At 37.0% G+C, this 144,179-nt stretch overlaps 1 long non-coding RNA gene across 1 annotated transcript; it reads right to left on the bottom strand.

Moving 5' to 3' along the window:
* Positions 1 to 55,373: 55,373 nt before the first annotated feature.
* LOC139080720 (uncharacterized) lies at positions 55,374 to 120,796 on the bottom strand. Its single transcript, XR_011535442.1, has 4 exons — positions 120,486 to 120,796; positions 74,458 to 74,576; positions 73,628 to 73,676; positions 55,374 to 55,616 (listed from the first exon to the last, which is right to left on the bottom strand). It is a non-coding gene; the product is annotated as an uncharacterized lncRNA (long non-coding RNA).
* Positions 120,797 to 144,179: the final 23,383 nt, after the last annotated feature.

The raw sequence follows: 144,179 nt of genomic DNA, 5'->3' as shown, positions 1-144,179 counted from the left end.
AAGATTAGCCCTGAGCTAACATCTGTGCCAGTCTTCCTCCGCTTTATATGCGGGATGCCACCACAGCATGGCTGATGAGTGGTGTAGATCTGCGTCCAGGATCCAAACCCGGGAACCTGGACCACTAAGCAGAGCATGTGAACTTAACCACTACACCACAAGGCCAGTCTCTAGCCAATCTAACGTCTTGATTACAGCCTTCTGAGACCATGAGTCAAGGACCCAGTCAAGCTTTCACTGGATTTTTCTCCTGCAGAAACTGTGAGATAATAATCGGGGGTTGTTTTAAGCTACCAAGACTGTGCTAATTTATTTTGCATCCACAGAAAACCAGTACACTTTCTACATGTTACCCTTTTATTTGTCTTTTTGAGCATTCTAAACAAACTTTTTTTCATCTTTGTGAAACTGTTCTGTTATTTTAATTTCATCTTGACTAAGCTTATCATAAAATCCTTGATCTTACTGGCTGTCCTTGTTAGCATTTATATTTATCACTTCTTTTACATTTGGCTTGCAGATTCCTTTTGATTTATAGTCTCTCTCTCCTCCACCCTACAAGCAGCCAGCTGTTTCGTTCTTCTCTTCAGCCAGTTACTCAAACCTCAGTTCAGATCCTAGACTTTAATTGGCGTTTACAAGCTCCTGAAACACCAACAAGAACATGGGTAAATCGCCAAATCAAACCCTGAGATGGTGAGGAGATTTATTTCATTTCTGGTCACTGTTCTGTGTATACCTCCCTCCCTAAGTTTGCAATTTTATAACGTTTTGAATCCCTAGACAGGGTTCACCTCTATCTCATTGTATGATTTGCAGCAGTGGGTTTAGCTGCAGTCTTTCACCTTCTGTGGAGCAGATTTGCATCCCTTTCGTTCATTAGAACACATCCTCAGACTGCCTCTGACCGCTTCCAGCCCAACAGCCCAACAGCCTGAGAACACATCTCTCTCACTACTTCACATTTCTCTTCCTTTATGGCCAACTCAATTCTATATATTTGGAACAAGGAAATGAAATAAAGAATTAATACTTCACCTTCTTTAGAGTAGAATTGTATAATTTGAATCTTTTAGCTACGATTTTTTAGTTTATTCTTTGAACTGCTATTAGTAAAGAAGCACAAATAGGTAGACAGGGAAGAATGAAGGGAGAAAGAGAGTTGAGAGACAGAAACCAAATTTGCAGTGTTTAAGGAATTATGTCTGAATGGAATAATGGAATAGAGAGAAAACTGATTTTTATACCTCCTAACTACTCCAGAGAAGAACTAGCACACAAATTAATCACTTGTTAGGGTTTTCAACATGTGTACTCTAAGCTTCCTTGTTTAAGAAAAGGTATTAAACAATTTCAGCATTTTAATTTTCTATCATCTTGGAAATTTAACCTCAAGAGATAGATGGAGAGATGGATGGAGGGATAGATAGATAGAGAACTAGATGGTAAGTAGGTGACAGATGATAGATAGATAGACAGATAGACAGATAGATAGATAGATAGACTGATAGGTAGATAGACTGATAGAGGTATAGACATATAGTGTCTTTGCTTCTCCCAAAGTTCTTTTCACTTCTCCAACACATCTGTAGGTAATGTCTATTAACCAAAATTCTAGATATGAGTCTATCACACTTTTTAGAAGTTATTACCTGTGGCATACAGCTCACGTTGTGCCCCATCTCATCTAATGGCACCCAGTGTTTTAACCTCCCACTTACCAGTGGCCCCAGGAGATTGCAGTGGGAACAGTATGGAGATTACCAAATGAGATCATAGACCAATTCCACTTTCTTCTCATGTGTCGCTTTATTCTTTTTTATATTGCTAATTATTACTTACACTTATGTTGCATCAACTGGCTCAGCCAAAACCACCAAGACTTTGGTTTTCTTGTCCTGAAAAGAAGTATAACATATAAAAAGATATTCAGCATCACATGTCACATAGCAACAATAAGAAAACAAACAACCTGATTAAAATAAGGGCCAAAGACCTTAACAGACACCTCACCAAAGACTATATACAGATGGCAAATAAGCATATGAAAAGATACTCTACATCATATGTTCTCAGAGAAATGCAAATTAAAACAAAATGACATACCAGTACGTGCCTATTAGAATGGCCTCAACTGACAACATCAAATTCTGACGAGGGTATGGAGCAACAAGAGCTCTCATGTACTGCTGATGAGAATGCAAAATGGTTCAGCCACTTTGGAAGACAGTTCAATTGTCTCTTTTAAACTAACCGTACTCTTACCATACTATTCAGCGATTGTGTCCCTTGGTATTCACTCAAAGGAGTTGAAAACTTGTCCACACAAAAACCTGCACGTGGATGTTTACAGCAGCTTTTTCATAGTTGCCAAAACTGGGGAGCAACCAGGATGTCCTTCAGTATCTGAATGGGTAAACTGTGGTCCATCCAAACATTGGAATATTATTCAGTGCTAAATAGAAGTGAGCTGTCAAGCCAGGGAAACAAATGGGTGAAACTTACATGTATACTGATATGTCGATTGCTAAGCGAAAGAAGGAAATCTGAAAAGGATACATACACTGCGATTCCAGCTATAGGACATTCTGGAAAAGGCAAAACTACAGAGACAGTAAAAAGATCACTGGCTGCCAAGGGTTGGGGAAAGTGGGAGATGAACAGGCAGAACACTGGGGATTTTCCGGCAGTGAAACTAGTCTGCATGATACTATAAAGATGGATACGTCATTATTCATTTATCAAAACCCGTAGAATGTACAACACCAAAACTAAATTCTAAAGTAAACTATGGAATTGGGGCAATGATGTGTCAGTGTAGGGTCATCAAATGTTCCACTCTGGCAGAGGATGTTGACAATGGGGGAGACCCTGCATGTGCGTGGGCAGGGAGCATATGGGAACTCAATTTTGCACTTTCCACCAAATTTTGCTATGAGCCTAAAATTGCTCTAAAGAATAAAGTCTACGTTAAAAATATAGGGAACTTATCATTTTTATCTTTTGTCTGTTTCAGAATAGTATTGCTGAATGTATGAAGGTTTTCAGCCAAGTCTTCACAGTGTTCTTGAAAGTCATCATCTTCTGCTGACCTGTACTCATTCTCAAAGGAAAAGTAAATGCCTGTTTACGGGAAGAGGGAGAGGCTTATTGGAAAAGACTCATTTAGGTTTTGGGGAATGGAGAGAAATATGTCAAGCTTTATGTCTTGAAAGACGTGAAAGATGAATTGGATTAAACTGGGGAGAACTGTGGAGGAGAAGAGCCTGCCAATGTCGCAGATACCGGAAAGATGTAGTATTTTCCAGAATTTGCCTGCGTTAATTTGAGAGAAGTGAATATCATGATCCACCATAAGGACGTAATAAAATTTAGCAGAAAAGCTCAAGAGGAAGGATTAGTCCCAATTCTGCTTGATTGATAAGCTCCTAAGGTAAGAAGTGCCATTGTATTTTGGTCCACGCAAGGACAACATGCATCTAATGGAGCCTGGGTCATCAGCAGTTGCCCTGCAAATATCTATGAAACAAAGAGACTTGAAATGTTGGATTGCCTGGAATGACCAATCGGGGTCGGGGTCAGACAGATGGACCAGGGCTGTCACATACGTGCGTTTCAAGGAAGATGTGGTTTGGAATAAAGATTGAGTGTGCCCATGAGATTGACAGCTTGAGGATGACACACAGGAGGAGAAAGCCACAGTCAGAAGCTCTGAGGAGGAAGCAAGGTAGCAACTATAAGTGCAAAATGCGAGGAAGACAATGACAGTCGTTGCTATTGTAGCATTCCCTAAGGTTCTTGTTTGTCCCATACAAGTTCTTGTTTCTCTCTCTCTGTCCCCTGTTACCATCTAAATATTTCAGTGTAATGCACTATGAGACACTAAAATACCTTTTAATTTACTTCTCCATCCCCTCTCTTACTTTTCCTTCCCACCATCCTCATTTTCCCTACCCTCAGGTTTTACTTCTTCAAGACTTGGTGAAGTGTGTGGTTAGCATATCCTTACTTTATCTAATTCGCATAGAAATTTAAAGTGCTGATGTAAGTATTTGACTTGTCTATAGGGAAAATCTATCCAGAACAGAGACTGGTTAAATATCTAGCTCTGCACAAAAGGCTATTCTTTCTCCCTGTCGGTACTCTGCAGTGTCTTTTCCTGCTCTCCTTTGAAATTCTCTTCTATTTGGATTCCTATTTACTTTCCACGATTTCCCACCAGTTTTGTAAGGCATTTACTCTTCTGGGTGGAGTTCTCACCCAGTTTTGATAGTGGGAATATATTTGAATTTTTCTGCAGATCTTTGTAATTCCACTTATGGATCCTATTCCTTTGTCTGATTTTTGGAGTTCTTAGTAAATTTGAGTTATTATCACGGTCTATGAAGAGTAAGAGTGTTATCTCTGATGGCCACACCTTAAGACAGCAGAGGGGAAAGGACATCAGCACTGTCGCCTGGTGGGTGGGCAGTTCTTAGAGTGTTGGCCCAGATCCCAGACACCACTGCTTACTCTCCCTGTTTAAATTTAAATTTAAAAAGAGATTTTACTGCACAGAAAGTAGATTTAATTACCATAGTCTTTTAGGAAATATTGTGCTTTCTGGGCAGAGGCACAGGTAAATTTATATCACAATCAGCATTCAACATTGATCCAGAAGAAGATATATGGTCTTAGATAGTCACTACCATTTGCTTTTTACTTTCAATAATTTTTTTTTACTTTCAGAATTTTGACTGAGGTAGCAGTGAATAGAATATCTTATAACACCCAGTTTTAAGGAGAAAAGGGCTGATGTCCTGCAGAAAAAAATGAACCCTGTCTGAAATTCAGCAATGCCAGAGAGTTTTATATTTTTACTTAAGACTACTGCTGCCCACCTATAACTACCAGAAGATTTCTGTCCTCTCCCTCCACTCTTTTTCCTTGCCATTATTGGCTAACATATTTTCAGAGATTATCTTGTAATTTGGCTGTTAGTTTCAACTAAACTGATTTATGGTCAAATAGATTTATATTCCCACCTTAAGAAACAGACTAACGACAACAATAATAGAAAATATATTTATTTGTCTACTCTACATCCTCACTACCCTAGGTCTACAGATGGGCGAGTGCTGCCCTGTCCAGCATGATAGCCACTGGCCACATGTGGCAATTAAAGTTTAAATTAATATCTATACTAATCAAAATAAAGTGAAAATTCAGCTCCTCAGACACACTAGCCACATTTTAAATGCTCAATAGCCACCTGTGGCGAGTGGCTACTGTAGAAGAATGCAGGCACAGAATATTGTCATCATCACAGACTTTTATTGGGTCGCCTAGGAGAGTGCTGGTGGCATTATTCCCCCTTTGTAGTGGGAAAGTGGGTTATGGAATATGACCCATTTTGAAGGTTGCCTCACTAATGAAGGGCAGCTCAGAAACTTGGACCGAATTTGATCTGCTTCCAGTGGCTCTTCTTCCTTACGGGTCAGTGAGACACCTGCTGCTCTAAACGAGGTGTGAAACTGCACATTCTCCCAGAGACTAGACAGGTGAAATGATGGGAAGCAGATGGGGAAGCCTGTGGTCAGTTGGACTGTGTCTGTTCAGCTAAAAGCATTTAAAAGTGATTTTAAAGATAATATCACTCTCCTGACCAGGCAAAACTCATCTACTAGCCTGAATTTAGGTCTCTGGTTTGCAACAACTACTTTATATGTTTATATATTAATTCAATTTCATGAGATTTTTTAAGGGAAATTGGCAAAGAGAGTAGGTTACTGTCAGGTGGTAGACGAGTTACAGGGGTGAGAAAGTCAGATCACGTTATTCAATTTACGGGTGAGATTAATCCCAAATGACAACAGTAACCCCCTAAGTAGAATTGTATTTTTTTAAAGTTAAACTAAAATATGCAAAAGAGATTATATAGATGAAACATTTTTTTTTTAAATGAAGAAAAATTGTTTTCTGGGAATTAGATACAAGGAGATTCGGGGTGGAGGGAACTGAGAGGACAATCAAAGAATTCAACTTCTATTGGCTAAAACACAAATACAGAACAAAAACTCAGATGGTTTTCCGATATTCCAGTGGCTTTCACTCACAAACAAGAGTAACTACTGGTAAACCATTCTCTGTTTAAGGAAAGACATCACCTTTTATACTGAATGAAAACACATAAATTAATGTTTGAAAGTGTAATTTAAAGTAATAATCATAGTATCTGGTGCTATATTATTTTTCCACCTTTACATCCTGTATCACTTGATAAGAATACACGTCCTCACTGTCCTTGCCTGATTCAGGACAAACCATTTGAAAGAATTTGGAGATAGAAAAGAACACTGCACCTGTAAAGAAAATAACTTCAAGTCTAAGCAGAAAATTGGGAATGAGGTGCTAACAAGAAGAAAATGAAAAGAAAAGAAAAGAAATATGAGGTCAGACAAGGAAAAGATGTTTCATGACTCAAACTCCAATTTGCAATTAGCTCCATGTGGGAATAAATTATTTTGTAATTTTCCCAAGTCTCCTTTTTGACCTGTATTAATATTTTTAAGTACTTTTTTCGTTTCCTGAGAATCGCATCGTGGGAATTGTAGAAATGATTTTTCCAAGGAGTATCAAAGGAAAACCAAGGACTGAGCAGCAATATTTCACCTTGTTTATCTATATCTACCATAATTACCTGTTTTTGCCTCAAAGCATATTCTCAAAATTCTTGAACTCATTCCTCCTCTTTTGGATTACTGATGTTCTGAGGAATTTCCCTAATCCACTCTTTTCCTTTTTACCAGTACCTCTGAAATGTATACAAAATAGAGAGATGGAAAAATGGCTGCGCACATTCTATGTACCAAGCCCCTTCACCACAAATACAGTGTGAGTTATTCTGGATCATTCACTCTCAGAAGCTAGCAGGCATTTTCCTTCCAGCACAGGTCAAGGGGGACAGTTAAATGGAGCCCTTAGTGGTGAGAATTATCTGAACTCCTGTTGCCAAAAGCCTGGGTGGCAAAGCCTCAAGAACCAAGGTTCCTCTTGCATGCAGGTCAGCATGCCGCCTTCACTCCGTTGCCTCAAGCTGCTGTGTGTCGGGGTGAGGGTAGGGTCATCACTCACCCTGCAGCTTCTTATTCCAGTTCCTTTGCCTCTGTCCACGTTGGAACCGGCGTTAGATCCCTGATTCTCTTATTTGCTGATTATGGGTAGGTATGGATTTGAAGTCATCGGTCAAAGATGAGAAGAAAACATATAGGAAGCCAGAGTGCAAATCTCTCTCTTCTAGCATTGTGCTCATTAGCTTTTTTATTGCTATTATTCTTGTCTTACACTCTTGTTGTGTCTAACTTGTCATTATAAATCTATTTGATTTCAAGGATACTACTGTTCACTCTTGTCAGCACAGAATACCTTAAAAACCTTCAAAATTAGTGTTTTCTATGTGTCTCAGCTGTGTCCCTGGATTCTGATAACTTTAGCTAGCTTTGAACAATGAAACTGGCAAAATTTCCAGTTGTTGTTCAGGCTCTCTGCTCTTCACAATCCAGACTTTGTTGGTCATCTGTGGAGTCAAATTGTTAAAGGTAACTATAAAGGAAATTGAGGACACTAGTCTTGAGTCTGTACAAGCTTCAGAGAATAAAGTCAGATCTTCTGCTACTTTTTATTCCTTTCTTTTAAGTAAACAAGTAAAAGGTAATTCCCGTTCTTCATTTCCTTATGAATATAATGAAAAAATCATGAGGGCATGAATACCAACAGGCATGGAGGCCACATTACCAAATAAAAGAGTCTACCACAGCCACTTTCAGAAAAGATATCTGGAGTTCTTGGAAGATCTTTATGCTGACACAACATAGTTCCAATAGAATTAACAAATGATAGAAATTAATCTTTTCAATAACTAAGCAAAAGATTTTGAAAACCAATTCCCTATTTCAGTTCAGCTCAACATTATTCTTCATCTACATATAGCCAGCTCTATACATTAAATCTTTCTCTTATCCATCCTACATTTTTAACGTAAGCTTTGGGGTAATGTTTTCTTAGATAATTTACTTTTTAAATATGTTGGTAACTATTTTCATATTTTTATTTGCTAAAATTGATAAATAGTGATGCAATATCCTAGCTTATGTTGGAAAAGGTAGAAGTATGACTATGTCTGTGTCTGTTTCTTCTCAAAGAAAATATAACTGATATATTTGCACCTTAATTTTCCAGGCTTTTCTACTACAACCTGTTGGATTTTAATTTCTTATGAAACTTTCCTTGATACTAAAACACATGCAATTTTATGCCTATAACTTAGAAGCTCCTTTGAGCGGAGCAATGATTTATTTGAATGTCAAAATTGCTGTGCACAAATTGCTCATCATTCTAAATTAATGCCACAGCTAGCTGCATGATAAAAAATTTAAAAAGACATTGCAAGTTTGACATACATTTTAAGTGAGGCGTGATAATAGTGTCAAGAAGCAATGCAATTTCATGTTTGAGTCAAATAACTTTCCATAGCACACAGACGTAAGGACAAATTCCAACATAAGCTCACAAGGAAGTAAAAGAATTCCAAATGTTTTAAAAATGTGACCTGACTTTCTAATCATGATTGCAACAGTTTTTTGCCAGAAAACAGAAGTCTATTTTTTATTTCAAAGAAATAACTGAAAGTCCATTTTTTAAAAAATCAAAGTTTTATATTGTTAAAAGCTTACTAACTTATTAGAGATACTATAACATATTGTGGAAAACTCTAATGGATAATCAGTAAATCAACTATAAAATAAATTTGTCATTGATTGAATTAATTGAATGGCTCTTCTCTCTATTATTTGAAGTGTTAAATTACCCTATGAGGTTTTTTTTTCTCTTTTTTTAAGGTAAACTCTTAGAATGAAGAAGACAGAAAAGAATATCATAAGTGTACTTCTTTGATGAATTTATACAGGTGAATATATTCTTGTAAAACCCACATACAACAAGAAATAGAATATTTCCAGAAACAGGGATTTTCTAATTTCCCCACTCATTCATCAATGTACCTTGATAAATTTAAGCACTTTTCTAACTTTTATCATAATAGGTTTGGTTTTGCCTATTGCATAAAATTACATAAATACAGTATATACTCTATCGTGACTGACTTCTTTCACTGTAAATTATGTTTGTGATATTTATTCATGTTGTTGTATGTACTCGTGGTTCTTCTGCTTTCATTTCTACGTAGTATTCCATTGCATAAAGATACCATATTTTATTTATCCATCACACTGTTAACGGGCATTTGAGTTGTTTCTAATTTGAGGGTCTTATGAATAGTGGTGCTAACAAGCTTATCATTAATGTCATTTGCTACAAATAACACAAATAAGACAAAAAGATGGAAGTGAATTTAAAAATGTGGGAAAAGTCTTGAATAGACAAAATGTAACGTTTCCAAATGGTCAATAAATATGTGAAAAGGTATTTAAAATGATTAATCATTAGTAAAGTATAAATTACAACCACAGCTAGATACCCTAACACATTCTACACAATGACAGAAAATAGAAAGTAATGCCAAATACTGATAAGAATGGTGAGCAGCCAGAATTTTCATGTATTTGCTGGTGATTGTGTAATTTGCTCTAACAGCTAACTTGGGGGAAATTGTTTAACAGTGTCTAATAAAACTCAACAAATGCACAATTGATTTCTCAACAATTTCACTCCAAATTCCAAAAAGAAATATGTTCAACAACAGACCTGTAGAAGTGTGTTTATAGTAACACTCTTCATAATAGTCATATTCATTTTGTAAGGTATTTCAGTTGGTTATAGAACCCTAGGTTGATATATTTTCTCTCAGCATGTCACATATGCCATGAATTATCTTCTTTTTTCATAATTTATATTGAAAGGTCAATAGTTGTTCACATTATTGTTTCTTTGAAGGTAATTCACCTTTTTCTTCCTCTGTAATTTGTTAATTTAGTTTTTAATGATATTATTATCACTACCTATGCAGACTTTTCTTCCCAGGCAGTGTCTCTTCAAATACTGTTTCATTCTTTCTCCCCTCTCTATCTGGTACTCCAAATACATGAATGGAGAAAACTTCCTATGCCCCATATGTCCCTTACTTTCTTTATTCAACGATGCATGCTTTCCTCTGCTCCTCATTTGAGATATTCAAATATCCTTACATTGTTTACTAAACTCTCCATTGTTTTTTCCCTTTCTGAGCCTCAGTTTGGCTATTTTAACTATCCTATCTTTAGTTTACTAAGCCTATCTTCTGCTGGGTCTAATCTACTTTGGTAAACACATTTACTGAGGAATTATTTACATAAAATAAATTCACCCCTTGCATGATTTGGAGGAAATTTACAATATTGTGTAATTATCAAAACAATCCACTTTTAGAACATGTCCATCACCCCAAAAAGTTCCTTCATACCTCTTTTCAGTTAAGCCACATCTCTTCCAGTCATGGCAACAACTGGTTTGCTTTGTATATCTGCACATTTGCCCTTTCTGGGCATTGCGTATGAATGTAAATCATACAATATGCAGTCTTTTGTAATTGTCTTCTTTCACTTAGCATAAAGTTTTTGAGCTTCATACATGTTGTGCCAAGTAACAGTAGTTTGTTCCTTTTTATTGCTGAATAGTATTCCACTGTATTGATATAAACACTTCATGTATCCATTCACCAATTAATGAAAATTTGGATTATTTCCATTTTTTTGCTACTACAAAGGCTGCTGCTATGAATATTCACATGCAATTCTTTGTGCGGAATTTTTTTTTTTCATTTTTCCTGTGAAATACCTAGGGATGGAATTTCTGAGGTTTATGGTAAATTCATGTTTAACTTTTTAAGAAAGTATCAAACTTTTTTCCAAAATGCTTGTACCATTTTACATTTACACCAGAGAGGCATGAGAGTTCCAGTTTTGTCCATCCTTGTCAACACTTGTTCTTGTCTATCATTTTGATTGTAGCCATTCTAGTAGCACAGAGTAAGCAATCAGTAAATATTGAATGGATAAACAAATATATGTGTTAATAAATTCTGTGAGGCAAGTGTAAACTTGATAAGAAAATTTTACAAGAAAGATTACTTTTATTTAAGACTCTACGTATAAAAACCCAAAATATAATACGACAAATTAGAGGTGTATAAAAAGCATAACATTTATGGTCAAGCAAAATTACTCCAATGCTTCCAGAGTAACCCAACACTTACTAATATTCCTTAGCTAACCTGAGGAGTACATGAATAATATTTTAAAGTGTCCAACACCACCCCTTTTAAAAAATTCATAGTAAGCTAGGCAAAAACTCCATTAAAATATTTGTTAACTTTTCATAGGCAGTGTCAAGAAAATGAGACACAAGTTTTATCAAATAAAAAAGAAACTACAGTATTATGTATGTTCCTTAATCTTAAATAAATCCCCACAGTTCTCTTTCACTCTGAACTCTGATAAACCTAAATTCCAACCTTAAAGTGGACTTCCCACACAAAAAATATTTAATTTTGTCTTACATCCAGCAAATAGTAAACAGCTATAGTTTAGGCAACAAAAGATGTTAGACTATATTCACTTACTTGAACCACAGCTTTACCATGACAATACTTTTCACAACTACATTTTGAAATGTGTATGTGAATATACTATAATAGAGATTTTAACAAAACCTGGGAATGTTATATACAAACATGTTGGGCGTCCACAAAACCACCTGTAGACTCAATGATGTATTAGAAGGACTCATGGGACACAGACATACTATTATACTCATGGCTACGGTTTATTTACAGTGAAAGGATACAGATTAAAACAGGAAAGGGAAAAGATGGATGGAGGGAAGTCCGGGAGAAGCCAGGCACAAGCTCCAGGTCTCCCCTCCTGGTGGAGTCACGCAGTGACACACAATTTCCCCCACAATGTTGTGTGATTACACTTGTAAACTCTTGCTAACCAGGGAAGCCTTGATGGACAGGGCCTTGCTGGGGGTTAGTCCTGTAGGTATGCAGCACCCACTTAACTGACCTCAACTACTCAGACTCCAGGCCTCCTACCTCAGAGAAAATACAGGCATTTACACAAATCACATTGCTGAGATAGTCTACTCTAGTCAAACTCATACAGCATGGCCCAAGGCTTCCAGTATGCAAAAACACTCTTACCAGGCAAAATATCCCAAGGGGTCAGAGGTTATCTCCAAGAAGCTGGCTAAGGGACAGTCCAGAGGACAGATTTTTCTTTGGAATGCACAGGATTTTAACAATCCAAGCCTGCTTAGTTAACCCTTTCCTGCCCACTAAACTACATGGATGTTTGGTTTTGTGACTATAAAATATCTTTAATTTTGATGTTGCTACAAAATACATTACAATCTTTCTTCCCTTTAAATTATTCAATTTTCATTGAAACCATCAAATTTTGTGTAACATATCACTATATATTACACGTTACTTAGTAAAACATCAAAACAAAGACTTTAGCAATATTTAACACTAAGTGCATGCTATTTTTGTTAGAGATTCTACTGAGTTCAAATAATCTAAAAATGTCAAATTATAGAACAAGCAAACCTTCCCTTTTGTCTGAGATTCTTCAAAATTTTATGATATGAAAAAGCAGTAAAAATGACAGGTGCTATGAGAAAGTACTTAGCTGTCTACTAGAAACTAAAAACAAACATCATGAACATTATTCTTTCACAGAAACATTCCAAATAGAGTCTAGAAAAAGTCAAATCTCTTTGTCATCATTACTAAAATGTTATGGTTTTTTTAATGGACTTTATTTTTTACAGCAGCTTCAGGTTCATAGTAAAATTGGGCAGAAGGTACATAGATTTCCCATACACCCCCTACCCCACACACGCAAAACTTCTCCTTAAACATCTCCCACTGGAGTGATAGGTTTGTTACATTTATGAGCCTACAGTGACACATCATAATCACTCAAGGTCCATTGTTTAATTAGGATTCACTACTAGTGTTGTACATAATGTGGGTTCAAATGTACAATGACATGTCTCCACCATTATAGCCTCATACAGAATAGATTCACTGCCCTAAGAACCCCCTGTGCTCCACTCAGTCACCCTCCCTCTCCCCTGACTCCTGGCAATCCCTGATCTTTTTGCTGTCTCCACAGTTTTGCCTTTCCCAGAATGTCATGTAACTGTAATCACACAGTACGTCGTCTTTTCAGATTGGCTTCTTTCTCTCAGAAATATGCTTTGACGTTTCCTCCAAGTCTTTTCATGGCTTGATAGCTCATTTCTTTTTAGTACTGAATAATATTCCATTGTCCAAATATACCACAGTTTGTCTATTCACCTGTTGAAAGACATCTTGATTACTTCCCAGTTTTGACAACTATCAATAAAGCTGTTATAAGCCCCTCTGTGCAGGTTTTTGGGTGAACACAGATCTTCAACCCTTTTGGGTAAATACCAATGGAGGTGCTTGCTGGATTGTATGGTAAGAGTATGTTTACTTTTATAAGGAACTGCCCAACTTTCTTTGAAAGAGGCTGTGCCATTTTTCATTCCCACTAGCAGTGAATGAGAGTTCCTTTTGCTCCACATCCTCACCAGCATTTGATGCTGTCAATGTTTTGGATTTTTGGCCATTCTAACAGGTATGTAGTAGTATTTCATTGTTGCTTTACTTTGCACTTCCTAATGACATACAATTATTTGCCTTCTTTTCATATGCTTATTTGCCTTCTGCATATCTTCTTTGGTGAGGTGTTCATCTTCTTATTGTTAAGGTTTAACAGGTTTTTGTATATTTTGGATAACAGTCCTTCATCAGATATATCTTCTGCAAATATTTTTCCCCAATCTGTGGAATCTCTTTGTTTGCCATCATTACTTTTAAATATAGGAAAGGAATAATCACTATAATTTGTAACTTATACAACAGTCTACGGAAAAACACAAGAGACTAGTTGAAAAATTCTTAGAAGTTATAAGATATTTCAACTTATAAAACCCACTAGTTTTCTTATTCATCAGTACTCATGAAAAACGCAAAAAGAAGAAGATGAAGGCGGAGGTCGTTCACGAAGGCAATAAAAGCCTGTAAAAGACCTGGTAATAAATCTTTTCTGCAACGTCCAAGCTCAGAGTGAAGAATAATCCATAATGGAGAACACATTAGAAAGCAGAATAAGGAAAACATCTGCCAGATTAATGTATTGAAGTATTTAATGTAATAAGTCTGTTTCTGTTTCACATTTAAAGCATTTTTTCAAATATTTCAAACAAAGTATTTGAAATAAACTTCTCACTCTAGAAGAGTGATTATTTATCTGGAAGAGAAAATGTATAAAGCAGAGTAAGTAAACATTTTTAAAAGACTAGTGACATTCCTAATTTACCAAGTAATCAAGGCTAATGAAAAGCACAAGTCTTCAGAAGGAAAGAGCCTGCAAAGTGCTAAACCAATAAAAGAAAAACACTTTTATTTGTCAAATGCCAAACTATGCTCATAGCAATGCTAAATGAAACCATATGATGTTGGTGCTTGAACATATATACAGAAAAGTGTACCAGAATAAAGCCACCATACTGAAAGTAAGATATATGTATGTATGCCCACATGCACACCACATACACACACCTTAACATGTGTGTGTATATATACATGAGAGAGAGAGATTCAGTACAGGATAAATGTAGTATTTAAAACAACATAGAAGTGATGGACTATTCAAAAACTGGCCTTGGGAAAATCATTATATAAATGGAGAATAATTGAGTTAAATCCCTAGTTCATATCACATACAAAAATACATTTCAGTTGGTTAAGGATCAAAACATAAAACTCAAAATTGTAAAGCACAAAAAAGCATAAAAGGAAGAAAATACAGGATAAAAATGTAATAATCTAGAGCTAGATGAAATGTTCTAAAAATATGAAATTTTAGAAGTGAAACCTAAAAATTACAAAAAAGAGATGTGCTTAATCATATAGAAAAAATTTATTTGGCAAAAGACACAATAGAAGGATTAAAAGATAAACAAATAAAAAAATATAAAACTACTCTAAAATCAATAACAAAATTAAATACGAGACCCTTTAGCAAAGGAAATTAATAGGTAATTAAAAGAAGAAAAATACAAATAGCCAAATTAACATGCATGAACACATTTGGCCTCACTAGTAACAAGGAAATGCAAATTAAAGCCACAATAAGGTAATATCTTATTCTTATTACATTGGTGATAATTATAAAATACCGTAAGATCCCGTTGACAAGGATATGCTGAAATTATTATTCTTTATACAGTAATGTTGAGAGATAAATTAATACAGTTATTTGGAGGGGAAATCAGCAATTCTCAACAATTAAAAAAATATATACATAGCCAGTTCTAGTTCCAGATGACAAATAGCCTTCAAGTTTCCCTTTCTTGCTTGCTAAAAAATCATTGGTATTAAAAGAGGGATATATCTTAAAAGGAATAAATTCACTAAGGCACCAAAAATAATGAAAAGTATTTCAGAAAATCAAATATTATGAACTTTAGGTAGAAAAAAAGGTTAGTGGAACAAAGTTCCTCATGGACTCTGAGCTCAGGGGGATGGCGCCCTGAGCATGTCAAGGAAAAGCTGAAACAGGGGAGCTCCCTCCTGGAGAACCAGCTCCCTGACTGCCGGAGTGACTGACTGGTGAACTGGCTGTGGAATTGATGTGGGATCTACTCCACAATGGCCCCCAACACACACACCTACTGCTCGCAGTCCTGCACTTCCACTGTTAGCAGTCACTCTCCAGTAGAAATCGGAGAAATAACTTCTAAAGAAGTGAAGCCAACTGTCAGCGGCGAGGGATGGAGGCTGGGACTCCCGCAGCCATAATTGACGTCTCATCCAAGCTTGACATTTGGGGCTGAAAGCGCATCCTCTCTGATTCCTTGCATTTTGCTCAAAGTATAACTCGTCAGAAGGTAAGCAAGCACACATAGAGAATGTTCCTCATTCAAAAATGAACCTGGTAATCGTGTAGGAAATCAATTCCTAATGCTTTAGTTAATTAAGCAAGTCTATCACTCCTAAATATGATTCAGGGATCACTGGGAAATTGAGAGAAACCGATAATGAAAGTGTAAAGGATCAACATAAACAAAAGAAAAATTGTCCCAGGAATAATCATAAAAAATTTTACTGAAGAGAAGGAAATGAGAGCAACAACAAAAATCTAATTAGAATTCTCAGGAAGATTTTAAAATATTCCAATCAGAATCAAAATCAGAATAATATGAAAAGGAGGCAACCAGAAGAAAAGAAAGAAGACAAAGATGGGTGGTAGCCGTGTTACAGGCTCAAAATATTTCTGTAATTCTCCTCTGGGCATTTAGGGTCTTTCTTTTTTTTTTTTTTTTTAAAGATTGGCACCTGGGCTAACAACTCTTGTCAATCTTTTTTTTTTTTTCCTGCTTTATCTCCCCAAATCCCCCCTGGTACACAGTTGTATATCTTAGTTGCAGGTCCTTCTAGTTGTGGGATGTGGGACGCCACCTCAACGTGGCCTGACGAGCGGTGCCATGTCTGCGCCCAGGATCTGAACCCTGGGCCACTGCATCGGAGCACGGGAACTTAACCACTCGGCCATGGAGCCAGGCCCCATTTAGGGTCTTTTGGGTCTGTTTCCCATCCCACTAATGTCAAGCTTGGCCTTCTTTTATGAATTGCTTTGGGCAATAGAATGTGAGTAGAAATGACATATACCACATCTAAGAAGAAACTTTAATAGATATTGCATGAATCCACCATTATTCTTCTCATACTGCCATGAAAACAGCAGGTCCCAGAAAACTGGTTGTATCTTCATCCTGGGTCCCCAAGGGAGCAAGACACGTGGCGCAGAGCCACAGCCAGCATGTAACATTGGCCAAAACCAAACTGCTGTTGTGGTAAACTGCCAAAATTTTAGAGATATTTGTTACTACAGTATTATGTAGAGAAAATTTGCCAACATAAACATTTAAATAAAGACTGAGAGAAAAAGCCAAGCAAGTCACCAGAAAATAGGGCCAAAAGATGAAGAGATAAAATGCATGAGTAAAAAAGCTAGAAGCCAACGGAAGATCCGTTCAGAAAGCCCCTATCTCCTGACAGGGCACCAGAGCGAGGCATCAAAGGAAAGGGGCAGGGGCAGGGTTCACATGAAGAACATTTGCTACGGCTGGAGAACGATACAAGTTTTCATATAAAATCACAAAGCAGCAAGTAGCATTTTCTAAAAGTACTCATCTTCATAAAATTTCAAGGAAAAATTTAGGAGCATAAAATCTTACAGAAAAGAAAAAAACAGAATAATTACCAAGAGCAAAAATAAGATGGAAAACAGCTGCTTAAAACTGGATGCTGGAAGGTAATGAGCTAAGTCTGCAAGTTTTTAGAGAAAACTATTTTTAACACAGAATTCCACCCCAAAGCAAACAGCAACAAAACTTGGGGAAATAGTACAGAAAAAAAAAAAAAGGAATGAGACACGGACTCCCAGATCTAACAGACTTAGGGTCTAGATCCAGACTCCAATCCGGGAGTGTAATAAAAAGAATTTGGGGAACACCACCTGCGAAGCAGGCCCAGAAATCGTTCAGTATGTGCTAAACCATTTAACAAATAAGGTGACTAAATACCTGAAATCTATTAACGATATCGGGAAAATGCATTTTTTTCACTTGCCTTTCTTTCAACAAGAAAAAACAATTTTAAGTTATAGAGAAAAACAATTGTGCAAGAAAAACATGCTCTAAATACAAATATTAAAATTGTATGGTTTGAAAAAAGTTTTGGAATATGAGAAAAATAGTTCATTCATTTTGATACTTAAAACAGCTGTGGCACGAGATTAGTTACCCGATTATATTTTATTCTCTGTGAAGCTGTTCAAAGTACCTTGTTCCAAAGTGAATATTTATTAAAACTTATAATTGCTCCTTGCCTTTAAATATTTTCATTTTTAAAATAACTATAAAATAATTTAGACAAACCAAAATTTTAAAAAATTATATAAAACTTCTATACCCAATATTTACCTTAAAAACTTTTCTGACAGAATTTAGGCTTCCTGTGCACAAGCCTTTCCAAGCTCCTTCCTCTTTTTATTTATTTATTTATTTCTGTTTTTAGGAAGATTAGCCCTGAGCTAACATCTGCCACCAATCCTACTCTTTTTGCTGAGGAAGAATGGCCCTGAGCTAACATCCATGCCCGTCTTCCTCTACTTTATATGTGGGACGCCTACCACAGCATGGCTTGCCAAGCGGTGCCATGTCTGCACCTGGGATCCGAACTGGCGAACCCTGGGGCTGCCGAAGCAGAACGTGCGAACTTAGCCACCACTGGGCCGGCCCCTAAGCTCCTTTCTCTTTGCTATATTCTCAGGAGGAACCAATACCATTATTTAGTGTTCATCATTTTTGCATGCTTTTATAGTGCATCACATTTATATTATTCTACAAACAATACATCATAAGGTTAATCACTTTTTAAACTTCATGTAAATAATTCCATACTGTAATATAAATGTGTAAGTTGTTTGCATTCCATATAGTTTTGAGAAATATATGTGTTGATATTTGTAGATTATATTCATTCCTTTTAATATCTTCATAATGTTTCTGGTAATAAAAGACCACAAATTATCCATTTTCCTGTTGAGAGGTATTACGATATTTCCAAATTTTATTCACACTAGAATGAAAATTCACGATTATGACTCCTTGTGCGCTTGGGTGAAAATTCCTGCATGACAGTTGTTTTCAATCCAGTGAAATGCAACACCCTCTTTTTATAGCAACTATTTTGTAGCATAACGTTTACTGTCTCAAAAATATTCATGGATAACACAATAAAGCTCTATACATATCTGGATAAGGTAAATAACCATATAAAAGAAAAAATAAAAGTAAAGTAAGTTAAAATAAATAATATGTATTTTAATATGTAAATACTCAGGCACGACCACACTTGAAGATATAATGCAGTAGGGAGATCCTTGCTCCTCTATATAGAATCATCCTGAAAGCATCACGTTGTTGGAAATAAACTGACGTTGTAAATATACATTGATACAGGAAGGTAAGTATAGATTATAATTATGTTGTAAATATACATTGATACAGGAAGATTGTATTGGTGATTTAAATGCCATGAGCTGTTTTTACTATTGGTGGTAGTTTCAAAATGATGAACAACAGCATGGTAAATTTCCAAACCACAGAAAATTTACTCCTAGAAAATTCAGGGTATATTAAGTCGTACAAAAATTATGCTTTATTTTTTAATGTAAAATGGAGTTATATTCTAAGCTCAGGTCACTTAACACAGATGTTTCACCTAGGTAAGTGCCCAGAAGGACATTTGAAAGAAAATATAATTGTGGACAAAACAATTCTTTGTTGTATAGGGTTGTTCTGTGTATCTCCGGATGTTTAGCTTTCTTCATCTTGCCCATTACACACAAGTAGCATCTGCCAATCATTGCAGCAACTACCAGTACCCCATACATTTCCAAAACACCTACTAGGTTGAGAATTACTCAGAAATATTCTTAGGAGAACTTCTAAGGATACCCAGGAATTGCTATGTATCTGGGAAAAGATTTGCTACATCATAGGTGACACACAGCTTCACTTTTACCAGGTAACAACATTTCTGCAGAGAAGTTATCCTAATTTAGACACCAACCATGAGGACACGTGAGTCTCCATTTCTCCACATCTTCACCCATATTTAATGTGGGTATAATTTTTAACTTTTGCCAATATGATGTGTATGAAACAATATGCATTTTTAAAATTAATATTTCCATGATTATTTGTCATACTGAGCATTTATCATATTTATCAGCCACTGAATTTTCCTTCTTTGAATATTAAAACATGGTTTAAAGTAGAAAAAATTTGTTAATAATGTAGACACTTACCAATAGAGAGGTAACCAAATACATTATAGAAAGTATAAAATACTAGACAATTGTTAAAAAGAATGAGATAGAACTACAACTACTGGCATGAACAAATTGGCTAGACACAATGAAGCTAGAAAACAAAGGCCCAGTATTTTATGAAAAATATGAACTCAATTAGGTATGGATACAAATACATATGTAAATGTTAGAAAAAGTCTTGGAGAGACATACTCCAAATGGAAGTAGCGCTGTCCCTTGGCAAGAGATATCTGATTAAGGAGAGTAAAATGACCTTTCAATCTTTTCCCTATATTATTTTAAATTTTCTATGGATGAGGTAATTGAGCGTCACATTTAAAATTGAAGATAATGAGCAATTAGAATAAAGGGAAATAAGCATTTTGTTAAGGATAACAACAGGGTAAGAGAGGGGAAAACTTAAGTTTTTCTTTTTAGTTGCTATATATTCACATTCTTATATACATATATGTTGGACGTTAACTGCAAGAGTGACCGTACAGCTGCATGTCAGACCACAGGATAAGGAGCAGATGTGAAAAACCCCTCCCCGGTGTGTGTTAGTGCAAGTCACAACTACTCAGTGTCTCAGATTCAAATACAGAAACATAATGTTATAAGACAAACACCCAGAGAAGCTTTTGCATACAGCTGTAATATAATAAAATTATTTTCGAATTTCCCTGTTCAAATCTCTCTCATTTATCCAAGTAAAGTTATTAGCTGTTCAATGTTCTCGGATGCTGCTACTTTTATATTTGTTTCCCTTAAGTCTTCCAAATCCCAGATGATATTTCTGCATACTAAATATGTATTTTTAATGTTAGAGACATATTCCCTTATAGAAGAAAAAAACAAAAATGAGCATAGTTTCATTATTTATTTCCACAATTATTACTATTGTGTTCTTGGCATCTGTCTTAATTGGACCACTTCTTACATGATCCTTTTGCTCAAGATTGTGTGCTTAGTGAGATGATGCAACATATTTAAAGCCAATTAGTTGGGCTGCAAAATCTCATTCCGGTTTCTTTCGCATCATGCACATGTGGCACATTCCGCCTCTCTGTGGCCAACAGTTCGTGAAACTAAAAGCAGGTGGTACAAGTGGTAAACATTTCCTTTTCTAAGAAATTTCAGGAGACATGTAACATTTAATAATGCTACACATTTAATAATGCTATAATATGAAATATACTTCTATTTGTTTGTCGCTAGAACTATCATACTGTCTGTGGGTGGGAAGGGATGTATCTCTTTTCCTTGATCTTGAGGAAAAACTAAAGAAATTATTTTCTCTCCAGTTCTCCCCGTGATGGGCATATCATTTGCAATGATCTGTCAGAAGCTCAATGACAGCAACACTAATAACAATTATAATAATATTTACAAGGCACCTCTTATCTGTCAGGCACAGTTCTAAGCATGTTGTATGTGTTGACTCCTTTAAACCTCCCCACAAACATCATGATCACTGAAGTATAATGCTCATAACTGAGACAAGTCAGTGCAGCCGTATGCTACATGAATGCATCATCAAGAGTGCTATTTACTCTCTGTGAGGCTGCTCTTTATTTTTCTTTCCCTGATGGATTGTCCAGAGGCTGATTACCTCTGCCTCCAAGACTTTTTTGAACAAGGCGCAGCTAGGGATTTACCCACCCAACAGGTGGAATGCTATTTTGTGAGATTCCTGAACAGCTTAAGTAGAAGAGACAGTATGTAATTTGTATCTTTGAATGGGAGTTTGTGAAATTCTTAGCTGAGACAATTGTGAAAATAAAACATTGTAGCTCTTCTTACCGCTCAAAAGGAAACTTGCTCTATTTCCCTCTGGCGCTCCCTGCTCCCTGGAAAGTAAGCATGATCTAAAAGCTGACCCTTTTCTAACATAAAACTTGGCTAAACACTCTAGCCAGTCCTGTGTCAACATTACCCTCATAACATTTTCAGGAAGAATTTCACTTAAATCCCTACCCGTGTCCTCTAACATTATTATGTAGGAGTCCGGGGATGGCTACACCCCCACGCTTCAGCCAACACTCATATGGTACAAATATTATTATTTTAGAATTTATAGTCTACCCTGTCCACTCATAATTTCAAGCAGAATGATTTCTGTGGAAAGAAGAGAAATTGAGTACATATGGTAATCTTAGATTTTTTAGCCCTCACTAATATTGGCCGAAGTTATATTTATACTTTATCAGAAAATAATTTTATTTCATCACAGTGGGAAAGCTGAGAATAAAAATATTTTTCTTCATGACAAACCCCATTATTACAGAGAAACAAACTGCACTATAGGGAATTATTAGAAAGCAGATGTGAATGTGCACCTCCATTTATTTCTTCTTTGTCAATAAGACTATCATTTTCTGCTCCAACTGAGCTGTCAAATAGAAAATATTTTCATTAAAACAGAGTGAGTCTTGTAGACATTTCTCTCCTAATAGGATCTGCTACCTTATTTATTTTATAATTTTCCTAATGAACCCATCCTTCTTAACCAGGAATCTTAGACAAATAAGTTGATTCAAACTCAAGATAAACAGCAGCTGATAATTGATTTGCTGCGCTGGGAATTACTTTGCATTCCATCACAGATATCTCACTGGTTCAGAGAGATGCAGACCGTTGCCAACGCCAGGTATGAGCAGTTTCTCTTCTTGTGGCCAGGGGTGGAACATGGGTACATAAAGTCCCACTAACTTTTAAATTTAATTTCAATAATGAGAGAATAAGGGGAATATTCTGTTGGGTTGTTTAGCAATACTGTTTTTGGTCCATGGAGTTCACTTCTTGAAACAATTTGAGTTCAGCTGACACAGAGTAACTATTGCAGTGTCCGATATCCTGAATAAGTTGTTTGAACTACTGTAGATTGCTGGAATATCATTTAGGGCAACGTGCCATTTACTTAGATGGGAAACAAATAATAATCCTACATTCATCAATTTATTCGATAGCAGTAATCCACCGATTTCTGAGGCCTGACCAAAAGGCAGCAGCGGAAATGTTCAATGGGGTTTCTCACCTTACCAGTGGCACAAAAACATTCATGCTTCAGGCTGTTGATCAGCTTCCATATTAGCCAAAAATAAATGAAGAATGGAGCAATACTCTAAACATGTGAAGAGTCGTATTTATGCAATATTCTTCATCTCAATAAAAATGGGGTGTGGAAGATGGTTCAGACTTCATCTTATCACACTGAAAAACTCGTTATTTTCTCAACTAATCTCCATTTTACAATTCTAAACCTGACGTTATCACACTTTGCCAAAGATAACTATGCATGGAGATGATTTCCAGATTACAACTTGTAAAACCTCTATCCTGGATTCCACTGCATCTTCCAAAGGAGGCGTATCCATTCCCGAGTTCAGCTCTTACCTCTGAGTTAGGTCTCTCCTCCTCTGCCCCTAAAACAGCTCTGTTCCAGTCTTCCCCGTATCAGTTAGGATTAGCATCTTCTAGTTGCTTGTAACTTACCTCTTTTCCCTTATCCTGAGATACAGTTAGCCAGCATACCTTTCTGAGCCACTGTTTCCAATATGTATTGAATGTATTTCTTCCTCTCATTCCTCTTTCTGCCTCTTTTGTCTTTAATTCTGAAAGAAAAAAACGCTAAAATTCCAACTGTGTTTCTGTAATATAACTCTGAAGGTAGAATGACGGAACTAGAGTTAGAGAATAAAATGGCTTTTGCAGTAATCTGAGCAAAATGTAATAAGATATTAGCATGTGAAATCGAAAAAGAATAGAGGATAGTTCAGAAGAATAAGCAGATTTGGGTAGCTTGATTAGCGAATGGCAAGGAGAAGTATCATTTATTAATGACATCTAGGCAGAAGCTATCACGTCATAATCAGCCCAAAGAATGTTGTGTTGTGCATGCAGCATCAGACTTGTTTTAAATAACTGTTGGAATTGCTAGGAAAGTCCCCGACTTTAAATCACAATGGAAACAGACAAGGCATCTGAGTACGATGACTTGTTTTGTCCTCAAATCATTCAGTCTTCACTAGAGCAGGTGTGTGATTTTTCTGTATTTGGAGCAGTAGAAAGGCATTTCACTGTGATATCTTCGTAACTCATCTTCTGAACTTTAATCTAATGGCCTTCGAGATTGTTTTATAAGATAAAGGTCTTTGTTTTAAAAGTCCATTTTGAAATGAAATACTAAAAGCTTGACATCTTAAAAGTGACTTGCCAGTATTGATTACAGAACCGGATCTGTAGATTTTGGAAGACAATTCATAATTTGACAATGCCTAAATAAGTACTGTCCAATAAATCTTCAAGCCTGTGTTTTCTCCCTTCGATCCTTTTATAATAAAGGATAAAAATCAAGTAATCTCTATTAAAAAATACATTTGAAAATATTCAACACCCATTTGTGATGCAAAGTGTCAGAAAACTAGGAATGAGCGGGACATTTTGATAAAAGACATTTACGAAAAACACACAAATCTTATATGTTAGTTTTCACTATACGTAATGGGAGAAGATTGAATGTTTTCCATCTAAATTCAGGAAGAAGGCGAGGAAGTCCCATTTCACCATGTTCTGTCAAGAGAAGCTGAAAGTCCAAAATGCAATAAAGCAATTAAAAAAAATAAAAGGCATGAATATCAAAAACAGAAGTAAAACTCTATTTGTAGATGACTAATTATTTACATAGAAAATTCTAAATAATACATGACAAAAAACTAAATCTAAAAATGAATTTACCATGGACGCAGGGTAAAAAATCAACATACGAAGTCAAATGTATCTCTCTTTTCTAACGCCAAGCAATTGGAAACAAAATGTGAAAAATTAATGTAAAATAATATTAAAAATAAAATATTTAATAACAATTTTAACAAAAGATATATAGAAAGCTCTAACTTAAAACTAAAAAGCATTGCTGGGAGAAGTTAAAGACAAATAAATAGAGAGATATTCCATGTTTATTGATTAGAAGACAATATTATTAGGACGTCAAATCAATCTATATGTTTAATGTAGATCCATTCCAAGTCTGTTTTTTCATTGACATATTTATTCCAAAAGTTACATAGAGGGGCTGGCCCCGTGGCCGAGTGGTTAAGTTCGCGCGCTCCGCTGCAGGCGGCCCAGTGTTTCGTTGGTTCGAATCCTGGGCGCGGACATGGCACTGCTCATCAAACCACGCTGAGGCAGCGTCCCACATGCCACAACTAGAAGGACCCACAACTAAGAATATGCAACTATGTACTGGGGGCTTTGGGGAGAAAAAGGAAAAAAATAAAATCTTAAAAAAAAAAGTTACATAGAAATGCTAAAAACCGAGAATGATTGAAACAATTTTTATGATCCAGGAATGCAATTGAAGCTTACTTCTCACAGACCTACAGTAATCAAGACAGTGTCGTATCAAATACAAAGAGACAAATAGATCAATGGAACAGAATAGAGTCCACAAGTAGATTCATACAAATAAAGTCAATGGGTTTCAACAAAAGCCCTAAGACAATTTAACAGGGGAAAGAATGCTATTTTAACAAATGATGCTGTAATAACTGAATCGCTGTACGGAAAAAAATGATCCTTGAACACTACCACTAAAATAGAAAAACTATAAAGTTTTGTAAGAAAACGTGGGAGAAAATCTTCAAGAACTTGGTTGTAGGCAAAGATTTCTTAGAGAGGATACAGAAAACATTAACCATAAAAGAAAAAGATGATAAATTGGATTCATTAAAATTTAAATCATCTACTTACCATTAAGAAAAGAAATTATTCACAATACATATAGACATGACAAAGGATTTGTTTCCAAAATTTCTAACACAACAATAATAAAAAAGAGAAATCAACAATACCAAAGGCACATTTCATGAAAGAAATAATTGATAAGCTGGACTTCATTAAAATTAAAATCTCTTTTCTCTGGAAAACATTATTTAAACCATAGACAGTGAGAAAATATTTGCAAAAGATACAGCTGATAAAGGACTATTATCCAAAATATATAAAGAACTCTTAAAACTCAAACCATCAAGAAACAAACAATCCTATTAAAACATTGATTGAGCACCTTCACAGACACCTCACCAAAGAAGATGTACAGATGGCAAATAAACATTTGAAAGCAAGATCGGCATCATATGTCATCAGGGAAACGCAAATTAAAATAACAATGAGATAGCACTAGACACCCATTAGAACGACCAAAATCCAAAACACTGACATCAAATTCTGGCTGGGAACTGGAACAGCAGGAACTCTTGCTGATGGGAATGCAAAACGGTACAGCCAGTTTGGAAGACAGTCCAGTAGTTTCTTACAACACTAAACACGCTCTTACCGTTTGATCCAGCAATCACACTCCTTGGTATTTACCCAAAAGAACTGAAAACTTATGTCCACACAAAAACCTATACATGGATGTTTGTAGCAGTGTCATTCATAATTGCCAAAACTTGGAAGCAAACAAGATCTCCTTCACTAGTTGAATGGATAATTAAACTACTGCACATCCAGACAATGAAATATCGTTCAGCACCAAAAGAAATGAGTTACTAAGCCATGAAAACACATGGAAGAACCTTCAAAATATATTACTAAACAAAAGAAGCCAATCTGAAAAGGCTCCATACTATTCGATTCCAACTATATGACATTCTGGAAAAGGCAAAACTATGGAGACAGTAAATGACAAGGGGTTGCCAGGGGTCAGGGGGAGGGATGAATAGCTGGCGCACAGAGGACTTTTAAGACACTGAAAATGCTCTGTGTGATATTATAATGATGGATCATGTCATGATACGTTTTTGAAACCCACAGAAGGTACAAAACCAAGAGTGAACCATAAATGTAAACCATGGACTTTGGTGAGTATGACGTGTCACTGTAGGTCCATCAATTATAACAAGTGCCCCACTCTGGTGAGTGACGTAGATAATGAGGAAGGCTATGCATGTATGCAGAGGGGGTGTACGGGAAATCCATGTACCTCCCTTTCAATTTTGCTGTAAACCTAAAAGTGCTCTAAAAAATTATAAGTATGGGAATCAACTGGAAAGAGTCATGAAGAAACTTTCTGAAAGATGGAAAATGTCTATATCTTCATGATCATTTAATTGCACATTTAAGATCTATGTATTTATCTACATGTAACTTTAAACTCAAATGAATTATTGAAATAAGAAAGTACACTAGAAGCAGAAAAAATATTTCCAATCCTCATAAGTGACATATAAGTGGATATAATCTTATACACAATCTCTTTGTCATTTAGGTTTTGTTGGTTTAATATAAGTGGTGGAGTTCATCTTTGGGACAGAGCCTTGTGGGGTGTAAACCAGTGAAAACATTTGAACCTGATAGCATAACAGGAGAGAGGTCAGGAAGGAGTCACAGGAAAGTCTCCAATGATGTCTCTCATATTTTGGCCACTAGCCTTCTCTTGCACAAATGAGGAAACTTTTTGAGTTCAAACTCCAAACAGTCATAGGTGATTTGAGCCAATAGCGCTCTGGAATTCTTCCATCACCAGAGAAAACAGTGAACTCAGCTGCCTTCATGAAAGAATGTTAATTTTCACCAAGATAATGTAAGTGGAATCTATGAGGGCACTCACTTGAGAATGATCTTTAGCGGTGCGCATCAATCCTGGATAAGGAGAAACGGTGCCAAGAGCGTGTCTTGAGCAAGTGTAAATGCAGAGACAAAGATTAAAACAGGAGGAGGAAATAAGAACGACCACAGCAGAAGAGAACCTGGGGCTGAGCTTTTCTTCCTGGAATCCCGGCTGTTGGTGGTGCAAAAGTAGCTCCTCTTACACTGAGCCTACTGCACACTGCACCTGAAAATCATATGCTGAAGATTTCATAATGTCCCTCAATCTAGGCCCCTGAAAGAATGCAGACAAGGCCTTCCCACTGACATTTTCATGCTTCCATTGTTGTGGGGGCAAGAAATACACTTGTAATATGCTTGAGCCAGAATTCTCTTTGGCGTTTCTTTTTTATAGCATTTATCCGACCAAGAAAGAGGAAGTCATGGGATGCAAAAAAAAAAAAAAAAGAAAAAAACGAAAGAAAGAAAAAGAGAAAAGCAGCCAAGGGGCTGGCCCGGTGGCGCAGCAGTTAAGTGCACACGTTCCACTTCAGAGGCCTGGGGTTCGCCAGTTCTGATCCCAGGTGAGGACATGGCACTGTGTGGCAAGCCATGCTGTGGTAGGTGTCGCACATATAAAGTAGAGGAAGATAGGCACAGATGCTAGCTCAGGGCCAGTCTTCCTCAGCAAAAAACAGAGGAGGATTGGAAGCAGATGTTAGTTCAGGACTTATCTTCCTCAAAAAAAGAAAAATCTCTCCCATTCTCGAAAAATATTTACTGCCCATGGTCTACAGAAAGCCCAGAAACTGTAAATCTGAGCATTTCATAGGTCATATGCTGCCATTAAGCCTGGGCTCGTTAAATGAAATGCCTCAGTCCTGCTTAAGTATTGGCCTGGGATTGTGGTCAGAGAGATACACTTTTTTCTATGATAAAGAATGGGAGCCCAAAGGTGACATGTACCTGTGGACAGATCTCAGCTCAATTTTACGACAATGTTTCAGGGAAGTAGAACTGTTTAATACCAGAAGAGATTGTCTCCTGATATAAGAAAATTTAAATACAATTGAATGACACTGTGCATGGAATAATGAAAAATGTCGTCTTGCTTTATGAGAGAAATTGAATTAGATTAACTGGATTTATTTCTAATTAAAAGCCTCTGAAACTGTTGGTAAAACCTCAAAAATTCAAACTTCCTCTTTGAGAGTTTAAGAAAATAATAAACTAGTCTCTTCATAATACTTCCAATATGAAGTGTTCTCATTTTCAACACCCTATTCTGAGATTATTTAATTCAAACACAAAGAAAAGAAAAGAAAGCATCAGAATTCGCAAGACGCTGTGATGTGTGTGATAATATGTTATCTGCAGGATTTGAGCTCTTTGAAGATAAGCTTCTGAATAATGTCACGACATTATTATTATAGTTAGAATATAAATACAGGTTTAGCATCTTGTCAAGATGATACAACTTTGAAAAGAGTACAAAGTGAGAAATTCACATGTGTAATTTTAAAGGAAGCAAGCAAGATTCAAAAGATTCCATCCAACAAAAGATACTGTATTTTATCAATATATAGCGTTTTCATGGAAATAAATTATACATAATTACATAAGTTAATTTAAAATTTAGGTTTATTTGCCCTTTATTTTATGTGAGGGAGTGTTTTAAGTGCTTCTGATGACCTTAATTGGAATGAATTGCATAATTGACTTATCTACATTTAGATCAATATTAGTATTTAAACTGAACATTTTGGTAACATTTACTTTTAAGGTAAAAATTGGTGATAATTTATAAATCCCTAATTACTTAGTTAGTTAAACATCATCTTAAAATAAAAGCACAATAAAATTTTAGCATTATTGTCTTTAAAGCAAAGTTATATTTTCCCAGAGCGTAGTGCTCTAATGTAAGTCATTTGGTTGAACCCTCAAAAATAAACAGTTGCTTAATTACCCAAGGCACAGAATCCACACTACAATTTTAAAACATCAAAATGAGAAAGGTAATTAGTCTCTTGGATATAATTAGTCTGTCTACTAAGAATTGGGCCAAATTGTCATTTAGTCCTTTCTACAATTCAGAAGCCAATTTTAATTATACAAAAACATATGGTTCTAGCTTGTGGACATAGCATCTAAAAATAAGTTAAATCTTCATATTTACTCTGGACTTTGGAAAACACAAGACAAATGGAAAGGAAGTCTGTACTCCAAATTAGACACCCATGGCAAAACTTCAGAGTTGTTTACACTTCTTTTACAAAATAGATGGGGCTCAGGAGCCATAGAGTGCTTCAGAAAGCAGGTATAGTTTATTTATATGTCCTTTCACTTAAAAATATCAAGCACAGGGCTGGCCCAGTGGCGCAGCGGTTAAGTTCGCATGTTCTGCTTCTCAGTGGCCCGGGTTTCGCCGGTTCGGATCTCGGGTGCGGACATGGCACCGCTTGGCACGCCATCCTGTGGTAGGCGTCCCACATATAAAGTAGAGGAAGATGGGCATGATGTTAGCTCAGGGCCAGCCTTCCTCAGCAAAAAGAGGAGGACTGGCAGTAGTTAGCTCAGGGCTAATCTTCCTCAAAACAAAAAGAAAAAGGGGAAAAAAATATCAAGCACAGAGTTACTGAAAATGAATATAGAGCAAAAGACAGAAACATTAAGAATTTTCACAGTAAGCTTTAGAGCAAAGAGAATGTTTTTAGCAGCAGAAATGGATCATTTCACCAAATATCTGCTCATCAAATAAATGTATCACCAAATGATCAACTCAACAAAAGATTTGTTCATTACCTTTACTTAATTTAGTAAGTAATTTAGTTTCTTTTTTTTTTTTTAAAGATTTTATTTTTCCTTTTTCTCCCCAAAGCCCCCCAGTACATAGTTGTATATTTCTCGTTGTGGGTTCCTCTAGTTGTGGTATGTGGGACGCTGCCTCAGCGTGGTTTGATGAGCAGTGCCATGTCCGCGCCCAGGATTCGAACCAACGAAACACTGGGCCGCCTGCAGCGGAGTGCGCGAACTTAACCACTCGGCCACGGGGCCAGCCCCTAATTTAGTTTCTTTTAAGAATTTTTTTTTTGTCTTTTGAGGAAGATTAGCCCTGAGCTAACACCTGCCAATCCTCCTCTTTTTGCTGAGGAAGACTGGCCCTGAGCTAACATCCATGCCCATCTTCCTCTGCTTTATTTGTGGGACGCCTACCACAGCATGGCTTGACAAGTGGTACCATGTCCGCACCCGGGATCTGAACCAGCGAACCCCAAGCCTCAGAAATGGAACATGCGCACTTAATCGCTACACCACCGGTCTGGCCCTCTTTTAAGAATTTATAAATTTCACACTAATTCATATTTTTTAATAGCTTTTAAAGGTCTCTGCAAAGTTTTCAATGTTTTCACAGCAGCAGTTTAAGAAATGTTCCATTTGTAAAATGCCAAGAGCTAAAGGTAAGTTTCCTGTCAATTTATTTGGTATTCATAAAAGCCTGTTTTTCCCTTGTAGGTGAAATTTAAGCATCACCTTGTAGAAGTTCCAATTTTCGCTAATCTATTTTGAGTGCTTTGCTGTTTTGTGAGCCATGTATCATGATCAGGGTACTTTCTCCAATCTTTCAAATAATCTGTCCATCTGCTTTTTATCATTTTATATCATTCAAAAGTAAAAATTTACAGCACTTAGTTTATTTCTTATATATAACTATACCTTTAACTTTTTAAAGAATTCCTAAGCAATGGTTTCCTTCACCTTTTTGCGTACATGACTCACGTATATAAAACTTGGCGTACAAATTATTTTGTCAATTTAGTCAATCTAGGAATCCTTTCTAGGAGAACCCTAAGGAAAAAACACAGTAAAAATGGCAGGAGATGCATAACAAAACAAACTTTATCGAGCCTGAAGAGAAGATGTAAACAAATGCAGGTCATATTCCTTTCCTGACTGGGAAAAAGAAATACAAAAATTACTTCTCCTTGTGTTAATCAGGACATAATGTGAAAAGTAACATAACATGAAATCAAACTGGCATTACAGATGAAGTATTTATCAGCTCATATAACTGGAAGTCCAGAAGAAAATTGAAATTCAAGGTTGGTTTATCTTGACTTAAGTCCAAAATCTCAGTGTACTTTTCCATCTTTTTGTTCTGCCCTGCATGTTGTTAACTTCGTTCTGAGGTTAGTTTTTCCCACAGTGCAAGTTACAGAAGCTCGCTGAGCTACAGGCTTCCTTGTCCACAGTGGGCTGGAGGAGGAGAGGCATGCCTTTCACAAACTTCACACAAAAATCTTGAAATACGTTCTAATGGGTCAAGCTTATGTGCTCAACTCCTACCTAATCAATATGGTGAAGAAAATGCCAGATGCTGATTAACTTCAGCCAATAAAGAGCTACCTTTGGAATCTAAACCAAACGTCATGGCTACTATCCAAGGATGATAAAAGAAGTGACATTGGGAATGGAAACAAACTATCCTCCATACTTTCCAAATCACTTATAATTCAGTGTATATCCATTGAAAACCACAAGTGGACTTGAGGGACTGGACAAACTTATTCTAATGTTCATCTAAAGAAAAATCCCTAAATTCAAATGCTTGTAAGGTCCAAGTAGTTAACCTGAACAACAAAACCAAGTCAAATGAAAGGGCGTTCACCATATGCAATGATTAGGGTAAACCTATAATTTGCTTTCTTATCCAGAACACTTATAAGAGTAAAAGGAGGCACCGTTAATTATTATTCCAGGCAAGAGTTATAACCCAGACTATTCCAGACAAACTAGGACATACATGATATCATTCTCTCCCAAGAGCTCTCCCTCCCAGTTTCTCGCAATTATTGAAATATAGAAAATAGTCTCTGTATCATTGGATCTTCTGATATTTCAGGAGAAATAAGTAATCCAGTTTTTATGTAAAATATCCTGATTTTTAATTTAAAAATGTATTTAATTTAAAATATCTAGAAAAATATTTTTGTCTTGTATCCTCTGTTCTAGGAAGTAAATGGGTAAAAATAGCTTTTTTATTCAAAGAAAAAGGCCCAAAATCTTTTTTTTGGTATATTGTCACATATTCAAACACACAGAGAAACTGCAGTAACTAAAGCAGTATGGTACTGATGTAAGAATCAGGTGATAAATCAACAAATTAGAATACCCAAATCAGAAACAGAGCCAACGATATGTAAGCATTCAGTACCTGCAGTATATAAAAGTCATTCCTCAAATACATTTCTTTCTCATCTCCATCTCCGAGCTGCACTTTTAGTCTGCTCACGCTCCTCTTCAATCTGTTCTACACACTAAGGCTAGAGTTTTAAAAGTGGCGAATCTGAACTCATTATTTCTTTCTTAAAGTGTATCAACAACTTCTTATCATTTTTAGAAGAAAGGCAAAATTTCATAATGCCTGTAATGAAATTTACAGCCTGGTTCTTACCTGCCGTTGCACTTCAACTTGCCCATGCTCCAGCTCACCAGTCCTTGGAATTTGTTTTCCAAGTTGGTAAGTGTGAGATCCTTAACATATATATATAAAATTGGAGAAATTGAATAAATAGTATTACATGCAAGTCTCACGTTCAAGAAAGAGTATTAACCTAGATGTACAAACTTGGAAGTCACCAGCGTTTTATGTGCCTAAATCAATGAGATGAAATGAGTTTACTTAGGGACATAGATAGAGGAAAATAAATCAAAGGTCTGATCACTGGGGCATCTAGCGTTTAAGATTGGAAAAATAAAAGAGAAGCAGCAGAAGAACATGAGATGAATTTGCCAGTGAAGCAGAGAAGAAACCAGGAGAATGTGCCATTTCCAGGAAAGAGGTAAAAAGGTGAGGAGTTCCAGCCAGTGTAGACATCAAGAGAAAGAGGTAAAGCTATAGAGATTATAAATGAAGAAGCAGAACTGTCATGTGCACAAAGCATATTACAGTCTAAATAGAAAGCCCAATGGAATCTAAAATCTTTATAATTTACAAGAGAATTTAGCAACTTTGATAATTAAACAAACAATATTTTTCTATCTGCAACAAGAAAATTAGAAAGCGTAATTTTTAAAAGAATTTCGTTTTCCATAGCAACTCTTTTTCTCTCTCAATCACAATTCAACCGACTCTCTCAACCCAGTCTCTCTCTCTCTTCACGTGCATGTTTGTGTATGTATGCGTGTGTGATGAATGGCTCACAGACATATCTCTACTATAAGGCGAGCATGATCCTCATGGAAAAAATTACAGAATTTTATTGAAATTACTACATACATAGAAATATATGTCTATTATCATATTGATGTAGTAGAAACTTTAATATCTTATAGATAGCTTAACATTTGTAACACCAGCTTTGTGAAAGTATTAAACAAATATGCTTTAAGAATAGATATAGATCATAGAAATGTGAATACGGAATTTTAATATATGACAGGAGTGGCATTTCATATGAGAAAAGGATACAGGATTTAATAAATTTTACTGTGATAATATCAATGGTGGGATTGGTTCCTACTGGCTCTTATATGAAACAAAACCAAAAATCAGTTCCATATGTTAAGCACAAATATGTAAAAATAAACATTTTAGAACTCTTATTTTATTCTCTCACAATGGTTTAAAATACATTAAAAGTTTTTAAAAAGTACATAAAAGATTGCTAAATTTGTGTGCATTCATATTGTCATTAGCTACCTGCCCCATTTGCTTAAAGAGTGACTTTGGCTTAAAGAGTTGCTTGTTGCTTACCTGCTTAGAAAAGAATAGCCCTGGGGCCGGTCCGGTGGTGCAGCGGTTAAGGGCGCACACTTCGCTTTGGTAGCCTGGGGTTCGCTGGCCCAGGTCCCGGGTGCAGACATGGCACCGCTTGGCAAGCCATGCTGTGGTAGGTGTCCCACATGTACAGTAGGGGAATATGGGCACAGATGTTAGCTCAGGGCCAGTCTTCCTCAGCAAAAAGAGGAGGATTGGCAGCAGATGTCAGCTCAGGTCTAATTTTCCTTAAAAAAAAAAAAAAAAAAGTCCCGTCAGCAGTTAGCAGTTCCTTAAAGCAGTTGGGAAGTCCTTAAAACAACTTTCTATAACTAGCACTTCGTTTTGAAGTTACGCTTGCTTATAGAAACTAAGGCAGCACATTGAGACACAACATTGCCAGATGGAAAAACCACAGAACTGGCCCAAACCAGAAAGATCCAAGATGGCAATGGGGTGCTGGGCGCAGAAGGTGCCTCTTGCAAGAAAGGAGATCTGCGCATGCCCCAAGATAAAGCTTCCTCTATCCCTATTCACCCCTACCCCAAATAAAAGGCAGCTGCTTCCCCTGCTCAGGGAGCCACAGCTTGGTGTAGCTATTCCCTGCTGTCTCTCTTTTCTTCGCTGCGTGCAGCAAAGAAAATCTGTGCTTTGTGTGAAAACTACTTCTGGTGTAGTTTGGTTTAAATCACCAAGAAGGGGACGCACGTTTGGTTTAGGGACAATATTTAGACTACTATTCTATAAAACATATTAGAGAAAAAAAAAGATCACAAACTAGGAAACAATATAGAGAGGGCATGTAAGCAATAAAGTGTTAGTATGCTAAGTACATAAAGAAAAAGACAAAAAACTTCGTGGGGTAAAATGACAAAAGGTATAAACGGGTCATTCATAAAGGAGGACAGGCTAGTGATCAATAAATACATGAGAAGGTATCAAAGCTCACTAGTAACACCTGAATAAGAGTCCATTTCACTCCCATTAGTTTAGCAGAAATTGAAAAGATTATCAGTATCAGGTGTCATGAACTGTGTCAAGTAATGGAAACCACCAACTAATGCCACTAGGGATATTAATTACATAAAACCAATCTGGAGAATAATTTGGCCCTATTTTGTATAGTTAAAGCATATTTACCCTAAGACTCAATAATTTTACACTTAGTATAAATTTTAGAGAAACTCTTGTGCAGATAACACAAGGAAACATAAAGAAGATTGTTATCAGAAGTTCTGGTAGTAAAAACAAAAAAAATGGAAGTAGCCTAAACGTCCATTGACACAAATGTATATAATACTATATTCATGCGATGGAATCTTGCACAGGAGATGAACCAAAGATAATTTGCCAACATACATAAATCTCAAAACTATAAAGTTGAATTTTTAATAAAGCAAATTGCAGAATAAAGCCACATAAATTAAAATGTCATCCAAATAACATATTCGCAAGGCATGGGAATAATAAAAATCAAAAGCAGAGTTGCACTTGGGAAGAAATGTATGAGACATTGCAACTCTGTTTTAGATCATATGCATGGGATGGGTACAGAGAGCTTTTGCTATTATTCACACATTTATATAGATTGAATATTTTGTAGTAAATTTTAAAAGAGACTTTAGATTAAAAAGTAACCTTGAGGAGGAGACTCCAGTTGGGAGTGCCTGAGGTACTAGATAGGTCAGCAAGATGATGCTTCAGACGGAAGGAACAGGAGACTCAAGACCAAAGACAGGGTGACATGAGCATCCTGGTGGGAAATCATTAGATTAAATCATAAGCGCAGGGAGCTGAGAAAAGCAGGCAGAATGGAACTGTTTCTATTTAGTGACACAGGAGACTCAGAGAAGTGACAACATGGAGGGACTTGTTGGCAGGTAGCCCTCTTGTTCTGTATACGTCCAAAATTGGGATCAAGTTTTGTAAGGCTCTTCTGCTACCACAGTGGAGAACGGTCACAGGATGGAGAGCGTTAAGAAATTCTACCTGGATCTACCCTTTGGAAATAACTTCAGTGCGCTTTCTAAAACTGAAATGCATTCATTTGCAAGGTAGATTGTTTCACAGCTATTCCTTTTCACAGATTTTTATATACTTCAGAGAAGAATCTGTGTGTATACGTGTGTTTTAATATTATTTCATAACCCAGTAGTCTTATTCCTGGGTATTTATTCCAGCAAAATGAAAATTTATGTCTGCACAAAAACCTGTATATTAATGTTCATAGTCAGTTTATTTGTAATAGCCAATAGTTAGAAACAACTCAAATGTCCTTCAAAAAAGATCTTCATGGATTAAAAACAAAGAAACAAATATGAATATCCATACCATGGAATACTAGTCAGCAATTAAAGAAAGGAACTAGGGATGTGCTTAACTACTTGGGTGGATCTCAAGAGCATTGTGCTGAGTGGGAAAAGCCAACCGTAAAAGATTACATGCTACATGATTCCATTTATATAGGCTTCCTGAAATGACAGAATTGTAGTGATGGAGCCAAGGATTAAGGATTTTTCTCTGTGGTGACGGACTGGTTCTGTGTCTTGATTTTAGCAGTGGGTATATGCATCTCTACATACGATAAAACTTTTATCATGTTACATTCCAGAAAACAGACCAAAACAAGTACATATAAAAACTGGTGAAATTTGAATTAAGTCTGTAGTTCGGTTAATAGTACTGTATGACTTTCTGGCGTTGGCAGTGTACTATGATCACGTTAGATGTTGTTACTGGGCAGAGCTGAGTGGAGCATGCACAGGTAAGCCCTGGACTACTATTGTAACTTATTATGAGTCTTAAACTATTTCAAAATAAAAAGTTATGCAAAAAATTTAACACACTTCTACGTATTTGTTTCATCGTGCAAAAGAGGCCTAAGTATCCCACAAACCATTTTTTCCTCCTAAAGAAGCCTGAGCACCTTTTCACGAAAACACATGTAAGTACTAGCTACATCATAAATCATACTTAGCATAGTCATGAAGCAGTCTTTAGCAACATAAGGCTTTTTTGAATTGCCACTAACAGGAAGTTATCATCAATGTGACTTTGCCTCTGGAAGGAACTTGCACTCCCACACGCACTCTCAGCAGGAGTGGACTCCTGCCTGCAGAGCCGTCAGGCACGTAGTGTAGTCCAGCAAGAGAACAGCGGCAGGCAAGAAACAGAGACGATGTAGCAGGAGCCTCACTCAAATACTGGTTGGGCTCTGTTCTCCCGTTATGGCACAACTGGCCTGGCATAAATTTTAGAGATTTTTAATAATGGTAAATCTACGCACACCAAGATGCATCTGTATCTGAGAAAGCCCTAAGGAAACATATAAACTCCCTGCATATATAGATTTGCATTCACTGAAAACTCTGAACCCCCTTCCATTCATTAGCTGTTTTGTTGTCGTCAGAAAGATCATGAAGAGAAAACACGTAATTAGTATTTCACCTTAAGTGAATAGATTGAATAAGAAACCAATTAGTATTTAGATAATAGAAAGTCTAATTAACCACCAAGCACCCAACAGAAAAGCTTCATTATCTTCCTTTTCGTAACTGAAGCAGGAGATACAGAGCCGATCGGCGTCTCAGGAGCATCTGTTCTAATCCCTCTCCTGTCATTAATTTATTGCTAAAGGCACAAACAAGTAACTTAATCAGGAAATTAAGGCATTTGGCAAATATCCGTGAGGCTGGTTCTGCCTTGGATGAGCGGGATGTCTTTGGGAATACTCTAGAAAACAAAATAACTTCCACATAAGCTAATATACATTTATTTTGAGAAGAAGAGTAAGAGAAGAAGCAAACACTGAAAGTATTCCCCTAACCCTGAAAGTGTGTGTTCAACCAGGCGGAATCAGCCTTAAGGGTAGAAATAGTAAACATGACTATTCACTAAACTTTGAACAGTTTTTTTCTAAACAATTGTTTTTTTTGAGGAAGATTAGCCCTGAGCTAACATCTACTGCCAATCTTCCTCTTTTTGCTGAGGAAGACTGGCCCTGAGCTAACATCCATGCCCATCTTCCTCTACTTTATATGTGGGACGCCTACCACAGCATGGCTTGCCAAGCGGTGCCACGTCTGCACCAGGGATCTGAACCCAAGAACCCCGGCCGCTGAAGTGGAACATGAGAACTTAACCGCCGTGCCACCAGGCTGGCCCCAAACTTTGAACATTTTAAAAGTGAAATTTAAAACACGTAGCATGGAGACTTCCAGTTAGATATGTGAAACATAGGAGCTTTTACTCCATCCACCCTCCTCCCCAATTCTGGATGATTGTGACTGATTTGCCCACTATGTTGCACAGATAGTAGATCAGTGCTACTCTAGTGAGCTTCCACGTGGCAGTAGAAGCAAAAGGAGAATCCTCAAGCCCATTGGCAGGTGACCCTAAATGTGGGAGTACCGTGAAAATAAGGCTATTCTCATTCTACACAATGAGATAAAGTACTCCTCTGAGGATGGAGAGCACCATTTAGGAAGCAGTAAGATCATAAACTGAATCCCGTCTTAGGAGATTTAACCTCTTTGAACATCAATTCTTTATCAGTAAAACAGGAATAACAATGGCACCTTGTAAAATTAGATGTGATGTGTCTATGTTTTATGAGAAATAATATCCTCATCTTTAGCAGCCATGATCGTTAAACGAGGCTGCAGCCATCCAGTTTGCCGAATAATAGAGCTTCCATTGATCTTCTGGGGTCCAACACATCAAAAGCGTGTGAGATATCCAAGTCTGGCTTAATTTGAGAGTGTTCACAAGCACTTAATATGAGTCCCCGGTCTACATTCCGTATTTTTAATGGCTTTGCAATTCTTCTTTCTCCTCCTACCATAACAACTGAAATCCTCTAAATGGAAATAAAGAGGAAAGAAGGAAAGTCTGGAGTGTTTGTCTCCATAAACCATCCTTGGCTCTCAAGATCACTGACTGAAGCTTCCTGTGGCTCTATGTCCTGGGTAAGTGCTAGGGGGGAGCGTGATGTGTTCCTCTCCTTTCTTCCATGCAGCCTTATGATCACAATCACAAGTCCCAAAGAAAAACCCTTTCTGACTCTCCAACCATCAGTTGAATAGATGAGAATTGTTGTTGATAAGAAGAGCTTTGAGGCAGCAAAACAAAATGTAGGAAGAGAATAAGAGGAGAATCAAACCTTCTCGGCCCTGACTTCACCCACTTTCTGTTGAATAACAGCCAATGCATGGCATTAGATTCCTGATATTAATATATAAAACATAATGTGTCATCCTGGTGCAGAGCCAGGGATAGCAGTGTTCAAGAAATGCCATGAATTTTAGTGCGTGTGTGTGTGTGAATGTGTGTATCTATATACCCAGACCCATACAGATATAAAAAAAATCATTAAAGTTGAAACTAAATTTTCAATGTCACTTTGGGATAAACACCCAAGGATCATGAAGTTGTCAAATGTGGGTCTCATGATAATATTCAGAGCTCTCCACTTAGTGTTGCATTTTCCATATTACAATTCAACAACACCAAATTTCACAACCTCCCAATTTTACCAGGAGGTAGACAATCTAGGATTTCCTCAATCATATTCAGAAAAATTTGTTTCTAACATTATGTCACATAGACAAGTCTTCTGACGTGAGAAAGTAATCATGTTTTTAGTTTTTTCTACAGATGGAACAAAATTTCAAGAGTTATTTACCTATTCTTACTTTTCCTTGAGCACATTTCAGATTCCCTGGAATCATATCCTAAACCACTTGGAGGCAGCCTCTGGTCCACAGGAGGTCTTCCCTTCTCAGCTCCAGCAGCTAAACTCATCAGTGCGATTATCATCACTTACTTAAGAAAAATAACCTGTGGTATCACATTCAAATTTCCGTAAAATTTTTACGTATATATTGCAGGCAAAAGAAGGCTATTCATATTTTTAAAAATTAAATTGTGTCTTTATGAAATATATACACTTTAATCTATATAATTAGAAAAGTGTAAAGACATATTTTGAATTAAATTATTAAAAACATGAAAACTTGCCAAACTTGTATTTACTAAATCATGGATAATGCTAATCTATTTCATCTAGAAAATGATGAACTTTTAGTAGTTTCTTAAATGGGATTACCCAATTTACCTGTTTACTGTGCTGAGTCGTTTAATTCTCTGTGGAATATGAGAAATTCCCAGAGACAGGTATATAAAACTAGCTGCACAAAAATTTTCTTCTTCTAAAAGTATTTCCTCTTGTCTCTTTCAAAATCGCTCAATCCTTTCTTTTTTAAAACACAAAACTAATTTCTTTTTTTTGACTGCTAATATAGCAATGTCAAATTTTAATTTAATTTCTCTGGAAAACAAAAGATGAGGCAAGAATTCAAATGTTAACACTTTACTTGGGAGCTGAAAACCCAAAGGTTCTAAGAGGGTGGTAAAAAAGAGAAACGAGGTAAAAAAAAAAAAAAAAAATGGTACCAAGCAATTGGACATGATGTGTTAGAGCACAGGCAATTGCTTCACGAAGTATCAAGAAAAAGACGAGATACTTCAGATTCTTCAGCAGGTTCATTCACTGGGCACAAAGCCATCTGTGGATAGACGGAAAAGAAGAAACTCACCTCTGAGCAGCCCATGGCAGGGAGAATCACAATATTGTGATATTTACCTTCAGTTGACCAAATTCCTGCAGTAAATATTGGAGGAAAATCCCCTCAGATTTACTGCAGGAGGAGGAGAAAAGGAATCATTTTGAAATATGCCAGAACACCCTGTTCTTTACAAGCCCTGCCCTCAGGGGAAACTATAGACCTGCCTCAACTTACAGTGGGGTTACATCCTGATAAACCCACCATAAATTGAAAATGTTGTAAGTCAAAAAGGCATTTAATACACCTAAACTAAATGTGCTCAGAACTCTTACATTAGCCTACAGCTAGGCAAAATTGTCTAACACAAAGCTTGTTCTATAATAAAATGTTGAATATCTCATGTTTTATTGAATACTGTTCTGAAAGTGGAAATCAGAGTGGTTGTCTGGGTACAGAGCGGTTGAAGTGTGTCGGTCACTCACCCTCACGATTGGGTGGCTGACTAGGAGCTGCCACTGCCCAGCAGTGCAAGAGAGGATCCCACTGCATATCACTGCCCAGGAGTACAAAAGAGGATCCCACTGCATATCACTGCCCAGGAGTACAAGAGAGGATCCCACCGCATATCACTGCCCAGGAGTACAAGAGAGGATCACACTGCATATCACTGCCCAGCAGTGCAAGAGAAGATCCCACTGCATATCACTGCCCAGCAGTGCAAGAGAGGATCACATCGCATATCACTGCCCAGCAGTGCAAGAGAGGATCCCACAGCATATCACTGCCCAGCAGTGCAAGAGAGGATCTCACTGCATATCACTGCCCAGCAGTGCAAGAGAGGATCTCACTGCATATCACTGCCCAGGAGTACAAGAGAGGATCGCACTGCATATCACTGCCCAGCAGTGCAAGAGAGGATCCCACTGCATATCACTGCCCAGCAGTGCAAGAGAAGATCCCACTGCATATCACTGCCCAGCAGTGCAAGAGAGGATCGCACTGCATATCACTGCCCAGGAGTACAAGAGAGGATCCCACAGCATATCACTGCCCAGCAGTGCAAGAGAGGATCACACCGCATATCACTGCCCAGCAGTGCAAGAGAGGATTGCACTGCATATCACTAGCCTGGGAAAAGAGCAAACTTCAAAATACAAAGCATAGTTTCTACTGAATGTGTATCACTTTCCCACCATTGTAAAGTCAAAAAATCATAAGCCCAACCGTCATAAATTGGGCACTATCTGTAGTGAACCACAGCCTAACCTGCCATGGAGTGTTATCAGAGCCTAACTGACCTGGGGCATACCCACTCCAGTCTCCTCCAGCCTTCCATGTTGGGGAAGGGAAGTACCGAGCTCCAGCCCACTCTAGTCATCCCATCCCACAGGAAGGGGTAGAAAAAACTGAGAAACGCTTGTGAAGGTCACAGTCCAAGGCAGAGAGTCACCGAAAGACTGAGACCTAGTCGTAGGACCATGTACAGCTTCCTCTGCCCCACGCCTAACCGCCACATCACTGAAGTCCTGTTTACAGCAGTTCCTTTTACCTGGAACATCATGTCTGGCTATCAGAAAAAATTACAAGGCATACTAAAAGGCAAAAAAAACAACTCGAAGAGACAGAGCAAGCATCAGAATCAGACATGGAAGAGATGTTGGAATTATGGCACCAAGAATTTCAAACAACTATGATTGCTATGCTAAGGGCTCTAATGGACAAAGTAGACAGCATGTAAGAACAGGCAGGCGATGCCAGCAGAGAGATGGAAACGAATAAGAGCTGCATAGACTTCGTTATTTAAATGCATTGTTAAAACAAATTGCATGCAATAAAGTAATGTTTTATTTGAAACAAGCAAAATTAAGGTTTTGTGCTATAGCCTTTGTCCAAAATAGATTAAGTAATCAGTACTTGATACTGGCTAGGAATGATACAAAAGATCCTTAATGGTACCAAAGTATTTATATTTTTTAAATGTTGTGCTAAATATATATTCATCTTTTTAAATTATTATTGTTATTAACTTGAATTTTATAATTTGCTAATACAGTGGAAAATAATATTTTAAACCAATTCGTTGTAAAAACATTCTATTACTTTCATTAACTACATTATTAGAAAACATTAGAAAATTAGGAACTTGAACTTTGATGTCCTAACCAGAGTAACCACTATTCATTCAAGAGAAGCTGACCATAATTGAAGACAGAATGATAGAGACAATAAATTCTGGAATAAACCTGTGGACGGAAGTCAATAAAGTATCATAGCTCTTCTAAAGCGTTAGGTGAATAAACGTAACGCTGTAACAGATGACCACAAACTATTAGGGTTTTCTTGATAGAATTGGGGAACTTTTGATACTAAAACGTTTATTCATTTACACATCATTCTCAACTTTTAGTGATTTACTCCCAAATAAGAACACAATATCAATTAAAGAGAAAATAATGTTGAAGAATCATATCCTTCACTTGCAATTATAATAATAATATGAAAAATAAATTGGATTCTTATTTTTTGTAGGCAAGTGGATGTTTAATAGTGTGTATCCTGGGCAAAATAACTCAATACTTTTTAATATTCCATTGTTTTATGATTTTAGTCTGGGAATATTGTCCTAAATAACTATTTCACTTGAAAAGAATTGATGAAAAAATTATATAATTTTGTGAAATATAGTAATTTGTAAAATTGACTTTCAGAATATCGCAAAATAGCTTCTTCCAATGCAGAATGGAGCATTTGTGGAGGTAAATACTGTTGACCATTACTGCATTCAATTTGAGCAAATTGATTCAATGAGACTAAACAATTTTTTCTTCCCTGCTATCTTTAGAGACCTTGACTTTGAATTATCACAGTCCTCTTAAGTATTTTCTTTACTTCATGCAGAAAAACAATTTAGCAGGCACAAAGAAAAAATTCAAAGAGAGTAAAAAGAAATAAAATGGAACCCTCAGTTCTTTCATATGTATCTCATACACACACACACACATATATATATATCATACATATAGAGATCATATACGTATCTTAGTGGAAATGCGTGAATATAAAACACTGTAGATACTTTCAGTTCACCAATTTGACACATTTGTCACACAAAGTCCCACATACAGGCAATCCTTGATTTCCAGGGATGACAATATAAATGCTTAGCCAGTTATTACCACTTTATTAATTCATGATACTCGCAGCAGAACTACGTGAATTTATGAATTTATTTTATTCAGCTTTTAACAAGCAATACATAACGCTTCCACTTTTTTTCTCAGATGTTGTCTTAGTCTATTTGGGCTGTTATAATAAAATACCATAAACTGGGTGGCTCATAAACAACAAAAATTTATTTCTCACAGTTCTGGAGGCTGGGAAGTCCAAGGTCAAGGTGCTGACAGATTAGGTGTCTGGCGAGAGTAAGATTTCTGGTTCATAGTCATGTTTTTGCTGTAATGTGGAGGGTCAAAGGAGCTCTCTCAGAGCCTCTTTTATAAGGGCACCAATCCCATTCACGAGAGCAGAGCTCTCACAACCTAATCACTTCCCAAAGGCCCCAACCCAAAGCACCATCACATTGGGTGTTAGGATTTAGCAATGAATTTGGAGGGGATACAAGCTTTCAGAGCATAACAGATGTACTTTCCAACAAAGTGCCTGCTTTCACATGTTCCAGAGACCCACCCTCTGAGAGTTATTGGAAACTTTTCAACTTAACAAAATTGTATGGAAAATAAAGAGTTTGCCATTTGGTACATAAACGGGGAAAGTGAAGTGCTTTCAAATGAGGCTACAGAGAAAGGTGCATCTCAACCAAGTCTTTTAGGAACCTTCACATCAGTCGGAAGAAGGACAGATGGGCAATTCAATCGTTACAACGTTGTGAATGCTACGAAAGATGTAAGCGCAGTACAGAACACTGAAGAAATCCCAGCATTATAACTAAATTCATCCTTAGCTGAGGTGAAGAGTAAGATATCTCAGAGCTGGTCCTTGTACAAATTCGGAAAGAATGAGTAGATCTCTACAGGGAAATCTCCTTATCCTAGTCAGCTAAAGTGGTTCATTGAAAGTGTGAGACAACAGCAAACATGGCATAGTCTGGGAGTTGCAGGGTTTTCAGCGTCACTGCTTCATGTCGGAGATTAGTGAAAAAGTAGGCTGGAATGGTAGAAAGTGGTCAGCTCACAAAGACTCTTGAGGGGATGCAGAAGTTGGACTGATTAAGAGACATTGCAGAAGAATGATCATATATGCATTTCAGATAAATCATGCCAGCGCCTGTGGATGACGCATTAAAAAGCAGAATGAGTGGAGGATATAGAGGAAACTCAGATGAAAGGAAAACAGACGCATGTGGCTCCAACTGCAGGAGAGAGCAGGAAGAACACATTCAGAAATGAAGAAGAAAGGAAGAGAACCTTTTTTTCAGAACTAGAGAACAAATCTAGGATTATAAGTTAATGAGTCAAATTTCTTGATGTCAAGTAAATTGTCTCTAGAAAATTATATTGTGAAAACCTATGAAATGAAAATATCCTCTCACCAAAGGATTACTTGGAAAGCACAATACCTTTCTAGATATGTAAGATTCCATATACTTGCTTTAAAATTCAGTGCATTCCAGCTTTTGGAATGCATATTTAATTCAGCTACTGAAATGATTTTGAACCAACAATTATAAAAATGTGGTATTTCATAAAAATTGCAAACCATTTCTCTACAGCAAGGGTCAGCAAAGTTGTCTGTAAATGGCCAGATATTAAATATTTAGGCTTTGCTGACCTAAGAGGCAAAATCAAGGCTATTATGTAAAACTTATATACAAAGAAAGAAAATTTCCAAAAATATTAATTTTTAAAAACAAAAATTTTACTTATAGATGCAAAAATTTGAATTTCATATTATTTTCACTTTTCACAAAATATTGTCCTTTTTATTTTTCTTCAACCATTTCAGAATATAAAAACCATTTTTAGCTCACAGCTGTACAAAAAAAGGCAGTGGGCTGGAGTTAGCCCTCACGCTGTATCTTGCTCACTCCTGCTCTAAAAGCAAAGTCAAGAACTCCCTTTGAGAAAACCTACTATTCAGGAAAAATGGAGATTTTGATAGTGAAATGTAACAATAGGGAAATGAATAGCATATGCAAAGAATAGTTACCATATACACTTTTAAGAGCAAGTATGCACTGTGCGTTGTTAGAAAAAACGAAACTATTAACGTGATTGAGAAGATAATTCAAAAAGGAAAACAATCATTACATAAAAGCAGAAGAATGGCTTAATCTTTAATTCCATTATTGTTTGGAAAAATATACAGTGAGGGAAAGTCAGCAAAGCAGAATAAATTTTTCAAAGTATAATGAAATGTCACTGACTCTTGTGAAAAAAAAAGTTGCCCATGAAAAAATCAACAAAGAAGCTCTTCTGAATTGCATAACTCTCATGATTTGCTGCGTCATCTATGAATTTTGGACCAAAATTGTTAAGAAGAAAAATTCAAGTAATATACGTTATGGTAAGGTACTGAACCGTATAACATTCGATTTAACATCATTGGTCACTGTGTTAGTTTGCTTAACCTGCTTATATACCACCTTGGCACTTTATAACAGAGTGCCATAAAAGTTATTATTTCTTTAAAATGAATGATATTTTGTTCCATTTTTACAGTCTTTTGGGCTTAAGCCTTTGCTTAATGAGAGAATCATTTATTAGACCATTCTTTAATGATAAAATTTAGATTTTATTTTTATTGTTTCCATTTACAAAATATAAAATTTCCAGATGAAAACTCAAAAATTTGAAGACTGCCTGACCTGAAATTTATTCTATTCCCCTCCAAATATGAGAATTAAGACCATTATACACAGTTCATTATTCACAATTAATGATCTCAAAAAGCATAACTGAGTTTAAATGAAGCAAACACTAACTCAAATGAGTACATTTGCAATCAGCTCACTTCAAAAAGTTTTTCCTGTTTTGCTTCAGAATAAATATGCTCTAAATGTGATGTTTATTAGCTTTCTAAATTAATCCTTCCCATGCAGAGAAGCAGCTGGTGAATCAAGTCCATTACATAATCACAGGAGGGGCATATTTGGCTTTACAACGTAGGCAGGGATAAGATATCCAACAGGATACTTTACATGCGATGTTTCAAGGAAGCCAGCCTCTCCCTTAAGCCCAGCTCTTGCTCAGTGGGAGCACATATATCATTTCTGAGCACAGCAGAATCCCAGATCTTACATCATATCTTGACAGCAGCATTTCCCCCGAGTTTTTTCCAATCAGATGTCACACAAAATTAAAAACATTAAAGTACAAAGCCTTAAAAAATAAAAATCATTTAATGAAATGTTATAAAACACCAGAATAAGTATGTCATCATTAAAAATATTCACTGTCCTACGATTAGCGAATAGCTACCATTAGCTTAACGCTTACTGCATGCTAGCCACACGGTAGACACCTAACCTACTTTACTTTTTGAACATGTTGAATGCAATTATAACTTTTAATGCCCAGGTCTGTTAATTCTATCATCTATGTCACTTCTGTGTCAATTTCAATTGGATGATTTTTCTCCTCAACCTGGAACGTGTTTTCATGCTTCCTTACATGCCTGGTAAACCTGATTGGGTGTCAGACATTGTGAACTTTACCTGTTGAGTGCTAGATGCTCTTGTGTTCCTATAAACATTCTGGAGCTTTATTCTGTTCATAGTTATGTTACTCAGTTGCCTTTCAGGATTTGCTTTCAAGATTTGGTAGATGAAACCAGATAAAATTTTCCTAGATCTAATTATTCCCCATTGCAGAGAAAATGTCACTCTGAATACTATACCCAATGCTCTGTGAATTATGGGGTTCTTCCGTGGCCTGGTAGGAATTGTTACTATCCCTAGACTTGTGTGTTCATGTATTTTCCCTCTAATTCTTTTGGGTGGTTTTTATACCATCCTTGGGTAGTTTTCTCACTTGGATACACTGTTCAACACTATGCTGAATATCTGAGGGGCAATGTCTGCAGGTTTTTGAGGTTCTCTTTCTCTGCAGCTCTCTCCCCTCCAGTGCTCTGTCCCATTAATTCTAGCTGCCTAGGACTGTCAGCTTCATCTCAGCAAATCAGGGAGAGCCCTTGGCTCTGCCAGAGGTCCCCTATCCCTCTACTGTGGCTTAGAAACCCTCTCAAGACAGTAATCTGGGACAATAGCAGGGCTTACCTCGTTTGTTGACTGTATTTTCAGGGGATCACTGACCTTTGTTACAAAATATTCAGTGTCTTAAACGTTATTGTTTTGTTTCATTTCTTTTCTTTCTTTTTTTTCTTTTCTTTTGGTTCTTGCAGATGGAGGAAAAGTCCAGTCCCTGTTAATTGAAGTTGATTAGAAAGACAATTATTGGAAGATCAGTGCTTTCCAGACCAGAATATTTCATTTAAGGAAATTAGAAATATAGTCTTTAGGAATTACATAAACGCTTTTATTTAAAAAGAAAAAAACTTTCAATCAAGTGGTCCTAAATGGTAATAGTGTGATTACAGGAATAGGTTTGATCATCTAAAAGTTCTATTTGCTCTAGCTATAGTTTTTAACTTCCTATATTCTTTCTTTACACTTTTAAAGAAGACTTCTGTTGTATTTCTCAGAATTTCCTGCTCCACACCTTTTCCACGGTTCTCTTTTACATAAAGAAAGATTGTTTCATTGTTGAAAGCTCTTGCCTTATTTCTTGAACATCAAACATTTTTTTTAAGATGGGAAAACTATTTTATTATTTAGATTTCTTTTCAATTTTTTTATTGTGATAAAATACACATAACATGAAATTTACCATCTTGACCATTTTTAGGTGCACAGTTCAGTGACACTAAGAACTTTCTTATTCTTGTGCAATCTTTGCCACCATCCATCTCCAGAACTGTTTTCACCTTGAAACTAAAACTACATACCAATTAAACAATAACTCTCCATTCCCCTCCTCTCTGTCCCTGGAAACCACCATTCTACTTTCCATCTCTGTGGTTTTGACTACCATAAGTACCTCATGTAAGTATAGTCACACAGTATCTGTCTTTTTTGTGATTGGCTTATTTCGCTTAACGTGTCTTCAATGTTTATCTACTCTACGTTGTAGCATATGTCAGAATTTACTTCCTTTTTAAGGCTAAATAATATTTTATTGCATGTCCCATTCTGCTTGTCCATTCATCTGTTGATGGACACTTGGGTTGTTTCCCTATTGTGAATAATGCTGCTGTGAACATGGGTGTAGAAATATTTCTTTGAGACCCGGCTTTCATTCTTTTGTGTATACACCCAGAAGTGGAATTGCTGGATCATATGGTAATTCTATTTTTAATTTTTTGCCCTCGTACTGTTTTCTATACCAGCAGTACCATTTTATGTTTCCACTAACAATGCACAGGGGTTCCAATTTCCCTACATCCTCACCAACAGTTATTATTTATGTTTTCTTGATAGGAGTCATCCTAGTGGATGTCAGGTGTTATCTCATTCTGTTTCTGATTTGCATTTTCCTACTGATTAGTGATATTAAGTATCTTTTCATGTGCTTGTTGGCCATTCATACATCTTCTTTGGAGAAATGTCCATTCAACTCCCTTGCCCATTATTTAATCAGGTTGTTTGATTTTCTGTTGAGTTTTAAGAGATCTATATATACTCTGGATATTAATCCTTTATCAGATATGTGATTTGCTAACATTTCTTCCCATTCAGTTAGTTGTCATTTCACTCTGTTGATAGTGTTCCTCAATGCAAAGAAGTTTTTAATTTTCAGGAAGTCTAATTTGTCTATTTTTTTCTTTTGTCACATGTGCTTTTCAAGAATTAATTGACAAATACAGTGTCATGAACATTTTGCCCTACTATAAAGTTTTAGCTCTGATATTTAGATCTTTGATCCATTTGGGGTTAATTATTGTATACGGTGTTAGGTAAGGGTCCAACTTCATTCCTTTGCAAATGGATATTAAACTTTTATAGCACCATTTGTTGAAAAAAAGACTTTACCAATGAATGGTCTTGACATTGTTGTTGAAAATCATTTGACCATATACGCAAAGATTTATTTCTGAGCTATATATTTCACTCCATTGGTCTATATGTCTGTCTTTTTGCCCATATCACATTGTTTTTATTACTGTAGCTTTTTAGTAAGAAATCAGGAAGTGATCCAACTTCCTCCAACTTTGCTCTTTTTCAGGATTGTTTTGACTATTCAGGTCCCTTGAGATTCCACATTAATTTTAGGATGGATTTTTCTGTTTCACAGAAAACATTATTGGGATTTTGATAGAGCCTGTATTGAATCTCTTCATTACTTTGATATCCTAAAAATATTAAGTTTTCCAATCTATTAACACGGAATACCTTTTGATTTATTTGTCTTTTTAATTTCTTTTTGCAGTATTTTGTAGTTTCTATGTTACAATTTTTTCAACTCCTTGATTAAATTAATTTTTGATGTTATTGGAAATAGAATTATTTTCTTAATTTATGTTTCAGATTATTAATTTTTAGTGTATAAAAATGTAACTCATTTTTATGTGTTGATTTTGTATCCTACTATTTTGGTAAATTTGTTTATGAATTCTAACAGAAGTGGGGTTTTTCTACATATAAGATCATATCAGCAATGAACAAGATAATTTTACTTCTTTATAATTTGGATGCCATTTATTTCTTTTTCTTAACTAATTAATTTGGTTAGCACTTCTAATATTATGTTGAACAAAAGTGGCAAAAACAGTCATCTTGCTTTGTTCATGATCTCAGAGGAACGCTTTGCGTCTTTCACCACTGAGTGTGATGTTTGTTGTGGGTTTTTCACATATGATTTTTATTATGTTCAGGTAGTTTCCCGCTCTTCCGAGTTTGTTGAATGTTTTTTTCATGAAAAGTTGTTGAATTTTTCAAGGGCTTTTTCTGCATCAATTGAGATGATCATATGTGGTTTTCCCTTCATTCTGTTAATGTGATGTATTATGTTGATCAATTTTCATAAAACATCCTTGCATTCCAGGGGAAAAATATGACTTGGTTATGGTGTGTAATCCTTTTACTGTGCTATTAAATTTGGTTTGCTAGTATTTTGTTGAGGATTTTTGCATAAATGTTCATAAGGAACATTGATCTGTTGTTTTCTTTCCTTGTAGTGTCTTTGTCTTACTTTGGTATCTGGGTAAAGCTGACCCAATAGAATGAGTTGGAAAAGGGGCCCTCCTCTTCAATTTTTTTGAAAAATTTGAGAAGAATTGGTATTAGTTCTTCTTTAAATATTCAGCAGAATTCACCACTAAAACCATCAGGTCCAGGGCTTCTCTTTCTTGAGAGATTTTTGATTACTGATTCAATCTCCTTACTATTATAAGTCTATTCCAATTTTCTATTGCTTTGTGATTACTCTTGTTAGGTTTTGTGTTTCTAGGAATTTGCCCATTCTAGGTTATCCAATTTTTTGACATACAGTTTTTCATAGCATTCACTTATAATCCTTTCTATTGCTGTAGAATCAGTAGTAATGTTTCCACTTTCATTTCTGATTTTAGTAATTGGAGACTTCTCTTTTTTATTAGTTAATCAAGACAAAGATTCATCAATTTTATTGATCTTTTCAAGGAACTAAATTTTGGTTTCATTGATTTTTAAAATTATTTTTCTAGTCACCGTTGCATTTATCTCTGCTGAAATCTTTATTATTTCCTAGCTTTGGGTTTAGTTTCTTCTTATTATTCTAGTTCCTTAAGTTGTGTACTTCGGTTGTTGATTTGAGATCTTTCTTATTTTTTAATAGAAGCATTTCTAGCTACCAATTTCCCCAGCAGCACTGCTTGTGCTGTGCCTCATAAGTCTTGGCATGTTTTGCTTTTATTTTCATCCCCCCTAAGTAAATTCTAATTTCCCATGTGATTTCTTCTTTGATCAACTGGTTGCTTAAGAGTGTATTGTTTAATTTTCATAAACTTGTGAATTTTCTGGTTTTCCTTCTGTTATTGATTTCTAACTTAATCTTGCTGTGGCTGAAGTTATTTTGTATAATACATATCTTTTTCAGTCTATTGGTACTTAATTTGTGGCCTAACATATGGTTTATCCTAAAGAATTCCTATGTATACTTTAGAAGAATGTGTATTCTCTTGTTGTTGGGTAGTATTCTGTATATGTCTGTTAGATTTAGTTGATATATTGTATTATTCAAGTCCTCTGTTTCTTTGGGTATCTTCTCTCTGATCGTTCTCTCTCTTATTAAGTGTAAGGTACTAGGGTCAGCCTGGTGGCATAGTGGTGAGTTCACACTCTCCACTTTGGTGATCTAGCGTTCACAGGTTTGGATCTCAGGCATGAACCTACACACCACTTGTTAAACCATACTGTAGTGGCATCCCACAGAGAAATTAGAGAAGGATTAGCATGACTGTTATCTCAGAGAAAATCTTCCTCAAGCCAAAGGGGAAGACTGGCAACGGATGTTAGCTCAAGGCCAATCTTCCTCACCAAATAAATAAATAAAAAAGTGAGGTATTGAAGTCTCCAACTATTATTATAGAAATGTCTATTTCTCCCTTCAATTCTGCCCATTTTTGCTTCAAATATTTTGATGGTCTGTTATTAGGAGCATAAAATTTTATCATTGTTATATAGTCTTGCTGTATTAAAACTTTTATTAATATATATTATCCTTGTTTGTCTCTCATTAACACTTTCCATCTTAAACCTATTTTGCCTGATACTAGTATAGCCACCTCCGCTCTCTTTTGGTTACTATTTGCATGGAATATGTTTTCCAGCCTTTCCAACGTTTCAACCTATTTCTGGTTTTGAATCTAAAATAAGTCTCTAGTAGACAGCACATAGCTGAATCATGTTTTTTTTTTAAGCCTCGCAGTGCATAGTTGTATATTCTTAGTTGTGGGTCTTTCTAGTTGTGGCATGTGGGATACCGCCTCAGCATGGCTTGATGAGCGGTACCACATCCATGCCCAGGATTCGAACCGACAAAACACTGGGCCACCTGCAGCAGAGCGTGCGAACTTAACCACTCGGCCATGGGGCCAGCCCCCTGAATCATGTTTTTTATCCATTCTGCTCATCTCTCTTTTTATTGGAGAGTTTAACCCATTAACATTTAAAGTAATTACTGATAAGGCAAGTTTAAATTCTGTCATTTTGCTGTTTTGTTCTATATGCCTTATAGCTTTTTTTGTTTCCTATAATATCGTATCTTTTGTGTTTCATTGATTTTTTGCAGTGAAATGTTTTGTTGTATTCAATAAGTATTTTCTTTGTGGTTGCCATGGATATTACATTTAATATCCTAGAGTTACAGTACTGTATTTTGAATTTATACCAGTTTAACTTCAATAATATACAAAAACTCTGCTCATATACAGCTTTGTCCCCCCTTTCATTTATTTATGTCAAAAATTACACCTTTGTACATTGTGTGTCCAAAAACATAAACTTAAAATTGTTTTTATTTCATTAGTCTCTTAAACTATGTAGAAATAAAAATGTGGAGTTAGAATAATACTAGCTTTTACACTAATAATTGTTTTTTTTTTAAAAAACGTATGTCTCAAATCATGTAGAAAAAAAGTGGAGTACTGGAATCATTATTTATTCATATGGCTTTGATTTACTGTCTAGTGTCCTTTTACTTCAACCTAAAGAACTCCCTTTAGGATTTCTTAAAGAGCAGGTCTAATGGTAATGAACTCACTCAGCTTTTGTTTATCTCAAAATATCTTAATTTCTCCTCACTTTTCAAAACTATATCAAGTTTTGCCACATATAGGATTCTTGAGTTAACAGTTTTATTTTTTTTCTTTTAGCACTTTGAATATATCAGTCCACTGCCTTCTGGCCTCTAAACTTTCTGATGAGAAATTTGCTAACATTCTCATTGAGGATCCCTCATATGTGATTAATCACTTCTCTCTTGTTGCTTTCTAGATTCTCTCTGCTTTGTCTTTCAGCAGTTCGATTATATGTCTCAGTGAGAATCTCTTTGAGTTCATTGTACTTAGATTTCGTTGAGCTTTTAGATGTTTATGCTCATGTTGTTCATCAAATTTGGGGAGGTTTTGGCCATTATTTCTTCAAATAACTTCTCTGCCCTTTTCTTTTTCTCTTCCCTTCCTGGGATCCCCACAATGCATGAAGTGTCCACTTGATGGGCCCCATGAGTTCCTTGGGCTCCGTTTGCTTTTCTTCAATCATATTTCTTGAGGTTGCTCAGACTCAACAATTTCAATCCTATCTTCAGATCTGCAGATTCTTTCTTTTATCTGCTCAAATCTGCCTCTGAATCCCTCTAGTAAACTTTTCATTTCAATTATTGCAATTTTCAGCTAATTTATTTTTGGTTTCTTTTTAGGTTTTTCTATCTCTTTTTAATATTTCCATTTTGCTCACATATTATTTTCTCGACTTTCTCTCATCTTCCTTTAGTTCTTTGATCATCTTTAAGACAGTTTGAAATCTTTGTCTACTAGATCTGCCATCTGTTCTTTCTCAGGGTCAGTTTCTATTGGTTTACTTTTTTCTTTTTAATGAGCCCTACCTTCCTGGGTTTTTTTGTATGCCTTCTGATTTTTTGTTGAAAATTGGACATCTGAATCTAACAATGTGACAACTCTGAAAATCAGATTTTCCCCTTCCACGCAGTTTTCTGTTTTTGTTTTTTTATCTTTGTTTTCTTGATTGATGTAGGCTGTCTCCATGCTGAGCAACAGCCTGAGGTGTAAACTGAAGGTCTTCTCAGATCTTTTCTGGCCTGCTCCTTTCCCTGGCATGCACAGTGACTTTCTATGTTCCCCTTTAAATGCAGTTGCTTTTGGATGTTCTAGTCTTTAATGTCTATCTTCCAAAAGAGGAAAAAGAAAAAAATGAATAAGGAGGTCAGGGCACTAGCCCTTTAAATCCCCTGGAAGTCACTTCAGTTGAAAGAGGAGGGGCTTACAACGAGTGGGCTCCAGAATGGCTGCACAACTCTATGTGTGAACCTCCCTAAGCAAAAGCAGCCATCAACAGTCAGAGCACAGATCCTCAATATTTGGAGGACAGAGTCCTTACTGCTCACTATGACTCCATTTAACTGTGTGGAAACTGCTTCAGGAACACATGCACAGTTGCCCACCACAGGGCTGGAGGTGTACTATGGGCAGCTGCTGCTAAACTAAGAGCTAAGATTGACTGGAATGAACTACAACTCATTGTCCAGGCCACGCTGTGGAAGTTGCGAGCCTTCAGTTGATTCCAGAGTTCCAAAACAGTTACATCAGACAGATTCTGCACTGCCATTGTTGTCTGGGTGGGCAGATGGATTCCTGGTGCTTCCTACTCTGCCATATTCCTGGAATTCGCCTCCTCAAACAAACAGTTTTGAACACACACTATGTTCTAGACAGTAGGAAGCCCCTTTCCTGGAGGAGCAATCTAGTGAGAACAGAAAACAACAACAGAACAAAAAATTAATTATACAGAATGTTACAATGAGATACATTTTTGGGGGGGAATACAGAAGGGTGAGGAGGACTGGGAACGTGTTGGGGAGGGTGTGACTGTAAACGGAGCACTCAGCGTAGGCTTCACTGAGAAGGTGAGATTTGAACAGACGAAGAAGGAAATCAATGTAGAAGGAAGGTCAGGGATCAGAGTACACGCAGCCACAGCTGCACATTTATTCCAAACGGACTCACTTAGGGAATGGTGTCCTGTAGAGAAAGAGGGAGAGAAAGAAAGAGTTTTTTAAGTTATTCCTTTTATTGCCAACAAACTATTTTAATTCCTTTCTTCAAGGACTCCTAGTTCAGAACCAGTCGTTTTGACTAGAATGTTTTAAAATTATTCTTTAATCAAATGTTTTGAGGTTTTATAACCTGGATTTTTGTCCCAAACTTTGACTGTTTCTTAAATTGTACTACATTTAAATTAAAAATAGAAAAATATTGCTCATTGTTTTGTTTTCTTAAAACAGTGTGCTTATCTGAGGAAGAAAACAAATTTAAAATCTTGTATTTTCACTGCATGATAGATACTCTTCTAATGTAAACATTTTTTCCACAATTTTTTCATTACACAGCTCTTTCCTTGAACGTCATACATGTGCTAAAAAGTTAGAAAAACCTGGGACTCTCTTAACAATATCTGAATAAGAAATAAAGAGCCATAGCAATAATAAAGCTTTCTTTCATCATAATATTCATGAAAAGTGATTTATTTTGTCTTTTTACTAAGACTGAAAAAGAGCCAGAATTATTACTATTTGCCAGAGATGAAAGAGAATCTTCAGTTAATAGAGACACCAAGTCTAAGAAAGGTGTAGATACGTCAGTGTTTTTTTGATACAGAAAATGCATATAGGAGTACCTACTTTTGATAAATATGACCACAATATGCATTACTCCGAAATATGAGCATAAAGTAATAGACAACATGAAAAATATTGAAAACGTTAATGATCTATTAAGGCATTGTAGGTAGAAAGCAAGTGTCGAACCACATAACTTTTATATTCCTATTGTAAAGATATTTCAAAGTATTGAAAATTGCATATGGGAACAAAGTTTGATTAGAATTAATAAAGGTGATCCCAAGGACAGTTTTTTAGTTGTTTGTATAAACGATTCAGATTAATATAAAATATTCAAGGGGTAATTAAATTTTTAAGTCTAGAGAAATCACTTATTTTCAAATTGGATTGTTACACATTTCCCGATGTTAATTTTGATCATGGTTTTGCAGGCTTATTTTGTAAGTCTTGTATTATGTTTTCTAAAGGATGTATTTGTTAGTGCTTGAATTTCATTAGTATTGAAACAGTTTAATTTGTATAATATTAATATGGCAATATTATACTTATTAATTCTACTTAAAGTAGAATTTTAAAGCATAAATTTAAAAATTTATATGAAAGCATAAATCTGAAATTTCAAGTATATTAATGTAAAAGAAATATGGATAAAGTAGCTTTGTATGTTTGAGCCATATTTTCATTAACAAATAATACATTGTCATGACCTTAAATCCTAGAGACAAGAAAACAAATATTGAATGATAAACTGATTAACTAACAAAGCATAAATCTGGCTCTCAATCCTGTTTATTATAAGTAGATTCTTATAGAAGATCTGACGATAAGTAATCAATTATCTTTCAATAACTTGATCAAAATAATATTTAGTAAATCCAACTTGGTAAATGGACTTTTTCTTTTCCTATACATTCTTTAATGCAACAAATGAGTGAGAACTACAAGATTATCTTTTAAATGTGAGCAAATGAATAATTATGGAATTAAAATGTGGATTTGTATTACTTCTCTCAGAAAGACTGAGGTCGCATGATTGAAAGTCCTTCAGAAGATGAGAAAATGTGATTATTAAGGGGTTATATCACTGCAGTGCAGTAGGAACAACATAGTCTAGCTAGAATGCAAAACTCTCAAATACGAGAGAGTTTTCAAATTAGGGTTGAATGGTAAGGAAACTGTTAATGGGAATTCTAGGCCACAGGAGTACGGAATGTGGAAAACTAGGCAATCTCATACAGATGGCTATAGTGAAAAGCCACATTTAATTGACGATAAAAGTGTTCAGAAAGCATTTCATCAATAAGTTGATGATGTGGAGTATCTGTTTGCCAGGCAATGGGATTCCACAGGTCAAGAAAAAGTCAGTTAGGAGATTGTTTTAGTTGGTGTGTTATTTAATATTTTTGAATTAATGAGTAAATAAACATACTGATTAAATATTATCTCATTTAATTCTTAAACACTGATCTGACAAAAGTACTATTGCATCATTCCAATTTCAAAGATGAGAAAACTGTATCTTGGAGACATTATTAACTAACCCATCCAAGTTTGCATAACTAGTTCTTGAAAGAGCCAAACCTCATACCTAAGCAATGTGGCTTCAAAGTGGGTCCCCTAACTTCTGTCCTGTGCTGCTCCAGAGCTGAGGGCTGGGATAGTAAGTGCACCTGGACCGTTTCTGAACACTCTGTTTCTACAGATGTTACCTCAGATCACGTGAGCACTGCTGGCAACACCATCACGCAGTGAACACAAACGGAGCATGCAATAAACCAATCATTCCTAAGTCTTTTCTTTCCCACATGTCACTGAGTTACATTTGTTTTCAATTTGTATTTTTTAAGCTGTAAATGTAGAATTTTACATTTGTCCCTCTTACAGTTCATTTTAGTAGACGTCATTCCGGATCATCCTGAAAATTATTCTGTAATCAAATGAATAGATATCATTCCCAGGCAAATTTTAAAAGGAAATTTAACTAAACCTAGCAGAATGTGAGGTGCAGATTATACAAATTTAAGAGTGTAACATCATTTAAAGAGATATTACAAAAGACGATCACACCATAACTAGTGATATCAAAAGGAAAGAATTTCGACTGAGTGAGGCTCTTTTCTAATTAATCAGTTACACAGGTATAAAGGTAAACCTTTTTTACTGTTTTAATGAGTACCTGCTCTAATTATCAAAAGGGTTTAATTGAACTTGAGGTTAAGGAGCTTCCATAATGTCTTAACTTGTGAGGTTATCAGAATGAGTCTACTTTTGGCAGAAAAAGAATCATCTCTTCCAGTGTTAAACTACCTAATTGTTATAAACAGTGGTAAATTAAACAGGATTCTATTTTTATGTTATAAAATTCACTAGAATCTTCATGCCCTTACTAATCCACTTGTGGCTTTTTCACCCTTATGGCATCACTACATAAATAAATAAGGGGCCAGCCCATGGCAGAGCAGTTAAGTTCACATGCTCTGCTTCAGGGGCCCAGGGTTTCCCTGGTTTGGATCCCGGGCGCGGACAACGGCACCGCTCGTCAGGCCACGCTGAGGCAGCGTCCCACATGCCACAACTAGAAGGACCTACAACTAAAATATACAACTATGTACTGGGGGGATTTGTGGAGAAAAAGCAGGGAAAAAAAAGAAGATTGGCAACACTTGTTAGCTCAGGTGCCAAACTTTAAAAAAAAAACACAAATAAATGAATAAATGTAAATAAATAGATGATCCTAAATTTATATATACTTTTCTTAATTCTTTTGACAAATATTTATTCTTCAATGCCTACTATAAGTCCACCCATCCGAGTTTAGGGTACTTGGGTAATTTCCGAAACAGTCGGATGCTTTGTAATGGATTATTTGCAACTGCCCAGAAGTTGGTTACTGAGTATATTTCTGGAATCTTCCCTTGCTAATTAGAGCATTCCATTGAACCCCAAAGGGCACTAAGCCTGCTATTCACAATAGAATCAAGGTGTGCACGACTGCTATATAATTCAAGCAAAAAGTCTTGAAATATATTTGCCCAACCAGAAAACAGGAGAAAATTATTTTTACTCTCCTCTCCCAGCAATATGCAAATTTGAAAGAGAAATGTAGTTCTCTTTCGTGTCATATTGATTGTTTTTGGCTTTCACTGACTCAAACAGGGTAGATCAATGTGGGATTTTACACTTTGCTAGAAACAGCTTCAGCAAAACATGTTATTATTAGCTTCATTTGCAATTATAATTTCAAAGGCATACTTTGCCGCAGCAGGAAGAGAGGCCAAGGAAAATAGAAACCATAAATGAGAGACAGCTTGGCCATGGGTTCAGGTGCCAGCAATTTGTTCAGTTCATTGGATTCAGGTTGCCTCTTCCCGTTTTTGATAATAATTCCATTTTCCCTTATGAATGAACAAAGTGATTGTTTTAAAGGAATTTTAAATTTGGAAAATTCCTGTTTTTAACAACTAATACACAGGTCCCAGAATATTTATCACTGTTAAAAAAAATTGTTTAGATTTTTCTCATTTGTATTCTAGCTCCCTCTATAAATATGTACTCACTGTTGTTACCCCATTAAAATACTGAGAAGTCCCCTAATTTCTGTGTGCCTGGTGATCCTTGGTCAGTTGGTAATGAATGAATCTAGTCAAACCATATGACTATCAAACACTGCTCTCAAAGACACAGGGCCTTTATCCCATAGCAGTGTTCCTTCCTCCAGGTTAATTCAGGATTTGGGGTTCATAGGACAACTTCTAGGAGTTATTATTTGTGAAATATAGAAATTCAGGTAAACTTTCAAATTTTGATTTTTTTTTTTTTTTTGCTCTGCAAGCACAAAAGATACATATAACTAGTTAAACTATGTATATTTTGTCTCAGTAAGGTAATAAGGGACATTCCTCAAAGAATTTATCTTGGATGTTTTTTCCTTCCAGTGAATATCGGGTAACGAATCACTCATTACAGCACAGCTCTGTTGCAAGAGAGAATGATTGCAATGTGCTCACTGTAAAACAATGGCGGTGGGAGCAGCTTTTTTTGTTGTTGTAGTTGTGTTGTGATTGCTACGTTGTTTGAACATGTATCAAAGATTTTATTTAACTTATTGATTAATGAAGAAACCAGTAAGAGATTACAACTGGTTCCTGTCCTCACTTTTTTAACGGGCTATCTGCCTCAGTTTCTCATTACCTTTCCATTTCCCCAACTGGATTTGGAGCCTTGGTTGATTCTCAGCCTATTTGTCAATCTTTCTAATCTTTGACAGTGTCTTCTCTTTGGGAAAAAAACTCTTGTTCCCATTATCCATATGGCTTTCTCTAAATCATAAAGTTCTTGCCTACTTAATTTTGAGTGTTGTCTCCCTAAGAAATCTGGCTACTGTATCTCACCCACCAGATACAGATTTTTTATATTTCAGCCACTGTTAAAAGACCCAGGTGCTATTCTTCAACAGCCCCTTAATTTAGACTCCTACCAACCATCTCACTCAGAGAAGAGCCATCCACCTACATAAATTCTTCTAGTTCCGGTCAGTAAATTCTCCTTCCCTCTGCTTTCTCACCCGTATTTTCTTGGGATTCTGGTATACTCATGGTAGATTAAACATGAGATGAACAAGAGCACAATGATAAAGAGGGACCAGCAGTCAGGCCCACTATTCTGAGTTACATGTTCTTCTGGGGTTACTCAACGGCCATATACCTCTGGTATGTTAGTAAGCCACCCTTAAATGATTTCCCATGTTGCTAAGAAAAAGATGCAGCCAAGCTTATAACTGAACATAGATAACAAAAACCTTTGTCATTTTTACCCAACAGACCCACAGGAATAGAACATAACTTCCAGTTTAGGTTAACTAAAAATTAGACAGTAAAAACTTGTTCTCACATTGAAAAATTGAACTAATTGAGTTGGGTATAAAAGAAAGAAAACTTCAGAGTAAAACATGTGGCCACTGTGTTTCCACCGAAAGAAAAGAAGGACAGTGGGACCCCTGCACAGGGCCATTTGCCTTCCTTGCTCACTTACAAGCCCACCACGACCTTCCCCTACTGTGGTTATTAATATGGGTCCAGGGACAATGTAAAGGAGAAAGACACCATCAAACTTACAAAATCTTATGATATTTGATTCATCATGATTCCTCCAATACTTTAAATATCCTGAGCCTCATTTCACACCAATTTTCTATTTCTCTGCTTGCTCCTTACCTTTGATTGAGCCAAGATAAGTTTCTCTAAGTTACTCAAAAGTGCCAACAAATTACCTACCTCAGGGCCTTTGCATGGAATACTCTTTCCCTGACTCTTCATCTAGTAAAATTATACTTTGGATCTCAGCTTAAACGTAATCTTTTCAAAGAGGCCTTCTCTGATGCCAAAACAGACTTACCTATCACACCTAGTTTGTTTTTTAATTAATGTTGATCAGATTTTTTTACTATGCATTTATTTGTGTGACAGTGTGTTTACTGACTTTAATGTTTATCCCACTGAACTGGACTTGCTTAGCAGTAAGGAAACACGTTAGCTCACATGAGAGTAAGTCAAGAGGTAGGTCAGACTTCAAGGTTGTTGGACGAGTAAAAACTCAGATTGGAGAATGGCTGCCATGACTTTATGTTCCCTTGCTCATATTCTACAGGAAGGAGAAAGCTGGTCTGCAGAGACTTAAGACCAAGTAAAAACTTCCCTAAAAGACTTCAGGAAACCTAACGTCCCACTCCATTGGAGAACATGGATCGCACACTGACCCTTGAGCTGATCATTGGCAAGAGAGATGGGGTTTCTTTTAGTCCAACCTGACCCATCCTTGGAATTGAGGTTGGGATCAGGTTTTTCTGAGGCATGGACTGTGTGGGAGAGAAACACATACATTCACTAAGTTAGTGTTTTGTTGTGAAAAAGGAAAAGGAAATCAATCCTGGGTAAACAACTAGCAATACAGACCCCAGCACTGAATATACGGAACTTCTTCATCTTGTCTAAACTGTGTAACGTTGTCATCATGTTTGTTTTTAATGTTTTAAAATGTCATGATCCCATTGTTTACTATTCAAGTTATATCAACAAATGTCTTTTCTACTACTCACAGGGTGAGAATTTAGACACATTTAGATGAACTTTTATAGGTAGCCAGAAGCAGATTTCCCATCAAAAACGATTAAATTTGTTTCTAAAATCCATGTCCCTCACATGAAGGTTGAAAGTAAATAACACCTGATGTTATCTATCAGGAAAGCTGTTTCAATCCATCACTCTGAAACACTCCAGCTTACCAAGTACTAGGAGAATTAGAGGTCACTTCTAGAAGAGGGAATTGGAAAATACGTGTCAAATCATGCAGTAATCCAATTAAAGCATAGTTAATTCTGCATAGGATTTATGTAGCAGCGTTGTGTCTAACTGTAAAGCAATAAGAACATAAGAGTTTAGGATCGAGAGGCTCGATAGAAAAGAAGAGCGTGTCTGTGCCTTGCCTGGTGTATCACCAGGTCACAGAAGCATGAGTCGAAAATGCATCTGAGGATCCGTTCACTGGAATCAATGAGGCGGCACATGGAGATCTGCAGGAGGCTGGATCGTAATGAAGCATTAGAGGCTCACGTTCTGCTCTCAGGTCAGCCCAGCTCCAGGAGCCTGAGCTGTCTGCAGCGGAGTAGAAGCTATCCTAGAATGATAACCGAAACTAAAATCAGTTATCTTGTGAGTTCCTCTCTAAAACAAAGAAATCTATTAAAACCGCCGATGTAGAATGTGTTTGTGCTTGAAAGAATTAGTAGAGATGAATCAAATTTCCTACGATACGTGCATTTGACACCAGCAACTTCAAAGAAATACAACTAACCAGCTTCGTAAGCAGAAGACCCGTATACGCATCCACGCATGAATAAGCACACATACACAAATGTGTGTGTGCACATACGTGCACACTTGAATTTAGATCCACTGTAGGGAAAGTTGAAAACCCTTTATAATGAGCATATCAGCTCTAATTTCCATAAATAAGCAGTAGCCTCTTCCAATATAATCCAGAATAATCTGAGTCACTACCATACTATTGTGTGTCTACTATATACCAGCACTTTCATTATCCAAGGGCTGCCATGCTAAAATTGTGCAGTTTGGCACTGCGCAAAGATGCTGGGCACAAAAGCAAGGGAATCTGTATACTCTGGCAGGGGCTGTGCCCTCCAAAGTAGGATGCATCCACCCAAAACTGGCACCTTTTTCTAATTAATCCACCACAAATTCAAATTCAAATTATTCAAACTCAGATTCTTCACATCTTCACAGAGGCGCTGCATGTGTAACAGCTGCAGTGTCATCATCCCATTTGTTCCTGGCAACACATCCTACAACGTAGGTGGTTTTGAACTTCCTGTAATCTAAAGTGTTCTCAAGCAGATTGTTCTCAAAATAGTCAAAGAAAATAATCTGAGCACATCTTATCCTGCCTGACTGTGAGATCTCAAGTAGCCTCCCCAATATGTATTTGGATTCTAATATTCAGTTGGTGCAATATTCTTAGATTAGAATTTTGTGCATTACTTCTGCTTGTTTCTCCACCAACCCCGTGACTACTGTCTTCTCATGATACCACTCTACTCCATGGAAAATCATAGCTCTCTTGCCTGAGTTCCGTGGCCAGGAAAACACACACAAACTGTTAGTAACGGGATCCAGGCTCTCTGGATAGGGAAAAGAAATTACAGAACACAATAGCAATAATTCAAAATTGAATGTCACACACCAGCTACTACATCTCTGCTGTAAGTTACTACTCATCACTGTCATAAGGGAGCTCATGACTGGCCGTGAGGCTCCATAGCCTTAGCCTGACACCATCATTTCAGGACTCCATTTCTTCCAACCAAAACCAATTCCCTTCCTGGTCTTCCCCAGAAGAACTCTATTGGGGAGTGGTAGATTGTTCACAAATTCTTAATTCTTTATTCTATAGAATAATTAAATTCTTGCTTTTCTAAATTTCTTTCAGTAAGACTAGATGAGCCTATTCTTTCATAATCACTTTCCCCTGGGTTAAGTTCCCCCGCTTTCCTGAAATGTAGAGGTGGCTTCAATTGTTATTATTTTAGATAGCAACCTTTTCTTCTCTGATGTATGCTTTCTACAAAAGAGAAAACTGAGATTCAGAGAGCTTGTGTAACTTATATGACATCACTGAGAATCCAAAGTCTACTGTCTTTTCATTACTCACCTATTTGAAGCTAATTTAGTAGATAAGAAAAGACCTTGAACATGAAAAGACACTTATGCTAATATTCAGGGGAAAACTATTACATGGACTCCATACATTCAACACAATAAATATTATTGAGCACCAGTCATGCTCAACTACACAAGAGAGGCAGGTCCCTATAACTACAAGTTTATCTTCTCCTAGAAGATACAGACCTTGAACAAATAAATATATACTGCAATTAGTGCTAAGCGCTGTGAAGGGAGAGAATAAGATGCTACAAGGAAATAACAGAGAAGACCTATTTTAGAGTGCAATCAACTAATCTCTTCTATGTTCTTTGAAACACGAGATAAAATTCTTTCCTAGATATTTTTAATACCTTAGATATTTTTAGGAAAATCTTAGGAACTGCATGAGTTCAATAGACATATTTAACTACTATTCTAGTCTCCTAATTTTGTTCCTCTCATTCTGAACCTGTCTCAAAGCAAAATATAGGCCTATAAACACAAGCAAGCAGAAACAAGCCACCACTCTGAATGAACCATGCGCCTTCTCTTGTCTCTTCTCTCCACGCTGGGCACTACAAGAATAAATCGCCTAACAGGGCATCAAGTGGGGACCGCGTCTAGAGCACACTCGCTATGCCCCTGGATGCAGATGTCTGAAGACCCTAGTGCATTTCCCTGGCAGCCCCTTCTCTCACCACTGAACCATTCACCACTTAACACTGGGCGGAGGCCAGAGAAAATGGGAAACATCAGGTGGGAATTCTTCATCTTTCCACCTCTAAACCTCATTGCACTTTACTCAATTCCTCCTGCCTTTTGACCGTTAGATCTTCTGATCTGAAGCTGAGCATTCATCTGTGCTCTGGGTCTCATCCCCTTCACCCTTTCAGAAGACATGTGCTGTGACTGTCCCTGCTCTCTCCTCCTATCTTCATCTCTCACTTCCTACCTGATCTTTCCTGTTGTCTTTTTTATGTAAAATAAATAAATGAATAGAACAAAAGCCCACCTTCAATCTACATACATCTCCTAACAGTGGCTTTATCTCATCTTACAAGTTCTCACCCTAATTTCTCATAAGGAAAGTTGTTAATTCCATTTTCTGACACACAATTCATTCCAACCCCAACCAAATAAGTTTCCACTCCTCTACTATAGTGCTTGTCAGGGACTGAATGTTTGCGTTCCCTCAAAATTCCTATGTGAAATCCCTAACTCCAAGTTTGGCTATATTAACCCCAGTGTGGCTGGGCAGGGCCTCTAAGAAAGCAATTAAAGCTAAATCAGGTGATAAGAGTGGGATCTGACCCCACAGGATTGGGATTCTGATAACAAGAGACACCAGAGAGCTCATTCCCTCTTTCTTCACACACACGAAAGAAAGGCCATGTCAGGACACAGCGAGAAGGTGGCCATCCACCAGCCAAGAAGAGAGAGGTCTCATCAGAAACCAGATTTGCTGGCATCTTGATCTGGAACTTCCAGCCTCCAGAACCAGGAGAAAATAGATTTCTGCTGTTTAAGCTACCCAATCTGTGGTATTTTTTTATGGCAGCCCTAGAAGGCTAAGCCATAGCTTTCGGGAAAGTCACTAAAGCCACCATATTGTAAATCCAGTTAACATATTTCAGTTCTCATCACAAGTAAACTGTTTTATTCACATTGATTGAACAAATACTTTTGAAAACCTACCACTGTACTAGGCATGGAGAACGCAGAAGTGAACAGAAGAGGCAGGTCCCTCTACTCATGAACTTCTATGCTAGCAAGTGGGAGACGGGCAAAAAACATCAAACAAATGAACAAAAATAATATTAGAGAGTGGTAAGAATGTACCATGGTGACGATAATGGTGTTAGTCAATGACTCTCCTCCCTTGAAACACTGTCTTTCTTTATTTACCTGGGTTTTCTTCCGCACCTCTTGCCATTTTTTTCTCAGTCTCATGTGCTGGCTTGTGTTCTCCTAACCATAATTTAGATACTGACAATCCTCTAGTCTTGATCTTGGGCATTATTCATCTTCAAAGATAACATCATATTTATTTACTATATTGCAAATAACTCCAAATTTTATATCTTCAGCTGAGACCCCTCCTTGGGGGATGTACATATCCACAGCTTCCCTTGAATGTCTTAAATACATTCCAACCCAGTTTTTCCTCAAAAAGCTTGAAGACATCCCAGAAAAAAAGGTCTCAACCACCACAATCAATTGAACATGGATCCGAACCCTAAGTGCCTTTCAAAACTTCTCTTCTCTTCAAACCTTGACCGTTCCTTGACCACCCTCCCAAGGTGCTCCCAGTCTCCCTCTCCCCGCTCACTTCTCCGTCCGATTGTGTGCCCAGGGCTACCTTTTCTAAATGAAAATATAATTATGGTGTTATCCTATGAAAGACACATCCCCACTGGTTTTAAAACAATGAGTAAAACCTTTAGAGTATTTTAGAAGATGCAAAAAATCTCTAGAATCTTCTAAAATGTTCTTCTTTTCTAATCTCCTTACTCTCCAAACTCCATGCAGGTCTTTCATTTTCTCTGATGCACCATTCTGTTTGCTGCCTCCAAGCATTTGAGCAGGCTTTTCCTTCTTCCTGAGAAAGGATTTTCCCAACTCTTATATAATAATATATCTACTCACCCTTAACACTTCAACTCAAATTTACTTCTTTAAGAAAGCATTCCCTGCTCCGCCTCCTGACGTTACAGACAAAACTCTCTGTGCTCATTACACTTATATCTTTAAAGGAGAAACAGGCAATGATCAAATAAAGCAAATGGAATATCAGTGATCCAGAGATTTCACTCTGAAACATAACCAGCAGAAATGTAGATACAAAATTATCAAAGACATATACAGCAGTGAATATAGCACTACCACTAGCCCAACACTGGGAAAATCCCAAATGCTCATCTACAGCAGAGTGGGTGCATTATAAGGAATTCACATAAAGAAGGACTATACAGCAATGAATATGAAAAGCTTACAACTGCATATGCCAGCAATAATGAACGTCACAAAAGTAATGTTTCATAAAAGAAGCCCAAAATAAGAGGGTATGTACTTTCTGTCTTATTCCATATACAAAAAATTCAAAATCAGACAAAAACAAATCTATGCTATTAGAAATCAGGACAGTAGTTACCATGGGCTGGGGTGGTAGTGACAAGAAGAAGATAATGAAGAGTTTTTTGGGTTGTGATAATATTCTGTTAGTTGTTCTGGGGGTAGGTTTTAAGGGTTCTTTCACTTTGAGACACTCATTCAGCTGAGCATTTATGGTTTGTGATTTTGCTGTATGTATGCTCTACTTCAAAAAAAATTCTTTAAAAATGTATCGTACATCAGATGCTAATTACATGGAAAAAATGAAGAAAAAATGAGAATAGACATGGCTGAGGAGGAACATGGTTTGCAGTATTGGTGGCTACATTAAATAGGGTAATCAGAAAACATCTCGTCTATCTTCAGCAGAAATGTGAAGGTGAGGGAAAAGCTCATGTGAGCATCTGGGAAAAGTGTTCCCGAAAGAGGAAACCACAGTGCAAAGTTCACTGAGATCACTGCCAACCTAGCACTTTCAGTGAACAATGAAGAGGCCAGCATAGCTGAATGGAATGATCAAGGGAAGAAGAGGATAGAATTAGTACATGAAAGCAAAGGGGATGTGAAGCTGGAGATTTCAAAGCCTTTTAGGCATTTGTGAGGCAGGGAACTGAGCTTCCCAGTAAGCACACTTTTGTGCAGCCCGCTTCCACGTGAAACGTCAACTGGCCCCCTGTAGGCAATAGTGTGGCATTCATTACTTCATCCTAAAAAGTCTTGCTTCCTGCTGTGGTTTTTGGAATACTCACTTTTGAGGAAGCTAGCAATGATAAGAAGTCTACCTTGAGACTTCCATATTCTAAGGAAACCCAAACTAGCCAATGGGGAAGCTGCATGTTGAGAGCGATCCTGGCCAGCCCCTAGCTGCTCCAGCCATTCTCAGTTAATGCAGTGTGAGTGAAGAAGCTGCCTTGGATGTCCAGTTTCACCAAAGCCTTATATGAATCCAGCCCCAGCAGCATTTGAATGCAATTGCATGAAAGACCTCAAGAACCACGCATCTGAACCCAGTCAAATCCAAGCATGAGATAATTTATTATTTTAAGCCATCAAGTTTTAGCATGGTTTTTGACTCTGCAAGAAGTAACCAAAACAGGATTTTCTTCTAAATGAGATAGAAAGCCACTGGAAGATTCTGAGCAGAGGAATGACATGTCTTCAAAGGATCATTCATTTATGCTATGTTGTCTGTTGGCGGTCAACAGCAGAAGTAGGAAGACTGCTTAGAAAGTTGTTGCTCTCTTTGCACTTCTTATAACACTAATCACAGTGTTAACTAAATAATTTATTTTGTAACATTTTAATATATTTCTTTCTGACTGACTATAGCTTTATGAAAGCAGGGAGAAATTAGATCTTGTTCACTCATGAATCTTCAGTGTCTGGTAGATGCCCAATAAGGAATTGGTGAGGGAAAGTAAAATTGCATGAATGAATGAATGAAAGCATGCATGCTTCAGATGCTTAACTAAATAAAGACTTAGTTCCTGGATATTATCTATGTTTTTGGTTCCTCCTTTTCATTTCTTCTTCTTATTTCCATTTCTTTTTCTTTAAACTTAATGTCTGGTTTTAAAAATAATTTTCAATATGCATGAATAATTCATGAAAATGAGAATTCAGTCATCATTGACTAAAGAATTTGAATATAGAATAACTTTAATGTTTTTAAATCTAAATGCAGATGTGATAGGAAAACAAACAAAACTATGACTGCACTGAAATACATATTTCTTTCTTGTGAACAAATTTAAACCCTACAGAATAGTAAGACATTTTCTTTACTACTTTGTGGAGTGAAACTGATGATGAGTGAAATATTCTGCAAAATCAAAGGGATCATCTCTGGAAAATTGCAGAAAAATAAAAACTGGCTTATTCTTATATTGCAGATACAGCGATCACTAGTAGGACGACATAGAAAATAATATTCAAAAAAGAAGGAAATTAAATATCTATATATCCAATGCTATCTGTTTCAATAATTATCCATTTAATTATGATTTATTTATTTTTGTCTTATTTTATTTGCAAATGATTTATTTTACTATGTGTGGTTTTATATTTCAGCATCTCCACATCATCACCATGGGCTGTTGTTTTACCCAAGCTTCAAGAAGTGATCCCAGCACTGCAGTAGGACCAGCTCCAGGTGTCAATGACAAGTATTAGATCACGAGGTAGAGAAGCGTGGCTTTATAGTAAAAACCTCCTTGTATCCACTTTTATATTCTTCTGATATATTCAAGGTGGAGTATGAGCAATTTCTAAGGGCACAGATTCTTTTATTACCTCTGTTGTATCAACACGTCTCCCTGAGCTTACACCTGTATCTTAGGAGCGCTCCTTACAATCAGACCAGGCGGGGGAGGCCAGGGGAACAAACGCCCTGTTCATGAATGGATAACAATAGTTACAGTGAGTAAAACGTGGACTGTTTTTATACTACAGCTTCTCTCAGGGAGACAATGGTGGGGGGGAAATCTTCCAAGTTGGCAGACTTTTTAACAGGACACCTAGACGGTTGCCTTAGGTAATAAGGTATATTCGGCAAAGGCAAATGGCTTTGCTGGTTGGTGAGAGCAACTGGTAACATTGTAAGATTAGAGACAAAGGGTTCTAGATGACTCATCGAAAGAAGTTCAGCCAGCCCCTGTCCTCATACACCCCAGTGCTTACGCAGTGCATCCAGGGATGAAATAGCCATGGTGGCATAATGCATGAGACCTCCTGCATGGGCTCCCTCTTGCTAAGGTGGTACTAGGTATTGCTGCTATTGAATGTCAAGCCAGTCAAAAGCAGAGACCAAAGTTGAGTACTTGGCGTGTTATCATCCATCAAGGAGACCAACTAGCCACTTGGTGGCAAGTTGAAAACATCAGACCACTTCTACCCTGGAGGGAGTGGGGATTTGTCCTAACTCAAATTGATAGCCATTCTGCACATAGAACTGCCTTTCTTTCCCATGGTATCTTGGACTGCATCACTATTAAAAGGCTTATAGAGTGTCTGATTTATCATCATAAAATGCTCAAAAACATCACTTTGGATCAAAGGTTCCACTTTAAAGAGAAGGAGGGGTGACGATGACAAATAATCAAAGCACGTGCTGGCTCTACCAGATCATACATTACGTGGCCCTCTAAGATCAGAGCTAGGGCGCCAGCTTGGGGATGCCACCTTTGGGTTTGGGACATGGTCCTTCAGGATAAAGCATATTATTTCAAGCAAGAACTATCACATAGGACTGTGTTCTTAACAGCTCGGAAACATGAGCCCAGGACCAAAGTGGTGGAATTAGAATTGATCCTTCTCATCACCATTCCCAATTACTCACATAGGGAATTAAAGATTTCCATTCCTGCAACTTTAGGCTCTTCTGGACTGAAGGTCCTATTTCCTGGAGTGGGGAGTTGGGGGACGTATTCTTCTATCCGCATCTCTAATAAGAGTTCTCACTCCTGAGAAAGAGGCACTCAATAAATACTTCGTGGTTGAGAAAAAGTGTGTGTGTGTGTGAGAGAGAGAGAGCGAGAGAGAGCGAGATGTTGTCTGTGCTTCCATGTCCTTCTGTTCTCCTCACTAGCTCCCTTCAGTGTCTCCTCCTCGGCTCTCTGAACCCACAGGCCAGAAGCAGCAGGCAGTGGGAGGTCTTTTGGAATTTGTTTTGCCTACTTATAGATCAGTTGAAGAATGTGGTATTCTCTTTCTCTCAGTAATGTTGAAGGTATGGATTACGAATCATTTTGTTTGCTCTCTTTATTGATTTTATGTTTGTTTATTGCTTTGTTTTGTTTATTCCAGAGAGTATGATGGAATATTAGAATCAGATCACCACATTATCCTTCAGACCTAGAGGTTCTCTTCAAGTGTGTATTTATACATTTCCTCAAACTAACTGTGTGGAATATATTACACAAGAGGGAAAAGCAACTTTACTATTATATTACCATCTCAGCCAAAATATTTAAGAATGCACATTTCTTTTACAATTGTAATTCAAAACAGATATTTTATAGATGTTTAACAATAACAATGTCTATTAAACATATTTTTTGTTTCTCTAGCCATCAAATTTTATCTTTTGATAAGTATTTAAAGATAGACATTTTAAGAATAAGATTTGATTTGATTGATCTTTTACTAAGAGTCATATTAGGTGATATAAAATGTGCTCTAACACAATCTGTTTTTTATTTCACTCCTTGTAAGAATCACATCTTATCTTAAAGTTCCTAACCATGATTCAATAAAAAGTAGCATGTCAGAAGCCTCGGCTGGCTTCCTGTTGCCTATTAAGAATGAAATAAACCAAAAGAAAGTCTGAGTTTGCTTTCACCTAATGTTATTCTGCAAATATTTGCTTTCACATAATACAAATGAGGAATTCTTGAAAGAAAAATGACTCAACAAGCAATTAATTATATACTCCATTGTTATACCTCTGGTATTGTTCTTTAGAGTTTATGAGTTACATTGAAATCCCAGCTCTGATATTTAATAGCTATATATGATCTTGATGAGTTACTTATCTTCTGTGAGATTCAATTTCCTCATTTGTAAAAATGACAATATTAATCGTACCAGCTGTTTTAAGGAGTAAATTTAATAATGTGAGCAAAAGCACTTAGCATGATGCCTGGTGGTATGCTCTCAGTAAATATTTAGTTGTTTGTTTCCCACTTAATTGCCTCTCAATCACTCTTCTTTCTCCTTTTTCCAACTTCCTTCCTTATTTGCTTTATTTAAATTTTGCATTAACTATGGATATATATCTATATTTATGATAAAATGAATGAACATTGTATATCATTTATTACATATCATACATGTATATAATACATATATATAGATACACATATATAAGAATGTGTATACATATAATGAGGTCAAATATATATAATCAGTCTGATATAGATATATATTATATATTTTTTTCTTTTTTTTTTTGGTGAGGAAGATTAGCCCTGAGCTAACATCTCTGCCAATCTTCCTCTATTTTTGTATGTGGGACACCTCCACAGCGTGGCTGACAAATGGAGTAGGTCTGCACCCGGTATCCAAACCCATGAATCCCAGGCCACAAAGCAGAGCTGTGGGACTTTAACCACTTGGCCACGGAGCTGGCCCCCCAATCTGACACATTTTTGATGATGTTGTTCTTACTTCTTTCTCTGTTGATTTCCCTACACTTCTGTGATCTCTGTGCTCCGTTAGGGGACACTAGTTTCAAATGTCTGAACCCCCAGTAATGCTACTGCGTATGCCGGGAGTATCTTCTCCAAGGCCCCTACTCCTTCCCTGCATCCTTCAAGATTCTTAAGTCTTACATCTTTACAAAAAATATCCACCATACACATACCTCACCTCTGTCCCCATGGAGGACTACCTACACCTTCCTCTGCACCGTCATTATCTTTTCGAAATATCTCCTCTCGCTATGGCATACGTGTTGTCAATCTACTAAACTGTGCAATCCTTGAGGCTAGAGATCATGCATTACTTATTAATCGTGGCGCTTGTCACATAACAGATACTCAATGAATATTTGTTGAATGTGTTAAATTAAAAGACCTTTATGGTCATTAATTCCAAACATCTGTATAAAGAAGGAGTCCCTTCTACATTCCACAGAGATGCTCATTCATCCAGTGCTTAAAGACTTACGCATCTCATTTCTTTCCCTTTGATTTCAATAGGTTAGATGACTTCAAAAAAATAATGCTTGTTAAGGACCAGTCTACTGGCACGCATTTGGGTTATAAATGCGCAGGCGTTCAGTTTATCAATTCCTAGTTAAATAGCAGCTCCTGTTGAAAAGCACTTAGAGATTTTAGCTCCATATAAGTTAACCAACATGGTAATGCTATTGTTGGTAATATTAAGTACGTTATAATTTTAAGTTTAAGGAAATATTATTCCCACTAATTTTCACATAGGGAGTTCACGACTGGGGTATCATGTCCAAGTCTGATATCTTGTAAAAGAAATACTGATAAACTAGCATTCCAGGAAGAGGGCTATTAGAAATAAGAGGAGAGAAACCACATTTGGAAGAAATAGAACACATACACATTTAACTTACGTGTTAATTCACCCTCCTTAAAGACGTGACTTCACTCATTCATTTCATCCTTAAAAGAAGGAACAAACATAGATGTACTAAGCTTAGAAAAACTTGGTATTAAAACAACACGGTGTAAACCCTATAGGCAGATAAGAACACTTTAGAATTTTTTCTTCATTCCCCATTTACCACTATGGTTTTGTCAGTTATGTATAAGATAAAATGGCTTGAATTCCAGACGGCTACGTGCAGACCTGCTTTCATCGTGGGTCTACGATGTAGCGTTGCGCCCACTACAGAATGTGCACATTTTAAATGGATGACTTAAGGGATTTCCAATCTAATTTCATTTTAGCTATCGTCTTCTTTCCACCATTCTTGCTAACTTTAGAATCAAAACCGCCAGGTACAATGTAATATGAGAAATTCTTGAGAAGATTTGAAGAGTTAAAACTGGAGAAGAGATGAATTAGAAGGAAAATGATAAATGTATTCAAATACTTGAAGGATATCAGTCATGCTCTAGAAAGTTAGAAATAAGAATTTGAACAAACGTGTGAAAGTTATAAGGAGACACATTTCAACTTTACAGAAAGAAGTGTTAACAGGGGAAGACAACCTTGTTTTAGTGGTGGAACTGAGCTGGATATATAAACAACATATTATTAATAGGCAATATATATATTTTTTCCCCTAGATCCATTTTCCGCCCTTATTTTTCTCAATATCCTTGGAGACCGCTCTCCATGGCCTTCATCACAGGCCTCTTTGCCCACTGGATTCCTGGGTGCTGCCACTTATGGTATGAATAAGAGAACAGAAAGTGAAATGACAATGAGGCAGTGTACTTGTCATCGCTCAGCTGAAGATCACGGTCACTGTTACGCAGCCCTCTCTACACGGGCCTCTGTTCTCTTCTTCCAGTTACTTCTTCTCCTTGCCACTTCAGGCCTTGGGGGTTCCTCTCCTATATGAGACAAGCCCAAGGAAATTGTGAAATTCAGCATGATTTTCCTGTACCCTCTCCGCAACTTATAAATAGTCCCTATTTAAATCTCCTCAAATTATCCCAATTTGTATATGCCATCTGTTTCCTGCTGTGACATTGATTGATATAAGAAGCCTTTGAAAATTTTATGAATGCTAAGATCTTCTCTTCAAAAGTTAAAAAAAAAAAAAACCCACATAATTAAAATTATTTATTTCGGTATTCATGAACCAAACCAAAATTATGCATTCATAAATATAAAAAGGATGTAGGTGGCATTTTGCAGCATTAAACAGAGAGAGATTTTGTTTAGTCAATTTCAGCAAACAAGGAAATTAATATCAACTCACAGATAATATCAACTAATCCAAGAGCATCCTTCTGAGTATCTGACCGGTGAATCATTGTTCCCACAAAAAGCAAAAGATAAATTGTAATTCTCTCCATTCTTTTGACCTTAGATGATATTTCTGACCTTTCTAGCCACTAAATGACTTCCGCTATAGTTGGAAAGCCCTTTTGCCATGGTTTTTCAAAGACCGTTTACCATCTTTTGACAAGTGTAAATTTGGTTTAATAGATTCTACTGTAGTAAAATGTGAACCTCATTTTTTGCCTGTATTTTTATAATACATATTCATCATGTGATATTATCTCTTCATATCCACGGAGCAGATATAATACTAATAGTAACACGAAGTGTGTGTAAGCAGGAGCTTTAGATTAATCTGGAGCTGGAAGAACGAGGAGAACATTTCCAGACAGCATCAGAATGGAAAGCACCAGCGCCCTGCCACTCACCGTGATTGCTGAAGGAATGTGCTATTGTTAACACAGCTCCCAGAAGAGGAAAAGCAGCCTTAGCATCATTATAAGATACAGCCTCTCCTCAAGAACCGAGAAAAATGCGAAGACAGGGAAGCCAAGGGCAGACGGAACGCTGACCCTCATCCAGGGCGCACCCAGCGCTGCGGGGGGAGCGCGCTTGCCTCTAGCTCCTTGCCCGTGTCCTGGGGAGATATAAGAGATTCCCCGCTGACCCTTTCTAATTCTCCCTCACCACAAACGTTTGATTTGCAGGTGCTGCACTTTCAAAGCTTATTTCTTCACCATTTAAACTTATCTTTGGGTATCAGCTGGTAAAAGATTAACAAGTATATTTACTTTGAGATAAAGATTTTTAAGATAAACGTCCTTGACACACGGAACAATTTTTTTATTGATAAAATATTAGAATTTCAAAGAAATGGCTTCTGATAGAATATTATCTACTACAGGCCTTGTGCTTCTGGTTGCGCAGCCAAGCATTTCTTCATGTGGAATTCTCTCCTTTTCTAGAATTCTTTGGGACTCTAAGAAGCCGTCTGAACCCTACCCCCACGTCATCACACAGCTCGGATTAACTGTAAAAACCTGTCCACAAGATGTATCTGAAAAGCAGTAAGAAATATTTTTTAAAATATTACTTACAATATCTAAACTTTAGGAAGTAAAAGCTACATTTTAGAAAAGCTAAGAAAACTAGTCGGCAAACTGCCTTCATCCTACAGAAGGATGTTAGGTAGCAACGCTTGACTCTAGATTCTACCCTGCAGTCTTGCAAAATGTATACCGATTGTGCTGGCAAATTTCTGCCTCCTCCTAGAGAACCCTAAGAAGTTAAGTTTCTGAAGGCAGGAATTTTGAGAAATACTTCATTAATCATGATTTTGAATAATTTATTCCATATTCAAATATGTTTTTAAGCCAGACACAGAGCTAGATGTTACAGGGAGAAGGGGACTATCCAGCAAGCCCAACCTGGAGAAATGGACTTGTGCTCAGCGAGGGTTTAGAAAGATCTATCAATTACTATAGAGTAAGGTAATTTGTTACAAGCATCTTAAGTTTGCCAAAGTACTATAAAGTTTCAAAGAAGGAAACCAAGGAGCATTCAGAGGGAAGGGATCAATACACAACTACATTTTTCTCTTCATTAAAAACCCTCTAATTATATGCAACACTTCAAAACAAGGCGCATATGCTGTGTTCTAACAAAATTAGCCATTTTAGTTCTTATTGCAACTTTCACAGGTCTGATTTTTCTCATAGTATCACTTGGTGGATTTAACTAGTAAGAATGACCTACTGCTGTCTGTTAGGCAATCACCAGAAAATTCATTTGTTTCACATGATTCATAAGAATCCCTAAAATGGCAGAGTGCCACTCAGTAAATTGCTGAATACATATGAATGCTGAAGTGTTATTAGTCAGATAAATCCTGATTGAAGAGATAAAATGGAAATATTATTTTATTCTGGTTCTTTCAACCTGATGTTATTCTCTCATTTCAATCTAGATGAGGATTTTAGCATGTTCTATGAAGATAAAACATGACTGTGAGAATCATTATAATAAAGTCTTAGAGTGCTTTGAGTATTAGTTTTCAGGATGCTTTCACAGCAGTACTTATTTGTTTTCTGATTAGTTTTGACTTACTTTCTTTCAAAGCACCTTAAGACATTGAGGGTGAGGCATGTGCAGGCTAGTCAGCCCACTTGCTTCTGCTATAGCTCACAGGGGGAATGAGCTGTTCTTCCAAGGACTCAGTCATGTTCAAAATATCTATCTGTCGACGCTGACAGTGAAAACAGAAAGATTAATGGGCAGAACACCAGGCAAGCTCAGTCATTGACTCAGTCCTCCTCCCTATACAGATCCTACCAGGACAAATGCTTAACCATCTCTGTACATCAGTTCTAGCATTTATAGGCGGGAGCGAAGGTACCTTCTCTGTGCTCTTCATTAGCTTGTTTTGAGATAATGTGATAATGGGAAAATGCTGTATAAAACGTGGCCATGAAATAACATCAAAGAAGTCGTGTAAAATATGTTATTATTGCTTTCCCGAAATATTTTTACTTCATTTATAAGTTCAGAAATAGGCAACGTTCTGTATAAATGTGAAAAGAAATTTTAAGAAAATATGGCATGACCTGAAATCTGTTTCTAAGGCAGTGCTGGAAAATTAGCCTGGTGACTTCCAACAAGAATTTGTAGAAGTCTAAGAATTTTTATGGATTTACAAACAAATGGTTTTACCTAAACAAGATGAACTTCAGAATGGAGTAAATATCCCAGAAGGCCTCATTTGGGGCAGATGAAGAGTGGCCTTAACCCCTAGAGAGGTCAACCTCTATTCCAAAGGTTTGGATAAGGACTCAGTTTCAAAACGTGTGCAAGAAATCACTCTAAGGAAAAAGGTAATTAGAAAATTTCTCTTTGCCCTTTATAAATGGATGTAAATCATTTTTGTTTACCCTTACACCATATAAATTGAGAAATGGAATTGCCCATCATCCAGGCCTCCTCTCTCTTCCCCACAGCCAGCCCTCTTCCTAAGCCCCTGCTATTTCTAGTAAAGTATTACTTATCACAAGATCTTGTTATCTTGTATGACTTTAGGTACCTAAGAGGCCATGGATCAATGTTTAGTGAATCAAATTAATCACAATTCGACCACTATATTGAAAAATTGTGACTCAGTAATTCTTTTTATTATTGCAGAAATTAGTGACAGAGCAGCCAGTCTAAAAGAAAACACAGCTGAAACTAAGTCAAATATCATGGACACAAATTTCAACGGGAGGAATTACCATTATAGAAGTTCAGAAAATCATGTTGCAAGAAATCCGATACAAAACCAATGAGTTGGGTTTGTATAATTGATGTAGATCCCAATAAGAATGCTCTTCACTTACTAAGACTTTGAGTTTGGACAGCTTTGTTTTAAATACTAGCATTGTGATTTCTAGAGATGTATAATCTTGGACAGCTTTCTTAGCATCCATTATGTCTATCTTATAGAAGCGTTTGAAGATTAAATGAAATATAAGTAAAGTATTTAGAAAAGTACCTGGATCTTCAGGATGAGGCAGATTGGGGATTAAGGGTTTAAAAGCTTTGATTTGAATTCATCAGCTAGAAATGGAAGAGAACACTCCAAATGAAATGGATCAGATAAGAAAAGGCATATGATGTCTGTTTCATGTTGGAATATTTAGGACAATGGTTCTCAAATCTAACAATATCAGAATCACCCAAGCATCTTTGTGCAAAAATATTTTTTATTTTGATCCTACTCTCAAACTTGGAATTTAGTCTTTAGTAGCTCAGATATTCTGATCATTGGCTACAATTGGGAACAAATAGTGTAGAGTCTAGGTAAAGATATAGTGAGGGATATACTTGGAAATTTGGGAGGCATGGTGAGAAAAATATAAGGGATGGAATGCCAAGTTAAGGAATGTGGCCTTCACTTGCTAAAGAGTGACCCATCATGACATATTTTTTGAACAAGAGGGTGCCATCATGCTCAAAACTCTGCTTTACAAGGACAAATTTGCAGTAATGGGAAGTAGATTAGGGCAAGGGTAGACTTGAGAAAGACTAGTTATGATTCTACTGATAGACTGGTTTAGACTCTGTTAGACTAGTCCAAGGAAAACTTGAGTGGCTGGGGTCAGGGAGGTGGTACTGAGCTTCATGCAAGAGAGCAATCAAGGTTGAATGAGGCCAGTTAGTTAACATTGAGAAAATACGCAGTTATGCAAAGAGGGTCATGTAAAAATATGGAATATAATTTAAAATAAATACACAGCTTTTAGTTTAAATAATATTAGGAAATTATTATGAATCAAAATGTCTTGAAATTTGAATCGAAATCAAAAATAAAATAAGTTACCAGCTGCTGAGTGGAAAGTGTTGGTGAGTACCACTGCTTAACTGTGAGCTGGGCTCCACCTATTTCCTCTTCCCCTGAGGTTATCTCTAAAACTCACAGTCACTCCTTTTCATTCTCTGAGGATGTGGAGACTTGTTTTATTCATATGAATGACTCATCAGACACCTCCTGAAAACTCCTTCACTTCCTAGATTCTGACAGCCCACACTTCCACCACACTGCAGCCACACACAGGTCCACTTTTAAAATAAAAAATTCAGTTTATGGCCACAATCTCCTATCCCTTTACAAACTTGTCGCTAATGTCAGTCTCCCCATGACTGCTTTTCCTCCCAACCTTACATCCACATTCTCCATGACTTATCTCTTTTGCTATACTGCCGAATGCTCTGTGGCCTTAAGACTTCTCTTTTCTGCATTGTCAATGCCCTTGTCCATGGTTCCCGCTGATTTGCCCGGTATAGCCCAGGTCATGAGCCAGACTGCTTTCTCTTCTCCTGTACCCAAATGGCAAGATGTTACTGCAGAACCTAAGAGTTGGACCAAATTGATATCACTACAAATTTATGACCTCCACCCTAACTGAGCCATTAATATTGTGAAGAACAATTGTTGTTAACATTCCTGGTAGGTTTCTTTTGCCATCCTCAGAAGTACCACATCACCCTGCCCCAGTAAATAAACTTACCTACAAATTCACAGCAAAATTGAGACTTAATGGAGTACCATCAGCTTTAAATCTCACACCTATTAGAATACTGTGTATATTTGTTTCTACATAATTTACTTCTTTCCTCAGTGGTCTCCAAGGAAAATTGTTATTTCTTGCGTTCAAAGCTAATGCATCAAGCAGTTCTCTCGACCCCATCCTATCTCCTCAGGGAATTTGCCCCTTCAACTACTCACTCTGTCCTCTGTGATTTCCACGTCACGGTGTCTCCTGGCTCACTCCGTATAGACTGCAAACATGTTCAAGTCTTTTCTATCTTTAAAAAAATCATTCTCTATAAACCCAAAGATATTTTGATGAAATGAAGAATTAGATATAAATAAGAACATGCATAAATAATTTAAGTATAAATGTAGTTTTTAATATACTTAGAGGATGTGTGGAATTAGAAGCATAAAGATAAAGTCAAAGATAAGGATTTTATGTCATCCCTGACTCCAAGTTATGCCACAGAAAGCCTGCTTTTACTAAATTGAACGTGAGAGAGAAATTCACTATCATATGTAAGCCACTCTTTTTTTCTGGCATTCACAGCTGAATCTACTCCTGCTTACTATACAAATCTGGATCTATCTACTCTTACCAGGTTTTGGGCATGTTTACTTTCTTTATCTTTTTCCTCCTGTACTTAACGCAATAATGCTTCCATCAACATCACTCCACCAAAATGGTTCTAAGATCACTTATGACCAATTGACAAATTACAGGCTTTGTTTTAGTTGATGTCTCTGTGACGCTTAACATTCGTTTGACTCTCTGTATGAGCTGCTTTCTTCATTCATTTATTCATTCAACAGATATTTATTTAAGTTCTAAGCATTCTTTTGGGCTAAGTACATATATATAATGATTACAAATTCTTTTTCTTTGGGGTTTGGGGAGTGGGCAAAATGGGTGAAGGTGATCAAAAGGTACAAACTTCCAGGACTGGCCCCGTGGCCGAGTGTTTAAGTCCCCCCGCTCCGCTGCAGGCAGCCCAGTGTTTCATTGGTTCGAATCCTGGGCACAGACAGGGCACTGCTCATCAGACCATGCTGAGGCAGCATCCCACATGCCACAACTAGAAGGACCCGCAACGAAGAATATACAACTATGTACGGGGGGCTTTGGGGAGAAAAAGGAAAAAAATAAAATCTTAAAAAAAAAAAAGTGCAAACTTCCAGGTATAAGATAAGGAAGTCCTGGAGATGTAACACACAGCATGGTGAACACAGTTAACAATACTGTATTGTATATTTGAAAGTTGCTAAGAGAGTAGATCTTAAAAGTTCTCATCATAAGAAAAAGAAATTGTAGCTATGTGTGGTAACGGATGTTAACTAAACTTATTGTGGTAATCGTTTTGCAACACATAAATATATCAAATCATTATGTCCTACATCTAAAATAAATACAATGTTATATGTCAATTGTATCTCAATTAAAAACAAATGAATAAAATATTAGTAGAGAGACTCCTTTCTACATCACTTTGATAAGACCAATAATAATTAAAATGGAGAATATTATTGTACCTAGCATGACCACATTATTTGTACCAAACCACTGTGCTTTTTATTTGCTTGAAAATTTGTGAATTCAGCAGTTAATGGATGTATGATGGAAAGAGATTTTAAAGGGTTGAGAAGACTTGAGTGCGGCCTCTGTTACTAGCTCTGTGATCCTAAAGGAGCTACTCACTCTGAGGAAGAAACATCCAGTGAGATTTCTGAGAAGGCAGTGAGATATAGTGAGAATTAAATGAGGTAGTATACAGAAGGCCCTTTGCAGACTAATACACTTATGGTGCTAAAACTAATAATTCTATTCCATTAAATTACCAAATCAAAAGGCAATTCCTTATTTTCTTGCAAACTTTGTCTCTGGTACCTACTGGGCAAAGAAATTGAGCGACATTCATAACTTCTCCAGACAAACACATCCCAGCTTGGGAAGTTCCTAAAATGAAGAATTAGGTGGTGGGTATGTTCCAGGCTCCCCTGGGTTCTCAAATCTAGCACTGCCTTCTCAGGAACCTACAAATCAAAGCCCAGCCCCGGTCTGATTGTTCTGAGTGGTACCCAGCAAGGGTAAAACAAAATAAAAAATAATGTATTCTCATGCTTATGGAGCTTACATCTTGCATTCTAATGGGAAACACATATATTAGCCAACCAAACACCAGGAAGAGGAATAAAATTGTAACATCCATAGGATGGACTGCTATGAAAATTGTGTTTTTGTTGAATATATATATATAGAGAGAGAAAACTAGACAAAATAGATGATATATATTTGTTGTATATATATATATATAGAAAACTGGACAAAATATATGGAATGACTCTTTTGTACATTGGACAACTGGCAGTACAGGATTGTAATTCCCAAGAGGAAGGAAACAAATGAGGTGAGCTTCCCGCTGCTCCAGCTTGCAGCCTGCAGTCAGCTTCCAAGCTGCCGTCCAGGGTGGGGGAGTCAAACACATTGACAGTCTTCACAGGTTGAGGAGAAAGAGATTGGAGCTGGAAATTTGGGGAGGTTGAGGTGCCAGAATTTGCATAGCAGAGTAGTGGAGAGGAAGGAGGGAGCGCTCCGAGGTCTGCAGAGTGATGCCCCAGAGTCTGTGGCTGAGTGATGATGTGTGTCCACACGGGGTGCTTTTTCCTACACCGCGGTGCCCACACAGAACCCCTTTCCTAAACACACACCTATAGCTTACGTTTTAACTAGCGGAAATATTTGACATATTTTAATTCTGAGCAATATCTTTTTTCCTCTCTGAGGTAGAGCTTATAGAAAGCCATGTTTTTTATTCATTGTCACTCAAATAGCACTTCTGAAATGATTATCTGAATCGTTATTTCCTCAAATGGTCCCCTGTCCCTTTGAAGGTTAAAATCAAACTTGATTAGCGACGTGAAGTCTTTGGTGATGGGCCCCACAGTAGCTTCACCAGCAGCCTCTCTCCCCAGTCCTTGTGCCCTAAAATCCAGCTGGAAGGGCCTCCTTGCACTTCACTGAGTGTAACTGTATTCATTTTGTTAACAGTAGACAAAAACGGAAAACAACCAAGGTTCATCAACAGGTGAATGAATAAACAAATTGAGATATATTCACACAAATGGGTGCTTATTCAGAAACAGAAAGAAACAAACTACGGATATGCACAGCAACGTGGATGAGCGCTAGAACATTCTGAGTAAAAGAAGCCAGAAACAAGAATACAAATTATATAATTCCACTCTGAAATTTGGACATAAAGACAAGTTACCGAAACTAATAGAGGTCAGAAGAGAAGTTGCCTGTACTCAATGAGAGAGACTGGCTGGAAAGGAGCGAGAGGGACTTTTTCTCGGAAGATCAAAATGTCCTACGTCTTGATTGGGGATGGGTTACACAATGTATCATTTATCAAGACTCATCGAATTGCACATTTGGAATGTGCACTTGTGCACTTCACTGTACATAAATTAAATCTCAATTTAGGAAGAGAGTTTATAAATCTCAGTTTAGAAAGAAAGTAATAGCCTCAGAAGAATGAGAAGAATAGCTGACTTTTGCTGCGCACCTGTTCTGTGCTAAAACCGTTACCATTCTCTTATTGGGCAGAATGTGCCTCCGCTAATGCATTTAGCTTGGTGGCGTCTTGTCTTAAGCGCTCAGGTGATAGCAGCTATTGCTGTAAATGTGGAAATATGTGGAAATATTTAGAAGATAGGAGTGTCCTAGTATGAACTTCTGGGTAGTCACAAAATAAAACTTTTCCCACTCTTTTGTATCCAAATGAGGATAATATAATTGCAATGATACTGTGATATGTTTTATAGGATTTGTTTTCATATCATGTTGGAGATTTTTCCTTTTCCAATTTTTATCTTTGGTACTTCAACTTCTAAAAGCTACTAAAAACTTGAGATGCATTTTTATTTTCAACAGTGAAATGGAAAACTGACTGAAACTGAAGGGGTCAGGACAGTTAAACCAATTTTACTAGCTTTCATAAAAAGCTTAAAGAAATAACCTTCTGAGGCTGGTAATGCCTTTTTCTCTAGAAATGAAAAAGGCATCATAAAAGGACATTTACTGGGTTCATAAAATTCAAATGAATATATTATTACCAAGTTTCACAATATTAAAAGACAGATGATGAAAGGAGAAACGAAATACATGAAAGCGAATTGAAATTGATCATCAAAAATGCTAGAAATAAGAACCCTAAAAAATTCACTGATAAACCAATTAGGATTATATTACAGTTCAAATGATTACCATAAAATCTGATATAATTCAATATGAGATTTCATTTTTCTATTCTCCCAAGTAATAACAGAACTTAGCCAAGAATACTTAAAATTCTTGTCATTTGTCAAGTGTCTGGTAACGTAGAATAAATCAAACTCTGAAATGGTTATATGGTATAGTTATTCAACAAGATTCTGGTTAATTTGACTAAATTTATGTGTCCTTTATTCACTTTTTATCTAGTAACTAAAATGAGCAAAAACTATCTTCTGTACCTGTAATGCTAATCATCATTTGTTCTGTCATCACATCTCCTTTGTAATCACTTCAGTTCTGTAAAATGCAAGCAGAAGCCAAATGAACCTCTACTGCTCACCGGACTGATGTCAACTATGAAATATTCTACGAAATTACAACTATCTATAAACTCAGGCCTTCAGGTAGGCTATCAACCAAAAAACTATTTCCTTCTCTTCCACCGGCAGCTCTTTGTCATTTATACGCTGTTAGAGGATCAATTGTTTCTTTCCAGCACGTGACTATGGAGTTATTCTACTCCTTACCACATGCTGTCTGATATTTTTTTAAGCGACCCGGTAACAGTTCTATTTCTATAATTAGTTATCTTCATGAAATTAAAGCTTATTCAATATAACAATAAGAAAAGAAAGGTGAGCTTTTTTTTAGAGCTGTTTTAGGTTTCTAAAAACATTGAGCAGAAAGTAGAGTTCCCATGTATATCCTTTCCTCCCCACCACATAGTTTCTCCTACTGTTGGCATCTTGCATCAGTGGGATACATTTGTTACAATTAATGAGCCAATATTTATACATTATTTTTAACTGAGTCCATAGTTTACATTAGGCTGCACTCTGTGCTGTAAAGCTCTAGGCGTTTAATGAACGCATAATGTCATATATTCATCCTTACAGAATTATACGGAATAGCTTCACTACCCTAAAAATCTCCGATGCTTCACCTATTCATCCTTATCCCTAATCCTTGGCAACCAATGATATTTTTATTCTTTCTACAATTTTTCCTTTTCCATAAAGTTGTACAGTTAGAATCACATAGTAGTCTTTTCAGACTGGCTTTTTTCACTTAGCAAAATGCACTTAAAGTTTCTCAGACTCATAGATACAGAAAACAATCTAGTGGTCACCAGAGCAGAGAGAGGAGGGGACATAGGAAAAACAGGTGAAGGGGATTGAGGAACAAACTTCCAGTTATAAAATAAATGTCACAGAGATGTAACAGACAGCCTAGGGAATATAGTCAATAACATTGTAATAACTTCGTATGTTGACAGATAGTCAGTAGACTTGACGTCGTGATCACTCCATAATGTATATAAACATCAAATCACCATGTTGTGCACCTGAAACTAACATAATATTGTATGTCAACTATATCTTAATAAATAAATATATAAACAAAATTCCTTCATGTCTTAACAGCTCATTTTTTTATCGCTGAAAAATATTTCACTATAAGGGTCTACCACAGTTTATCCACCCACCTACGGAAGGATATCTTGGTTGCTTCCAAGTTTTGGTAATCATGAATAAAGCACTATAAACATTTGCATGAAAGTTTTTGTGTGGACATAAGTTTTCAAGTCATTTGGGTAAATACCAAGGAGCACAACTGCTGAATTGTACTTTAAGATTAGGTTTAGTTTTGTAAGAAACTTCCAAACTGTCTTCCACAGTGGCTGTACCTCTGTGCATTCTCATCAAAAATGAATGAGTGGTGATGGCCTATAATTAGTTTTTGGGTGGTGAACATGATGTAATCTACGCAGAATTCGAAATATATTATGATGTACATCTGAAAGCTATATAATGTTATAATCCAATGTTACTGCACTAAAAAAAAATAAAATGCAAATATAAAAAAATTAAAAAATAAAATAAAATGTTCTTTAAAAAGAAAAAAAATGAATGAGAGTTCCTGTTACTCCACATCCTCACAAGAATTTGGTGTCATCAGTGTTTTGGATTTTTGCCATTTTAATGGGTGTAATGGTAGCTCATTTTATTTCCAATTGACATATGATGTAAAACATCTTTTCATATGCTTATTTGCACCAGGCCCAGAGGGGTTCACTTGGTGAACTCTACCAAATATTTAAGGCAGAATTCTCCAACTATATATATATATTCTACTAACTATGCCAATTCTCTACAATCTGTTTCAGAAAATAGGAGTAGAAGGAATACTTCCAAATTCTTTCTATGAGGTCAGCATTATCCCCATACAAAGACCAGATAAAAGCATCACAAGAAAGGAATGCTGCAGACCGATAGCTCTCACGAACATAAATGCAAAAATCCTCAAGAGAGTATCAACAAGTTGAATCCAACTGTGTATAAAAATAATTATGATCCACAACCAAGTCAGATTTATTTTAGATATGCGAAGCCAATTCAGCATTCAGAAATCAATTAATGCAATCCATCACATCAACAGGCTAAATGAGAACAATCATATAACCATATCGATAGATGCAATAAAAAACAATTGACAACATTCCACACCTGATCATGATGCAAACCCTCAGCATATGAGGTCATGTCTACTCTACTGATGAGTCCATTGAAAGCATTCTTTGTTTCTATTAGTGTTTTTGATTTCTAGCATTTTCTTTGATCTTTCTTTGAGTTACATCTCTCTCCCTGTGTTGCCCATCCATTCTTGCTGGTTGTCACTTTTCCCGTTAGAGCCCTTAACATATTCATCATAGTTGCTTTAAATTCCTGATCTGTTAATTCCAAAACCTCTACCACGTCTGAGTCTGATTCTGATGTTTGTTTTGCCTCTTTGGATGGTGATTTTTGCCTTTTAGAATGCTTCGTAATTTTTCGTGGAAAGTCAGACATGCTGTATCAGGTAAAAAGACCCAAGGTAAATGAGGCCTGTAGTGAGAGGCTTTATGCTTAACTGGTAGGAGTTAGGCTGTGTTTACTGTCTGCAGTCGCTGTGGCCCCCAGTGGCCTTGCTCTCGTCTCTTCTGTTGTCTTTGGGTTTCTGTTGAGGCTCCTTCTCAGTTAAGCTTTCGGTTGTGATCCCTTATTATACAGGAACCATATTGATGTGGTGGTAAGGTGTGGGGCGTGGGGGAGCATTCTGTAACTCTGTGTTAGGTCTCAGTTTTAGGGACCCTCTGTCCCTGGGCTGTGACTGTGACCCTCACAGATTCTTCTCAGCTTTGTTTTCCCCCTTATGTGAGACAGGAAGGCTAGAGGGGGCTGGAGTTGGAATTCCCTTCCCTCAGATTGGCTAGGGTCTGGTAAAACCCAAGTCCGTTAGGTCTCTGCTGAGATAGTTTTCCTTGATGGAAGGCCTTTGTTAGGGAGAGCAGAGTGGCTGGGCTCATTTCAGACTGGCTCCTTTTCCTCTCCTCCTTCCAGAAGCATGAGGGATTTTTCTCTGATCTTCACCCTGAGAACCTGATGTGGCTCCCACAGGTAAAATTTATAAAAGTATGGGCATCCACCCCACTCCCAAAGAAAGTCCAGGACACCAGGAGTGTATATCTCTCAAGCTAGTCCACGTTCCGTCTCCATAAATATGTCCATACCCTTCAAGCATCCCTACCAGGCTCCAGCAGCGGCTTCTGCTGCCCACATTCAGTGACTTTCTATATCTGCTTGTCTCTCCAGTTTTGGAGGCCTTGTTACCTCAGTTCTCTGATGTATCTTAAAGAGTTATTGATTTTTAGTTTATTCAGCTTTTATCTTGTCATGAGGGTGGAAGTTACAAACCCCAAAGTCTTTATATATTGGACCAGAAATCAGAAGTCAAGGTGAGTTTTTGTTTTTATTTTAAAGATTGACATCTGAGCTAACAGCCGTTGCCAATCATCTTCTTTTTTCTTCTTCTTCTCCCTGAAGCTCCCCAGTACATAGCTGTATATTCTAGTTGTAGATCCTTCTAGCTGAGCTAGAAGTGGGATGTGGGATTCTGCCTCAGCATGGCCTGACGAGCAGTGCTAGGTCTGTGCCCAGGATCTGAATCTGAGAAACCCCGGGTCGCTGAAGCAGAGTGCATGAACTTAATCACTCGGCCACGGGGCTGGCCCCAAGATGAGTTTTTAAATCACTTGCTATGTTCAATTTTATACAAATAAGTCAAAAGTAAAGAAAACATGTCCTGTCATTCCCAAGACTTGAGAGAAAATGCCAAATTGTACTTTTATACTCAAGAGATTTTTTCTGATCACTGTTTATCTTTTGGTGTCAAAATATTTTTTTCTAATTTTAAGTAAGAGGAATAAGAATATGTGTAATATTGTCATGCACTCATAACAATGTTTCTCTCAAGAGTGGACTGCATGTATGACAGCAGTCCCATAAGATTAGCACCATATGGCCTAGGTGTGTAATAGGCTATACCATTTAGGTGTGTGTAAGTGCACTCTATGAGGTTTGCACAATGACAAAATTGCCTAATGATGTATTGTTAAGCAGTGCATGACTGTATTTAAAAATTATCCAGATAAATTATTCCATAAATATACTTTTGACCTTTAGTATTATTTTAATGCATGATAATTTCAAAATATTGTGAATCATGTATTAAAGATGATTAGGGTGGTAATTGTGCAATCATTAGTAATATGGTAGTGGTATTTAATGTATGAAGTAATTATCTAGATAGAAAATATAAATGTATGGAAAAATAAGTGAAAATATTGTTTAAATGGGCAAAGATTTTTTGTTACTAACATAGCTTGAGGAAAAATTTAACTCATGCCAAAGAAATTATGCAAAATTTTAATTATGGATGTGATTCAGTAGGTTTTAAATTCCAGAATTTCTGAGAAGTAAGGCAGTAAAGAAAACCCTACAAGTGTTTAATATTCTCTGTGGCTCTGTATTGTCAACTCGTTCAGCATCAACCCAGTTTTCAAGAGAAAAACCTTTTTCCAATTATATTCCCCGGGGGTCTTTGGAACCAGAGCAGCCTGAAACCAATCTGACCTCAAAACAAACAAAATAACAACAACACATTAAATCACATGTGAAAGAGAAAAAAATATTAACATGAGGACGTTCTCTGACTTCTCATCTTTACCTCTACTCATCCCTGACCCTGACGCCCACTTCCTAGAGAGTCCTTGAAGCCAAGCTTCTGAATCTTCCGTGATTCAAGATCTACTTCAGACAGAGACCTAGGCTGTTAGAGAAAGTGAGATTCTCAAAGCCCCAGGGAGACGGAGAGGATGGGCTGGACTGGGGGAGGTGTGGGAGGGCTCAGACTGGGGGAGGCGTCTGAGGAGACTGATTGCCTAATAAGAGGTTCTAGAAGCAAGAGCAGCAGAGAAGAGAATGGAGGGCTAGAGGCAGCACATTTTGGAAAGATATTGCTGGGATTATAATTCTAACTTTTATTGTTTTTTAAAATGTAAAAAATGACAATTCTTTTTAATGTTTTAATTGCTGGATTAGTCTCTTAAACACACAGATATTTTCTTATTTCTCCTATCACAGGAAGGAAGGAACACAATAGGGAGAAAGGAAGGAAGGAAGAGAGAAAACAGAGAGGGGAGGGCGTGAAGGAGGGAAAAAAGGAAAAGAAAGCTTGCATTAATCAGAATTTGCTATTCAAGCTTGATAAATAAAATAGTGTGCTACTGACGCAGGTGTAGACTAACAGACCAAGAAATACTAGAAAAAGGCCGTAGAAGGGCCGGCCCCATCGCCAAGTGATTAAGTTCAGGCCCTCTGCTTCCATGGCCCAGGGTTTCATTGATTCCAATCCTGGGCGAGGACCTGGCACTGCTCATCAGGCCATGCTGAGGCAGCATCCCACACAGCACAACCAGAAGGACCTACAACTAGAATACACAGCTATGTACTGGGGGGCTTTGGGGAGAAGAAGAAGGGGGAAAGAAACAACGAAAATTGTCAACAGTTGTTAGTTCAGGTGCCAATCTTTAAAAAAAAAAAAAGAAATAGGCTGTAGAGAGCTTGCTATATTTTGGATATGGAATTGAAAATCAATGAGGAAAGAATGGACTATTAATAAACTGGAACGATACGATGGACTATCCACATGGAAAAAAATAAAATTAATTTCCTACCTCATACTGGACCCAAAATTAAATTTCAGACAGCTTAAAGCTTCAAGTATAAAATACAAACCAAATTTTTAAAACAATAGAGAAGATAAGATTATCTTTATGCCCTTGGCATAGGAAAGGATTACTTAAAGAAGTTGTGAAAGTCTAAATCATAGTATTGACTGTAGAGAAGTTATTTTGATGTTTCTGCACGATGAGGGCCTCTGGACTACAATGCAAGGCATGAAAGTTAAGTGATGACTGAACAGACAGGAGAACTCCAGAGAGATTTACCTCCTGAGGGCACATATTCGCATTTCAAGGGAGATATGACACCAGCACCCTGGAGACGTCCTATGGGTTGTACACTCAGAGACACCAAGCTTAGCTTCTCCCTGGTGATGTCCATTTACATTCCAAAGGGTAAAAGCCAAGGATCCCTCCCTTTGGGTTCTAGGGAGATTTATTTACACTAGGGAGACAAAGTTTCTCTTTGTGTCTCAGGATGGAAGGAGGGACAACCGCCCCCCTCCCATACAGACTCCTAGATGCTTATTTTTGTGTTTTCTTTCCTACAGCACAGACTCCAGTTTAGATATCTGGGTCTCCTTGAGTCTCATCTAGAAAGTGAACATTGGAGCACGGCAGAGTCAGCAGAGTTGTTACTATGTGTGAGCAGTAATTAATCTGATCCTGACACAGAAACCGTGGATCTATTTTCAGGACAATACGAAGAACTATAGATTTTAAAAATTTGATGACAATGAGCAAATGATTGACAATCTTGACAACATTAAAATTAAAATTTTTTGTAGAATGAAAGACATTATAAATAAGTTGAAAGAAGTCAGAGATACTCAATTCTGGATAAAATATTGTTTATGAGTGAAAAAGAGAGAGACATTAACAAGGTTAGCCACATAAAAGAAACTTCTATACTGTAAAAGATAATATCCATAAAGCTAAAAAATAAAGCTAAACCAGTGATACTCATCAATGGCTGCACATTAGCATCATCTTGGAAGCTGTTAAAAATTACCAAGGCCCAGGTCCACTCTAGGCCAATTAATTCAGCATATTTAGGTGTGAACTGGCCACTGATATACAAAAAGAAATACATAAAACTTCCTGTGAGGAGTTGCAAGACGTGACTATCGGACCTCACTGCTGGAGATTTTTCCTGAATCTTAGAGACATCGCTCAGAGATATTGTGGGTTCAGTTCCAGAACACAGTAATAAAGTAAATATTGCAATAAGGCAAGTCACAAAAATTTTTAGGTTTCCCAGTGCATATAAAAGTTATATTGAGAGAGTGATGTCAGCATCATGGCAGAGTGAATTTGCCCAGGAATTTCCCCTCTGGCATACAACAAAAAGGGGCATCCATACTCCAACAGAGGACATCCTAACAACACAAAAACCTTGGAGAGGCAAGGCAGTGAAATGGTGGAGGGAAGAGAGGCTGGAGGCCCCCTCGGAGGAGCTGGAATGGGGTAAGAGAGAACTTTGCTCCCTCCCCTAAAGACTGCAATAGAGACCACTGGAGGATTGGTGAGGGAAGGAACAGGGGAAGGGAAGCTCATTCGTGGGATCACCCAGGACTCCCACAGCCCTTGCAGCCTAGAGGAAAGCCCTCTAATGGGGCAAAAGCTTTCACGCGGGGTGACCTCATCAAGTCAAAACCCCAGGAGACCAGATAGGGAGAGCTGATCGAGAAATCCCGGAGAGCCCACAGGAGAAACTGCCCCTCCCCCCATCCACCCTGCACCTGCTCCATTGCCTGGGATCTTGGCTGAGGGCACAGGGCTCAGAATATGCAGCTCTTGATCCCCACCCAGTGACGATAGGCTGTAACTGCAACCAAATAGTATCAGAATGAGAAAGACCTGACCTTCAACATCAGATGCTACATCAAATCTCCAGACCAGAGAGAAAGTGACGAGCACCCAGAACTCAGTCCTGAGGACACAGAAATATGTAATCTAAATGACAATTAATTCAAAATACCTATCATCAAAAAACTCAACGAGGTAAAAGAGAATGTAGAGAAACAATTCAACAAGTACAGGAGCTACTTCACAAAAGAGATTGAAGCTATAAAGATGAATAAATCAGAAATATTAGAGAATAAAGACACAGTGGAAGAGATAAAACAAAATATGGATTCCCTGAACACTTGAGTGGACATCATAGAGGAGTGTATCAGCATAATCGAAGATCGACATGTTGAAATGCTCCAGACAGAGAAGAAGAGAAAACTAAGACTAAAAAAGAAATGGAGAAAGTCTCCAAGAAATATCCAACTCAGTGAGGAAAGGCAACATAAGAATTATAGGTATTCTAGAAGGAGAAGAGAAGGAGAATGGAGCAAAAGTGGGTTCAAAGAAATAATAGCAGAGAACATCCCAAATCTAGTGATAGAGAGGGAAATCCATGTGGAATAAGCTTCCAGATCTCCTGGATTTGTCAATGTAAAAAGACCTACTGCAAGGCATATAGTAGTAAGGCTAGCAAAAATGAATGACAAAGAAAGAATACTCAGGGCAGCAAGGAAGAAGAAAATAACCTACGAAGAAACCCCTATCAAACTTTCAGTGGATTTCTCTTCAGAAACCTTACAAGCTAGGAGAGATTGGAATGACATATTCAAAACTTTAAAAGACAAGAATCTTCAGCGAAGAATACTCTATCCAGCAAAAATATCCTTCAGATACGAGGGAGAAATTAAATCTTTCCCAAACAAAAGGTAAGGGACTTCATTGCCACAAGACCCCCCCCCCATAAGAAATCCTCAAGAAGACCCTCATACCTGAAAAAAAAGGGACAAAGGGGTAACAATGCATGGAGTAAAGAGATAAAAGGTAGACAGAATCAGAACAGGATAGCAAATACTCAACTATAGCATTAGGCTAAAGGGAAGGAAAACACCAAAAACAAAACAATCTTGTGACTTTAACCACAAACTCACAACACAAGTTGGAATAAGATATGAGAAAAACAACTTAGAAGGGGAGGAAGAAAGGGATTGAATCTGTTTAGACAAAGGAAATAAGAGGCCATCAGCAAATGTACTATAATGTACATGAGATTCTGAATACAAACTTCACAGTAACCACTAAAAGAAAAGCAGAACAGAGACACAAAAAATAAATAAGGAAAAAACAAAGAAACGTATCATAAAAATCCACATAATTCAATGGGTAGACCAAAACACACAGGACAAGAAACAAAAGAAATGCAGAAGAAGTGGAAAATGAGTGATATAATGGCAGCATTAAGCCCTCATACATCAATAATCACCCTAGAAGTAAATGGACTGAATTCTCCAATAAAAAGACACTGAGTGGTGAGATGGATTAAAGAACAAGACCCAACAATTTGCTGCCTCTTGGAAACACATCTCAGCTCCAGTAACAAACATAGGTTCAGAGTGAAGGGGTGGAAGATGATACTCTAAGCTAATGGCAATTAGCTTAGAAACCAAAGAAAGCAGGTGTCTCAATACTTATATCAGACAAAGTAGACTTCAAGATAAGGCAGGTAAAGAGAGACAAAAAGGGGCAGTATTTAATGATCAAAGGGACACTCCATCAAGAATAAATAACGCTTATAATTATCTATGCATGCAACACAGGAGCACCAAAGTTCATAAAGCAACTATTAACAAACCTAAAAGAAGATATTAAAAATAATACAATAACAGTAGGGGACCTTAACACCTCACTCACATCAATGGATAGATCATTCAGACAGAAAATCAACAAGGAAACAGTGGAATTAAATGAAAAGCTAACCCAGTTGGACTTAATAGACATATATAGAACACCCCATCCAAAAACAGCAGAATACACATTCTTCTCAAGTTCGTACAGAACATTCTCAAGGATAGACCATATGTTGGGAAACAAGGCAAGACTCTATAAATTTTAAAAAATTGAAATAATAGCAAGCATCTTTTCCAATCATAATGCTATAAAGCTAGAAATTAATTGCAAGAAAAAACCTGAGAAAGGGACAAAGATGTGGATACTAAACAACATGCTTTTGAAAAAACAATGGATCATTGAAGAAATTAAAGTAGAAATCAAAAAACATCTGGAGACAAATGAAAATGATAACATACCATACCAACTCGTGTGGGATGCAGCAAAAGCTATATTAAGAGGGAAATTCATCGCAAAAAAAAAAGCACACCTTAATGAATGAACAAGAAAATCCCAAATGATGATATAATAATGAACAAGAAAAATCCCAAATAAGCAATCTCAAATTACACCTAACTGAATTAGAAAAAGAAGAACAAACAAAGCCCAAAGTCAGAATAAGGAGAGAAATAATAAAAATCAGAGCAGAAATAAATGCTATTGAAACAGAAAAGGCAGTAGAAAGGATCAATGAAACAAAGAGCTGGTTCTTTGAGAAGATAAATAAAATTGACAAACCCCAACCAGACTTGCAAAGAAAAAAAGAGAGAAGGTTCAGATAAACAAAATCAGAAATGAAAGAGGAGAAATAACATCAGACTCCACAGAAATACAATGGATTATAAGAGAATACTATGAAAAACTATATGCCAACAAAATGGATAACCTAGAGGAAGTGGATAAATTCTTAGACTCTTACAACCTCCCAAAGCTGAGTCAAGAAGAAACAGACAATCTGAATAGACCAATCACAAGGAAAGAGATTGAAACAGTAATCAGAAGTATCCCAAAGAATAAAACTCCAGGATCAGACAGCTTCTCTGGGGAATTCTACCAAAGTTTCAGAGAGGATTTAATATCTATCCTTTTCAAACTATTCCGAAAAGTTAGGGAGGATGGAACACTTCCTAACACATTCTATGAGGCCAACATCACTCTGATACCAAAACCTGACAAGGACACCACAAACAAAGAGAACTACAGGCCAATATGACTGATGAACATAGACGCAAAAACCCTCAACAAAATTTTGGCAACCCGAATTCAGCAATACATCAAAAGGATCATACATCATGATTAAGTGGGATTCATACCAGGGACGCAGGGATAGTTCAACATCTGCAAATCAATCAACATGATACACCACATCAACAAATTGAGGAATAACAAACACATGATCATCTCAATAGATGCAGAAAAAGCATTTGACAAGATCCAACAGCCATTTATGATAAAAACTCTTAACACAATGGGGTAGAAGGGGGGAATAGAAGGAAATTGCCTCAACATAATCAAGGCCATATATGACTGACCCACAGCCAACATCTTACTCAGTGGACAAAAACTGATTGCCATCCCCCTGAGAACAGGAACAAGATAAGGATGCCCCCTCTCACCACTCTTATTCAACATAGTACTGGAGGGTTTGGCCAGAGCAATCAGGCAAGAGAAAGGAATGAAAGGAATCCAAATAGGGAATGAAGAGGTGAAACTCTCACTGTTTGCAGACGACATGATGTTATACATAGAAAACCCAAAAAATTCCATCAGAAAACTAACAGAAGTAATTAAGAACTACAGTAAAGTTGCAGGGTGCAGAATCAACTTACAAAAGTCAGTTGCTTTTCTATACTCCAATAACAAACTTACAGAAAGAGAACTCAAGATACAATTCCGTTTTCTTTTTTTTTTTTGGAGGAAGTTTAGCCCGGAGCTAACTGCTGCCAATCCTCCTCTTTTTACTGAGGAAGACTGGCCCTGAGCTAACATCATGCCCATCCTCCTCCACTTTATATGTGGGACACCTACCACAGCATGGTGTGCCAAGAGGTGATATGTCCGCACCCAGGATCTGAACCGACGAATCCCAGGCCGCCGAAGTGGAACGTGCACACTTAACCTCTGTGCCACTGGGCCAGCCCCTATAATTCCATTTTCAATCACAACTAAAAGAATAAAGTATCTAGGAATAAATTTAACCAAGGAGGTGAAGGACTTATACAATGAAAACTATAAGACATTACTGAAAGAAATTGATAATGACATAAAGAGATGGAAAGAGATTTCTTGTTCATGGATTGGAAGAATAAACATAGCTAAAATGTCCATGCTACTCAAAGCCATCTACAGATTCAATGCAATCCCAATCAGAATCCCAATGACATTCTTCACAGAAATAGAGGAAAGAATCCTAAAATTCATATGGGGCAACCAAAGACCCTGAATTGCTAAGGCAATCCTGAGAAAAAAGAACAAAGCTGGAGGTATAACAATCCCTGACTTCAAAACGTACTACAAACCCATAGTGATCAAAATGGCGTGGTACTGGTACAGAAACAGGTACACAGATCAATGGAACAGAACTGAACGCCCAGAAATAAAACCACACATCTACAGACAGCTAATCCTCAACAAAGTTGCCAAGAACATACAATGGAGAAAAGACAGTCTCTTCAATAAATGGTGTCGTGATAACTGGACAGCCACATGCAAAAGAAAGAAGGTAGACCATTATCTCACACCATACACAAAAATAATCTCAAAATGGATCAAAAACTTGACGATAAGTCCTGAAACCATAAAACTCCTGGAAGATAATATAGGTAGTACACTCTTTGACATCAAACTAAAAAGGATCTTTTCAAATACCGTGTCCTCTCAGACAAGGGAAACAAAAGAAAAAATAAACAAGTGGGAATTCATCAGACTAAGGAGCTTCTGCAATGCAAAAGAAACTAGAATCAAAACAAAGAGACAACCCACCAATTGGGAGAAAATATTTGCAAATTGCATATCTGACAAGGGGTTAATGTCCGTAATATATAAGGAACTCACACAACTGAACAATGAAAAAACAAACAACCCTATCAAAAAATTAGCAGAGGAGATGAACAGATATTTTTCCAAAGAAGATACACAGATGTCCCATAAACAAATGAAAAGTATTCCACATCACTAATCAGGGAAATGCAAATCAAAACTCCACCAAGATATCACCTTATGCCTGTTGAGATGGCTATAATCACTAAGACTAAAAATAGAAAATGTTGGAGAGGGTATGGAGAGAAGGGAACCCTCATACACTGCTGGTGGGAATGCAAACTGGTGCAGCCACTATGGAAAATAGTATGGAGATTCCTCAAAAAATTAAAAATAGAACTACCATATGACCCAGCTATCCCACTACTGGGTATCTATCCAAAGAACTTGAAGTCAGCAATTCCAAAAGTCCCACGCACCCCAGTGTTCATTGCAGCATTCTTTACAATAGCCAAGATTTGGAAGCAACCTAAGTGCCCATCAACAGACGAATGGATAAAGAAGATGTGGTATATATGTACAATGGAATACTACTCAGCCGTTAAAAAGAACAAAATCGTCCCATTTGCAACAACATGGATGGACCTAGAGGGAATTATGCTAAGTGAAATAAGCCAGTCTGAGAAAGACAAACAGCAGATGATTTCACTCATATGTGGAATAGAGCAAATACATGGACAAAGAAAACAGTTCAGTGGTTACCAGGGGAACGGGGTTGGGGGGTGGGCACAGGGGGTTAAGGGGTAGGACTTATGTGGTGCCAGTCAAGAAATAATGTACAACTGAAATCTCACATTGATGTAAACTATTATGACCTCGACAAAAAAAATAAAAAAAAATTCCTGTGCATAAACAAGCCCAATATAACAACACAATGATGAGAAAAATATATAAACTATCAGTTCACACAAAAAGATAAAAAAATATTTTCAGTCTTACTAAAAATCAAAGAAATGCAAATTAAACAAAGTATAATTTTTATCCATTATGTAGAGAAGAGTAACAAGACTGATAATACTCAGTATTTATAAATCTGTGGGAAATGGAAACTCATATAATTTTGATGGAGGCACAAATAGTTTGGAGAAAAAAACTGGTGATATCTATGGACATCTTAAATTGTCAAGCTCTTTGTACCTGTAATTCAACTTTTTGTCATGCAGAGGAAACGTAAAAATATACAGTAGATACTCTCCTAACTGACCTCAACTTAGCTGGTATTCCAGGTTTTTCATTTATATTCCATTCTTTTTCGTTTATAACCACTTGAACAGATACCCAGGGCCTGCCACATGCTGACAGCCAGCTGCTTTCCAGTACACTCAGACACACCTGCTCATGCCAATGAATTTAATGCTACCAAGTCAACAGTGTCAGTTCCAAATCTGTTATCCTATTGAATTCGTAATTGTAATTACTCAATTCTGTTAAATATTATACACATCAGAAAAAAGAGAGGCAGTTATTTCTATTAAAAACAACTTTTTAATGTTTTGAGAAGCTCTGAAAAAATCAAGGCACTAAAATATACTTGTCAAATTGCAGACAAAAGATTTTTAAAACTCTAAAATTATTCCGCAATTAAATGCTTTTTAAATATGTTTAAATTCTCATGAAACTTTTTAAAAAAGTAAAACTGGGTGCAAAATAATAGTGGCTTATGCAAAAGAAGACAGCAAGGGAATATAGTTAGTGCGGGCCAATGTATAAAGTGGCAAAAAGTTGTGCATTCACATGCATCACATTTAAAAATTAATATCTCTATATACTATTTTTTGTCACCACTTAATTATCTTTGAATTTTCCAACCTTAAGTCCCTACTGCACTTGAATTATGTACACAAGTATTTATTGTATCATTGTTTCAACAAAAAGAAACTAGAATCAAAATTAATGAAATACACCAAAACATTACAAAGAATCAAGGCTATATGAAGCACCAAGAAAAGATATAGAAAATAAATTGCTAGTTAGAAATCCAAAAAACAATTTGTAGAATATTAGGTAGATTATGTCGCTAATTTTTTGTTTTGAGAAAATGATGTTCTAATATAGATAAATATGTAGGTAGCTACACAGAATAAAAGGCTGAAAAAAATATTCTTTTAACTATAAATAATGGTTTCTCTTGCTCTTAAATTTCTTTTTTTGTGATATACTTTATTATTTAAATACATGATTTGTGAAAAAGTCATTAGTGTTTGTTTCTAAAAAATCTGCAATACTATATAATGAAATTTAATTTTTCTTTGTTTTTCTAAAAATCCTTTATACAACAGATATTGTAGTTGGTCAAACTAATGAAATGTATTTCACATAAATGACATTTACTTTCTCTACCACGTTTTGCTTTTGGAGACTAATGCCTGAGGATAGAAAGCCGTGTGGCAGAGCCTCAGACTTTAAGCAACATGTCAATCACCCAAATTGCTGATTAATTTTGGCTTGGCCCCACTTATCATTTTAGATCGAGTGCTTGATGAAATAATCAGTCATCTGTGCCCGCTTTGAGAATTAGCACACATGTTTATTTGTCACAATGTCAAAGTGAGTCTTTAACCCATACGTGCTGTCGTGGATAGTATATGGCTCCATTTCTCAACGTTAAGACAGTAACACTCTCGAAGCGAGGAGAACCACAGCTGATAACAAGACTACCTTTGTAAACCTTCCTCACGCAGTCTACACTAGAAATTAAGTAGAGTTAGAGCTACAGACTGAGGTGACGAGCTCCTCAAAATGTTCACCAGAAACCAAACTAAAGCTAAATAGGTGTTTTTCTTTTTCTTTTTCTTTTTTTTAAAAAAAGACTATTATCATTCTTTTATTTAATAGGGTTACTATATGTAAAACCAAACACTATTCTAGGTGTTGGGGGAATGGGCAGAAATTGGTCCCATCACTGGAGTAGGGAGTGGGGAGTGCTGAGCACAGAATAAGCAGTTTGAAATCAAACCAAATCAGTCAATGTGTATTAATATTTATTGAGATCACTCGACATGTAAAACTTTACCTCTAAAGTTACAAAGAAAGTCAATGACAAAAGAATACAGAATTGGCAGGTACAAATTACAATCTATCAATGTCAAACATCAACATAATGCCTAGGAAAAAAGTGATGTCATTAGCTCACAAATAGTAGAACCTAGGGTTTCAAATACTTTCCCAACAACAGATGGAATTTATGCTGATACAATGTATTCTTCTTTCCAGGAATAATTCTATCCTTAATGCTTATATCTTTATTCAGTTGTCTGTTTGTAATAAACTAGTAAAAATTTTACCTTCTCTTAATTGTATTACCTGTATCTCAAATATTCTTCTCATACAATGTATGTAGATAGAAAACGAAGCTAAATAGGAAGTTTTGTTAATAACTATTTGAAGGTGGATTATTGCACTTCCATACAGGAAAAGAAAATTAAATACACTTGAAAAGAAATCACTACTCTCATAATTGGGAAATATAAAATGAACCCCAGAAGTGAGAGAGAATTGTGCTGCAGTTTCTAACTTTTACACATTTTTCAAATGAGATCAACAAAAAAAGAGTTGAATAAGAGAGAACATAGAGAGTTAGAAAATGTCAGAAACTAGAAATGATATATAAGAAAGTTGATTCCATAAATAAATATCCATTAAGTGCTTATTACATTACAATGTTCCAGACACCTGGATGCCCAGTAATCAATATCCACTTTCACAAAGTTTACTAATATAAGCATTAAAAAGTACAAATATCCCCTATGTGCTGCTTTAGCTGTGTCCCACAACTTGATACCTTGTATTTTCATGGTCTTTCAGTTCCAATACTTTTTAATATCCTGTGTAACTTATGCTTTTACCCATGGGTTATTCAGAAGTTTGCTGCCTAATTTCCAAAGATTTGAGATTTCTCCAAATATCTTGCTATAATTTGATTGATTGAATATCAATAAAGTGTAACTGATTTCTAATTTAATTTTATAGTGGTCAGAAAAGATATTTGGCATGACTTCCATTCTTATAAATTGACTATGAGTTGTTTCATGGCCCATCACGTGGTCTGTCTGTCTTTATCAATGAACCACATGCCTTTGAACTGCAGTTGTTGGCTGACGGGATTTGATGGGTAATTGATTGAGAAGTATGAGGATGAAGTAGAGGAAAAAATCATACATTTCTTTCCCTGGGTGGCATTGCCTCTCACCAAAATGAGAAAGAGAAGTTCAATAAGAGGTGTGGAATGTGAGTGTTAGTGGATTTGTGTGGTGCTACACAAGCATGCTGCAGAAGAAAGGCAGGTGGTCAGAGGTCATACACGTCGTGGGCAGGCTGAAGTTTAGCCAGTAAGAAACCCAAGTGCCGATGTCCAGTGACAGTGTGCTATGAGACATGTCACTCAAGTGAGAAGTTTAGGGCAGAAGCATTATGAAAAGGAAAGTGAAGCAGGACCAGGTGAGACTGCAAATGTTGAAAAAACAGAAAAAAGAAAACAAAAGACAAAGTTATGTTTCCTGACTCAAATTTTGAATCTTTATTTTAACAAATATATTATCATTTAATAATTTATATATGCATGATAGTGAGCCATTCTGGTAATTTTTCTGATCTTAGTTAGTTCCAGAATATAATAGTAACTTAGAGAAAAGAGTTGAAAGGCCAAGTAAACTCTAACAAATTCACTATTGGGCAATATCTGATTTTTAAAATGTGTGTATATATACAACATATCCCCTCACACACACATATACATAGTTAAATATCTCTTGTAGAACTTTGTCATTATTTTGATAAGTATTTAGAACTTCTCATCTTCTGACTAGAAAAGTTATCAGTCAGTTACAACTGTCACACAATATTTTTAACTTATTTCATGTAAGAAAATGTAATGGCATTTGCATGGCATAATGTGAAAAGATAATGGCAAATCTGTTTAGCCAGAATGCCCTATTTCCAAAAGCTTTTCTTCCTAGAGGTACCAAAAAAATTGGGCTCCTTTGTTGGGGAAGGTCTTTCTTTCCAGAAGAAGTAAATATGGGACTTAGGGAAGGAAGGGGAGGACGGCTTAGCCGCGCGGATCGGTCAGTCAACCCGGCTATCAGAGCACAGAGACCAGAGACACCATGACTTTGGGTCTTTCACACATAGGTTACAGAAGCCTTATCTCTTTGTTTGAATAATTTTTCCAGGGAAATAAGAAGCATTAGTCATAGCCTCCTTAGGCAAACATGCTTAAAGTCCTTGAAATCACAAGGCAATCACTGTGGGTTTGGAAGTAGTGGCATCTCATTAGAATGTTAAATTAACTTCAGTGGTGAGACTGCACTTGTTTATACATTCAAACTAATTTCATTAAAATAAATTTAGCCAACAGAGATTATTTACTTTGTCACCGCCCATTATAATAAAATTATCAAGGAGATTTAGAGGTTGGATAATGACTAGGCCACTCCTCCAACTTCCCCTTGAGAGATTCATTGAGGAGAAAAGAGCGGTAGAAGGAGAGGAAGAGGAAGAAGAGTCAGAAGGAACGGGAAGAGGAGAGGAACAGGCGGGAGAAGAGACAGAGGAGGAGGAGGAGAAAAAGTGCACAGGAGATCCAAAGTTCTGACCTCCCTGGAAACCAGCAATATGACTCAAGGCTTTGTGAGGCCTCAAAGAATTTTCACTAATCAAAGCATAATTGAGTTCCCGAAAACAAACCAGCAAAGCCCCACGCCTACTCCCACCACAACGAAGAGAGCATCCACAGGCCAAAGAGCCCCAGTGGGTAACCTTCATCCACTTCACACCCTGTCCCAAAGAGTTTCTTTGTTTCTCATGCTTATAGTGAGAGATCTCCGCAGGCGCCAGCTTGAATGTATTAATTGGGAGTTACTCTGTGGTTTTACAAAATGAATCAGGGCTCACCTTAATCATTTACAAAAGGAATCACCCAAATGCCAATCAAAGAAAAAGGAAATTAAAAACAAAATAAAACTCAGTAAATTGTAATGTGAATATTAAGTGATTCAGAAGGAAGGTGAAATGGAACAGACACCTGGGAGCTGTAAGGTTGACACATAATATAGAGAATCTTTTCTCCTAGGGGAAGCGCTAACCCAGGACGGACTGTGACAATGCGTCTCACCACACTATTCCCATTGAAAAGACGGCTACCTAAATATGGCAGCTGGATTCAGGGAATGCAAATTCCTGGGCAATTTCAGTCTTCTTTAATCCTCAAAGTTGGGGGAATCTCCTTCTCCCTCGAAGCAAAAGAAGGGAATTTGAGATGTTTGGTTAATGCAATTCACTTGTCAATTCACTTTCTTTATTTCATTATGATTCTCCACTTGGATGGTGGAAGGATATGGTCTATTTTTAAACATATTCAGATATAAATACTGAATCTTTTCATGTTCAACAGAAACTCCTATTTTTATTACGTAAGTAAAGTATATTTATATATTTCTTTTTATCCCAATATCTATGCAAAATACTAGGTCAATACTAAACAATATTATAATCATACGGAAGGCTAAGCTTAAGTAAATTTGTGAAGTTTTTTAGGTTTTCAACTTCCGTAATTTTACACAACTTTCATAAATTTACCTCACAAATTGCAACACTTTCCTCTAATTCCATTGCAATTTACTTGTTCAGGGCACCCTGAACTTCTAGCCTTACAGAGGAGTCAATTGTCAAACCTGAAATGACTTCACTGTCAGGTAAGAACTGTACACCTTGTTGTGTATAGTCTTAGATACTCATTCTTAAGGACGCTATCACGTAGATAGAAAGGGTGTTGCCACCACGGGACATGCGGAATGTTTAGGAGGCAGAGTGAAATGTTAAGGGGGTAAATTTTGACCAAGGGATAAAGTGAAGAAAATCCAAAAAGTGGATTATTACCTAGAAGTGCAAGCTGTGGAGGGACCCAGATCTCAGAGACAGAGCTTGGGGAAATCCAAAGAAGCAGCAAGGAAATGAAGCAATGAGTCGTTGAAAAAGCAGCTTAGGAAAGCAAATAGTTCTATTATAAACATGCTCAGATTTTGATACGTAGAGCACTCCAATCTTTAGATGTTTTACCACGAATCTGCAAAGAAGTTCATCCTCATCTTCTTACTTTTTTGAGTCTGCTTTCCCCTCTCCGACTACCCTGTCCTGAACCGTACCCACAGAATTTCATCATGCTGCATCTGACCGCTGGTTTGACTGCAGAGAGAAGGTTCCACTTTTCGCTCTTCCTTCTCTCTTGCACTGTAATGGCATTCATTAGGAAGAGGGATCAGACGCCAGGCACATGTGGAAACCATACTCCAAAGGCAACATAAAAGTGCTCTTCTTCTGGATGCTTTTTGCTCTCTTCCCTTTATGTGCTCAAAAAACAAGTTTTATTGTTAATGAAACACTGGTCAAGAAATTTTTCTTCTTCACCTGAGGCTTCTGTGTTTCTTATTGTAAAAACATGTTCTTAATTATTTTTAATAAGAGAAAACCAAAGCTTTCTCTTGGTTTAAAATGTTATCTGTCTTTTATTCCCAATGGAAATGATACTGGAAGAGGAACCAAATAGTACAATTCCATGTAAATAGCCCCTACTTTTTATTCTCTTGCAATTTAGAAAACAATTGTCAGACAGATTTTTTTCCAATAAAGAAAAATATCTTGACTTGGATAAACTCATTAAGAGTCTGTGAAGCATTCAACTAAATTATGTTTTGCTGTGCTAGAAAAATCAATAGCAAGATGGCTAAATTCATTGACTCTTTTTTATTTTGGATCCTACCCAAGCTTTCTATAAAATCTGAAATTATTTCCAGTTTAGTTTTCATGATACTGGATTTTCTTTTTTTTCTTTTTTAATTAATGACAAATGACTGTATCTTTGACCTGTACACATCAATTGCATATACATTGTACATGTATCTTTTATTGTATGCAACTATTTTGCCATATTAAATATACACGTATATTTGTAAAGACTAATTAGTGTTTAGCTAAAGATGGCCTTGAAATGCAGATGTGTTGATTTCTTTGCTATTCTCTCATATAATGCTTGATATCTGAAATTTCTCTATCTGGACAAAAGATCGTTTATCCCAGTTTATCCATCTCTGGCAAACCATTTCACTTCTTGGGGACTCTATTTCTTTATCTGTAAAGAAAAGTGTTTATACGGCATCCAAAGTCTTGTGGAAATTTCATTTTATATGATTTTAGGTAAGATTCCACATCTTTACCTCCCTCAATCCCTAAGACAGGTAATGTGCTGAATTAAAATTTCACAGAGGGGCTGGCCTGGTGGCGCAGCGGTTAAGTGTGCACGTTCCATTTTGGCGGCCTGAGGTTCGCGGGTTTGGATCCTGGGTGCGAACATGGCACCGCTTGGCAAGCCATGCTGTGGTAGGTGTCCCACGTATAAAGAGGAAGAAGATGGGCATGGATGTTAGCTCAGGACCAGTCTTCCTCAGCAAAAAGAGGAGGATCAGCAGCAGTTAGCTCAGGGCTAATCATCCTCAAAAGAACAAAAAAAGAAAAAACTTACTATTTTCCGGCTGGCCTCGTGGCCGAGTGGTTAAGTTCGAGTGGTCCGCTTTGGCGGCCAAGGGTTTCACCAGTTCAAATCCTGGGCACCGACATGGCACTGCTCATCAGGCCATGCTGAGGCGGCATCCCACATGCCACAACTGGAGGAACCCACAACTAAAAATGCACAACTAAATACTGGCGGGCTTTGGGGAGAAAAAGGAAAAATAAAATCTTTAAAGAAGAAAATTTCATACAGCTACAGAAATTCTCGAGTCCTGATTAATTCTCAGGAATAGAGTGAGTAGAGAAGTTGGAGAACTGGATGCTTGAAAGGATAAGATTGCATTAAGTCGGGCTAGGGACACCACAAACTTCACCCACTGTATGTGTTTGCCCAGACACAGTGCCAGCCCTGAAGGGAGAAGAGACAAATAAAGAGCAAGAAAAGTTAGGAAGAAAAAACCCACTGGCCAGTAATGCCCTAAAGCCGCTTATTCAACTTAACATTTTACACTTCACTCTTAGCTGTTTAATCCTTGTGTTCACTGATGCCACCATATTTTAGCATCTTATTTACTCACCTCTCAGTACCAAAGAAATCCCTAACTGGATTCCTGAGTGGAGTGTCTCAGGCATCTCCATTCGGATCTGTAACCTACTGCCAAACCAACATTCCTCAAAATCGTTGCTGCATCAAGCCATTTCTCTTGCTTGGGAAGCCCTGATTCCCTGATATAAAGAACTTTCATGTCAATATTGTGGGATGACAGAGTTTTAACTATGTTTTATTACCTATGTTTAACCTAAGGTTTGTTAAAATTGGTTAAAATGTGAGGATTATCACCTGCTTGGGACACATACATCATGTTCTCTCATTTGAGATAGTTTAGTCAATAAATAATACATTATATTGTGCATATTCACATGCCATATAGAGTTAATATTTTCTTTTTTAAGGAAAACAGAAGACTTTATCAGTTAAATTAATGAAGTATCTATATCTCAAAAGGAAGTAAATATTAATTCTAAGATAGGCTAATCCATAATTTAAAATGTTCTTATAAGGATCACTTTTGTAAAAATATATAATCATCTCCAATATCTAGTTTTTTTCCTTTGAACATTACAAATTAGATATATCTGTCTTTGGAATCTCTGGTATCATGAAAAAGTAAGAGAGCATGACTTCATCTCTGCAAGTTTGTATCCCTCGCTTTTCTGTGCAGAGAAGTGGAGGGAGATAACTAAAGCATGAGCATGATCACCATTTAAAACTGAAAAAGAAAACGTCCTACAGTGTTTTTCCTTCCTTTCCAACTAATCTTTTAACCTGAATTCCAAGATTCCAGTTTGGGAAAACTCTTTCTTCTTCTCTCCTAAGATGACGTCCGTCACAGAAGCCATCCCACAGCCCCTCTCACTCTTTCATTCAACTACATTAGGAGCCACACGTACATTTAAAGTGAAATTCTGAAATTAAAACAGAAGAGTTTTTATTTTTTTGTTACCCACCACGAAGAATTTAATAGCTCCTACTTGGAATGCATTGCTTGTTACTTTGTGGACAGATAATTACAAAAATTATCGCTTTGCTTCTGCCCAGAGCTGCTGATACTTTTAATACACAGTCAAGTGAAAATTTTGTAATTGTCACCGTTTTAAAAGGTGATAATTTAAGTAGTTACCCCGAGGGATCACGTGGTCCCCTCAGTTGGCAAGATGCGATGCCAGTGTACACCTGAGGATGAACACAGGGGTTGTCACGGCAACACTGAAAGTTGGTGAGCTGCTCAGAAAAGCCTGTGAGTCACAGGAAGGTGAGACACCCGGTTTCTGCGGCAGGCCTACGGGGCCCCGGGTCAGAGGTCTGCACACGAGGTGTGGCCAGCTTCTCGCCTCTCTGCTTGGCTCTCCTGGCCTGCGATTCGCAGAGAAGCTCTGCTCCTTCGGACCTTTGCTTCACTCCCTCCATCACTATCACTTTGAATATTTGGGAAATATGTACTCTCCAGTCAATATCAAGATGGATTTTTGACTTTGTTTATGGCAGTGGGTAATTTGAAGAAATATATATCACTTAATGTCAATCACAAACATAAGGACATCTGGAATGTATTAGGAGCATAAGAACTGATTCCAAAAGTTCCTCTAACTGAAAAACAGCTTGCTTTCCTGAGGAATGGGGAAATACAGGTGAGACAAATTATTTCATAGACTCATACATTTTGGAGAAGTGATCAAAAAGATATTAACTGTGGACTCACTTCTAAGTGAATGCACACTTCTAAATGAACGAGGAAGGCGTTGAACAGCAAAGACCTAATTCCCTTTCCTCCCAGACAGAAAGACTGTAATGTTTGGTAGAAATTCAGTTAGTAGGTCAACACCATCTATGCACCTTGTTCAATAATTACTAGCTGTTTTTGGGGTGAAATTTAGAATTCTTTTCTAGAGCTTTTGAGATGTAGATAATATTGTACTTTCTCATCACACAATTTTCAAAATATCTCCAAATTACCAAGCCCTGCGTGTTCACTGTGAACGTGGTAGTACTTGTTCTGTCCTCAGAAATGTAAACTCAAACAGGTCGTCAGACACATTAATTCCAACAACTCTGACAGTGTACGAGGTACTATACTAAAGTACTTCACTGCATTGCAGTGGATGATTCTTTTGAGAAGGAAAAAGACAAGATGCAGGCAAAGAGGAAAATGGGAGCAAATAGGCAAAACTGAGGAGGTGCAGGAAGGGTGACGTTCACAAGACGGCCCGGTGCCGACTCAAGGGCCGCTGGAGTGTAAGGCCTGTGAGGACCTGGGAGGGGCCTCAGAAAGTCAGTTTAGGGGGACAGGTTTGAGCATGTTGTGAAAAGCACTGACGTTTTAAGAAGAGGTGTGATATAATCATATTCATAACCCTAGTGTCGGTGTAGGAGTGGATTGAAATAGAGACCAGAGCTGCGGAGACCAAGCCAAAGAAAGCGAATAAGGACAGATCCAATTGGGACAAAGAGAAGGAACCTTGACTGTTACGATGTCAACAAACCCTGAAATTTTCCACGGGCTTGCCGTGCATTTTCAATCCAAAGGCTTTCCAAAACATAGTCTCACTTCTTCCGCCCTGGACTCGCCTCAGGCATGCTGTAAGCCCTGCTCATAGACGAGGAAACCAAGGCCCTGAGAGGCTGCAGAACTTCCCCCAAGGGCAGACAACAGAAAAAGAGATTTTGAGTCAAATCTGTCAGATTCCAGAGCACATCCGTTGAATGACTGTGCAGAAGAAGAACGTGACGATTTAATGGATTTTTTAGCAGCAAGTCGTTCCTCTCCGTCTCCGCCCTCTGTAAACGGTATCCCTTTCACTGGACACTTTCATTAAAGTGGAAAAGTAATGAGTCTTTGGAAATATTTTTAATTAATTTCATAGGATACGTGGTGAAGTTTAACGGAGATTCATTAACAAATATGATGTTATACTATGTTAGAGACTGGGAAAGATTCACAGAATATAATGTTTTGGGGTTTTTTCCCCCTAATCTTACCTTCCCATCCCCAGTACCTGGCACAGTAGACCAGACAGACACAGTATTGGTCAGTGGAGAGGCTTGGAGGCAAATAGACCCCTCCTCTTGTTTTACCAATGAGGAACCTGAGATGTGGGATCCTGTGACTCCACAAGGCAGGGAACAAAACTCCCATCTTCCATCTTCAAAGAGCCCGATTTTTATGAAGAGTTAATTTATTTTGATAGACTATTTACAGGAATAGCACAGAGAACCAACATTACAAATATGTACTTACGTGTATGAGAACTCAACTAGAAACGTATATTTAATAGATGGAATGTCCTACATGATAAAAAGTCTAAAAAGCCATTTAGTTGCCACCAATAAGAAGTTTCTTGGTTTTAAGACATCCAAAATCTGGCGTTGTACAGAACAATTTAATAAGTTCATTTATGCTTGTTATAACATGGAATTTCTTGAACTTGTTTACTGAAACATTTTGACTTGCCTTAGTTCTTTATTTTCATACATTTATATTAAAATTCACACACAAGTGAAGTGGAAAAGTAAAATAACTTGCCAATATCTGATTCTGTGGCCTGTGTGTTCATTAACTATCCTATACTTAGGTACCTTCTGCCCTACTGGGCCAGACTGAAAACTACCAATAACAAGAAGAAGAATTTAGTTGTTGTTTACTTAAAAATGAAGTGTTTCTCTCATAGAAGATGTCAGCATGTTGTCCACATATACTAGCGAGACACTTTCTGGCATAATTGTTATACTCCATAGGTAGCACATAGCTTGGTGTCTTTAAATGGACCAACCAGATAAGCCCCACTTCGCTTCCATGAAATTCCCACAGCAGTGAGTGCAGATCTAAGCCCCAAACAAGGTTTGCACCAGGTCCCATAAGTGAAGTCTGTCAACCATTGGACTTGTGGTGCTATCAGACTTCACACACTGCCAATTTACCCAAAAAGTAATAATGAAACTTCTCCGTGCCTCCAGCCGAGGGCGCATTAGTTGCTTCTTGGATGTTTTATAGCCCGCTGATTTGTGGTCAATAAGCCATAGTAGCAAAGCTATCAACGTATGGACCCCAGACTGGCTGCTGTCTGCAAATTATCCTTTAACCGATTGATACTAAAGAAAGAGCTGGAGCCAGAATATAAATCAACTCTGTCACTAAGTACACTGTTTAATTCGGCTGACATCATGTGTGTGGGGAAGGGGCAAGACTTCCTCGGTGAAGGGAGCAGTGCATTGATTTCCATCGTGGAGCAAGCCATCTCCTTATTGGCCAGGACTTTAGAGAACTCTTTACGTAGTGCCTCTTCTCTTTCTGATGGAGGTCTCCAAGCTAGAGGGGTTACTAAGGCTAGAAGCAAAATTAAGGCCCCAGGAGAATTTTAAAATGATTCATTTTCTCGACTAAATTGTACTTGATATTATAGTTAGTCTAACATAAGTAAGCATTGCATATTATGATCTTGAGAATAAAACAATATACCTTTAGTTTTCCTTTGACTGATGATGACATTTGACTCTTTAAAATCTATTAAGTTGCTTTCTATTGGCCTTTTATAATTTATTATTTCATTGATATTCATGCTAAGAAGAATTGAAAATTAAAGATGTTCCACAGCTCCTGGCAGTGGCCATTAGGTGTGCATACTAAGATGTTTGGAGGAGGTGATTATTATTGACTGCATATTCATGATTTCCAAGCTTAGAATTAACCTTTAAATCATATGAGTAAGGGAAAAGAAATTTTGTTTTCAGATTTCCTATGGATTTTGCCCTTGATGCAAGTCAAATTTTTCTTCTTAATCTGGACAAAGTAGTATTTTTCAACTACTAAAAATGCTCTAAAATGTTCTAGATTGTCACTGTAATGCTAGCCAGTTACAATACAACAGAGATGCAAGGCTTTAATGATCCTTGCAAAATAAATTAGATGTATTTGGCCACTTCTTGAGTCTCAAACATATTTGTTTTTCTATTCAAAAAGCAATTTAAAAAATGGAGTCAATGTAGTATAAATATTTTGCTGTCACATCAGTTTCAAAGATAAAAGGGGTAGTTTAATGGGGTGTGAGAAACAGCATCAGTTTTATACAGACTTTTATTCTCAGTGTAGAAGCTTTTAAAGACATTCCCAACTAAAAGGAAAGTAATATGAGAAAAAAATTAGACAATATTTGTTCTATTGTTTTAAGACTATTGTGCTGTCATATTTTTTGCACAGTATTCTGGATTAATCAACCATCTCCGAGGACTATAAAATTGAACCAGAATACCAACACTATATCAGGACTAAGCAAGAGCATTTTAACATACTGCACTTTGTGGTTGTGTAGGTAAAATTAGATTCCCCTAATAAGACAGGGGTTACAAATTCATGAGAGTGTTTCCTATGCGTTTTCTCATCCTTTCAGTCAGACGTTAAATGGCTTGAAACCCTGAGTGCTATTACAGAAAGTTATATGTTATACACCGTCTCCTAAAAATGCAACCTTATTTGAAATAGTAGCTCATATGGTTAGTTGCAGACTTTTCAGAAAACTAGCTACACAATTTCTAGCAGATTATTAAGATAAACTAAAATAATCAAATAGACGTTTGAGCACATTTCATACAATGACTACGTACACGACTGTAGAAATCATTAGCCAAAGCATCTGTTAATGGCAAAAATTAACAATCTTATCTGTCTACAGATAACAAAGTTTGCAAAAAATTCCTCCAATTAACAGCTGTTGCAAATTATTTTATCTTTTGCATGTTGAGCTATTTTGAAATCTTACCAAAAAAATCTTAAAGATGAGCTTTTAATTGATAAAAATAACATTTTTAGTAACTTCACACACAGATAGGTCTAGGCGGTCCTACTAATAAAAAAGAGGAATAATCAGCATTCTAAGAGGCAAAATTTTTTTACTGTTTTATTTCAGTTTGATGAAGTCTAATTTACCAGTTTTTCCTTTTATAGATTATGCTTTTTTTTTTTTTTGTCAAGTCTCAGAACACTGCCTGGATATTTTGATCACTATGTTTTCCTAAAATTTTTATAATTTTACATTTAAGTCTAGAATCCATTTTGAGGAGTTTTTGTGTATAAGATGTGAGATTTAAGTAGAAGTTTGGTTTTTTGCCTATGAATATTCAATTGCTCCAGCTCTATTTCTTCAACCTGTTGTCCTTCCCCCATTGAATTGCTTTTGCACCTCTGTGAAAAATCAGTGCCCATCAGCAGATGAATGGATAAAGAAGATGTGATTTTTATATACATTGGACTACTACTCAGCCATAAAAAAAGATGCAATTGTGCCATTTGCAATAACATGGATGGACCTTGAGGATATTATGCTAAGTGAAATAAGTCAGACAGAGAAGACAAATTACGGTATGACTTCATCTGTATGTGGAAGACAAACAAACGAACAAACATATAGATACAGAGATTGGTGGTTACCAGAGGGGAAGGGGGTAGAGGAAAGGCGAAAGGGGTGAAGGGGCACATGCGTATGGTAGTGGATGAAAATTAGACTTTTGGTGGTGAACACAAATGATGCAATCTACACAGAAGTAGAAATATGTGATGTAACCTGAAATTCATAATGTTAAAAATGTGACCTCAATAAAATAAATTTTTAAAAAATTGGTTGAATATATGTGTGTCTATTTTTGTGTTCTCCATTCTGTTCCAATGATCTATGTGTCTATCTCTTCACCAATAGCAACTCTATTGATTACTGTAGTTACAGAGTAAGCCTTAATATTGGGCAGAGTGATTCCTTGAGTTTTCTTCTCCTTTGTCAAGATTGTTTTAGCTATTCCATGACCTGAGCCTTTTGATATAAATTTCAGAATAAGCTTGTCTATGTCAATGAAAATTTTGATTGAAATTTCTTTACACATACGAACAAATTTGGCAAGAACAGACATCTTTACTATGTGGCATCTTCCAACCCGTGGACACAGTATGTCACTCCTCTTATTTAGGTCTTTCATTTCTTTCAACAATATTGGTAATTTTCAGCTGATAGACTTTATATAATATTTTGTTAAACGTGTGTCTCAATCCAAGTTACCAGCTAATAGGAACTCATTCTTCAGTTACTATATGGATCTTTCTTACATTTGCAATTAATGATGACACTACTTCGTAATCTATTTGGAAATCTAAAACTCTATTTGTTTCTGAGATATTCTTTCCTATTTGTGCTGACAAATCCATTCTATATTGTACACTGTTCTTAAAAGCTTCAGATGTGCGGGGGTCAACTGTGAGAGATGTTTTCTAAATTTGCCTTCTGATAACCTGAGTTATCAGAAACAGATGAAGTTGCCAGGCATGGTCATTTAGCAGTGAGCGTTTAAACAATTAGGCAAATGAAATACTACGGCTTTAACAATATGAATCATAAATTTACAAAAATCATAAATCATAGAGGATAAATACAAAATGAAGTCATTTCTTATAGATCTGATGTTTACCTACTCTATTCAAATAAATTAGTAAAGAATGGTGTAGTCTGAAGATTGCTTCTGCACACCACAAATGTCAGGTAAGCCTCTCCGAATGACATATATTGATACAGATGTGCTCAGTTGTTGTTCTATTACAAACTAGAGTTTTGCTTCCCGTTTTAAATTAAGTCTCACCAGCATGTGAATTTGACATTCTGGACTCTGGTTTCTTCCTTCCGTTTCAGTAGGCATTCCTTTCTCCTATCCTACAAGGAAGAAATACTACAATCACCTTATCTTTGGACTATGCTATTCTCTCTAAACCTCATTGTTCCTCATTTCCCCATGACGCTTCCAAACTGTCTTCTTTTCCTTCGATAAACACTTTGTCAATAAATAACCTGTTTAACTTGCCTCCTGAATTTAAGCCTCTTTCATTTCCACTTAATTTGTGCTCAAACTTTTGTCTAACCCTTCTGTTATAACATGATCTCATTGCTTTTAGGAGCTTTAATATGAATATTACGTATTCATTGATAACCTACTATGGATTCTATAATTATCACAGAGGTATGTAGAATTTTTTGAAATTGTTTTCATACCCCTCCAGAAATTACATTAATCTTTTACATTATATTATTTGGCATGGAAAAGTCAGATAATATTAAGAGGCAGGACATGATCAGGACAAAACGTGTCTTGCCGGCTGTGCCCTGCACAACGATGCTGAGCCAAGGCACTGCTGGAGGCTGGAATTCAGCTCCTGCTCCACCTGCCAAGCCGTATGCTCTAGCTGCCTCTGCCAAAAGGAGCACTGTTTTCTAGTTTTCAGAAGGTGTAACACAGGCAAACAGTTGCCTTGCAAAGCATATAGGATGTGGTGGTGGTCTTTAAGTTTCCTTCCGGCTCTACAGTTCTAAAGAAGCCCTGAGAAGGCAGATGGCACTGGAGGCCAATGTCCTGGACCGCTTCATGTGACATGTAGAACTTGAACCCGGCCTGGAAGAATTGGCACAATTTGACTGTAAGATTAGGCAGAAGATTGCTAGTGAAAGAAAAATAAACATTTAATACGCAAAGGTTAGAAGGTATGTAGTGTATTTAAGCAACAGAATTATTGCTAGAATTCTGTAAATCCATATTCAGATAGCTATTTTCTCAATACATAGATTCTAAATGTAACACCATTATAAGGTATGGGTCTGTGAAATTTTTGCCTTCAAAAAAATGCCTCAACATTTGAACAGGTTGGGGATGATTTCTAAGAACTACAAACTTGTCTTCCACATACCCACAATGGCTGCTTTCACTTTTAAGTTTACTGAAAACATTTTTCTGACTTGAAATGTTAAAAGAGCTGATCCCTGTTTTCTGTAAGATAGAGACCTTTTATTCTGTTTTAAATAACGTGGCTTTTTATGACTTGTGTTGGAAATGATCATTTTTGCTCCATCGCTTACTTTTGATTTCCGTAAAAACCTTTATAATCCTCCAAAACAGTGGCAACATTGATACCATTTTTTGTTAAAGAACACTCTTCAAGCTTAAAGACATGCTCATTTGAAGGAAAAGATACCCACTAGTAACCTTACTTTCTACATTTATATATGTATTATGGTTTATTGAGAAGGCCAGTATATTCATCATAAGATAATTAATGCTCTATTCTTTTTTCTTCTTTTTAGCATGTTCCTGTTCTAACTAAGCCAATGAAAAAAAACTGTATTTTAAGAACTGTTACTATTGAAGAGACAGCTGGTATTGGAGTCATGTAACTGGAAACATTGCTAGAATTTGGCTAACCAGGCCCTCCCCTGCTCAGTCCCCTCTCCGCCCCTGCGCCATTGGTTTCGTCCTTCTCTTGCTTTCCTTACGGCGTTGATGATACCTGTCTCTCCCGCTGGACCACAGCACCATCAGTTCAAACACAAGGTCTCGTGCTCAAGCACCAAAAATCTAGTGCCAGCACAACAGGAATACCAAAAGGTGCTTGGGGAATGAATGCTGCCAAAACAGAAGCAAGTAGTAGCTGGTGACATTTCACGTCACATGCATTGATAGGGACAGAGTCAAGACTAAAGCCTTTGCTTCCTTACACCTAGATCATGTCCAATTTAGTTCTAACTTACTGGTTTTTCTGCAGCTTTTCTGAAAATTTTGCAATTATGGAACTCATTCATATTTATTGTGAAATATAAAAATAAGGTATAGTGTATATAAGAAATATAATATCCCAAAATGCAAAGACTCAAATATAAATTATTAATTTATTGATGCCTTTTCTGTGTGTGTGTGTATGTGTATTTAATTAAGGTCATAAACTATACATTAGATATTGTTTTCTGGCATAAACAATTATTGATGCCATTAATTGTGAAATAGGAAACAGTGGATAGGAACGCTTTGGAGACAGATATTAAATTTGCATCTTCTAAATGACATCTAACTAAGGGTAGTCAGTAGATTATGCATTTTCTCAAGTAACTCTCAGCAATTGCAAGTAGGAAAAGAAAAGAGAAAAAGTGGAACTAGCTGAGAGGCAGCATTCCTCAGGCAGGCAGGACAGAAACGCCCAGCAAAGCAGCCCTCCAGGCTGAGCGCTTCTGGACACTATACTCAGGACGAGAACGGCAAAACCAGGGAGGCTTGTGAAGATGAGGGAATAAATGTGTGAAGGGACTTTGGTTTGGTAGAAATGAAGATAGAAAAGAGATACAGTAGAAATCCATATGAAGAAGACAAAAATTGAGTAAGTACACATCAAGGAGCAGACAGCAAATTAGAAATAAAGTGATGAGAATAATGTCCACAAGTCCAAGGGAGGAGATGATGATGGTAAGAAAGAAGTTTCAGCCAACAGTTCAATCAAGAAACACTTACTGAGATTTACCGTCTGCCAGGCACAGCGCTAAGATGCTGTAGAGCCGGTGTAAGGAGAGGAGACGTACGAAGAATAGAGTGACGCTCCCACTGTCAAGAAGCCCACTGCTCAGCACAGGCATAAGAAAGCACACCAATTACTGCTTCAAATCTAACCACCAGAAGCCTGATTAAGGCCCATAATTATAAGAGCCCTGAGTGAGGCACAAAATGAGATGCCAGAGCCAGTTGGGAAATTGGGAGATTTCACAGAGGAAGAGTGAAATAAACTTTGAAGAAGCAAATTGGACTCATTTATGTGCAGATTAGGAGACAAGAAAGTAAACAGAGGGCTGGGCTGGTGGCTGAGAGGTTAAGTTCGAGCGCTCCACTTCAGCGGCTCTGGGTTTCACTGGTTAGGATCCCGGGCGTGGACCTGCACACCACTCGTCCGGCCATGCTGAGGAGGTGTCCCACACAGCACAACCAGAGGCACTCACAGCTAGAATATACAACTGTGTACTGGGGGGCTTTGGGGAGAAGAAGAAAAAGAAGAAAGAAGATTGGGAACAGGTGCCAAACTTTAAAAAAATGGAAGTAAACAGAAATGCCTTAGAAATGACTGAGAGTGAAAAGCAGGACCTGCCCAGAAGGCAGCAAGCGACGCAGGTGAGAGCACTGAGGGCAGCAGACATCGCAGTAAAGACCTCCTGAGACTGTGAATCAACGGGAGCAGCATTTCCTTTGCAGATCTTCGGTAGTTCAACATTTCTGTTATGTCAAAAGAGATACATGTATCTTCCTATCTGCTCAGCCTCCGCCAGTGCTGAAATGTTTTCCTCCCTGATGTAATGAAGACATTGTTACTCACACACGAAAATAAATCAGCCACTATGGCGCTTACTGCTCAAGCACAGCTGATCACTTACAAAAGAATTTATAAGCACCTTCCCTACCATGTTTGGCAACAATCCACAAGACTAATATCATTTTATGCTTCAGGCTTTTTGCAAATATAAATACATTTTTCAGAGTAGGAACAATTTAAGAAACCACAGTGTTCCTGAGCTCATCGTTGGAAATGGTAATTAGCACATCGGTAAATTACCTGTAGAATTTTATTTCCATGAACAAGAAAATAATGTTATCTCGCTCAGTGCAGCAGGCTGAAGTGAATTATCACTTTCAGGAAAATGAAGCCTTATGATTATCCACCAAAGGTGCAAATTCATGATGATGATTTTGCTGTTCCAGCAACTCGCTATTCTGAAGTACAGAGTAACACTCACAGAATATTCTAAAGAAGTCCTTAAAATAGCTTGGGAGACAGTATGTCCTGTCCCATTTCCTTCCCTCTGAGATCAGGGTGCCAAACCTTTCACTATCTGCCTTCGTTTAGCTGGTGTCCTTAAATACTCCAAGAAAGGTCTTCAAATATATCTATAGCAAATTACTGTTGTACCATAAATTAGTTTTGCTAATCAAAAGTTCAAGAAGAAAGCTGGTTAAAAGGCTAATGAAGGGGCTGGCCCCGTGGCACAGCGGTTAAGTGCACACGTTCAGTTTGGATCCAGGGTGCGGACATGGCACCACTTGACAAGCCATGCTGTGGCTGGCATCCTACATATAAGGCAGAGGGAGATGGGCACGGGTGTTAGCTCAGTGCCAGTCTTCCTCAGCAAAAAGAGGAGGATTGGCAGCAGTTAGCCCAGGGCTAATCTTCCTCCAAAAAAAAAAAAAAAGGCTAATGAAGTAATACAGGCTATTATACATATATAATTGCCGTCTGCACAGTATTTACACATCACTTTAAATCTCAAAGTAGCTTTTAAAATTTAAAAAATATACCAGTTCCTTTATTTTTCATTGATCGTTTTATTTTTTTATTATTAAGCAGTTTATAGAAAAGAGATATGTAGTCTTTTTTCTGCTGAAAATTACTAAAGAGAAAATACATCTTATCAGACTGCTTCGAATTACCCATTTGGGAATCTTAAAAATCCCTGTGACTAATTGCTTTGCAAAAAAGAAATTGTGAAATAACAGAATTAAAGTGCTGAAGTGAGACCTTCTAAGTAACCTAACTTTTAAAAGCTGCTAAGCTGAAATCCACTCTGCAAGGATCCCAGCAAGTTCTTTACTCTCTGTTTCAACAGCTCCATTCACAGAGAACTTACTGCCTTCAATATAGAGGATTCTGTCTTTATACACCGGTGGCAGTCATTCTTCATATCCACCATCGTCTTTATCTACTCTACCAGTGTTACATGAGATAAAATCTGCTGTAAATTAGATTGCTTTACATAGTTTCAGCTAAAGATGATAGAGTAAGAGTTATTTAATCCTGGCCCCTCTCAGAAACCAACTAAAAGCAAAGAAAAAAATAATAAAAACAGAATTAAAGAGAACTGCATCTTTAATAAAAGTAGGAAATAGCTACTACCTCATACCATAAACTATGATGATACATATCAAATAAGGGGAATTTGGGCCAAATCATGAGAGGATGCAAAAAGTAAACATAGATTTCAGGCAGCAGTCTGAAGTCTTCAGAACTTGCTGGAATCTTCTTGAAGAATTCAGTGAAGGGTTATTCTGTAGAAAAGCAAAGTCTACAGGAGGGCTTGGGTCGTGAGAGCGACTGGTGCCCATTTAGTCCTGGAGAGAGCAGGAGAGGTGCAGCTTAGGAAGAGTTACCAAAGGCGCCACAATAGAGTTCAAAGGATGCGAGATGGAATGAAAAACTAAAGAAAACTTAAGCAATTCTTTGGAAAAAATGCAAAAAGCTATTGTATATCAGAGTTTCTTGGAAAAATGTGTTGGAAATAAGTGAATATTTGAAGAAGAAAGTATGAGTTCTAATAACATCTCTATACCTCTAACTTCTCAGACTAATAACAATGTCTTTAAAGGATTAGCTTATAAACAAAATTTTTGACTGGTCATACCCAAAGGTATTACTGTTTTAAATTTAGTTTATTTGTTTCTAAATAATCTCTATCAATCAAAAAAACAAAAAACAAAAGAGACTGATTCTGCTTATGAACTAGTGAAAAATCTAAAAGAAATATTTAAAATAAATCTAATGATGTATATGTTGATAAATGCCTTTAAGGATAAGTAGATAAAGCTTTGTAAGAATTTAAGTAGTAAGATTAAGCTTCTATTTTTAAAAGGCCAGAGTGAAGACAGAAATTTTCCTTATCTCCTCAAGAAATTACCATTAAGTGGTAAGAACAAGAATCAGAAGCAACAAAAGCCATAAAAAGGAATATACTCATTAAAGAAATATTTATCAAGTGACTAACATGTTCCAGAGATTTTGCCAAGTACCCTGAGTACAAAGGCAGATAAAATAAACATGACTTTTGTCCACATGGAACAAACAATCCATTGAGAGATTAAAATCTACCAATATGCTCCACCGCTATATCTTTGAATAAGGAGAGCATTTCATGTTTTGCAAAATTGTACAATAAAAAGAAGAAATAACATAATTATAATAGAAATAATTTAAGGTCACTTCTAACTTGGCTATGACAAAATTATGTAAATAAATGTGACCATGTTGATTTGGACAGGATTAAATTAGTAGACTAGCATTTTTTAGATTTATTGTCACTTTCTTTTTATTTTTGCAAAATCTAACATTGGCATGTACTGTCTTACATTTAAAATAAAAGAAATGTATTGTTAAGATGCCAATTCCTTTCGATGAAAAATATTTGGCACTCATAAATATGACTGAGAGTATCAAGATGGTTTAGTTTAAAAAATAAAACAAAAAAACTATAGAATGTAATATTTTATTCTCAGTTGAATAAATACATAGGCAAAAAATATATTCATCACTTAAAAATAGTGATTATGAGCCTGCTGTGCATATTTTAAGTCCAGGGTTTTTACTTCTAAATTATCTCTTTCAATTGAGACAAAACAGACACAGTCTGTATATTACCTAATAAGATATTTAACTATAAGGAACGATATAGTGATAAATGTATTTAAAAGCAGATGAAATACAGTAGAAATTTAAATAGTGAAATTAAATTTATACCTTTAAAAGCTGAGATTGAAGAATTTTCTCCATTTCCTCAGTAGTAATTATCATTAAATAACAAGACCAAGAATCAGAAGAACAACTCCATCCTTTAGCTCTCAGACGAAGCTCACAGAGCACCTTGCTCCTGAGTGGCAGCCCTGAGGGAAAAGCCAATAATTTCTCTTCGGAACATGAGAAACAAGTACAAAGGCTGGCTAAGAAAGAGAATCTCTCTGTGCCCAGTTCGGCATGAGATCTTGAGAGGCAGAAATAAGTGGTGCTGTATGCAATATTAAATTATTTTAAAACACATCTCTTCACGAAGCAGTCTGTTGGTGAAGCTGAAAGAGGAGAAAGGCTGCATTGAGAAACTTAACCCTCCATATTCAGACACAGCAGGCCTGTTATTCTGGTTGGCCTGAGATACAGCTCTGGCCCCACTGTATCCCCATGAATCATTACAGATAGCTGATCTAGGGCGAACTCATCATGAATGAGTAAAAATTTAAAAATAGCCATCATAGGACGTATCCAAGGATATTACAAGCAAAAAGTCAAAAAGGTATGAGGAAAAACAAACCATAGATTAAGAGTACTTACTAGAAAAATATTGCCACAAAACAGACAAAAATTTTGATCAAATGTATTGCCACTATTAATAGTATAACGATGAAGAAGTATATGCAAATCAAGAGTACAAAGTATCAATATAAAAATTTAGAAATGATGTGTCAAGACCTAAAATATGGTCAGATTTTTGCCTATTCTATATTGCTTGAGAAGAAAGCACACAATTTATATTAAGTTGTAAATTTCAACATATGTATGTAAGGTCTACCGTATTGATTATGTTGTACGCGTCTTCTAGATTTTTATTACGTTTTTTTCACTTGGACTGAGAATGGTATGTTAAATATCTCAACAATACAGTGTATCTGTACATTTCATTTTGCATCTCCTGTAGTTTCTGCTTCATGATGGATAATTGCTGTGAAATTAGGGATATTCATAGCTTTTCTATCTTCATTGTAATTTGTAAACCTTAGCGTCATTGGTGTCCTACCTACATACTTTTCCAGTCAGATTTTTTAACTTTGATACTCCTCTAACCCTATGCATCTGCCATACCAAATACCTTGCAGTTTCATTAATGTGCCATGCTCTGCATCCCCCTTGGTCTCCCCGGAACACTCCCATTAGTTCACCTGGCACTTCAACTTGTCCATCAAGACTTTGCTCAAGGTCCCTCCCTTCCTTTTTCTCTCACTAGAGCATATAAACATTTCTGTTGCAGTGTAAAAAAAATATAGGGCCAACTGTTATTTACCGTTTATGTCCTCTTCTGGACTGTGAACTTTTAAAGGGTAATGACTGTATTTATTATTTATCTCTATGTCCTCAGGACCAGGCATTTAGCCAAGGCTCAATAGAAGTTCATAATTCTAGGTTGTGTGCAGCATAAGGGCCTAGGACAAGGCATTCCTATGAAAAGCACAGGGCAAGGAGTCACTTGAGAGAAGCTAAGAAAAGTCATAGCCACAGCCAGATGAGACGAAATTAGGGGCAGGAAAATCAAAACATATTACTTGGCATAATACTTATGTAAATAAAATAGAGTTTAAGAGGATTGATAGCTCCCAGGAGTGTGGCATATAGATGTACAGAAGCCCATCTCAGAGAGTGGAATCTGGAAAGGTGTAGTAAGCAGAATTCTAAGATGACAAGAACCCACTCCCTGGTATACACACATCTTCTTTGGGTTATTTAATCAAACATTAATCAGGGTACTTCTAGGATTTTGCTGATATAATTAGACCCCAAATCAGTGGACTTTAACCAGGTCGACTTAGTGGAACTGACCTAATCATGTGAGTCTTAAAAGGGACTGGATTCTCCTTGGCAAAAGAAGTTTGAAGTGTGAGAGGAATTCCGCACAAGGAAAATTCTCCATTTCTGGCTTTGAAGATGGAGAGGAAGTAAGGAGAGACTGAGAGTGGCCTTTTCCAGTTGAGACAGGCTCTAGATGACAACCAGCAAGGGAACAGGAGCTTCAGTCCTGCAACCGTGAAAGAACTGAGACCCAAACACCTAAATGAACTTGGGATAGAACCTTGAGCTACAGACGTGTAAACACATTCTGAAGACAGCTTGACCTCTGATTTGTGAGACCCTGAGAGGGAAATCCAGTTATTCTGTGTCCATATTTCCGACTTGCAGAATTGTGAGCTACTAAATATGCACTGTTTTGAACTAATTTTGTGGCAGAACACTGTGCAACAAGAGAAGATGAATATAACAGGTCGCTAATTTTATACCCCAGCATCTTCCTAATGTGCTTAGTCAGGATTGTGTTAACAGCTATGGATGGGACTTAGCCTCTAGCTTGCAGATCTTTAACACCTACAACTGGACAAGGTTTAAGAGGCGCTTTAGCAAGACTTCTAGAGACAATGTTCCCCTGAGGCTCAGTCCTCATGATAGAATCCAATCTCTTACTGTAGAAGGAAATGTCTGCCACCACCTGTGACCTGCAACCAAATCTTCTCCTATTAACTTTTGAAACTACTTGGTTTGTACTCAAATCCCATTCTATATTTTTAGTGGCTGAATGATCTTGGGCAAGATGTTTCAACGAATAAGGCCTCTATTTTCTCATCTGTAAAATGGGGATTGGAGTAGCTATTTCATAAGGTTATTACGAGGATTAAATGAGATAATGCCTTTAAGCTTTTAGTGCATTTCCTAGAATTTAGTAAACACTCATAAGGGTTATCTAATATTAATTCACTATCCCACCCAGATAAATTTTTTTCCTTCTCTAATGTTCTTTTCTGGTTTAAAAACACAACTTGTGCATAATAGCCAAGAATAAATACCCATGTGTTCAAGATACAATGCACAAAAGTTTGTAAATAATGTGTGTCTGTAAATGTTAGAATATAAATGCAAATAAACACTTATCTGGCTTCAAAACCAGATCTATTTAGGTAAGCAGACGACAGTTAAATGGCTGAGATTGTGTCCATTCTACCAATACATTTTATAATGTGCTGTCACATTATAACAACACCTGCTACTGATTTCTGAAAAAAAGTTGTTTATTTATGCTTTAATTAGGTTAGGCAGACAAATATTGCCATGTTGCTACCCATAATACATTCTACAATTACTTAGTATTTCTAGCAAAACATTTTCATTTTTAGAAATTCAATAGTAAAACTTCACTCAAAAATTCTACCAGGTATCCTACTTAATACATGGTTAGTTACTCCGTGTGAAGACAACATGAAAAGCCATTGCCCTGCCCTAAAACTCAGGAGATATTGGGATAATGGAGACTAATTAGAAAGCTTTTGCAACAATTACTAAAGGAAGCAATAAGGGATGAACCCAGGAAGGCTGAACTGAAGAGAAAAGGGAGATGCTGATGAGAAAGGATTGCTAAGATACATCAAGAGCATTTGGAAATCGATTGGGTGTGGAGAATGAGGAAGAACGAGGAAGGAAAACGCCTTCCTTCTTTTCTTAATGCACGACCAATGAGTCAGCAGACCCCATCAAGTCCATCCCCACAACTCGGAAATCAGAGATAGAAGAGGAAGAACACAATCCCTTTAAGTTGGACAAACCCGAGTTTGAGCCTCAGTTCCAGCATTTGTGATCAACGTGACTGAGGGAAAAAGTCTTAATTTCCTTGAGATTTGATTTATTGATGGTAAAGTCATGATGATAACTGGATTTGATTGTCTCTATCTCTCTACTCCTTTGAAGCTCAAATGAAAATATGCAAAAAGCCCCCGTAGGTTTTTAGGAAGATGAGGATGTCATTAACTGCAGTAGTCATCTGAGGTGGAAAAGCAGATTCCTGGCAAGCTTTGAGGAAGGTGGGGTGTTCAGATCACGGCGTGTTATATTGAAGAAAGCAGCAGGATATGCAGGGTAAATATTAAAGAGGTCATTTAGAGATAACCCTGCAACTCAGGAAAACAATCCTGGCTAAGCAAAGGAACAAAGATACAAAAACAAAGAAACAAAAAACAATTTGAGAATCATCAGTGTAACACTGATGGTTGAAACGATGAGAGTATATGAGATGGTCAAAGACATTTAAAGGATTTGTCATAGATTTAAAAAGGAGAATACTGCAATGACTATTTGTTCACTCATTAACTCTTTCATTCATTTATTAATTAAAAAACATTGAACACCTACCACATGCTAAATACAGAGTTAAGCCCTGCCTACACAAACTTGATTAGAACACATTCCTTGCCCTCAAGAAGCTCATCTTTTAAAGGCAGAATCACACTTGAGCACAAATAATTTTGATTTAATAACAAGTAACAGGGCCTAGAGGCTCTGCTCCTGACACTTTCTTGGAGGCATGGGAGGTCGTCTCAAAGATTCATAGAGTTAAGCTGATGCTTGGGCAATTGAGAAATAATTAAGCAGATAAAGAGGTAAAAGGCATGCACAGAAGGTGGATTAATTCCTGCACACACACTCGCATGCCCACACAGACTTAAAAGCCCATGAGGTGTCCAGCAAATTGTGCAACGTGGCTAGAGTCCAGGGTAGTGGGGGAGGAAACTAGAGGCAGGAGGGAGGTACATCGTGAAGAGCAGATTCTTAAGGAATTCAGTTGCTTTTTTTCTGTAATGAGCAGCCATTAAAGAACAGAGTATCTACAGAAAGGTGGATGCAGTTAAAGTAAACTCTATATTTTAAATCAAACAATTAACTTTACCAGAATTCACCATGGTGATGAATATCTTATGTCATGAAAGGCATAAAAGAGAAAAAAAACAGCTGAAATGATTTTGACAACTGATGTAATATTTTGTGTTTAAAAAAAACTGAATCTGTGGCAGGTCGCAAAAATAACAACACGGTGGCTCCCATCAAAAAGTGAAGTCTATTCTCCACCCCTTGAATCTGGAATGACCTTGTCACTTTTGCATTGGCCATGAAAATGTGGAGGAAACAGTTTCATGTGAATGTCATCCTGTCCCCTTTGCACACTTCCACCATCTCTTGGAACCCTGCTACCACTTTGGGGGCAAGTCCAGGCTGGCCTGCTGGGGGGTGAGGGACATGTGGGGCAGACAAGAGCTGAAGCCACCTTGGGCCAACCAGCCTCTAGATGCCCTGGCCACTGACCACAGTCATATGAATGAGCCTAGCCAAGACCAGACGGTCCAGCTAAACCCAGCCCAAACCACTGATCTGCAGAATCATGGGCAAAATAAAGGATGTTATTTTAAGTCACTAAATTTTGGAGTAATTTGTTATACAACAAAGAAAACAGAGATACACCCAGCCAATTACATGGCAGCAAATGCAATGTTTTCATAAATAAATTTCCCCATTTATTGGTCTTTCTATAACAAACTTGCACCACACCATTTGGTAGTCTATCTTCATATTCAGTTAGTTATTCATATACATAATGCAGGAAAATTAATTAAGTTAGATTCCAGTCATTTGAAATGGTATCATTCAAACATGGACTGGGGCTATTTTGACTTAGTCTAAGAAAAAAGTTTTGCTACAGCCAATGAATAATATAAATAAGATTCAAGAGGGAGAATTTATCCTACTTACTAAAATAAATTGTTTTCAAGTACTTAGAACTTTCATTAACATACAAATAATAGAAAAACTAATGGGCTAAATCAAATCATTCTTATCTTCATACAAGTTCGTTATCTTAGAATGTTATAATTTGTACAAGAAAAGTAGAATTGCAGTTGAAAAGAATATTCTGTGTTCTTTGTTGAGTCAAGTGGATTTTCTTCTCATCTGATATTAAATTAGTGAAATGTTTCTGATATTCACCAACCAGTAATTCTCCCACTGATAGGCAGCTATGTATATGTTTCACATTCATGATAATCTTTCTTTCTCTATCCAAAATTTATAATCTGGCTCCTCATCTGCATCTTAGCCTCTTTCATATTTTTTAAACTAAATACTCTAATGGTCGTCTTCCAACATCAAGCCCATGGTTTGAGTTCACCATTCTGTGACCATATTCTTTTATCTAACCTATCAGAAAGGAAAATACATAGTTACAATTATGGACCATAAAATCCCAGGGAAGAGAAAAATAAATATGGAGGGGAGGCTTTCTGAATACTTGACCTTGTAACATGACATTTTATAATATCAAGAATGGTGTTTATAGTTCTTAAATCATTCACAGCTTCTTATAGCATACATTCCATCAGCAGTGTCTGAAAATCCCTTTTGTTGCTGCACCTTCTACCACACCAGAAATCATCATTGTTGAAAAGGTTGCCAATTTCTTAATAAAATACCGTATTTTATTATTTTTTAATTTGCATTTGTTTTACTATTGCTGAGACTTAAAACCTTTTCACAAGTTTGGTGACTTTTTTCTTGTCAATATCCTTAGTCATATCCTTTGATAATAGCTCAAATATTCAGGTATTATTTTGCCTCCACCTCTCCAATCTCCTCTCTCTCTCTCTGCTTTATCTTCTCATTCCTCACTTATATTTTCCTTTAAACATTGGCTTTATAATAATAAATAAAAAGCACAAGTGCAGAGGAGGTGGTAGTGGGGAGAAAATCCACACCAGGATTAGGAAAATTTGGAAACATTCTTCTCCCCAGCTTTGCCTTCAGAGGACACTCAAGGTTTTGCCAAGCCCCAGGAATGGACCACTCATCCCTCTTAAGGAGGACTCGTTAAGAATCCTCATTCTGGGAGACTCCAGAGAACAATGAGAAATGACTATAATTCCATCTGGACGGATGACTCACTTGGCTTATTGGAATGTTGCTACTTTTTGAATTCTTATATATAAAGAGCTGAGTGTTTTGGAATCTCACATTGCAATATATATGTAGCTTTGCCAGAAATCAAGATTCTAAAGGAAATGATATGAGGGAGGCCAGGCGGAAAAGGGCAGAGGAAGCGGCTACTCAATTTCTCAATAAAAATTCACAGACAGAGGTATGGCAAAGCAATCATTTTCCAAGGATGAGTGCTTGGACCTGCAGCAGCGTCACCTGAGAACTTGCGAGAAATGCAAGTCTTCTGGCGGTACCTCAGAGCTGTGGAAGCAGAAGCCGGAGTAAGGCCTGAAAAGTGTGTTCAACACATCCTCCAGGGGATTCTGAATGCACGCTCAAGTTTACAGACCATTCCTCTTGAGAACCATGTGCCCACCTGCATAAATAAACAAATACCATCTTATTTCCAGGTTGTTCCAGTTTGTCTCGGTTTGTCTTGACTCTCTTCTTTCGTGCTCACCATCATTATATAGCAGTTAATGTAAAGTTTCCCAGAGTGAGAGTATAAAATTACCTTTTAAAGCAGAAATGCCTACACTCCTGCTTGGCAGCTCAATTAATTTTTAAGATTCTCATTGGACTTCCTGAGCTTGCCCAGAGATCGGAACTTTGCAAAAAGGGGAGGGTTGTTTTTACTTCCACATTGTTATCTGGGGTCTCTCCCAGAATGATTCGTGAAGACGATTCATTCGTTCATTTATTTGCTCATTCACACTTGTGCTAGGTGCCAGGGCATGTGCCTGCCACCGGGATACAAAAGTTAGCCAACAGATATGGACCGTGCCCTCACAGAAATTAGAGTCTAGAAAGGATGATGGATGTGCATTATAAAATCACACGTTCTTAACTATGCTAAGTGTCATAATGGAGAAGTTTAGGAAGCTACTTAAAAAAGGGGATGCAATCTCTAAATTCAGGGAAACTTTCCCCAAGTGAGTAACAAGCATAGATAATATCAAGACTGTTTTCTAGATGTTTGTCCATCTCCTCAGAGAATAACAGCACACTCTTCTGGGAAAATTGCGGGGTGAGGAGAAGAAAAAGAAACTATTTTCTTTTTCCTCCTTTGAGATAAATATATGAAGGTAAAAAAAATGTGCCTCCCCCCAGCACTTATTCTTTCTCTCTATCCTGATTATTTTCAGGATTATTATTACGTAAAGGGTGCCAGCCCATCCATTTTGAGTGAAAAAATGAAAATGTGTTATATCAACCTCCATTTATACTAAAGACGAAGTGTAAACTGGGTTTTCAACTGAGTGGAGGTGGGGCACCTCTTATCTGCATATCTGATATGCAGATTTGTTTTCACCAAATGAGAAGTAGATCTGCCCATCAAAGCTAAGATCAAATGATTGAGCACATTCCAGAATCCAAGTAGTCAAGACAAAACTTTGTCACTAAATCCAAGGAACTGGAGAAGAATTAAAGAACCCTGGGTTAAGAGCCAGAGAGAGAGTAGCCAGCAGCCAAGGTGGTCAGCACTGATGAAGTCCAACCAGGCAGGTCACAGGCAAGGGAGTCCTGGATTTATCCCTGGAGTAAATTGAACAAAACCCCACTTCGATCCTCAGGTCCTGAAGACACTTGAGGTGGAGGAACAAGTCATGTTTAGAGCGGTTAGAAATATCAAAATATCCATAGAAAAAGATTAGCATGAAGATAAGAAAATGTCTTCTACCAGTCAAATAAAAGCATGATGGTTTGTACAAAGGACAGACTCTTCTGTGACCAGAGGGAAAAGAGAGACTCACCCTCCCTAGAGAAATGCAGAAGTGAAGGAGGGCTAGTCTTACGAGCAGACGAAATACGGAGCAACTTCTGCCTTGAGGTGTGTTTTTCTATTTCTTCAATGGCCGTAGTTCTATTATATGTTCTTGCCTGTTCTGTTTTCATTTAATCTTTAAACAGCTTGTGCATTTCACATGGTTCCAAAACAATTATAGATGGGGAAAGGTCTTGCTCCCATCGCTGTCCTCGGTATGCCCAGCACTCCTTCCTGCACTCTTGTTCTCCAGGTCTGTTGTTACTCTCGTCAAGAGGATTCTGACTCCTAGAGACCCTGTGGACAGCAAAGCAGAGTCCTGCCCAGTCTTGTTGTGCCATCTTCTCACCTTCCAGCACTGTATCAGGCAATGCTCTGCTCCTATTCACACAGTTTTCATGGCCAACTTTTTTCAAAAGTGGGTGGCTGGGTCCTTCTTCCTAGTCTGTCTAGCCTGGAAGCTCTGCTGAAACATGTCCACCATGGGTGACTCTGCTGCTATTTGAAATACCACTGGCACAGCTTTCAACATCTCAGCAACACTCAACTGCCACAATATGACAACCAATGGATGGGTGGTGTGGTTCCCTGACCAGAAATGAACCCGGACCGTGGTGGTCAGAGTGTTGAATCTTATCCACTAGACTCCCAGGGCTGGCCCTCACCGGGTACAACATTATTACTTCTTGTGTATCCATCCAAAATTCCTTCAAGTATAAAAATATAAAAGCATACATTGTTTTTCCTCTATTTTTCTACCATTTTTACACCAGGTCAGCATGGTATGCACCTTGTTCTGCACCTTGTACTTTTCACTTAACAACGTATCTGGGTAATCTTCCCATGACATTACAAAGAGCTTCTCATTATATTTCACAGATGCACATCACTGCAATATATTGGAAAACTATAATTTATAACTAGTATCCTATTAGTAGACGTTTAGGTTGTTTCCAGTCTTTTCCAAAGACAAATAATTCTCCAATTAATGGCTTTGCTTATGAATCATATTTTAGGTGTTCAAGTGCATCAGGTCAATAAATTCCCAGAAGCCAAATAGGTGAATCGATTTCTATTTCTTTTTGTGATTTTGGTAGGCATTAGCAAATTGCCATCCATAGAGACTGCACCAATTTATACTCCCAGCAGAAATGTATGAGAGACCTGTGCCCCAGAGCCTGGCCCCAGAATAAATCATATTTTTCAATTTTTGCTCATTTGGCAAGTGAAAAATAGACATTCAACAAGTTTTTATGATGAGACTGAGAACCTTCCCATATGTTAAAGAGCCATTTTTCATTATTATTGTGAACTGTTTATATTATTTCTCCTTTTCTCTGTCAAGTTATTCGAAAGTTTGACGTTCAAAGATTTTAACAATCAGTTTGGCACAATCACCAGCCAGTAGCAAAGGATGCCAACCCAACTCGAACAGATGACAGGTATAAACACCTGGAATGCCTGTGGTATCATGGTCCAGGGGAAAATTAGCCCTGATTCTTGGTCTTTTTCTAGGTACTTTCAGTATACAAGAAGAGTTGAAAATAACTTTTTCCAAATTTGCCATTTATCTTCTGAATTTCCTTATGATATTTTTTGGAGAGCACTTCAAATGTTTTTATATCATTAAATTTTCAAACTCTTTTTTTATGCCATCTGCATTTTCAATCAGGAATAGCTTTCCACTCCAAGAATTTGAGCAAATTCTTTCATTTTTTGAGTACATATGGTTTCAAATTTTCACACAAAGTTTTGAAAGATTTGGATCTTATCCTAGTATACATTGTGAGATATAAATCTATCCTTATTTTTTCCATATAGTCACTTAGTCGTCTAACTGTATTGATTAGCTCGTCTTTTCCCGCACTGACTTGAAAGCAACCTTACCATATACTGTGCTCCCCTAAGAGTTTGGGCTTATTTCCGTACTTTCTGCTCTATCTCATTAATCTGCGTGAGCCTTCATGTGCTGGCCCCATGCTGATTTAGTTGGTAAATCTTTATAACACACCTTAAACCTTTAAGTCACCTCTGCCCTCATTGTTCTTTTTCAAAGTTTTTCTGTGTATTCTTGTTTATTTCCACCACATTAGATTTAGAGTCAGTTTGTATAGTTTCCCTCTTCTTCAAAAAGGATATTAGTGCCACTCTCATACACTATGGGTGAGAACAAAAAACATGGAAGGGAAGTTGGTAGTATCTAGCAAAATTGCATGTGCATTTGCCGGCTGAATAAGCAATCCTAATTCTAGGCATCTATCCCGTTAGCAAAATTGTGGAAAGATACATGCATAAGAGAATTCATTGAAGCACCATGTGTAATAGCCAAAAACTGGAAAATCCTAAACTGCTATCAATAGGAGGCTAGTTGAATAAAATATGTGTACCTACGCAATGGAGTGATGTGCAGCTGTGCAATGGATTGAGGACCATCTCTACATACTACTATGGACTGATCTGAGTAATGTGGTATCTAATGGTTTGGTGCTTTTTTTTTTTTTTAGGAAGATTAGCCCTGAGCTAACATCCACTCCAATCCTTGTCTTTTTGCTGAGGAAGAACTGGCTCTGACTTAACATCCGTACCCACCTCTCTCCATTTTAGATGTGGGATGACTGCCACAGTGTGGCTTGAGAAGTGGTGCATAGGTCCGTGCCTGGGATCTGAACCACGAACCCGAGGCTGCTGAAACGCAAACCTAACCTCTGTGCCACCAGGCCAGCCCTATCTAATGGAGTTTTTAAGCTCCCTTTGTTTCTCTGAGTTTTTATCTCTTGTCATTTCTTTATGGTGCATTTTTTCTCTCTTTCTTCAATAGGGTAGATAATGATTTCTCTGATTTTTTTCTCAAAGAACTAGATTTGGTATTTATTAATTCTGTATTTTTTCTGTTTTCTAACACATTTTGTTCTTTTTATAATTTCTAGATTTAGATGCTTGATTATTTTTTCCATTTTCTCTTGTTTCTATAAATATTTAAGCCTGTGAATTTTATTCTTTGCATTCTTATAGTGAATCTCATAAATTATTATATGTAATGGTTTCATTATTATTATTATTTTTTAGAAATTCTGCAATTCTAGTTTGCGTTTTACATTGATTCTAGAGATGTTTGAAGTCATTGCTTTGTTGGTTTGTTTGCTTTAATTTTCAAATAAAAATGTCTTTTCTGGTTTTGTTATTATTTTCTTTTTTTATGGTATTTCAGTCAGAGAAATTTTCTATTTTATTTACATTTTTTGGAATGTATTGAGGTTTCTTTATGAACTTTTTTGTGATCAATTTCATGGATGTAGCAAGGACACTTGAAAAGAATGCATATGCTCTATTTTCAAGGTCCAAACTTTGATGTATAATACCAGTCAGAAGCACTTTTAAAATTATGCTGTCATCTGCAATCTAACATTTTGTCCGGTTTGCTCTATCATGGACTGAGAGAGATCAATTCATCTACTTCTAGTAAGTGGATATATTTCTCCATTATGTCCAGTATTTTGAGCTTTTTATAGTTTCTCCTTTTGAGGTATAGCTACTCATAATGTTCATCTCCGTTATAAAGTCCTCATGCTAGCCTTACGAAGGGGCCTTCTCTTTCTCCTTTAATAATTGTTGGCCTATTTGCCTTTTGTTTAATCTCTTAAAGTCAAGATCCTTACATTATTTTTGTTTGGACTGCATGAGAATACATTTTCCCATTTCCCCCCTCCCAAATTTTCTGGATTATTTTACTCACTGGCTTCAGTTTCAATCAACAGTTAGGTTTTCTTTATGCTCCAATCTGGAAATCCGTTTCTTTTAATGGGTGGATTACTTACTGACATGCAGAAAGACCTGTCCGCTGCACCACTGGGTGAGCTCTTAGAGAACCTTCCTTTTAGGTTTGAGATACTTCCTTTCATCTCTCTTTTCTGAGCACTTCTGCTCTACCCTACACACTTCTCCCTCAGAGATCACATCTCATCCAGGAATTGTCTGTATAACAATATTTTGAAAATCTATGTGAGGCATACATCAATCAGGTAATGAAATGGATCTTTGTGTGACTTATAAAACCATTTTCAATGCCACGTGGACCTTTATCTCTCTACTCCTGGCCTCAAGGCTACACTCTAAAATTTCTACTTTCCTTGGAGATATACTGAACATCTTGCCTTCCAATACAGCCAAAATGAAATTCAAAATTTTCTGCCAAATCACAATTCTTCAATATGAACCCCATATGACACCCAAAAAAGAATCCAGCCACTTGACAGACTACTGTCCCTTTACTTATTTCATTTTCCTTGCCCAGAGTGCTATCTTCATGTGTGTCAGCTTACTCCTCCTGTAAGATCCACCTTCAGTTTGAAACTTTTTTTGCCCTCCAGTCAAGTATGTTCTCATTCTCTCCAGGGCAAAATTCATCTGAAAAACACACCACTGATGTTTGCATTTATAAAATTCTTCCCTGTGTTGTGAATTACTTCCAAATGTGAACAGATTTTTTTTTCACATTTAAGTTGAAAGTATCTCAGGAAAGTGGAATTTCCTTAAAATCTTATAGACACAGAGTTGTCAGCACTATTCGAAGAGAGTAGATCTCATTAAAAGTTTGTTTATAGTTATTAGCATCTTAGCGAAAATTGTCTTTTCAGTTAACTAGTTTTTAGTGCAGTGAGGAAATGAAAAACCAGAGTTGGAGGAAGAGTAATTCTGAAAGAACCCTTAATGAAGAGGTTCAGTGGTGAGCAGAAAGCTCATGGGCACCTGGAAGCAGAGAGGAGGTGGAAAGAGAAGGAGGAGCAAACAGGGCGGGACGGTGGAAGAGGGGAGACAACGCTCAGTTCTGACGCATTTTAAAGTAAATTGCAGAATCTGTACCCCTCTGCTTAAGTGCTCGAGAAAGCATATTATAAACGAGAGTTAAGTAATTTTTTATAGTTTCTTTTCTTTAAAAGTAAAATTTGTGGTGTAGGATACCATTACCTGACAGCTAAACTGGGGCAGCATTGTCCTTATTTCCAGAGAGGCCTCGAACTCTGGTACCAAGATAAGAACAAGTGGGCTAACTAAAGATTTATAGCATGTTGTTTAAATGTCAAACTTTAAACTTTACACCCAAGACCAACTTGTTTACGGATCACTTACACCTGGTGTAACTGGTTAACCACCCCGGCTTGGCTATGTGACCAGTGGGCATAAAAGACTCTGCTGGAAATTTTTCCTTGTGGTTTCCAGACGCTAAGATTCCTCATTATCATATCAGTCACTCGTAATCCACAGACTGACTGAGTGCGCTCTGTGAGGCTAAAACAGACCCCCAGGTGCCGAGCCTGGAGTCTCCCTGGCTCCCGCGCTTGCCTGCGTTTGGAAGAGGCTGTGCCATCAAGGGTTGTCTTGGTTAAAGTCTTATGTGAGTATGTACGCTCTGTGGAGTATTGTTCAATCCTTTCCTTTATCTAATCCTGTGAAATTGCTGCATTTATATACAATGAAATATATAAAGCTTAAGTGATATTTACTGTGTTTTGACGAATGGATACACCTATGTAATCCAAACTCAAGACTCCAGAATATTCTTCTTAACCCGAGAATGTTTTCTCATGCCCCTTCCCGGTCAATCCCTAGCCCACCCCAGACACACCTGTTCTTCTCTTTGTTTGATGTCTTCCCTCCACAGATTAGATTTGCCTACTGCAGGACTTCATATATGTATACACGGAACTATATAGTATGTGCCTTTGTGCTTGGCTTTTTCTTTAGCATGTTTTTGAGGTTCATTCTTCCTGTTGTGTGTATCAGTACATTGTTTCTTTTTATTGTTGAGTTATGTTCCATTGTATGAGTGAGTACACCACAGACCGTTTACCCATTCTCCCATTGATGTGCGCCAAGGGTTTTCCAGTGTAGAGCAATTTGGAATAGAGCGGTACAAATATAATTCTAGAAATCTTTTTTGTTTTTATTACTTTGGAGTAAATACCAAAGATGCAAATTTCTGAGTCACAGGATAAGTGTAGGTTTCATTTTATAAGAAACTGCTGATACTTTCCCAAAGCAACTGTTGCTTTCACAGTCCCGTCAGTAACATATGGGACTTTTAAGTTACTCCACATCTTTGTCAGCATTTGATGTTATCACTCATAATTTTAGCCACTCGAGTGGATGTATAGTGGTATCTTACTATAGTTTTAATTTCTATTTCCCTGATGATTAATGATATTTAGCAGTTTTACATAAGCTGAATGAAAATTTGTTATTTTCTTTTGTGGAATGTCTGCTAAAATATTTTGCCCATTTTTTAATTGGATTGTTTATCCTTTCATTTTATTTCTTTTTTTAAAGATTGGCACCTGAGCTAACCTCTGTTGCCAATCTTCTTTTCTTCTTCTCCCCAAAGCCCCCCAGTACATAGTTGTGTATTCTAGTTGTAGGTCCTTCTGGTTGCGCTATGTGGGACGCTGCCTCAGCATGGCTTGATGAGTGGTGCCATGTCCGTGCCCAGGATCCGAACCAGTGAAACTCTGGTCTGCCAAAGTGGAGTGCACGGACTTAACCACTGGGCTGTGGGGCTGACCTCCTGTCTTTTCATTATTGACTTGTGAGAGTTCATCATATATTCTGGGTACCAGTCCTTTTGCAGTTATATGTTTTGCAAATGTTATCACTGAGGCTATGGCTTGCCTATTCTTTTCTCTTATTGATGCTGTCTTTTGATAATCAAAGATGTTTTATTTTAAAGAAGTCTAATTTATTAATCCAATCTGAAGAATCATAAAAAATAATAAATCATTGTTGTTTTAAACCATAAAGTTTTGTGCAAAGGGATATCCAATAATAGGTAACAATGCTAGCCTGTGTCCACAGGCTCAAAGTAAAAAAAGAAGATTTAAAGAGAAGAGCCCTGAACTCAGTCTTGTTCACCCCTAAAAAGTACTGTACAGGTATAAAACTGAACATTTTACCAGGAACAAACATGGATCATGAATTTCTGTTATATTCCCCCCATTCATGCATAAATACTAAAGAATCCAAATCCTTCATGCATTATGCAAGGACTGACACAAAAACTCTTAAAATCTCGCAAGAATGGAGCTCCACTTTATAATTTTGATTAGTACTTTTTTTGAGTACTGGCTCTTGATAATTTGCTTGACATAGCCAACAACACCTCTTCAATGTGAAATATCAGTTGACTAAAATTATGTGAACTACACACACAAAAATTGAGCCTAGAGTTATCTAATTATGGTTGTCCTGGTTATAGTGTAAAACAATCACTTAAAAAGATTGTAAGAGTGCCTTTTCTCATTCACACCAGGGGATAATACTTAATGATACAACAGACTCTTACTGAGGGTATTAACTAATGTCAATGAGGACTGTGATTTTTTTTTCCTGAGAAGACAATTACAAACTATAAAGCTGTGTTTGACTCACTTATATTTTAAAGAAAAGAGATTAACAAAATAAAAAACATTTTGTACAAAAATCCTATCATTTTGTTTTTCAAAGCTCCATGCTTTTTACCAAAGAGAAATAAGAAATATTAAGAATAAAATGGCAATCTAAATTTTGGGTAAAGAAGAAAAAAGTCTAATAATTTTCTGTCAAATTTAAAATCACAAGAATATACAGTCTAATTATGAAGTGATTATATTATGACAAGGACAAAGTTTTAAAGAGTATTTCTTTATTCTGGCTAAATTGGGTCCTTTAAGACTTGGTTTTTATCCTGAAAAATCTACACCAGGATCTATGTTCATTTATTCATTCCACAAATATTTAGTAGATGTCAGCTATATGGCGGGTATTGTTGAAAGTTCTGAACATACAACAATGAGCAAACTGAAAAATTCCCTACTCTCATGGAGCTCACTTTATAGTGGGAGGAAGGAATTAATAAATAAATGATATACCCAGAGGTGATAAGGATCAAGAGGAAAATAAAACAGACAAGAGGTTAGTGAGTACTGGAGGAATAAGGGCACTGCTGTGCTTAGGGGTGCCTGGGAAAGACCTACCTGATAGATGATGCTTGAAGAGACAGGTAAAGGGGGTGAGAAAGCAAGCCATTCACCTTCTTGAGAAAAAGTGTCCAAAGAACACGAAAGAAAAGGCAAAGTCCTTTGGACGGGATTATGCATCCGTCTTCCAGGAATCCATTGAGAATGGAGCAGACTGACGTTAGGGAGATGTTGCTGGGGCCAAGCAGATAGTGTCTTTTAGGCTGCTGTAGACTTTTGCTTTTTCTCTGACTGAGAAGGGAAGCCATTAGATGATTTTGAGCAGAGGAATGACATGATATGAGTATTATAATTCACTCTGTCTGCTCCATGGGAGAGGGTAAGAGAGGAAGGAGTGACACCAGTTAGGCGACTATACAATCCAGTGAAAGATAACTTTGTCTTGGACCAGGATGGGTAACATGGGAAATGACCAATAGGTGGTTGGATAAGCAAGTCAAGAGTTCAAGGGAGAAGACTGGATTGGAGACACAAATTTCAGGGATCATATTATGAAAGTGATATTTAAAGGCTTAAAAGTGGATGAAATCACTTTCTAAGTGGGTGTGCATAGAGAAGAAAGAGTTGAGGAAGACAGAGAAAGAACTAGTTAAGAAATTAAGAAACAAAGCCAGAGAGGTTGTAGGTAAACCAGACAAATGTGTGTCCCATCAAGCAAGCGAAGACAGCGCGCCAGAAAGGAAGGAAAGAGTAGTCAACTGCGTCAAATGCTCCTGAGAGGTTAAGCAAGGTAAAGATGAGAAATGGCCCTTGGATTTGTTGATATGAAGGTCACTGGTGACAGGAACAATTTTGATGGTGTGCCAGCGGGCAAACACTTACGGGATAGGATTGGAGTCAGCAAATATAGACAATTCTTTCTTGGACTTTATTGTAAAAGGGAACTGAGAAATGAACATAGCAACTGCAGACGAAAAATGAGTCGAGTGAATTTTTTATTTAAGAAATTACAGCATGTTTGTAAGCGGATAAAAATGACGCAATGGAGAAAAAGAAAAATTGATGTCTTATCTAAGAAGAACCCAATAATAGAAGACATTTCGAGCCATTTCTCTAAGTCCTCCCACGTTTGCTTCCCTGTGTCCTGTCTTCAGAGCTAGTCCTTGTTCCGACGCCGCTGCCACCCTTGTGGAACGGCTTCTGAGGCCCGGTGAGTCACTTCTAGCTGTTGAGCTATAGACCGCAGCCTTGCTCTCTTGCCTCAGGAAAGCATGCCCCCATCCATCGTTAGATGGATAGATATTTTCTTTTTACTTTTAAATGTGTCCTACCCCAATTTGTGAGCCCAGATAGTCTTAAGCAGGATATTTAGAGAGAGACATTTAATTTAATTGTGAGTGCATACTTTTGCATTATTCATAAGAAAACACTGGCTTACATTTCCACTAACTTTAGAGCCAAGAAAAGAAAATTTATTTCTTTGTTATAAAATTCTGAAATATATTGGACCATCTTTGGAAATACACACCAGATTTCCCATTTTTCTGGTTACAGTTTCTCCAAAGGGGAGTGATTATTCCCACGAGAGGCAGCTTCTCTCCATATTATCACTATTCCACCCCTGTTTGCCAACATATTTCTCTCTTTTATTGAAAAACAAAAAACTTTTCTGAATGCAAAAGGAATATGCCTTCACTGTGAGAAAGAGATACTAGAGAAATGTAGGGGGAAATAAAGAAAAATTACTCAAATTTTTACCACTCAATATTTTGGATTCATTGCTCTATTACTACACAAACTGTTTAGCAAACAAGAAATCACACATAAAATTTGCACTTAAAATGATGCAGCCACTATTTTCTAGTGATAATAAAATGCTAAAACTGTTTTATTGGTTTTATATTATTTCCTTGTATAGACACACCATAGCTGAGTTTAAAACATTCAGGAATTTGCTGATTTTTTGCCACTATTAAACAGGCATTTTCAATTTTTAGTCTATAAATCTTTATCTGCTCTTAGGAATATTCCTTAGAGTATGTATTCATAAATAGAACTTCTGGGTCAAAATACATACACAGAGTGAGGCTCTGGTTCACAGTAACAATGTCCAAAATCCTGTTTTCCAATTTATATCCCCACTAGCACTAAGTAGTAGGGTAATTGTTAATATTTTACATCTTTCATAATTTGTTGAAAATGGTAAATAATAGTTATGATTTACCTACTCATGGTTATTAAGAGTAATCTCTTTCCAGCGTTAGTTAACCATTTGTCAATCTATTTTTATGAATAGTTCATGTGCCTGGTCCAAACATTTGTGGCTTACTTAGGGCACTTTCCCCTCAGTGAAGTGGTTTAATGTCTTTATAAATTAAGAATGCTAACAATCTGTCACATTTTATTTCAAATACATTTCCATATTTTTTCATTTAATTCAGTTTTTTGGTTTTTTTTTTTTTACTTTGGTGACTTGAAGGAGTTTACATGCAGTAAGATGTATTGGCCATTTGTAGGTGTTTGTTTTTATTCAGATTGATAAAGCTTATCTTCATTTACAAATTAGATTAATATTCACCTATATTTCCTGTTATTTCTTTAGTTTCAATTTCCATGTTTAGCTCTTCACCCTGTTATAATTTGTTCTGATCAAATAGAGTGAAGCAACGTCAACATGGATTTTTAAACTAGCTCATCTATACTCTCAGCAGTACATGTTGAATGATGCGTCTCTCTCACCGGATTCAGCAGGATTCATTCATCACACACTACTTCCCAGGACCTGTTCTGTGGTAGCTGTTCTACTCCATTGATCTGCTGGTCTATTTTTCACCCACTAATTACTATAGTTTAATCAATTAAATTACACGTTTAATTATTCTAGTCTAACAGAAAGTTGTATTACCTTGTGGTCCCTACATACCATTGATATTAGTCCTATCAATGATGCTAGTCCCTACGTATCATTCCCATTTCCAAAAGTTCCAAATTATTTCACATCTTCTTGTTCTTTAAGACAAGAATGAAGCTCCCACTTTTATTGCAGTTTTGAACAGTCATGAAGAGCATTTACTCTATATCTGGTCTACATAGGTTCAAAATCTCAGCGCAATTACATACTAGCTCTGTAACCTTGGGCAAATTATATGAACTCTCTGCCTCAGTTTTACACTTGTAACATGGGTATAATAATGGAACCTACGTCACAGAACTGTTATGATGATAGAGTAAATGATTGAATATATGTAAGGCACTTAGAATAGTACCTGGAATCCTAGTAAAGAACATTATACAGGTGTGTTTCCTATTATTATCTAGCGACAACCGCTTTGCTAAGCTCTACACGCATCCTATCATTCAATCCCTGCTTGGGGCTACCTCTCAGGACTCCCTCCTTCTGACTTCACGTTCCTGTGAAAACTAATCAAGTTAAAATAATTTCATGTTTTGTCATGAGCAAACAGTTTCACAGGCAAAAAGAAAAAAAGAAAAGAAAATCCAAGACATATTTTTCCATTTCTATTGAATTATTTTCACAGATATTGCCTCACCTGAGGTACTGATTCTCTTGACTTTCCAACAAGCAGGAAGAGAAAGGACAAATGCCAGCGTGAGTATATGCGTTTAAAATCATTCCCAATTCATTTTTGTTGAAGCACTGCATTATCACGTGTCTTCTGTTAGGGTTTCGTCCAATCTATACAATAGAATTTTAGGAACGACTCTTTGTAGCTTATAGTTTGTCCCGAGTACACACCCATGTACACATGGTATTCTCTTAGTTGGTCCTTTGTGATGCAGACCCAGTAGTTTGGGATCTCAGTTGTTACGGTACATAAAGAGAGAGAGAAAAAGAGCAGATTTACCAAGAGAGCAGGTTAAAATGGAAGATCCCAGAGATTCTGACATTTAATAAGTACCTTCCACCCCAAGTAATAGAATACAGTTGGTTCAAAGGAGCATATTTTTCTGAGAAATATTGAGATTGAATATTGAAATATTGCCCAAAAGAGAAACACAAAGGGAGGCATCTGGCATAGCCTATAATTGTTGTTGGTTCCTTATGAAAAAGAGAAAGACAAACTTCTCAGATTAAGGGAATGTTATCAGATTACTGTGTGAAACAGAATGAGTGGGGGAATGGAAAGAAGATATAGACAGACTTGGATCTGCTGCTGGTATTGCAACAACAGCTGCTTAAAATCGACGACGACATCATCAAGTGGGGCCAGAAACCACTTTTCTTTTCCTGAGATGTGGAATCTGTACTACCGGGATCAGGGCTCCTTCCTCCATCCACTTCTCTGGTTTCCATTTCCTCAAAAAAATGCCTCCTGGGGCAGCCGCCGGGTAGGAAAATTTCAGATAGGGTCTCAGCACATTCGCTGTTTGGATCCTGTCTTTCCACAATGACCCCGAAATTCTGTGTGCAGCTTCTGTGTTTACCCCTCCCATGGCCAACTCCTCATGCAAGTGTGGCCAGTTTAGGAGGAAGAAGAGGAAATCAGTAGATCTTCCTGTACTTAAATCTGTGGACTTTCTCTTTCAAAATGCCTTCAATACATAACCTGTATCCTACACTCACTGAGTCTACACTAAATGAGGTTTTAACTCTAGAAATATCATCACCGATGTTATGAAGTATAAATTAAACAGGCCATTTTTCCAGTTTGCCAGCATAGACGTCTTCCCTGCATATATTACCGCCCTCTCTCCTGTCACTTCTCCTGCCATCAGCACTTTATTGTGATGAGTTTCACTTGTCAGTGAGATCCATGGAATTTTGAGAACGATTCTAGGAATTAATGTTTCAGAAAGTTCAGAAAAAGTGCAAAATTTGAGTAAGAATTATGAGAGAAATGGGTTCCCAGAGAAGAATTAATCATGTTTAACTTGCAACAAGTTAATATTCCCATGGTCTAACATGCTTCAAGTGTATGATAAACTTTTATAGACAGAAAATTATGCCAGGTTTTTTCCCAAAAATGGTTATAATTCATTGAGTTTCTCTTAATGGTTAATATTTGCTTAGAGTTTTATAGACCATTCATTGGGTTCTGTTAGAAATGTTCATCTTTAAAAGATGCTTAAGGATGGTAATTTTTAAAAGAGTCCGTTATCTGGGCAGTGATAAAATGGTCTTAGGTAATAACATCCGTCATCCCCAACTCACTGGAGGCAGGTGGCTTTAGCGAATGAGTTGTACGCCTTGCTGACCAATTTGCTTCCCATAATGGAAAACCTTGGTAGTAACATAAAGCCTGTAAGGCAAAACTTCAAAGAAATACAGAATGGGCAAAAAGAGTGACGTGACAAGACAGTGAACCAATACCTAAGAACAAAAATAGTGGGATTCAAGCCTAAAAGTCAACACTAAAAAATCTGAGCTGTGAAAATAATTAGCTCCTAATAAGAATGAAAGAGAAACAGACCGGCTTTCTTTCCTTAGGCCATTTCTAAGACAGTTTTATGATATTAACCATATCTGAGAATAATTTCCACCATGTCAAGTAAATAATTAGGAACCAACAACTGGCAACATTTTAAGATTCCTGGAGTACCATTTAAGGAGCATGATGTGACATTTTCATATCCTAAAAACTCTTCTTATAAGCAGGAGCCTTCCCTCTGAAACTTGCCATAGCCTAGCCAATCATAATAATCTTTTTAAAGTAAAAGACAATAATCTTTTACTCTCAGTGTTTATGGTTTTCCTCACCCCAATCCTCATCTCACAGACTGGTTTAATGCCAGTGGAAACCTGAGATGGTAAGGTCACTATCCTAGAGCCCTGGGGGAACTTCAGAGCAGACACAAGAGCAGTTAGTCCAGGGGCACCATTTCCTGACAAAGACGACTTCCAGCTGGCTAAGGCGTAGTGAGAATAACCCTAGACATGGAGTCAGAAGTCCTGGGCTCCAATTTAGGTTCTTCTGTTTTGTGCGTGTGCAATCTTGAGCAAATTGCGCCAGCTTCTAAGGCTGTGTTTCCTCGCTGTGCAGCAGTGACGGTTACACCTAAATGTGAAGTTGTCTTTTCCGGAACTTGACACATAGCAATACTCAGAACTGTGGCTGAACCTCAATCTAAACGTTGAGAAGATTCCAGAACCCCTCATTTAATTTCTGCTCTCACTTAAGCCTGAGAGTTTTTGTCCACATCAACATGGAGGGCGCTGCTTCTCCAGTGCCTGCAGTTTCAGTAATTGGCCAGTTTCTTACATGTCGGGGGGCTGCAGAGCCCTGCCATGTACTTCACGTGCAGTCCACTTAGCGGCAGCAGAAGTAATTTAATAATTGTTACTGACTTGAATAAAAGTAATAGCAAACACGATATGCCAGGTACAATTCTAAGTGCATTGCTTGTATTAATTTATTTAACCCACACAATAAGCTAACTAAAAAGAGTTAATTTATTTGTATATGCCTAAAAGCACAGGCAACGAAGGGAATAGAATCCTCTGTGTCTTAGAAATGCTTCTAAATAGTGAGAACCCTGACTTTGAGAAGCTTTTCTCCTTTGCATCCTCTTAGCTCTGGTTTGCTTTAAGAACACAGGGAGTCACTCCAAATCCAGGATGCAGGATTCCATGGAAATGGTCCAGCTGGCTGGCTGTTGAAGGGAGGTGCATAACAGCTAGATTTATAAGCTTTTGCAGCTAAGAAGAGGAAAAGTCAGCCCAATTCAATCACAATACCATTATCAAAACAAGTTATCCATAAATCACTGGGGATTATAAAGGATAAAGGGAAATTTTCTTCCTTTCATTTTTTACTGTTTCTTGATTTTGTCTATGTTCCAAATCAAGAACTTTTTTTTTTTTAAACATTGATGGCTGGTACAGTCTTTTTTCAGATTCTATCAGATGGTTGGAAGTATTAAAAAGATCTCATCTTAAGATGTCAAAGAAAGAGACAAAACAAAGACAGGCTCATGTTGAGAGCATTCAGTGCGTTTGGTGACATTTTCACCTTTGACATGGCTGTGCATCTTATTGTTCTGTTTTTCTCTCACTAAACTTGTGGCAGTCGTATAAATGTTTGCTGAGATTCAAAATTGCTGCTTTAAAGAGTGACATTTTTAAAAAAGTTATTGAATCATCTTTCAGCAATAATAAGCATTTATATTTGTACATTTTGAAACATAATGAAATAAGTACTTCAAAATAGGCCATTT

The sequence above is a fragment of the Equus przewalskii genome, chromosome 32 (genome assembly GCF_037783145.1).
Source record: "Equus przewalskii isolate Varuska chromosome 32, EquPr2, whole genome shotgun sequence".
Classification (NCBI taxonomy): Eukaryota; Metazoa; Chordata; class Mammalia; order Perissodactyla; family Equidae; genus Equus; species Equus przewalskii.
This window is presented reverse-complemented; position numbering and strand designations above follow the sequence as displayed.